Below are 144,179 nucleotides of genomic sequence, written 5' to 3'. Positions count from 1 at the left end.
ATTCCAGGAAAACTTAAAGTGTCTTGAATAAGAAGATTGTTTTTAAGTATAGCATATCATTATTTCACAAAGTGAGAGGCATAAAATTTATGATTCCTTGAACTTTGTTGTCTAAAGGAAAGTGGCTTGATTGCATTGGTTCCCAATTAAAAAGACTAATTCAGGACAGTAACTCAGGAGATGAAAGTCAAGCTCTAAAAAGATGAACCAGAAAAATGATTAATAGCTACTCACTCTGTTTTGACATGGAGTCTTTTATACCAACAGACCACTGAAAGTCTCAGTCTACTACAAAATATTTCACATAGAAAAGCTATATGAAGATGATGCTACATAAACCAGACATCAGTGAGTGTGGGGGTAAAGCAAAGGCGTACATGGAATATGTTACTGTACCCAGTTACAGCAGATAAAGCATTCTATTGCCCTATATGGGATTTCTACAGTTTTGCTATTTTAATCATGGATGGATCAGTCAGACATCCTTTAATGAAAAATAAACTGCTGAAAAGACTTCTAAAGCTAAAAAATTATAACTAGGAAAAATAATATCACGAGTTCTCTCCCCAGGCATAATTCATAACAGTAGTTTGTACCCCAGTTCGTGGGGGAAAGAAGTCCCTGCATGGAAAATGTCAAAATCAGCCACCATAGAGATGATACAATGGGTCAGAAAACACTGCCTCCAGCAGTCAGTTGTGTCTCGCATGGCTCAGTAAAAGGGGGGATACAAAACTAGTAAGGTAAGCATTTCAGAGAAGGAGACAGCTTTCTTGTTTACTTGTCCGTAAGTCTTGAAAGGAGCATACCGAGCATCCAGTACAGTCGCACACCAGCTGGTTTTATTGGAGCAGGGTTTTGCTAGAATCAATAAGGAATTTTCCTGAGAAGACAGCTGGGAGAGGCTTTTGTCTTTGCTGTCATCACTCTTAGAGTGCATTCTAGTTTATTTTCCCCACATACTCGACTAACTATGAGGTCTTCCATGGCTATAGATAGATAAAAATAGTCAGCAGTAAATTCTAGATTTTCAACAGGCAGTTCTGCTGATGTTGTGGAAGAATAAAGATATAGGAAATTAGTTTCATGGATCTCTTTCTGTCCTTGCCTTAACAGAAGGAGTAATATTCTCTGGCCACATGAATTCGGTAAGATGTACTACACTTACATTTGTTCATATAGATATGATTTCTACTGCTTATACTCTCTGTCAGTGTCATCTTTTTGCCTGTTATCAGAATTTGTACATAAAGCGAAGGCCAACTTAATTAGGTAAGGAAACATACATCTATGTTGCTACCAGATATCTTTAATATGTATCTGAATAATATCAAGATATATAATATCAATAATAATATATAATATCAATAATATTCAATAAAGAGCAATATCAAATGGAATAGGACTGCCTGCCTGCCTTTTTGTGCTCTGATTTGTTCTCCTAGACACATGAAGGAGTTGAACAGGCAGTAATAGGCTCTAGCAGGCTACATAAAGAGTGCTTTCATAAAGAATGACTACTGTATTAATAAATAAAGCAATTAATCAAAAATAATCTTAAATCAGAATGTGTTTCTAGTAGAGAGTTCTGGCATATATCCCACATTGTGAGAAAAAATGAAGATAAATTTATCTAATTTTCATCCTCTTTCCCAATATCCTGCTTCCACAGAACCACTGAGGTCTAAAAACCCTATCAAAATATTACTGCAGAAGTTGAATCTTAATACATCTCACCTCTGTCACCAAAGTGATTTATGTGAATGAGCTCACATGTGCTTCAGGTTTGTTCATATCTACCATTCAAATTGCTTAAATAAACCTCAATATTTTGTAGCCACTCTGCTGTAGGAGATGCCAACTCCCAGCATAATGCCAGAATCAGATGACAAGCTGTAGTGTTTTAAGTTGTCTTAGCCACCAGTTAAATGAACATCTGTCCACAGTCTTAACTTTTTTTGTTTTCTGTTTGACCTACATTCCATGATATGCCAGAAAAAAAAAAAAAAAAAAAAAAAAAAAAAAAAAAAAACTTGCTCTAAAAAATCATGGGAAATGGTTTGTTCTGAGTTTGATAAATGTTGAATAAACAGTCCTAAGACAAGTTTGTTAAACCAAAATATATTACTTCTTTAACCTTGCAACCACCGGGTAGCTCTGGGAACAGAATTAAAATCTTCAATAGAATTTGAGAATATCATAAGCTCTTGGTTGTTTTCTTTATCTTTACGAAAATATGTCTGTAAGATGAAGGTCTCTTTTCAGTCAGAAAAAGTTTCTTTCTCCACGGAAGGAAAAACAAATTCTTAAAGAGAAGACTAAAGGAGTCTAAAAGCTACAAGAAGAAGACCTTTAACCAATGAAAAAACCTTGGCAGAAGATTCTCACTTGTGGTCATCAGATGTTATTCAGTTAGACCCTTTCACAATTGGGGAAAAAAAGTGTTAAAGCTTGTTTTTTGGGGTTTTGTGATTACTTAACTACTTGAAGTTGTAAGCATTATACAGAACTCCTTAGGGTTCTAGGAAATCCCCATCTGAGAAGAAATATGTTGTTTATAAATAAACTCTCCAGTTCTCAGTTTTGATCTGGTCCTTATTTCTGCTATTATTTATTTTTGCCATTAGTTAAGCTACATCAGCATATTACCGTGTAAGATTGCTCAGTGGCCCTTCTAAGGTCAAGGACTTGTGAAAATCTCAGTTTGGAAAGTTTGCTTCATTTATCCCAAGGAAGATCAGAAGCACGGGGCACACACAAAAAAAAAAAAAAAAAAAAAAAAAAAAAAAAAAAAAAAAGGCTGTGGCATACTGCTTTGAAGAAAGAACAGAAGCGAGCCAAATTGTTGAGAATGGACATTCCCTGACAGAATGGGAAGAAAGACTGGTCCTCAGTTAAGACTTTTCCATATGGGAGAAGCATGTGGATACTTGATGAAGAAATGAGTCCTTCAGGCTCCAAACAGACTGCTGATGGCATAGCAGCAGAACATCAGGTTAATAAAAAAATGAGGACAATAGCAGAGCATCTCGAGATTACAAAAATCTTATCTAAAGGAAGTAAAGATCCCAGAACAAAGGGATATAAGGGAGCAAGGAATGAATGTCTGAAGACAAAGATGTTTGAAAGGCTTAGACACCCCATGTTACTATCAGAACTCTCTTTTCTTTGGCGTTCAGCATAGATAGAAATTTCTGCCCTTCCTGAAGTCACTCAGTCCTGACGATACCTTCAACGCAGCACAATAGTTATATAATAATACGCGACATGCATTTAAACATTCCAAGGCAACTCATAAGATGTGGTCTACAAAATATAATAATTATTAATTTTATGGATACAAAAGTTTGTCCAATCCTAGGTCCCACAGCAGACAGCAGAGCTCACTGTAAACTGAATGAACAACAGTGGGTATGGGGAATATGGTTTCCCAAATAAAAAGGATTTAAGAACTCTATTGTATTTCTAAAGCTCCTCAGAAAAGGCTGGTATAGCTTTCCTCAGTTTGGCAATAGCAGCCATACAGGGGAACATAATATAAATACCTGATACAAAAACATAGGTTGCTATCAAGCAGATGAAAATGTAAACACTTTATTCACAAATTAAAATTGTGCATTTCATCAACTGCTAGAAACATTTCAGTTTCATTTCCATTTAATACATTTTTAGCAAAATCAAAGTGATGTCAGTGCTTTACACCTGCATTGCAGTCCAGGGCTGATCTTTCACCTCACTGCTGGGGAGCTGCGGGAAGAGAAATTCAAAACCCATTTCCCAAGAAAGTGCCCAAACAACAGTAACATGGAGGCCTCTGAAGGAATTGTTGTAGCAGGTTAGACAAGTAGTTGTTTGTTTTTTGTTTTTGTTTCTTTTTTCCAAGCCCCCCTCCTGTATTATCAGTATTTGCCTGTGTTCTCTATAAAAACTAGTAACATTCCAGAGATCATGAATTCTAGAGTATGTGTGACTAATGTCTGTTTAATGTTTAATCTGTAGTATGCATAATTTCAAATAGAGTTTAGGGAAGTAAATCATTCAGATTGCACTAATTAAAGAACTGGTGTAAATATCCTTTACTCATTCAAGTTATTTGACCTTTGATGGAGCTATGAATGCATAAAAACGTGTCCATTCAGCTCTATTTTTTGGCAGAAGGAAAAAGACCTAAACCATAAAAAACATGTAGGCACGACACGAGAATGGTAAACGTGGCTGTAGAACAGAAATGAGGAAGTAGATGAAAACTGTCACCTACGGCTAAGGTATTCTGGCTGGTTTGGTTAGTCATGCAAAGTACATGATTAACTCTTGCAGCTGATAGAAGGCACAATAAAAAGGAAGGAAAGTAGGGGCTGAAAATCAGGAGTACAGAAAAGAATGCTGGGCCCATTGGAGCACTTTCCTAGCTCCCAGCTGGGCTTTAGATCTAGAATTTTGGGCATGATTCAGAGAAACAGGTTTTGCACTGGGTTTTCTGGACAACTAATCCAAGAGTTAGGATCCCAAGCATTGAGGAGGGGGGATTAAGTTCCCTTACTTTCACTTCAAAATGTTCAATAACCAGTTCAAAGAATCAGATAACAATTAATTTTAATTTTGTTCTCCCGTAGAATTCATGAATATTCCTGATAGCTGTTCTAAACAGTGGTAGGCAGAACAGGGAGAAGAAAGAGCTGCTCATCCTCTTAGTGACTATCCTGAAAAATAGAAGCAAAACTATATGAATTTCAATATGCTTTGGGATTAAAATCATTTTCATGTATACATTTATTTAATTTTATTTTAAAAAAAAAGTTTAGAAAGAAGGGGACTCAATGTGACTGAAGCTATTGTTCTGATAAACCTCAGACTGGCAAAGGGGTTGATTTTCACCTTCTCCACCTGCTGTGGTAAAACTAGAGTCTGGTTTTCAAAACCAATTTTAGAAACTCAAATGTTAAGAAACAGATGTTAGAAAACAATTATAACACAGAGTTAAGTAATTTCCCCAAAAAGAACGTCCATGTACAAGAAGAAATTAAATTAAACTGCATAAATGATCGGCACACATGCATTTCATCATTTTGCCTACATACACAAGTTCTGAGTCAGGAATAATCACTGAAACATGCTACTTCTGCCAAGCACTACCTACTTTGCTCTGCTATTAATATCACTTGTGATGCAAGCACTCCCACCCATTTCTGAGAACAGTGCAGGCAGTCTGATAACTCACAGGCTTCAAGCTGCCCTTATAAAGTTGTTCCACTTTTGCATACTTCCTCATAGTGCTAGTTTCTCTGCAAAGATGAAGCTGCTTGTTTACTTAGTCTTGCTTAAGACAGCTCTCCTGGCTTTAACAAATGTCTTTGCAGCTGCTTTAGAAGATGAAAAGGATGCTAAAGAAGGAAAAATTACTGGTACTTGTCCTATAAAGCTCAAAACTAATGGGGATTGTGATGAAGGAGAGGATTGTCCATACCAGATAAATCTGCCTCCAATGACTATCCAGCTACCCAAACAATTCAGACTGATTGAGAAAACTCTCAAAGAAGTACAGACCCTGAAAGAAGCAGTAAACAAGCTGAAGAAGTGTTGCCAAGATTGCAAGCTGCAGGCAGATGACAACCAAGAAAGAGACAGGAGTAATGAATTCCTGCCACCTAATGCAGAGACTCCAGCAGAAAACAGTGAAATCCAAGATAACAGAGTAAAGGAACTGCAAAGCAAAGTGAACAGAATGGCAACCAGCTTAAAAAATGCAAAGAACCAGATTCAGACCCTGCAGGGCCGTATAGAGAAGATGAGTCTCCTGAATATGAACAATGTGGAGCATTATGTTGACAGCAAAGTTGCTAATTTGACGTTCGTTGTGAACAGTCTTGATAACAAATGTTCTTCGAAGTGCCCAGCAATGCAACCAAGACCTGGTATGTAATCTGTTAATTCTTAATGCCTGCATAAGCTTTCTGTGAATGTTACAAATATTAGGTAAAAGAATTTAAATGTATTTTAAGTAAATAGCTGTGCTTTTAATTTCACAAGATAAGCATTTGCCCTTTTACTGTTTATACTTCTGTACAAGATTTCAGCTGCCACTAGAGGGTTACTGAGAGCTGCAGGTGTTCAGTTCCTCCTAGAACTGGACTTTATTGTGGCACTTAAAACACAGATTATTAGAGGACTTTTTTGGGTTTGTTTGTTTTTAATTTCAATAAGTTAACATGAAAAACAAAGATTTTATTCTACACCCTTGATTAAGGATATCAAACATCAGTAAATTAGATATATTTTCTCCTTGGATGGCAAGGGACAATTTTACTCTTTAGGTATGCCTTATAAAACTGCATATTTCTATTCAATGTGAAATCGCAGCTATTCTGAAATAACAAGTCATTATTAAATATCAAGATAATCAAGCAAAAAGTTTAGCTTTTAAGGGATGGATAATGCAAATTTCTTTTTTCTTTTTTTTTTTTTTTTTTTACTATCACAGTTAAAATCTGAAAGGCTTGGCTAAAAAAGCTTATTAACAGTACCTCTCGAGTGGGTAATATGTGCACCATCACCTTACTGCTAAACAGTTAGTACAAATCCAGTATATGTACAGCATAAAGTAGAAAACAGGTGTTTTCACTGACAAACTTTTTCTTTTGAATTTTACCTGTCCTAATTAAAATCAAGAAATTGAACAAATAATTTCTTTCCAATGTTATTTGCTATTAAAGGATAGCAATAGATGTCATACATATGAAGACAGAGGGCTCTACAAAGCAGAGAAAGATCAGAAGGCATTATAGTTTTTAAGCCTCTGTTGCTTAGCATTCAAATTTAAAATAAAACTGCTCTTCTGTCTACCCATACTGAAAACTGAAGGTTCTGCAGATTGCAGAGGTTATATACAGCTGAAATTCTTCAAAGTGTGAAAAGAGCAAATGAACAATAATAAAGGTAGTGCTTATACTGTATCAACAATCAGTTTCAATCAGATATAAATCAGTATAAACTGATTACTCTAATTCAGATATAAAATATTCACAGAAAGAATGAATGGTGTCTGCTATATTGATAATGGGCAATGAATCAAATTCATGCACAGTGCTTCAGGATGAACTAAATTCGTTTAAGATATGTCTCATATTTTTACTGAAATGTTGGGTACTGTACATAGCATATGATAAAGTAGATGTTCCTTATGTTTAAGAGCAACTGATGTCTAATAGTGTTTGTAGCAACAATATACGTACCATGACAACTAGCAAGGATAACAGCTACATTTTTTCCCATATAGGAGGAGCCATTCCTGCTTCTACTGAAAGTAATAGCAAAACTTTAGTCAAATAGGAGTTGAATTGAATTATAAAATGCATGTTAGCAGAAATGAATATTCCCTGTCAATATCTTCTCTGAAACTTAGTCCACAAAAGATCTTACACAAAGTCCAATAGATTCTAATGTATTTGACTGAAGACTTAGATTTTGTTTTCAAGTCTCTGATTCCTATACTTTATGCTTCCATAGATGGCCAATCTTCTGTAGCAGCAAACAAGGAATCCTGAGTCTTAACCCCTGCTGTAGCCTGAGAACGCTTCTCCCTTTCAAGAAGTAGTTCAATTGTTTAACTTTTTCTGGAAAAAGTATGCAATTGAAGTCTGCAAATGAGCATGCTTATCAATTCAAATCTACAACAGAAAGGAACATTGTCAAAATGTTTTTGACTCAACTCAGAACTTCTGAGAGCTCTCTATCATTTATTTAGGAACACATAATTATACTACAATGCATTCTCAAAGCTGTTGAACACAATGTTCAACATTGTGTTCAAGACACAATGAGTTACAGAATCAAAAATGACAAAAAAGATTTTGACTCTACAGGAAACACCTGGGAGTATTTTTCTTTGGAATAAAACAGTGCTCTGATGAGGGGAAAAAAACAGTGTTAATGATAGATGCTAAACCTTTTTCCTTACTTTAAAGCCAGCAATGCCACATGCACAGGAAAACTCATCACTTTTCTAGCTGCATCTTTCTAGGAATCATGGTATTACTATAATAGATGAGACAGTTCTACCACTTTTTCCTGCTTCCTAAAGTATTGTAAAATTAAAACATGAGAAATTCCTAAAGATGTAATGTTCTGTATCAAATGGCAGCTACTGAACAACAGCCAGCTTAAAGTCATTCACCTGTGAACAAGGTTTTCCTCTTACATACTGCCAAATGAAGATTTGAATTATAGACATAGCATGATGGTATATATTGAAATACAAAATATATAAAAAATAAAATAAAATAAAATAAAATAAAATAAAATAAAATAAAATAAAATAAAATAAAATAAAATAAATAAAATAAAATAAAATAAAATAAAATAAAATAAAATAAAATAAAATAAAATAAAATAAAATAAAGGAGTGAGAATGTAAACAGTAAACATTAGAAATATGGACTGAAAACATTAGTCTGGAGTTATAGGAGTTAAGGAAAGGTTGAAGAAAAGGAGAAAAGGGAAAGCAGACAAAGTGCCCCTCTACTAGACAGTTTTGATACAAAAAAAAAAAAAAAAAGTAATTTAAATGGTTTCTGGACAGCCATCAGATGCAAAGATCTTAGGTGGTATCTATAACAGAGTAGTAAACCTTATGCAAAAAAAAAAAAGGTTGCCCCTTGAATTTAAATTGCCATAACACTATTTCCCAACTAGACGTGTCTCCAATCCATAAGGCTGAACATGTTTATACCTCTTTCAAACAGCTTTCTTGGGTTTGACTCATTAAATATACTAAAGGCAGATACAAGTCCAAAATGATGGCAACGTAATGCACAACTTTAATGAATATCTGACTTTTCTTATTTAACAAAAACTTCAGAAGTGATGCATTTGGTAAGAAAAACAGCCTATTCAAAGCACAGATAACAGCACTGAGTCAGACTGCACTGCCTTTAATATGCTCTGTAGGCTACATCAGTCTGGATAAAAATTTTGCTTTTTTAAAAAATTGACACTATGTTTATTCTAACACTCTCTGTTTTTCCACCAGTTATGCAAATAATGCAGAGAGACTGTGCAGATCTTTATACAGCAGGCAAAAGGCATAACGGGATCTACTACATTACCCCTGACCCCAGAAATAACAGCTTCCAAGTTTATTGTGACATGGAAACACAAGGAGGTGGCTGGACGGTGCTGCAGCGGCGTCAGGACGGTAGCACCAACTTTAACAGAACATGGAATGACTACAAAAATGGCTTTGGAAACCTCAGCAGGGAGTTTTGGCTGGGGAATGACAAAATTCACCTCCTGACAAAGAGCCAGGACATGCAACTGAGAATTGAACTTGAAGATTTCAATGGTATCAGAGAGTACGCTAAATATGAACATTTCTATGTGGCCAACGAGTACCTGAAGTACCGTCTAAGCGTTCACGGCTATAGCGGCACGGCAGGAGATGCCCTTCACTACAGCAGGCATTACAACCATGATCAGAAGTTCTTCACAACTCCTGACAAGGACAATGACAGGTATGCCTCAGGAAACTGTGGGGCATACTACAGCTCTGGCTGGTGGTTTGACGCATGCCTGTCTGCCAACCTCAATGGCAAGTACTACCACAAGAAGTACAAAGGTGTTCGCAATGGGATCTTCTGGGGTACGTGGCATGGTGTTTCGGATGATACTCCCAGTGGATATAGGCAAGCCTTTAAATCAGTAAAAATCATGATCAGACCCAAAAGTTTTGTGCCTTAATTCTATACCTTCTCTTAATTAGTTTGCTTTGGATTGCACTCAAGATGATACTTACTCAGTGTTATACTCAGAATTCATATATTCAGTTATGTTTGTTGTAACATAGTTCTAGACAACATATTTCCATGGTGTTTCCCATGTAATTATCAAAGACAGCATGAATGATTCTGAACAGTTGTTGCTAAAACTTAGCATAGGTTAAGTCTTGGTATTGTTTTATAAATGTTCTAAACATTGCTTTTGGTGCTTTTACTGTATGTGATACATGAGATTTTTAAATAGTCTTCAGCAAGTTGTGTCTGAGTGAACATCTGCATTTTTACCTTAATATAACTCAGAGGAATATCTGAAAACATAAAAATTTATTAAACACTTAGCATGAAACTTTGTACCTCTGATACCACCCAACATTTTGTATCATCTATCCTTCACAACTTCGAAGATATACCATGAGAATGTCAATATAAATTAGGAAAAGTGCAATATAATATTATTTTTAAAATATTAGGTAACAGACGGCCACATAGTTTGCTCAAAGACTCAAAAAAAAAAAAAAAAAAGCTTTGAATAAAACTTAGAAAATGAAAATGATTCCTCAAATCTTATTCCATTTATCAAAGATTATTTAAACAAGTTGGTGAAAGAATTGGGTAAAAGTAAGTGGAAATAATGCATAGAGCACGTAATGAAAGGCAACCTTCTTGCTCATTTCAATTCCTCTGTTCAAGCTCAATGTCCTTTTCATCATTTGTGGGAGAAAGGAACTGTTACATAGCTTATCACAGATTTACGTAGGTAGGTGGACAGGTAGGTAGAAGACATATCAAGAAGAATACAAGTCTTTGTATTAATGCTTCTAAGTGCATACCAAAAAAAAAAAGACTTTTAGGGGACAAAAAAAATCTTTTAGGTAAGCAAAATGTTATAAGATGGCTCCTGTAGAGACTCAAGCTCTTATTTACATAGTTCTCACTCTATGTACCATTAGACCTTAAATTATATGTAAGATGATAAATAATTTGTAACACAAGAAGATTGTGTTCTCCCCATTTTTTGAGCACCCCTTTTGTAATCAAAGAAACTTGAGTAATCCATTGGCCATTACAAACAGAAAAGAGAATAAGTGAAGGACTATTTTCTCCTAAAATAATAACAAAAGAAGCTTAATCATCTTTTTATATCTTCAAGAAGTGCAATTTAAAGACACTGTTATTATAGCTCACATTGTAGATAACGAGCACAAATTTGCCTACATGTACCTATTGCCTACACCAGAAAAGCCATGTCTCTACAATCACAGTGATTAACATTCTGAGAGGAGATGCAAATTTTCTTAGCAAGAGGTGTTTAGCTAATGCTATGTAGCCCGTACCAATTTTGAGATGCAGACAAACAATTCAGAGACTCCATTTCTTTACCAGTAGAAGTATGGTCTTTGTTGGCATAGTCTTTTTGGTTAAAAGATTATTATTGGCAATGATAAGCAACAGATCTGTGCCAACAAAACTATAAGCACACACCTGACTGAATACTTTACAAGTAAGACTTTTACTGTTTTTAACATGATAACCAAAACTGTCGTGGTTATACGTGATGGAAATGAGAAACAGTGGCAATTTCTAGATTATATAATATTAATATATATATTTTAAGGGAGTAAATATTTTGAAGGAAGTGTAATTTGGTTTTATACATTTCAAATATAAGATTAACGGAAGATTTAATTTCAAAATGTATAATCTTTGCTTGAAGACATTGTGAAGTATAGAATATTTATTTTAGGATAAAAAGGATAAACCAAACAACAACAACAAAAGACAACTTATGAAGTATTAGTTAGAAGAGCAAATATCTGATTGCATATGATTACATTTAATCATTTTGCATGAAATGCACAATTTGCTCCCATTCATTATATGGTAACTAGATAAGCATGACTTACAGTATCTATAAGCTTCTACTTGAAAATGTCTTTTTCCTGCTAATTTGTTGGAAGGGAACCTATTAATTTTTTTTTATTATTTTACTTAAAATTTATTTTTTACAAAGTTTTCTTTAACAGAATAAGCAAATGTGACTAATATCACCTACAAAACCCTTGACCAACCTCTCAAAGAAAAAAAAAAAAAAAAGGAAGAAAAAGAAAAAAATAGAAAAAAATTGTAAAACCACTGTAATGTTGTTACACAAATCTGTATACTACCTGCCTGAAACTGTTGTAGCTGAATCTCCATCAATGTGTACTAGTTTTACAAAGTATAACTCCATGTATTTTCTGCAAGCATTATTTTGTTTTTACTTATTGTAAATAAAATTGTCACATTGTTAAAGCTGTGCTGCTGTCATAGATTTTTACGAAAGAAAGTTCTATGAAGTCTATGAAGAGAATTCTCATAAATTGTTCATTGATTTTCTGTAAAACATAAAGCAGTAAGAAAACAGGGGTATAGTGTATATATACATATATAATATGAAACATATAAAACTTAAATGACCAAAAACATCTATGTGATGCGAGAGTTATGGAATTGCTAGTTACAATAGCTCTTAGCAGATCTATTTTATGACACTTTAGCTGTCAAATAAAACAAAGACTGAAATCTCAGACATCTTTTTGAAAGTATTCATATTTTGGAAGAGAAAAACTTATTTGCCCAATCAAGAGTTTACACAACCTGTATCTTTAGCATGAGAAAGGAGAAACAACTCACATGTTTTTTAAATTACACAAAACCTCTCAGATAACATGCAGTTTTCATCAATACGTGAATAGAAATAACAACAACAACCCAAATTAAAGTATACAATTTTATATACAAACCAAAGCACTTGGTCTCTGCTTGAAGCTTACTAATTCAAAACATGCTTTTGAATGTACTGAAAACATCTATGTAACAAAGATGATCATATGGCAGTACTTGTGTTTTTGATCTTGTTAATATTTAAACGGTGAATTTTAGTAAAGAAGATTACTAACAGTTGGTTTGCTAGCAAAATTCCAATGGATTGCTTCCAAAAAGTGAAACACAAATCCATCTGCTCAACGTGATCAGCCAAGCAGACTGTAATGTCTTGGCTTTCCATGCATTATTTAAACAAACAAACAAAAAAAAAATCAGAAAAAAAAACAACACCACAAAACAAAGACAGAGAACTGAAAATAAGATTTGAAAGCATTTTCTGTTGTTTTTTTGTTTGTTTGTTTGTTTGTTTTATATATATATATATTTATATCCTTTGTATGCAAATATGTCTCCTTCATGTATTTTTTTTAAAATTATTATTATTTTTACTGGGGGGATGGAGGAAAGACAACAATGTAGTCAGCTCAGATATCTATTTAAGAGTTATGGAAAACAGCTAGTTTGACACTGTGGTGGAAAATAAATTTTCCTTTTTTTGATTATTTTTAAAAGAAATTAAGGTGGTTCTCAAACCCACACCCAGAACATTATGTTTATGACCTAAACCAAAATCAAGCAAAATTTTCTATGACACATAAGTCATAGAAATATCAATACAGCAAGGGCGTTTAAGTGTTCAAAAAGAAAGGAGATAAGAACTAAATGCATAAATACTGGCCTACCAAAAAAAAAAAAAAAGAAAGAAAAAAGAGATTTAAAATATTTTCATCAATGTATTCTCTCCTCTTTTTTCCAGGAGATAAAGGAAAAAAAATATATGTTATACATGGGCCCGAATACATTGACATAACTGTCAAAGAAAAACAGCTGACAAATACCATCCACAGTCCCTGATACATGTAAATGCAAGTATTCCACCTACTAAGCTGATAGGTTACATTCACAGCTTTCATGAAACTTTTATGGAGTTCTAATACTTCTGCCAGAAGTGAACTTGGCCATCAACCTCAATGTTAAGCAGAAACAGAAAACAATAGTCACTAGTGGCGTCCCCCAGGGCTCGGTGCTGGGGCCGGTCCTCTTTAATATCTTCATCGATGATCTGGACGAGGGCATTGAGTGCACCCTCAGTAAGTTTGCAGATGACACCAAGTTAGGTGCGTGTGTCGATCTGCTTGAGGGTAGGAAAGCTCTGCAGGAGGATCTGGATAGGCTGGACCGATGGGCTGAGGTCAACTGCATGAAGTTTAACAAGGCCAAGTGCCGGGTCCTGCACCTGGGGCGCAATAACCCCAAGCAGAGCTACAGGCTGGGAGAGGAATGGTTGGAAAGCTGCCAGGCAGAGAAGGACCTGGGAGTGATGGTGGACAGTTGGCTGAATATGAGCCAGCAGTGTGCTCAGGTGGCCAAGAAGGCCAACGGCATCCTGGCTTGTATTAGGAACAGCGTGACCAGCAGGGCTAGGGAGGTGATCGTCCCCCTGTACTCAGCTCTGGTGAGGCCGCACCTCGAGTACTGTGTTCAGTTTTGGGCCCCTCGCTACAAGAAGGACATCGAGGTGCTTGAGCGGGTGCAGAGAAGGGCGACGAAGCTGGTGAGGGGCCTGGAGAACAAGTCCTACGAGGAGCGGCTGAGGGAGCTGGGCTTGTTCAGCCTGGAGAAGAGGAGGCTCAGGGGTGACCTTATTGCTCTTTACAGATACCTTAAAGGAGGCTGTAGCGAGGTGGGGGTTGGCCTGTTCTCCCACGTGCCTGGTGACAGGACGAGGGGGAATGGGCTTAAGTTGAGCCAGGGGAGTTTTAGGTTAGATGTTAGGAAGAACTTCTTTACAGAAAGGGTTGTGAGGCATTGGAACAGGCTGCCCAGGGAAGTGGTGGAGTCACCATCCCTGGAAGTCTTCAAAAGACGCTTAGATGTAGAGCTTAGGGATATGGTTTAGTGGAGGGCTGTTAGCGTTAGGTTGGAGGTTGGACTCGATGACCTTGAGGTCTCTTCCAACCTAGAAAATTCTGTGATTCTGTGAAGATGATGTGTCAAATCTACCACTCACACAAGTCAGGAGAATAGGATATGAACCAATATTATTTTTTAAGTTCTTGTTCACCTTTTTTTTTCCGATCTCAGCAAGAGAAGAATCCATTTGGAAAATAATAACTGGATAAAAATACCCCCTATTATCGATTATTATTACGTTTACACAATCAAGACAAACCGTAGGTCTAATTAATGGTACATTTCTACCCAAACAGTATGCCAACATTCAGAATTACACAGGGGAAAAAATAACTGTGTTTTAACTGCTGTTTTCTAAGCAATTACACGGAGTTGATGACTTGTATGGAGATGTATAATCCACCCTGAGAAACAGAAATTCTCATCTCTCTGTGGGGACAAAAGCCCCTTTGCTTACATCTGCAGTTTAGCCTCCATATGCTAAAACAAAAGATAACAGATTCTTCTTAGCACAGATCTTTAAGGTTGTGTTCATTAAGGAGTACATGAAGACAGGTTTTTGGAATAAAAAAACTTTTACTGTTCAATGAGCATTGCTCTGGCTTCCTCACCACACCATTGTGCTGGCAGAACCGCCGTAAGAAACGGCTGGATATATGCACAAGGTTGCCCTGGTTCGCAACATCAGGTCTCATATAGGTATTTTGAGTGAGAAAAAGGGGAAAGAAGGAAATAGTTTTGGAACATAAGACAATAATATGCTTGTCTCTTTAAGGCTTGTGAGTCTCAGAAATTTCTGAGGAAAGGCCAAAGCAGAAGACACTGCAATTACAGGTTATTCCTTCTCCCAGTCTCACCGCCTTCAGGGGCCGTTTCCTCTGTGTGGCACAAGATTTGCACTTGATAACATAGAAGAAACAACACATTGTAAATAGTGCTTGCTTTCAAACATACTTTTTAGAAATCAAAAGAAATGCTACTTGCTTTATGATAACTTCAATATATCCAACAGACTCCTGGCTTGGTTTTCGCTCAATTTCGCCTTGTAAAAAGAACTTCTCAAGAGGAAGAGCATATTACATTGGGTCTGTTCTCCCTCCTGCTGGTGAAAGACATCTGCAAATTCATCCCACTCCTTTACAGCTTCTAACAGGCATTACGACTAATTAGAACAATAGAGTTTCCCATCGCAAACGCTAATCAGATTTTAACATCCATTATGCAAAACATTGCTCGTTTGCTGAAAGCTTTTACAATAAAACACAGACTCTAGCTTACAGCCACATTATCATCCCTAGCTCACTTTCCAAGTGACCATATCAACAAAGTAAAAAATGTTTATTTAATTAGCAGTTAGATTCCTGTGGGTGGAGGCAACATCTGTCTTTCCTGTCTGTGCCAGCATATTAATATAGCTTTTCTTTTTGTGCCAGGAGACTTTGAAGCATGTAACACATGAGTGTGCCAGGATCAGCTTAAGTTTGAAAATATTGCTTGCATTCAACAGCTGTGTTAAGATTTTCACATCTTTGCTAGAGCCCATACATGTTTGAAGTGTACTGAAGCAAATTAGCCACTGCTATGGTTACCAAAAAAAAAAATAAATTAAAAAAAAAAAATCTATATTGGTCTACCAAGCTAACTTTTGTCTAAAAAAATTGAAGTTGTTTATGACTACCTTCCATCTACCTTCTAACCTAAGTTAGGAGAGAATTAAGAAACAGCAAAAAGTAAAATAAAATAAAATAAAATAAAATAAAATAAAATAAAATAAAATAAAATAAAATAAAATAAAATAAAATAAAATAAAATAAAATAAAATATTTTCTGGAGTGGCATTGTCAAATGTCAGAATGCCATTGAAGAAATATATGAACTACTGATTATTAATATTCCTATCTGAAAGCTGTAGCCAACCTTCATATAATAGTGGAGATGAGAGAAAAATGAAAAGTACCTTTTGCTCCTAAAACTACAGTCAAGCACTGAACGCATGCATCATTTCATGGCCAGCTCTTCTAGCTAACAGCCCCACATGAATCAGCTTCAGATCAGCAGAAGTGAAACTTGCTTGACATGTTTCTGTGTTGTCACTGTATTGTTGTCTTCGGTAAGCACAGAGACTTTGCTCTAGGTTTCCAGTAGAACCAGGATTCTGGTTAATATTTTTTTTAATAGCAGCTCTTCACTTTTGGTAGTAATGGGTAAGAGGTTCATTAACCTCAGAAAGACTCCAAGATTCAAAATAGTGATGAAAAGTGTTCTTTGATCACTAACTGAGAGCATGGTAAGAGACTTCCTGCTTCCCAATGGGTGGTGGCAATAGGATGCTTGGACACTGGCAAAAAGAAATGTAGTGTGACAGTGACAATTTCCATCAAAAAAGCAGTGCAAATGGAAGATTTGATGCTGGCTTCAAATTGATTGCACAGTACATTTTATTTTTGTAGGATACAGAGTGCACCAGTCTGCATTAGACCAGTCAGAGAAATCTCACAAAGGAGTTCATTCTTCTGCAAGTTCGGATTTAGCACATAAAGGGACCATGTTCATTAGCAGAAAGGGGTTACTGTGGTACCTTCCAAACAAGGTACTTCCAAACAAGTCCACTGCATTTGGCAAATAGTAACACACTTTTTATTCAGAAGTGAAGCATTTTACAGAACGAATAGCTCCCTAGAAGTGTCCACTATGAAGACATGCATGATAAATATTGTAGAATACTTTTTCTTGTATTTTTTTTAATAGATGTACACATTTCAGAGAACAAAGGAATATCTTTCTAAACCAAGAACATGCCAACAAAAGGAAGAGAAAGAAAAAGCACACCATAGAAAAGCTCAGACATCATTCTTGATTAAAACTGAATAAGAACTGCTGACATTATACTAAGTGAAAAAGGTCTCAAACTAGGGGAGCTACCCTCCCACCATTTTATTTCTCTCTTTTTTTTTTCTTTTTTTTTTTTTTTTCAGAAAAAGAGGAGATTGTATCTAATTGAAAATCATTAACACCATGCAGACTGATTTATTTCTAATGGTGTATACTAGAAGAAAACAGGATATGAGATACACAAGACAAGGAATTCAATTAGCAGTGTTAGAGCAAAAGTCTTTATTCCGAGGACACAACAACTAAGGCTAAAAGAAGTGGAAAGTTCATTTTGTGAATATATGACAGTCCTCTAACCAACAGCAGTGGAAGTATTGAGCTAGGTTGATGTCATCTTGGTAATACATGTAAATAAAAACACTGGTGAAAAGAAGCAAGTCATGATGGACTGAGTGGCTTTTGTTCAAACCTCTATCCAGTTTTTAATATTTTAACCAACCCCCTACAGCTAAAGAGGGTTACTGTGTGTTACTAAAAAGGAAGGAGAGAGAGGTCTGCATGTTTGCCTTTTTGCAACTATCTGCTATTTACATGAGAAAAACAAGACTGGTTTGACTGGAAGGTGTCCTGCCAGAGAGACTATAACCATGCTCAGATAAGTCTTAAAATATCTAAAGGTGTCCATTCTGATGAGTATTTGCTGCAGAAATAAGCAGCCAGTAAACCAGAGAAAATATAATATGATTCAGTTTCTGTGGAAAAAAAAATTGAAAGCTGTTCCAAGAGACTAAAGCCAATATCAATGCAGCAACCTCTATAGTGACCAAAGTCATATATTTATCTCTGAATCATGTATTAAGTTCAATAAAGGAAAACAAAAATATGGCAGTGAAAGAGAAGAAATGTGAATAAGGGATGAAAAGTCCAACTGACTCATGTAGCACAAGTACTAACTGTTAAAAAGTATGGTAAGAATGAATGAGTCAACTAGTTCCCCTTTAAAAAATGACAAAATGACCAAAAGAGCTCATTATGAAATCCTGTGTAAATCGTTTACTTTGGTTTTCCACAGAAAATTTTTCCCAAGTTGGGAACAACTACTAATACTAAAGTTACCTTATATTTCCCCTTAATAGTTTTCTATGTTATCTGAGTTAAACAAGTTGGCCTTAAATTTGACATGCAGAATAACCTCCTAGGAAAGATCTTTTGGGAAAAATAATCAGTCAAATGATCTGAGTATTTCCTAGAATGAGGCTAGAATAATAATATTTTTTCCCATGATTAAAAATAAGGAAAACAAAGTAAAAATAGCATATATACTTTAGAATACTATTATACCATTTAGTTTTATTTTCCTGTGGGAGGGGTGAGGGCATCTTATACCAGGTGTATGCTTCTTGTTGGTATATCAAAAATTCCAACACACCTGAAAATCTTTAGAGAACGTACATGAATATCTGGAAAACAAAGTATTCCCCAAAGTGCAGATTCCATACTTTCAGTAAATAGGAGGATTTCTGTAAGGCAAGAGGTCAGTTGTCTTTGAGGTTTTAACTGCTCTGGACTTTTAAAGAAGAGTTTAATGTTTTAAAGAACAAATTAGACAAATATCTGCTGAGTATTTACCTCAGTGTAAATTGGAATCTCTATATTCTTAATGTCTCTTCTGGCATTTAATATTGAGGATTCCATTCAATATCCTGAATTCTAAAACATTTCAATTAATCTACAAGCTTCCTTATAAAAGAAAATTCTGTAAAAGAAACTGAGTTCCAGAAGGTTTCTTCTATTGTCATCAGCGATTCACTGATGGAGCCACTTAGCTTTGATTTTTCGTGTAGTTATCAAGTCTTTTTAAATTTGTGATGCAATAACCGCTATACCTAACATGCTACAAAAAAAAAAAAAAAAAAAAAAGATCTCTCTAGGTCCATTCCCCTTACAGCCATGACCACTGACAGAAATAACATGGATATCCCTTAAGCACACCATCCCAAGAAGTATATGCTCTGCTTCTACTTCACAAAACATTCACATAACTTAGAATAAAAAATAAAGAAGAATTAGGGAAGCTCCAGATAGCCTATGGTAACTATTAACAATGAAATATACCTTTCAGGTTAATTGTTTTTAACACAATATGCACTGCTATAGATAGAGAAAGCTAGGGTGCGTGGTACCTCATCTAAGCACTGAAATGCAGGACTCGCTGTTACATCAGTTGATCCCTCATCTTGGGCATAAACAGTTGGAGCTAGTGCACAGATAGGTTGCTCCTCCTTGATTTCCAATTCTGTGTCACTGGAACTGGAATCTTCACCAGCTTGACTCATTTTTTGAAGCTCTAGGAAGTAAGAGAATACCAAAACTCAGTTAATTAGATCCTGGGGTACATGTGACTGTGTAAGATAAACATGTAATGTAAAGAACACAACATCGACATGGGAGACCCACATTCAAACAATGAAAGCCAGAATGTGAGAAATCTGTCTGGGTCCACAATCATAACTGCATGAAAGACTTCTTAAGAGGCAGCATTATCCCTCCATCATTGTCAACTGTTGACTATGCTACCTTTATGTAAATATTTGAGAACACAAAAAAACAATATTTCTTAAAGAGCAGGCTTTGAATAACAGATTCAGGTTGGAAAACACCTCTGAGGTTATCTAGTCCTCTCTTCTGCTCAGAGCAGGGCTAACTTCAAATCTAAATCCAGATCCTTAGGGCTTTGATTAACAAAGTTTTGAACATCATTGGAGAGCCCAAGTGTTGCCTTCAGGTAGATGTTTATAAATGAAATGTCCAGGTGGATGGTGGTGGATCTTCTCTCTGCCATCTCCATAGGCCTAATGAACAAACGTGCTTTCTCTTTTCTCCACCCAGCATAAACCCACCCTTCACTTTGTCCCCTGACCTTGCAGGGAGCAAACACATAGAAAGGGAGCCCCTTCACAGAACATAGAGGTCTTGAGGACAAGACACAGTCTTTGTGAGCAATATCATTAAAATTATTTGCGTTTCTAAGTCATTGTACTGTGAAACTTAAAAAGACAAATAAATAAATAACTAGACCAAAAACCACCACCACCAACAAAAAACAACCAAACAAAACAAAACAAAAAAAAAAAAACACATGCAAAATGAGAAAACATGGAATAATATCTGAGAACAGGAGGTAGAGAAATACTGGAAACAATAATTATCCTAAGATCTGCTCATGTCAGAGTTCTTATGTAGCACACTAACATTTCAGTTATGGAGCAAGTCGCATTTTTAGCATCTGTGGCCTGTGCTAATATAATATGACCTTGAGAAATATCCAAGTGAACTGACTACTCGAGGAAAATCTTACAGGATTGAAGTAGTATTTTGATCTCTAGTGCGTGGTAGGATCTGGTTTTTGTTTGTTTGGTTGGTGGTTGTTGTTGTGTTCTTTTTCCAAAAGACAGAGTGCTAAAAGAGGCTAACATGCAGATTTTATAAACATAGCTTTATCCCAAATTAGAGAAAACAGTTCAAGAACAAATACACACAGAGAGAGATAGAAGAAAGTTGGAATAAGTAGAGTTTTTGAAAAGGATAACTTTCCTACAATTATGTCTGGGCAAATCCCAACTTCACAGCTCTCCATAGGAATAGAAATCTCCAAGATCCCTGCACTTAGAACAGCTAGACCAAGGGCATTTACTTTTGAGCAAGGTGAGACCTAATGAGAAGTTACTATAACTTTATGTAATTTCATTTTGTGGTTATGATCCCAGATCAGTACTTCAGGACTATGTTCTGAGGCATCAATTATCAGAACTGTCTGAGGCACGTGCAAATACAAAGCCAGAACAGGGAATGGGAGGTTGAATATGAGGGACACAATGCTCCTGGCACCTTGATCAGACACAGCAATGTCAGTCAGGTCTGTACTTGTCCTGATATCAAATGTTAATAGCTGACAAAAACATCTTCTGATGTAACAGTATCTTAAAGAGTTTTTTATATTCAGAATTTTAAAATATTGACCTTTTGCATGAAGGTGGCACAAAACCAGACAAATGTTTTAGGAGAAAGTTGTATGAGATACAGAATGTCCAGAGTCAATAAACATCTTACAAAAGAAAGAGAAGGGATGGAGAACCCCTCTGGCACACAGAAATCTCTCTGGCACACAGAAATCTAGCCATGACATTCTGCAAGTATGGGGAGCAAGTATGTTTGTAGAGCAAAACACAGAGAAAAAGTGAAGACAGGGCATGTATGGAAGAATTCAAGCATTTCTTGCCAAATTCATGACAGCAAATTCACATTCACTACTTAGAATGCCAATAGTTTAGTTCAAAATTTCGGGAGAAAGATTGCTGATGGCTGCAAGTATTCACCTGACTCTATTGGATTTTTCTAGAGTAACTATTATCCAAAGTAACTACTATGCAGAGAACACTGTATTCTGCTGTAGTACAGGCACGATAAAAGCTGCCAAACCGTAGGACTTACATCTGATTATCTTGACAGCATTCAGCCATTCACATAGTGTATGGGGAAACTTTTCTCCTTTAAATTTTTTTTTTTTATCATAAATCAAAAAGAATCAAAATTAAAACCATAATAAAATCAATGAAGTTTTTTTTTTTTTTTTTTTTTTTTTTTTTTTTTTGTGCATATGGCAATAGTATATATTGGGTTTCTCCAATGAAACAACCAGAGTCATTTTACGTTCCCAAACCAGAAATCTGATGGTTCAGAAAAATGTGATTTCTTTATACATCTCTGGTGGGAAAATGGATAAAAAAATGTTGTGCTGTGCATAGCCACCTTTTGAAAAATCAGTTGTCTGTAAAGGTAGTGAAACTTGTACTGAAGTATATGACATTCTTCAGTGCTTTTTGGAATTTCTTCAAGAACAGTTTGACTTGTAGAGAGATTTCAGCAGCTGTATTTACTTATGGAAAAAAAAAAAAAAAAAAAAGCAATTTCATGATCTCTCCTGAAGGAGTCAAAACATTGTGAAACAACTGCAAACACTGCAGAGGCCAAGAAATAAACTCTGAAGCACTGTACATAAGCATGTATACACTATTGCTAAAAGAGAGTTGTTTTTCACCAACAAAAGTGCTGAAATTTTTAGAATATGCATTTCATGTTCATGTCTGCTGCTGGTGCTTTTGTGACTCTGAATATATTGGAAGGATTTAGGAAGTGGGAAAAGTACAAGTGAAACTCCAAACAGAGAGATGCCAAAAATTGAGAACTTCATTTGTGTAGGCATTTTTGTTCATACTTGTATGTGAACCAGAGTTGATGCAAATCAAACATTTGCAGTTGATGCAAGATAACACTCTTCAGAGAATGGTAGTACAAAAAAGTCTTTGCTAGAGACTCCAATTTGCTGGGCAGAAAGAAAATAAAAACAATCTCCTGGATATATACAAGTTTAAAACATAATGATAAAACACAAATACAGAGACATCAAACAGAGGAGAAAAATTAGCCTTAGCTAGTGTGATAAGCACTAAGAGGGAAGGGAAGGGAACGGAGTTGCCTTTTCAAAATATTAGGAAGTGGTACTGTAACAAAAGATATGCAAAGTTTAGTATTCTTCAATTACCTACTATGGAATTAAATTTAAAATCTAACTTACAGAAAATCGTATATGTAAAATTCAAAAAGCAAAGTGGGAAAATTATATTTTTGTAGTATGTGATAAAAAGTTTAATTCAAATAGAAATGAAAGCTCAAATTATTTATACATTTACAGAATAGTTCAATAAACATGGATGTTCTCAAACTGTAGAACTGCAAATAATACCAAGGCCTTGGAATTACAAGTCCATTTTAGAACCCAGGTCAAATCACACTGAGAACTGTCTTGTGACACAGCTTCAGGACAGCAATAACAAAAGTCCAGAATCAGATTCCCAAGATGAATTCCAGCACCTTCATTTCAGTACCTTTCCAGCAAACAGCAGCAAGGTCATGCTTAGCTGCATTGGCTCTTTCCAGAATGACAATTGCAAAAAGTAGTAAAATTAGTAAAATTGCATTCTGAACATGAAGAGATACAGCTCTGTGTATGCAGGTGGATCAGCTAGACTAATTAAGAAGACACAAAACTTGTAATAGTCTCTGTTGAGGGAAGTACACTTCAAGTGATTGACTTCATTAACATACCGTGATGAACCCATTAAGCCTTATCTTAATTCCTTGCATTTACTAAATGAATTAGAAAAAGATTCTAGTTCAGAAAAGTGTCAGTAAGATTTTGATATTAGTTACCCAGTCTTACCCTTCAAGCCCAACCAGAATGTGATTTTTTAATTTTAAGCACAATGACAAAAATACATAAAGCACATTATTTTTCTCTAAGCCATTGTTACAGGAATAAAGATATGATTTCATTGTTAGAGTAACATCAAATTGTTTATGTTGTTATTGCTGGAGACAAAACCTGTTGTACGATGAAGAGAATATGTTATATTAATGCCTTTTAAACTGTTTTATGAAAACTTGTATATGAATGTATATTCAAGTTAATTTATACTTCCAATCTGATAACTTCTGAGACTCTGAGGTCTGTGAAATGAATTAAAACAATGAGCAGTTATTTGTGCAACTAGGCTAACTCCAGTGGACATAGAGATGCAGCTTATTACTAATATTGGATGTAGGTTCACAGATGGATTTATAGATGTACATTATACATTGACATGTGTGCTTCTTTTGTTCATTATGACAATTTAATTTCTTAAGCTATTCCCTCACTCATTCTTTGCTGCCACACAAAACTGATATTTCATTTAAACCAGGTTAGTTAAATTGGTATAAACTGACATGTAAATGTTCCAACCTACCAAAGGCTTTTTTTGTTTAATACAGGAACACAAGTCTAAGGTTTAGACAAGTTTAGATGAAGAGGTGCAAAGTGAAACTAGGTTGAACTGAGGCCATAGACATGGAACTCCTTCCATAGCCAGCTGCTGGATGTTGTGCACCTTTCCCTTCTTTTGCAGGGGGGTTCCTTCCTTCTCTCTCACCACTGATCTTGAGAGGAATGGCCATAGAATTAGTTTCTCAGGCAAAATCAGCTAAGGAAGCCTGAATATTTTCAAGTCAATGATATGAGCCTAATTGGCTACTTTTGCTAGAAGTCAGCCACATTCCCATCTGTCCTGCTTAGAGAGGCAGAAGCAGCACCCAGAGCAGAGAGACAATGAACAGAACAGATGAGCTACTGGGCATGACACAGAGTATCTATCCACATCTTTATGCTGCTTCCTTTTGCACATGGATCTTAACAAATAAACGTGACTCTGAAAGCAAAACAGCTGACTGAGTGCTTTATACTGAATGAGTAAGAAAAAAGGTACACAATTCAGCTGGAACATCCAAACAGTGAAACCTGGAAAGACCCAAAGCCAACACTGGGTGCCTGGGGACAGGCAGAAGAATCCTTCAGTCACAGAATAGTGGTGCTTCCCCAAACTCATCCACTCTCCCCTTAAACTCATGCAAAACATTCAGTATCTACAAAATCTGAGGGAATGGAGTCTCTCACCTCACCCCTGCGTGACATGAATAATCAGTTCTTTCTGCTTGTTTTGAATCACCTAGTTCTTTTACTGCATGAGTCACTGAATAATCTCAACCTTTCTGTGCCACTAGGTGTTTTCTACCACTGTCTCTTCATTTGGTAACCCTTTCTGTAGGATGAAGAACCCAACCTACCTGCTGTTACTAATATGAAAGCCCTTCCTACTGTCCCTGTCATCTTTTCCAGTTTTTCCATATCTTCTTCAAAGAGAAGGAAAGAGACAAGATCTGCAGATGTTATTGGTAACAATAACATCTGTGTACCGTGGGTTTATTCAATAGCCAATTGATGTTCTTTTTATCCCCTAAGATCTTATTTCCTAATGCTTGTTTCCTGAAGTTGAAGTTTACAGTCTGGTCAATAGCAGGACCTCTGTTTTAACTGGGCAGAGCCAGTGCTTCAGCATGAAGGGCTGTGCCCTTAAAACACAAAGCTATGTCAACATTAAGTGATAGCTGAAATTAAAACTACATAGTATACAATAGGGTATTATACCCGTGTAATTCAGAGCGATTAGACTGTACAGTTCCATAGACAACTATTTTGGGGAAATGGCAGCATACTGCGTACCTAAATTGCTTAACAATTTCTGTTGTGAGTTCCCTTGTTTCTGTTTGTTTTCAAGTCCCTGCTGTTTGGGATGGAATCACCCTGAGCCCCCCACAGACTTTAGCTGCTGGAGTTAGATATGGCTAAGATAAGGAGGACTTGAATGGTGAAGCTTGTCACTTCCCTTTTCACTTAGTTTCCATGCGGAACTTACTTTCCTCAGAAAATATCTGGTAGTGTGACAAACAAAAAAACAACCCTGAAATCCAAACCCCTGTGTGTTCCGGAGACAGCCTCTCTTTGCCACCCCTGAGCAGAAACTGTTACCATCACTACACACCCACTAGATTACAGAGGAAAACAAACAAAAAAGCTTTGCCTACCCACCAAGCCCAACAGATGACTTATTAAGAAATAAGAAACTTCAGGGAAGGAGTTCAGAAAGATGCTGAGAAATCTAAATTGTCAGCTATGACAAATGGATTTAAAAAATGTCATAAATATATTTCACGGTAGAATTGCATAGGAATTTTTAATAAACTTTAAAACAAAACAAAACAACTATATCCTGACACTAAAATTCTTAAGCTTTATATGAAGGAACACTGATAAGCAGCTAGCCCTGTGTGTGGTAAACTTTGCTCAAACACTTTCTGTTAACTTGATCTGTTAACTTGATTTTTTTTTTTTTTTTTTGAGTGTTCCTTTGGGGACCTAGGAGTTGGACTCAATGGTCCTTCTGGATCCCTTCCAACTTGGATATTCTATGATTCTATGATTAACTTGAAGTGTTCTTGCAGGTAGGAACCTCAGCACAAGCATAACATCAGCAAGAATACCCCTACAGGGCATAATCAACTAGAAATCAATCAAGAGCATGCAAATAAAACTGAATCAACATGATAGCCAAAATATAGACGGCATAAGTAAAACTTTAAAAACCTTTAGTTTATATGAAGAAAGAACTCTTCCTAGCAGTTCCTCTTTTTTTTTTTTTTTTTTTCAGTATTTATAAATACATTTTGAAGGATGTTTAGGTACCTCGCATGAATATAATGCAGAGAAAAAAAAAAATAATAATAAAAAAAAAAAAAGGAAGGCAAAACAAAACTGCGCTGCACTTAGCCAGGGTTTTGAACTCTTCTGGTCCCCGCGGCAGCGAAGGGGACTCGTAGGGCTGGCTGCCACCCGGCGGCAGCGCCTTGTCAGCGCCTTGTAGAGCCTTGCAAAGCCTTGTAGTGCCTTGCAGAGCTTTGTGGAGCCTTGTAGCACCTTGCACTGCTGGCTTACTGCTGCTGCCTCAGCAGCTTGTGCAGTGAACAGGTAGATTCAGTATTCGGGCTCAACAGCAAAAAATCCTTTATATATATATATATATATATGTATGTATGTATGTATGTATGTATATGTGTATTTCAAAAATCAGCTATTTCTAAAGACCTGGAAAAATTCACATCCATCCCTCGTCTCGTCCCAAGATATTTCATGGTTCGTTTTTCACTCTCCAGAATCCTGTTCCTCTGCACTGAGCCAGTGTACGGCAGGCAGGCCCTTTTTGGGTTTCATTTGATGATTCTTGAGGCTGAGCAACGCAAAGCAAAGCAGTGAGTGAAGCGGAGAGCTCTGCCGGTCAGCACGAGGCCTTACCGAGCCTTCCACTGAGGAAATGACCGCCGGACAAGGAGCGCCAGGGCCGCCTTCCTCCCCTTGGGCTCACAAATACGCAACCTGTGGCATAGAGACAGAGACAGACGTGAGGGCAATGGGACAGAAGGAGCTGGGCAAGCACATGCCCTATTGGGTGGCTTGTAGGGTTATTTATGGGAAAAACACCCCCACCCTACAAAATGGCACCATGGGGTGTAAAAGGGAGGACCCAACAGACATCCCCGGGTTTCATTAGCTGTTGTGGCGGGGCAGCCCCTTTCTGTGCCCCCCTCAGTGCTCGGGGGCACGGCCCAGCCCTGACCCCACAGAACTCCCCAAACGTCCCTTTATTTAAAAAAAACCCTGTACAACAGCACCGCGGGCTGGGGGGAGCACAGAAAGCTTTTAGCTGAACCCAGCGGCTCCCCACTCGTCTACAAGCTGCAGAGAACCGTTGTTTTTAAGGTGATTTATTTATGGAGGACGCGACAAATGTGGTGCCCCCCCCCAACCCCTGAGGCGGCCGCAGCCCCCCCCCAGCCTCACCTGCGCTCCCCGCCCGGCCCCGCCCGCGGCGTCCCCGTCCCCATGGCAACGCGAGCCCACCTCCCCTCCCCTCCCTTCCCATTGGCTCCAGCGCCGCCCAATAGCGGCCGAAGGCGAGCCTTCACCTCCCGCCCCTTTCCCCCCCCGCCGCCCAATGGGAACACCCGGGTAGTTCCGGCGAACTACGACTCCCAGGAGCCTCCGTGATGGGGGCTCTCTTGGCATCACGTGACTTTGGCGGGGAAGGGACAGTGGAGCAGGAGGAGGTAGGAAGGGGGGGGCTCCGCCATGAGGGCGCTGCGGGCGGGCTGCCGCTGGTGGCCCCGCGCCTGGAGCAGCTCCTCCGCCGCTCCCGGCGGCTCCCGCAAGCCCCTGAAGGAATGGGAGCTGGCGGTCGGCCCGCGGGGGAGGCTGCGGGTGCGGCTGCCCTGCGAGGTGAGCGTGCGGCCGCTGGAGCCGCGGAGGAGCCCCGGCTCCGAGCGCCGGCTGCTGGTCACCGTCCGCGGCGACAGGCGGGACCCGGAGCGCGTCCGGGTGCGCTACGACGAGGAGCTGCAGCTCGCCGCCATCGCCGCCGATGGAGTGGGCAGCGGGGCCGCCGTGGAGGTCCGGGCGCCGGCTGAGTTCGGTGGGTGCTGGGTGCCCCTGCGGGGTATTTGGGGAGCCTGAGGGTGGGGGTGGCTGCGTGGTTTAACACCTCGGGGTTAAAATCATCTGGAAGAACGTCTGGGCAAGGCTTCTTGTACAGACAAACCACTTCTGGGAGCCGCCACAGCCGCTGGTACCAACAAGCACCTACCTACAAACCCTTCTTGAGGGTCACCATCACCGCTGGTAACAGCAGACATCCCAACCGAAGCGCTGATGGTGGCAGGAAGTTTAGGGATGGCAAAGGGTGAGCTTGCTGGGATAATTCCCCTTGGTGAGCTTAGGGAGCTGTTGAGCCTGGGTTTTGGTGGTTGATGATGTTCCCCCCCATCCTGCTGCTTTATTTTTTCTGATGCTCTGCTGCAGCTGTGCTCTGAGATGTGGTGAATAATCCCATTCAATTTACACTTAATGTGCCTCATCTGTGAGGTTCTTGGACCACCGCGTTATGTTTTCTCAGTTACTGCTTTTCTTAGCTGATACAGCAAAGGCTTTCTGAGCCTTCCATCTTTTTACTTATCTCTGGTTTGTCTCATTTAGGACGGCCATACTGATTCATGCTATGAATCCGACTAGTTTGCTGTCCTGTCTCCAGGAGCAGGCATGAATGGATGCTCAGGGAAGGAAGAGTAAGAACAGGACAAACAGCCAAGTGTGCTGTCAGCTGTTTTCAGCTTGAGCATCTTCTGAGCCTGATACAGAACCTCAGACCCTCAGTGGATTTCTCTTCTAAGTGCTTGTCCACATGTCACATGTGTGAACAGCGCCATGGTGAAAGCTTTCTGGCAAACTCCATGCCTTTTGGCAAAGAATGCCCTGAGGTGTACTGTCCATTGAACTGCTTTTTTCTTGGACAAGTGCGCAGTGTTCCAAGATCTTCAGCAATTTGATAGTTTTAACAATTCTGAATAATTTAGCTGGTGAAAAGTTTTCAACCTTGCTATTCATACTGATTTCCGAGTTCCCAAAGTGTTTGAGATGGTGCATAATTTATAGTTAAAAGTCAGAAAACAATCCAGTACTCTGTCAAAGACTTCTGAAAGTCCAAGTTTGTTTGGGAGCAGATCAAATGTTATCAGTGTATTCGTTGCCTCTTTCACCAAACAGTAATAGTGTCATGAGGCAGGAGTGTTGTCTTCTTGTAGATTCAAGTCTTCCCTAAGAGTTATCTATCTGCTACGTTCTTATTTTCTTGGGTTTTTCTGGTTGGTTTTCTTTTTCCTGCTTGGCACGTACAAAGATGACATTGGCCTCTCTGTAGCTTGCTAATAGATTTCATCCCAGGATTACAAACAGTCAAAACAAAACCCATCATTCCATTCATAACCCTTCACTTCTCTGACAGAACTTGTCTGTTTATTGTAGCCATTTAACAGCAATCTTATACTTTGTTTTCTAAAGGGTATTTGAGGGACTATTTTGTTACTTCATACTTGTTACTCTTTTTTTGTGGGATGAGGGGAGAGAGTTCATTGTGTTTAGGCCTGGAAAATCTCAGCCTTCATAAAGAGCTTGAATATGGAGAACCTCCCTCAAGGCCTTAGTAATGAATTCTAATAAAAAGAATTCATTTAGCCTTCCTCATGTTTTGAGGTTATATTCTTATTATACATTGAACATCAACTAACTCAGCAGACAGTCCCAGTCTTCTTCCTCCTGGCGCTCTTGAGATGGGCTTTATTAGCTTCTAGGTTTCTAAGCAAGTCATTCCACTCAGTTTTGGGGTAAGATTATACAATTTAGGTACCCTGTGCAGTCTGTGGATTATAGTCACCTTCTACTACCTGGTGTTTGTTACACCATAATTAGCACAATGTTAGTATTGTCTCTTTGTGCTCTTATCTAGACATACCAGATATAAATCTCTTGATGTAAATATTTTTTGTACTCAGTGAAGCTACATGCCAGTAAGGTTCCACTTCAGCTCTGGCATGTATTTTGGAATCTCTGAGTGGTAGTTTGTTTTTGGGTTGTTCCTTTTCCTGTGGTAGGAAAGAAGTGTCCATTAAACATCAGTGCACAAGATCTCACTCCTTGGAAAATGCATCTCAGGCTACAAATAGTGTCATAGAAGGCTCTGGACTCAAACAAGCATACAATCCAAATCACAGGATTGCTTTGGGTAGAAAAGGCCCTTAAGATCATGAAGTCCAACAATGCTGTAAGCATTCCTCTCTGAACACTGTGGCTTTTCTCTGGCCTTCCTTGCCCACGTGAGGGTGTTGGCCCTGTTCTGTTTAGACTGTTTTATCTCAGCATTTTTTTGTCACTAGACTGTAAGAAGTTAAGAAGTCGATGTGAATGTCCTTATGGTATTCTAGCTAGTTTCCTTTTTAGAAGTGAAAGCATTTCATAACAGCTTTTGCAATTTAGGTTGGAACTTACCCAGGAAGCTTTAAGTTGGTTAAAACTCCACAGAATCTGATGAACATTTGCAGAACGTGCTGGATGAGAAGTTTAAATACACACCTTAAACCAGAGGCAACTGGGGTTAACCCTACTGGGCTGACTGCCGAAGGAACCTCTGTTTCTGTTCCAGTGGCTATTCTTGTGCTGTGCATAATCTTTCAATATCCTACTCAATCTGACCATCCTCTGACACATTTTACCTTCACAAATGATAGATACTGATGAATTGCTCTTTAATCTAGCAGACTTTTTTATTTATTTTACTTCAGGTTGTATACATCTTAGCTGTTTATTCCTGGACAGGAATGGTGTGGGCATATAGCTGTAGGTTGTGAGTCTGCTCATCACGTGAAGGGAATCCCACTTGGCATCTAGAACAGCATGTGCTGACTAACCCTGGAACCAGCTAGTTCTTGTTAGTGTATGTTGACTAACTCCTTGGATAAAGCAAAATGAGGTCTGGCATAACCAGAATTTGAGAATCATCCTTCTTTTCTGCCTATGTAGTTCTTATGTTTAGTTTTAGTAGGTATGTATTATTAGAATTATAGGGTAATTCACGTTTGATAGGGGCCTCAGGAGGTTTCTAGTTCCAGGTTTTGAAACCTCCAGGGTTGAAGACTCTACAACCTCCTTTAACAGACTGTTCCAATGCTCTTCTGTATTATACCCTGGGGAAGGAGACAGCAAAGTCGTGTAGGAGAACCATCAAGTCTGAAGCAGTGGCCAAGCTTCCCTGAGTAGAACACCAAAATTCTGTCCCCTCAAGCATTCCAGGCCTGGGCCAATTTAGAAGCCAGTGGTTTTGTTTGTTTGTTTGTTTTTGTTTTTTTGTTTTGTTTTTTTTTTTGTCTGGTTGTTTTGGTGCCAGCTCTCTCCTTGTTAGAACTTAACTATTCCACATGAGCCTTATGTAAAGCCCATAAGATCACTTTCATCTTTGGTTAAATACTGTAGATTCTTTCAGACTTAACTAGGCAAGCTGAAGGCATGTTTGGGTCTTGAAAGCTGCTGTGACTCACCAATATAATAAAATTATGTTATCACTTAAACATTTTTTCATCCTACTTCTGAGGGGAGAACCCAGGATCCTGGGAATACTTGTTTCTGCTTTTTGTTCTTTTGTAAATGTACTGGAAAACAGATATGTTTTCAACAGTGTATTTTCTTAAGTCTTAACATATTAACTGAGTTGAGAAACAACATCATCGGTCTCTATTCCTAAACATGACAGCCTCAGAGCAGCAAATACCATAATCTGCTGCCCTCAGTAAATAGGACTGAATTATCTTAACAAGTATGGTCATGTACTGGTAAGCTTCCCATACAAGCAGAGAATTGGATCATCATGAAGTATTTCTAGTGGTTCAGTGCTAATGAGTCACTTTGAAACATGCTGATAACCTATTTATTTTAAATATTACAGGTTAAGGTGGTATTTCTGGAGTGCCTCTGCCTACAGTCTCATACCACAGGTCTTTTTATTCCTGTACACATTTATTTTCAATGCAAGTCCTCTGCACCTTAAAGATCTTTATGCATTCTTCAAGCCTTGTGTGGCTGAAGTTGGCTGCAGCCCTCAGCTTTGCCAAGGAGAAATCAGACTATTTGTGGAGCTTTGGCACTGAAATGGATTGTAACCTATCCCTCCTTTTTTGTCGACTTTCTGTTAGCAGTGTTATCCAGCTCTTAGCCTGCCTCTTCTGGGAGTCACTTATTCTTGCATCAGGAAGCCTGTTCACGTGACAGGCATTCCTTGTCCACTAACTCTTCCTCAATAAGGCTAGCAATACTGTGGCTCTGGAACGTGTGTTTCTAGGCCAGAAATGCTGTGTTTCTTAACAGCATGCATGTGAATTCATGGACTTCTGCATCCTGTTTTGGCACAGATCTTTGGTACATCTGGGAGTACATTGCTAGTCTACTTTTCATATAATGGCTGTAACGTACCAAGCAGGATCAAAAGTTTTTGTTGTTTTTACTCTTAGCAAATTCTCATTAAGCTGGTATCATGGTTGAACTGACTGTTCTTAAGCCGCCTCCTCTTTTTTTTTTTTTTCTTGACAGAAGTAACAAGAGCTAGAAGCTGCCACGCTGATGGAATTTAAAGGCTTGCACAAGCAAGCTGCCTTTGTGTATTATCTGAAAGCAAGGTAGCAAAAGCCTTGGATATAGGCTCTCCCGAGGACCATGCAGTTTTCCAGTGGGTGAACTGAGCAGTTTTGAGCAAGACAGCTTGTATTTCAGAAACAATACTATTTTCTTTTTTGAACTCTCCAGGTTTATGCTGTACAGGGACATGCTGTTTCAGGCTCAGATGTGTGTGCCTCTATCAGTGTCTTTCTGCAAACTGCATTTAAACAATCCAACTACTTCCTAGGAAAGAAAACACTTTGGAAATGTCTTGCCTACACATCTCAACAAGTTAAAAGCCTGCAGATCAGAATTGATCAAATTGAAATAGCTCTCATACCACTCTGATATTTTTAGTCTGGTGAAACTACCTCGGCTTTGCCAATATAAATATTGTAATGCTGGCCCTCCAGCCTCTGTTAGTCACCAATCCCTTCTCAGCATCCTTTTGTGCTTTTACATGCCTCAGTTTAAGAATTTAAGAAATGTGCAGTCAGGTAAAGTCTTGGTCACACTATCACTTTCTTGGAGGTCCATGTATCTCCCTCTTTCTCTGTGAGGAGGCTAAGAAAACAATATCTACAAACAAAAAGACTTTGTGGGAAACTTGCTTCTCCAGCTCAGTTCTTCTGGCATCCTTTTCTTATAGAATTGGTGCCCCTCAAATACTGTTTGCATCCTTCACCAAACTTAGCCTTTAGGTGACTGCAGCAAGAAGGTAGCAGTCGTGAAGCAAAGAAATCAAATGTTTTACCTGTCTCCTGCTGTACTGAATTTTCCTGTTTTGTCAGGTGACAAAACCTTCCTTTGCTGTAAGTTGGTGTTGTGTCTCTCTGTCTGCAAGCTGCCCTCAGTGTGGTTCCAGTGCCTGGTCTGAGCAGCAGTGTACCAGTTGATCTTTAGCCTCTGCTGTTTCATGGGTCTCACTTGGGGTTTCTTGTTGGGGCAGAGCCTGTTCTATGCACTCTGATTCTTCTCCATCTCTTAGAATGTTACTGGTCACCGTAGCAGATGGTAGAAATAAAGGGAGGGATTTCATAGTTGCTTAAATAAAGTTTTTTTTTTTTTTTTTTTAACTAGATTCCTCCCTTCCCCCTCCCCCCTGGTCTTTAGCATGTAGTAAGCGGCCTGAATCTCCTCTAGCACTAATTTCTTGCAACATATTAAATGACACCTATTACATCCTTTTATATTCTTCCATTCCTGCATTCTTTTTCTGATTACTTTCCATAAGAAAGGACAAAACTTTTTCTTTCCTCTCCTGGTTTTACCTTTTACCAGTGCCTATGGTGGTCATTAAAATAAATGGTTATTACTGCAGTCAGAATCCCCAGATTGCACCTTCTCACACTTCTCTGTGGGCTAACTCATCCCTGAGTTTAAGTAGCAGAAAAATGTTTGTGCTGCTCCTGCATGAGCCCATAAATTACTCACTTGATCGCCACGTTATCTACAAGACCCAGTGAGTTTCTTCATGGCAGCCTGTGAACAATACTAAGGTGAGGTGATTCAGACTGCAGTTACTCAAGCTCCTTCATGCCCAGAGGGTAAGTCAGGCCTTCCAGCAGACTAGGGAAGAATGGTGCATGCAAAGTTCTGTACCTTTTTTTGTGTTATGCTGCTTGCTGGCTGAGGCAACGTAGGTCTAAGCAAGGTGAGCTCTAACTTAATACAAACACATCTCCTGGAATGGAGTTCTGTTACTCCTTATGGTTTCAAGCAACTTGTCAGCTTTCCCACCCCAAAACCCATGATAGGGTAGAATTGTTAGTAGATACAGTGATTAAGGTAGTTGTGTGGTGGAGTGTAGGAATGGTTTAAAAAAAAAAAAATTCACTAAAGGACTGTACCTTGCCAGATGTAAGTAGATGATAACTAATCATACAGCATTTATCCTACCACATGTAGTTACTCTATTGTAATCAAGTACTACGTTAAACAGATCTGACCTTATTGTTCTGTTGCTAATTCTCTTTTAATTCTAGATTTGGATATCAAAACATCAGGGACTGGCTGTGTGAAGATTCAGAAAATTGAATGCAGTAACTGCAAAATAGAAACCGAGAAGGGGACTAGTGTCTTGCAGTCAATAAAGGTACAACAAACATTTCTTTATTCCATTAGTGTTTTAAAAGGGACTGTGTGATGGAATATGGTATAAAAAATAAAATACTGGGTGCCAGTTCTAGAGATTAAAAACCCTTTGGTATTTCTAAATGTTACTGTGTGTATAGCACCTTGCCTTTCTTACTGCATACAATTATAATACAAGGTCAATAGCCATAAGTAACATGAAGTAGGAAGTCCAGGCACCTTTGATAGCTGAAGAAAGCAGAAACAGTGGTGCTGCTGCATGTGTGCACCCAAGAAAAATAAAGTCTGGGAATTCCTTTCTCTGAACAGCAAACTAATAGTTATGTTTGCTCGTTTGGGACTATGAAGTGCTTCACAGCATGCATTATCTCTTTCTTTAACCTGATTTTTTTTCTTAATTCTGATGTATCAGTGCTATTGACAAACTCGTTAGATTAATGTGTAACTTGAAATTGAAATGACATGTCCTAAGTACCCAACTGAAAATACTGATAAATACTGTAAATGACAGGGTCATGACCTTGTTTTTTTGATCTTAAGACTTCAGGTTTGCTGACATGTTCTTTTGTGGGCATAATGAAAGAATAAGCACCTTAGGTGCTGTTTGGAATAAATTTCACTTAATTAAGATTGTACATGCAGCAATTAGTATAAACTCAAAAGATTTTTTTGTTTCCTTTCTAAAGCGTTTCTGAGATATGGAAAACCTTTCAACATTTTTCATTACTGTGATGAGAGGATTATATAGTATGCACAGGGAAACTCAGCTTACTGGGACATTTTAACAGAAAAAATTAACGTAGAGTCAGGTTTACTCCATGTTCAGTGACCTACAAACAATCTGTATTGTCCAGATTCTGTGTAGTTGAACATAACTTCTTGTCAGATTTTTGGTTACTTTTTAACAGTACTGTATGTTACAGATATTGTGAAACTGGTTAAAAATGAGGACTCTATATTAATAACAGCAAGTGAAAATTTGAGAAATTGCATAATATGAGAAAAAGCAATTTTAGCCAGCATTATTGACAGTAATCACAGGATGCCAGCACAACTGGCAAAATTTTTTGTGATGTCATGGAGAAAGTTGTCTTCCCTCAAAATCCTAACTAACCTGGTGGCCATCTTTTCTCAGATACTTGAAAGATAAAAGACTTTTAAGATTTAACATTTTGGCATTCAGAATATATTTTCATTTACATCTCCAAGCAATTTGGAACAGAAGAAGGCTATGAGGAGTAGTCAGCATGGATTCACCAAGGGGAAATTGTGCTTGACCAACCTCATTGCCTTCTATGATGGCATCACCAGCTGGGTAGATGGGGAGAGGGCAGTGAATGTCATCTGCCTTGACTTTAGCAAGGCTTTCCGATACTGTCTGCCATGACAGCCTGCTAGCAAAGCTGAGAAAGTGTGGGATAGATGAGTGGACAGCAAGGTGGGTTGAGAACTGGCTGACTGGCCAAACTCAGAGGGTGGTGATTGGCAGCGCGGAGTCTGTCTGGAGACCTGGGACTAGCTGTGTTCCCCAGGGGTCAGTGCTGGGTCTGGTCTTGTTCTACATCTTCACTGATGACCTTGATGAGGGAAGAGTGTCCACCCTCAGCAAGTACACCAGTGATGCAAAGCTGGGAGGAGTGGCTGACATGTCAGAAGGCTGTGCTGCTGCTGCCATTCAGGAAGACCTGGACAGGCTGGAGGGATGGGCAGGAAGAAACCAAATGAAGTTGAACAAGTGTAGAGTCCTGCACCTGGGAAGGAACAATTGCATGTATCAGTACAGGCTGGGGGATGACCTGCTGGAGAGGAGCTCTGCAGAGAAGGACCTGGGGGTTCTGGTGGACAGGTTGACCATGAGCCAGCAGTGTGCCCTGGGGGGCCAATGGGACCCTGGTGTGCATTAAAGGGAGTGTGGCCAGCAGGTCAAGAGAGGTGATCCTCTCCCTCTTCTCTGCTCTGATCAGGCCTCACGTGGGGTATGGCATCCAGTTCTGGGCTGCCCGGCACAAAAAAGACAGGGATCTCCTGGAAAGAGTCCAGCAGAGGGCCACAAACATGATATGGGGCCTGGAGCATCTCCCTTATGAGGAAAGGCTGAGAGACCTAGGTTTGTTCAGCCTTGAGAAGACTGAGAGGGGATCTTACCAATGTTTACATGTATCGTAAGTGTGGGAGACAGAAAGATTTGGCCAACCTCTTTTCAGTGGATTGTGGGAACAGGACAAGGGGCAATGGCCAAAAAATGGATCACAGGAACTTCCGCACCAACACGTGAAAGAACTTCTTTACAGTGAGGGTGAAGGAGCATTGGAACAGGCTGCCCAGGGCGGTTGTGGAGTCTGTAGGACCTAAAACCCTGATGATGGCATCAGCTATGCAATCATTCATCTGATTTGTACGTTATCTCCTCCTTGGGTCCCAGTCTCCAAGTGGGAGGAGCAAGGAGAGCACTACTTGTGCTTCCCATCCTTTCAACATCTTTCCAAGGGATATAAGGTCCCTTTTTGATGTTTCATAGTTTCCTTGTTGCAACCTCACTCTTCCCTACATGAGAGAGTAGAAATGGGTGGTAGTCCTGTGGCTTAACCAAACTTGGTAGCCTCTTTGTGATGTGGATGCGAGAGAGAATGTCTGGGCGGCAGATGGGTGCTTCAGTGCCTCTCAGGGTGGAGTCTCCAATCACCAACCCTGTTTGTACTTTTTTTGTGGCACTGGTTCTTAGGTTCTTATATACATGGTTTGCTGGTCCATGTTTATACTGTTATCCTTTCCAGGGGCTTGTTTTTATTATCCTCTCCTTTTTTTTTTTTTTTTTTTTAATCTTTTCCCCCAGAGCATCGTACCTATTGCATAGGGCTATTTCAGGGGCAAGGGGAAGATTCCTCCTCCTGCTCCAAGCAGAGATGAGGGTCCAGTTTCCCTTGTCTGTGTGGTGGTTTTACCTTGCTAGGCAGCTGAACACAACCACTCTCTCATTCCCCCTCCTCAGAAGAGGAGGGGAAGAAGTAAAGGAAAGAACAACTCAGGGTTGAGTTGAGGATAATTTTAATTAAAGGGGAAAATAATTATTATTAAGGAAAGATTATTATTAAACAATTTATCTAAAGGGAAAACAGGGAAAATGGAGAGGGGAAAGGAAAAAAGTTGCAACCACCATTGGGAAGGACCATTGGAAAAGAGCAGTGAGGGTCTCTCCCTGCGCCAATTGCCATGCCACGCCCTGACCGCCCCTCCTGGCTGCTGAGTTCCCTAGGGGCTGCCTTTGTATGGCTGGGGAGGGGGCACTGCTGGCTCTGCCCATACCCCCTCGGCTGCCTCGAGTGGCCTCAATGCTGGAAAAAAGAAGCCCTGCCTGCCTCGATCCCCCTCTCTGCCGCAGAAGGTGTCAGCCCCAGAGCCAATTGCCTCAACGAGTGGCTGCAAAATGGCGGCGACGCCTGAGGTAAATGGCCCGCCGCTGCTGGCTCTGCCTCATCAGCCTCCCTCAAGAGAGATGCCAGGCTCCGGCAGCTCCCTCAGCTGCCTTGAGGCCAGGAGAAAAAAAAAAAAAAGCCCTGCTTGCCTCAATCCCCTGCTCCCCTGCAGAAGGTGTCTGCCCCTGAGTCGATCACCTCAGATTCTTGATGATTTTAATGGCCTTGATTTTGGAAGCAGCACAAGGTACTGTGCTTTTCGGTTGGTGCAATGCTTCCTTCATCTGTGCCCTTTGAAAGGGCTGGTCCAGATAGCCTTTTTCACACGTTTTCACAAACACAGTTTATTTGCATCTGAGAAACTGGTGACAGAAAATACACGTGTTTAGAGACCAAAAAGAAGGAAAGAAGAGACTGCCTTCAAGAGAAGGAAAAGCAGAAGTGTTTATCAAGTTTTACTTTCAGTTGTGTTTGTCACATCATAGAAATACTTTTTGAATGACAGGTTGTACGTAATACAACTTTATGTGCTCTTGATGGCAAAGCTCCATCTTTTCCACCATTTTCACAGGTGCCGACTACATTTTTAATTGCAACTACACCGTGAAAATAGAAATTTAGACAGTATGGTGGACTAGTGTCTAATTTTAAAAAATTCTAATTTGCACTGGAAGATACCTCTAACTAAAAGCCAGCACAACTTTTACCCTGTTAGAAATGATGTTGACTTGTACCTTTACATAGAATATATAGTGTCCTGTGCAACAGTTGATACCATGATGTACTAGCACCGCATATAAGGCATAGAGGAGTGGTTCTCCAGTTGATTGAGACATGTAGGCTCGAAGGTCCAAATACTCAGGATATTTAACCTCCTGAAAAATGCATTTAATTGCCCAGGCTCAGAGTTTATTGGGGTCTTTGAATTAACCTAATACGTGAATTCTAATACAAGAATTAAACTGCAGAAACAGAACCTCAACACCATGCTCATGATTTGTGGGTCTGTTCCTCTGGGCTGTAAATCGAGCCTTTGTCATCCAGAATTTTGTCTTTACAAGGCAAGCATTTGCGTGTGTTTTCAGACAACTATTAAATTGTCCAATTCTTTCTAGCAGCTCAGCATATATTTGAAGTTATCACCTTATGCCAAACTCTTCTCTGTGTACCAACATCTAAACCTGTTCCTGAAGTCCCACTGATGTCAATGAATGTGCTTAGCTGAGGAAGGAGGCACTGAACAACTTGGGGCAATGTCCCAAGCCCTGTTTGTATCCAGAGTAACTTGTTCTCTGTGAGAAACCTGTGCACAAAACCTTCACTTTACAGCGGGATTTAGTGCAACATGTAAGAGTTTTCCATATTTCTGCCACTGTCTTTGAGACATCACAGAAGTATGAACGTGAAACCCCATTAATTACCACATTCAAAAAACACTGTATAGGATGTAATTCTAAAACTATTGTTATGCACTGCCAAATGAGAGCTGCTATCAGGATCTTGCGGAACAGCAGGAGCATCAGCAGAACATCAGGATCTTGCTGTACCAAGTAGTACTGGAGTAAGAGCCAAAGCAGATAAGGATCTGCATCTCGGTATACCTGCCGAATGATATAATTATTACTTGATAAAGTGACCTCTTATGTTTGAAAGGCTTCCACTGGGTTTTCTTTGCAGGTCGTTCCACTGCACTCAGCTTCTCTGGTGCTGTTTGGTACTGGGGGCTGAGTAGTACTTGAGGTCTCCTAAAGACAAACACAAAGAATTGACTAATTAACAGTAATCTGGATTTTTGTTTCTGCCTGTGAAGGGCTTTCACAAATCAAATCTACTTTAAGTGGTGTAACCCCAAAAGGTTCCTTTATGGCAGTGTACCGTGATGATTTAGCAGGTTACAAGCACCACAAGGAACCCGATGTTCCAAGAACTCTGAATGGTCAAAGTTAGGTGAGGCTCCAGAAGGACGAATCGGAGTATGATGTACGCACACAAGCTGTGTCTGCATAACAGCTGAGAAAGCCACATGGCATGAGGAGGTGTAGAGTTAACACCCTAGCAAGTTGAAAACGGGGTGCAAAATTTTTGGAAGAATTTTTAAAGAATTAAGAAGATATCGAGACATTGGTATCTTACATTAGCAAAGCAGTTGCTGCTGCCTGCCTAGTATACAGCAGCCTGATAAAGCGCCATTTTTTTCCTTCAAGGAGACATTCTCCTGGAAGTCCAGCAGTGTGTTGCCTGTCATAGGGGAGTTCTCTTCTGGTAGTCCTCTGACACGTTTGTGACCACCTACTGCAACTACAAACATCATAGTTGGGGAGAGGGAGATGGGTGCATGCGTTTCAAATCTTGAAAGAAAAGCAGTAGGTGAAATGAACAGCATTGCCAACTTTTTAGCAACTACGTCATATTTTTACTTTAGAACGCATAAAGTACAGAGTGTTCGATTTGTGGAAACGAGAAAGCCACAATTAAATTTAATGCATCGTTAACAAAGCAACATGTCACCAATCCCAAGCTATTTTAACCAAACTAGAAATTGAAGTTACTACTTTGTCATAATTGATAAATGCTACCCATATTTTTGATATCATATTTGTAGATTTGGGTTGTCTTCATCAAAAGGTATCTTCTCAATACCCAGGACACCATTATGTTGTATTTTGTTTAAAAAGTATTTAACGGGCTTTGGTCACTCCTCCATAATACAAAAGACAAAATGGAGAAAGCTGGAAAGCTTGTTTTGCATTTATAAGGACACCACATTCTCTTCCAGGGGGGCATGGGGGTTGCCCTGATTATATGAGTGTGGTTGGCTTTTGTCATATCAGAGATGGAGTGCATTGAACTCAAGAAAGCGAGAAATGAGATCAAAGTAGTACGGCTAACCTTCAGCATTGCTGTTCTGTCTGTTTTCTGTTAACGTTTTCTCAAAGATTGCTCTTCGCCTTTTCATGCTGGACTCCACCATAGAAATGTGTGAATGGCTCCCAGGCTGACTTGTCAATGTCAGTGGCAGTGAGCTTCTCCCACTTCCCTGTTGGAAGATATCGAGGGGATGCGAGTTAGAAGCTACTGGTGGGAGACAGATAAGGTTTTAAGGGGGCAGAAAGGATATGAAGAAGCAGCACATTGGAAGGGGTGCTGTTCTGGCAGTAGTGTTCTCCAGAATGCTCTAAGGTAAATTTCTGTGGCACTGCAGGTTGCAAATTGTGAATTTGTGTGCTACTTAGCTGATAGTTTAGCATACCAACATGTTTGGCAGTATCTTGCACTTTCCATGTGCTATGGTCTCCTTGTAAAACAAGGTTATTTGGCATAGTTGCACATGCTTTCCTCATGTTTCTAACATCACTAGAAGCACAAATGGGATATTGTGGGAATCATTCTCAACTGCAGAACCTTCCTGCACTCACCTTCCTGCCACCTAGGGTATCAAAGTGTCTCTTCAGCTCCTTCACGGTGATGGAGAAGGGCTCAATCTGGCAAGCGCCACCCAGGAGCTCCTCTTTAACCGTATCTGCCCTCCTGCTGTCTGCTGGGTCTTTCTCCACAGTGCTGCCATGGCTGCTTTCCACGGGTGCCAGGGGCCATGGGGCTGGTGGGAGTTGGAGCACTAGGCTGGGTCTCGGAGCACTTGCAGACTCCCACCTCTCCTTGAGGAGTTTCACAGAGCCCTTTTGCAGGGTTGAGTCTGACAACTCCATCATGCCCTGCCAATGCAGTAGGTATGTGATGACATAGCTTGTACTTCAGACTGAGCTTCTGTCTGCATTGTTGGGTTGTTGGACTTGTTTGCTTGCTTTTTTTTTGAGACAAATATTTAACCAGGATCTGAGTTGTCTGCAGTATTTTACTGGGGAGGGAGAAGCACAGGAGAAGAATTAGGTTTCTGCAATCCAAGGGTATTTGTGAAGGAAATTCTGTTGTGACGTCTACACTTGTCAGCAGTGAATTTGAATTTAGGCCTAAAGCTGACTTTAAGCCACGTCCCTACCTGCTCATGGTCACTTACATCTACAGCTTTTTTTTTTTATTACTACAGCTTGCTTATAGCAATTCATTCTTAAATAAAATACTTGATGAAGACTGCATGTGTGAAACTGTCAGTAACTTGAATTGTTTCCTGGGCTTTACAAAAAAAAAAAAAGAAAAAAAAAAAAAGGAAGAAAAATGGGGGAATAAGAAAAAATAGAGATTTGGAGTTGGGCTTCAATGGCCTTTCACTTCACACCGCCTTTGCTGACTGTACTTTTTAACTTTTGGTGGCCACTTGTAAAGTTGTCTCATTTCAATGAAGGGGAGAGCAAAGTATGTACATTATGAAAGAAGGACCAACATGTTGCCCACGAGGGCTGTAACTCATTCAAGTCAGTGTGTTTTCCAAACCACTGCAGCCCAGACCCCAGGACCCAGAGGAAGGGACAGCACAAAAAGCATCTGAGCCCTTAATTTATGGCTGTGCTGGGAAGGGAGGCAGGGGCATACAAGAGAGAGGACTGGAAGCCACTTCAGTTCTTCCATCAATCTGGTGACTAATATTAACTGGCCATGTTACTGGAGGAGCTTTTCTCTGCTAAAGACTCCCCGAATGTGCACATGAGAGCTAACTGCATGCTTCTGACACTGTCACTTGAAGAGGTTACAGTTTCTTCTGCAGGTAAGCAGAGCTTCAAGTATCTGCAGCATTTCTTTTTTTTTTTTTTTTTTTTCTTTTGCCCCCTTCATTCCTATATACCACATGAACAGTATCAAGCTTCATGCCAGACAACCTCTGTCCAAAAAAATGCATGAACTTTTCTATTTGTAAGGAGCTAATATTACTGTTGGGCTCTTCTCAGTTGAGTTTTCCTCTTGTGACATTGCTGTACTCTTTATGTGCCTGTTTAAAGGAAGGCAAATCTAAACATTCTCGAATTCACTGGTCTTATTTGACTAACAAACGTGAAGCTTGATTGACAGTTCACAGTATACAGCTGAGAAAATTCTCATCCTACCTCGTCTGTCACAGTCGCACTTTCAAGAAGTGAAGACCGCAGGAAGAAGCACCGCCACCTTTTAACCTGTCTGTCTGCATTATGGGCACACAGTCAGTCTGCATTTCCAGGTTACCATCCCCATCTGTGGGTATACGGAAACCAAGACAACCAAGTCAGCATGCTGGCTTTTCTTACCCAAAAAGATTGGCCAGAGGCACCCCAGGGCAGAATCTGTTGTTGATGCATAACCTCTCCCAGAAAAAACTTGCTGTCCTTAGGGACAAGTTCTTGGGCAGACTGTTGCGGTAGATAATAAAAGCCCCCAAATAGAGAGAGCATTAGTTTTTCATTTTCATTCTCCACTACTTCGATAACTTCAAATTCTCTCTTAGAGCTAAATAGTAAAGTGTTGGAACAGCTCTGGCATGCCATGCTTGGTTTTCTTTCATTTCTGAATGTTGATGGTTTTGTGTGTTTGGTTTTGATACTTAAGGGAATCATCAAAATGTTGGGTAATTTACCCTTGGGGGCATTCTCTCTTCCTGTAGTATGATGGAGACTTCTGACTTTCAGGCAACAGCTCTTTGGCCAACAAAACTTTTGAAGGACTCTCTAATAGGCCAACCCATTCTTTCTGAATGGGAAATTAAAGGAGAAATTCAAGCATATCCCCTATGAGTAATGGCTGAGAGACCTGGGTCTGTTCAGCCTTGAGAAAAGAAGACAGAGAGGGGATCTTACCAATGTTTACAAGTATCTTAAGTGTGGAAGACAGAGGGATTTGGCCTACCTCTTTTCAGTGGTTTGTGGGGACAGGACAAGGGGCAATGGCCACAAAATGGATGACAGGAAGTTCCGCACAGACATGCGAAAGAACTTCTTCATGGTGAGGGCAATGGAGCACAGGAACAGGCTGCCCAGGGAGGTTGTGGAGTCTCCTTCTCTGGAGATATTCAAGGCCTATCTGGACGCCTACCTGGACAGCCTGCTCTAAGGAACCTGCTTTGGCAGGGGGGTTGGACCTGATGATTTATTGAGGTCCCTTCCAACCCCTACAATTCTGTGATTCTGTGATACTTCTATTATCCATGAGACTTCAAGCAGCAATGAAGTGGTGCTCACTAATGAACTGAAAAGAAGGCTGCAGAGTAGCCAGGATAAGGCTTCTGAGACCAGCTCCCCTGTGATTTCAGTATAGTTTAGAAGACCTTAATGTTGCTTCTTTCTTTTCTGTCAACTCATGGAGCCTTGTTTGATTCAGAAAATAAGGAAAATGTCAGGAAAATTACAAGTATAAATGATGATCCATCCTTGTGGTGGTTTTACTCAGGTGGGCAGCTAAGCTCAACCACAGCCACTCTTTCACTCCCCCTCTTCAAAGGGAAAGGGGGAAGAAAATACAATGCAAAGGGCTCATGGGTTGAGATAAGGACAGGGAGATCACTCAACAATTATTGTGACGGGCAAAACAGACTCAGAGTAAGGAGATAGTAATAGGCCATAAATCGTACTAACAAGCTAGAGAAGTGAGAAACAAAGGAAAGAAACCAAAAACACCTTACCCCAATCCGCACTCTTCCACCTCCTCCCCCCGAGCGGCACAGGGGAATGAGGGTTGCGGTCAGTCTGTAGTACTTCGTCTCCGCTGTTCCTTCTGAGTCACTCTCGTCCCCTGCTCCAGCATGGAGTCCCTCCCACAGGATGCTGTCCTTTCCAGACTGACCCCGTGTGGGCTGCCGACGGGCAGCAGCTCTTCAAGAACTGCTCCCACACGGCTCCATACCACAGGGTTCATGCCTCAGGAGCAAACTGCTCCAGCACGGGCGGCAGCTCCCCCTAGAGCCCTGCTCCTGCGTGGGCTCCTCTCCACGGGCTGCAGCTCCAGCCTGGGGCCTGCCCCTGCAGGGGCTCTCCATGGGCCGCAGCCTCCTCCAGGCCACATCCACCTGCTCCACCGGGGGCTCCTCCACAGGCTGCAGCGTGGAGATCTGCTCCATGTGGGACCCATGGGCTGCAGGGGGACAGCCTGCTCCACCAGGGGCCTCCGCACAGACCACAGGGGACTTCTGCTCTGGCACCTGAAGCACCTCCCCCCCTCCTTCTTCACTGACCTTGCCTGCAAGGCTGTTTCTTACTCCTCTCGCTCTCCCAGCTGCTGTGTAGTGGCATTTTTTTTCCCCTTTCTTAAATCTGCTCGCCCAGAGGCGCAAACAACATCACTTATTTGCTTGACTCTGGCCAGCATCAGGGCCCTTACCTAATATGGGGCAGCTTCTAGATCCTTCTCACGGAATCCACCCCTATGGCTGCCTGCTACCAAAACTTTGCCACATAAACCCACTACAATCCTTTATGTGTCTGCTATGCTGGTAGAAGCTTCTTTGCTCCCTTAAGCCCCAGATGAAGCCCCAGGTTCCCTTGTCCCAGAAGGTAGAAAGCATTTAAAATGTAAAGAATCAAGAAAGAACTGCAGATGTCAGTTAAAATACTTACTAAATAAACCTTCAGTAGATTATAAGGTTCTGTCTGCTCTTTAATACACTGAAAGCATTACCTAAAGTATTCTTTGAATTGTGGGTGGTTATTGATCATCTCTGTGCTTGTGACTGTAAATGTTTCAACGTATGGAATCATACAATCAGTCAGGTTGGAAAACACCTGTAAGATCATCTAGCGCAACCTTTGACCTAGTACTAAAGTCCACCACTAACTACAGAAGACATTTTACCACTCTTCTTGGTTTCATTGGCCATCAAAAAAAATATTTTTATTTAATAATTACATTATTTCTTTTAGCTGTACAATCAGATTTTAGACCAACCTAGTCATGAATAAGCATTGTAGTTCTAATAAGATAGCTGTAGCCCAATTTTCTAGTATGGTTTTAGGAGTTATGTTCTGTAGTGAGAAACAGAATTACTAATTTCTTGTGTTTTCTTCCCAAGCTTCTGAAAATGTTTCAGACTAGATTCTTTTAGTACAGCACGAGAGCTGGCTGTCCTATACAAATAGCATTATGAAACGATGTCACCCCCCCCCTTGGATGGATTGAGGACATGTTTATTGCTTGACTGTCATGCTGTTGACAGCAAAGCAGGAGACCTTTTCTTTAGAGAAGAGAGCAAAAGATCAATGATCAATGACTTTAATTTTAAATAAAACAAAATCTGGTTGTGGGAGTTTGAAAGGTCTTGATGTTTTTGGTGAACTGTGTGGTGTCTTTATAGAAAATCTAGAAGTTTGCCATCTCCTTTTCTTAAGCATGCGTGTAATTGGCCAGAAAAGATAAGTATTCTGTTTTTTTGTTTGTTTGCTTTGTAAATGGATATTTCACTACTTTTGGTGTGTTTTTCAGCCAGTGTGAGAATTGCAAGGAGTTGTTAATTTTTGTATTTTCCAAAATACAGTTATGACTTCTAAGTAATCTTTGGAATAGAAATTATTTCCAAATTCTTTGTTGAGAAAGTAGTGCTTCCTATTCTTAATCTCTTTACTGCTGTTTATTACAACTCATCAGCTTAGTGGTGAGAATAAAACCAGGGAGACTCTTTAGTTTTGTTTCTATGTTGAGCGATTACTTCTCATTCCTTGACTATGCCAGTAGTAATAAGAATTTCCAGGTGTCTTGCATGCAGTCACTGGAAGATCTGCCAGGCATCCTTGCCACAGACCATGTCTGAGCCTGATTTGTCAAAGTTCTGCACTGTTGTCCTTTCTTTTTTGAAATGAACATTTTTTTTTCATCTCTCCTTTAATAGCCATCATAACCTTGGCAGCCTTTTACCTCTTCCTTGTTCAGACCTCTCTCCCTTGCTAGCAGAAGCCCTGTGACAAATTACTGTTTTTTTTCCCTTTCACCTAGGGAAAACACCTTCTTAATGAAAAAGCCATTTGATCATTCTAGCTTGTTTTCTGCCCCAGCAAATCCTGCTGTTGGATGTCTCCATTGATAACTACCCATAAAAGCCTGATTTTAAGAGGATGGGGAGATTCTAGTAAGTTGGGTGACAGGGACCTGTATGTTCCCAAAGCTTTATCTATCCCCAGAATGATAGAAATGATAGGGGCCATGGAAGAGATGAGGAAATAAGTGATACAGTTAGTGGTTTTATTTTTAATTAATTATCTGGCCAACCTGGTAAGTAATTGCTATACTAATTCTTCTGAAGTTGCATGTTCCTGTATCTTTCTTACAATGATACCTACATGAAACATCTAATTTAACTTCACTATCAGAAGGATTTTTGTATTGCCATGTTTACTGTATATGGAGAGGATCATCTGTTATATACAAATCTAACAGAACAACTGGGTGGCTTACAGCCTTTGAAAGCTCTGAAATATTACTGTAGTGCCACGTAAGGGCTGTGCCATTTTATTCTGTAGAATCCCCTCAAGTGAAGAGGCAAAAGCAAGATTTGGGTTCACAATGATTAAGAAACACTGGTCTGGAGATTTTCCTGTCTTATGAAACCCTACAAAACTTCTGATTCTTTGTATTTCATCAAAAAATGCATAGGAACAGTAAGAATCCATGTTTTCCGTATTGGAAAAATTGGATTTTATTTTATTTTATTTTATTTTATTTTATTTTATTTTATTTTATTTTATTTTATTTTATTTTATTTTACTTTATTTTATTTTATTTTATTTTATTTTATTTTATTTTATTTTATTTTATTTTATTTTATTTTATTTTATTTTTGCCATTTGATAAGGGCTAGTGAATGCAATTTATTATGTCTTATCCAGACAGGTGTTACTTACCTAAGTATCTTGAAAAACTGATAGGCTTGATTGTCAAATCTAACTTGTTTTCTAGTTGTGGTTGTTCTAACCATGTGAATTTTAAACTCTTTTTTCAGAGCCATAAAATTGACATACGAACGAAAGGTGGCAAGGTAATTGGTCTTGGAACACTTTGTGGAAATACAGATATTCATGCAACAGAGAAGGGTGTAAGTAAGAATTGACACTTCCTCTCCAGTGACTTGTTCAGCTTGCCTGTTGCAAAATGACTACATTTTGAAGAACATGTGCTGAGGAATACTTAATGACCCTCATTGGTTGATTGTCATTTCACTTTTAACTTACGTTTGTCTGTTTAACTACCATATCTTATATTATGCTTAGTTTGGATTAGACAGAAAGAGGAGTAATGAGCAAGTGGTTGTTCAATCAGCACTGAAGGTTGGGCTAGCTGTTACAACTCATCAGCTTTAATTATGTAGACCCTCACAAGGGTCCTGAGCTTTTTACTTGGCTGATGTCTAGACACCTAGATTCTGTAGTAGGCACCTGAGTTTATTTCAGTATCTTATGAATAGTGAGTGACCTGATACTTGCACATGCTTCCTACCTCCAGTTTTATGTAGTAAGAATTAAGAGTAGAAAGTTTCATATATTTGTTTGCAGCTGAGGAAATGCAGTAATCACATGTAATCCTGCTGAGATGCAGTGAGAATAACCATGAGCAGAAAGTTTTAGAGAAGTAGCTTGCCTTTTTCAGCAGGTGGCAGTATGAGACAAGCCTCGTACTATGCTAATCTGGTTTTGTTTCTTAACGTGAGTGGTCAATTCTCCATTATTTAGGATACTGCAGAGTTAGGATCCTTTACATAATAGTAGTTTTCACACCCAGTCTGGTTCTTAGGCTCAGTTTGAATGTTCAGTCATAATACCCATGCATCTGGTTGCATTAGGGTTCATTCAGTCAGATGTATTGATACATGAACATGTGGAGGCAAGGCTGGAAGTAGCTTGGGTGCATGCAGAAGGCTGTCAAAATCACTAAGTACCCTTAAAACCAGCAGCACTGGAAAGAAGCAGAAAGAGTTCTTGTAGCTCTCACTAGCCAAGGATAGAACTGAGACCAGGCTGTTAAGTTCCAGTAGTCCAGAATTGCCTCTGCAGAATGCCATTTGGCGCTATTGCATGCCTTGTAGATTGGGCTCTGAGATCATATGGTGACTTGTGTAGAGTCAGCCGTGAGCTGTTTTTAACTTCCTGTTGAAAATTAAGTAACTCACCACTGGATTTTCCAAAAGCTGTGAACATTACCTGCATTTCTTTGCAGTGGATGCTAGCCATCCTTTTCATGTACAAAGGAGCCCTTAGTCTGCTGTAGCTGAGCTATTTATTGCTGTTTCTTCATGAACATTATTTCATCCCAGCAAGACCTCCTAGCGTAAAGCAGAGGGTAAGATTGGATATGCTCTGGTGCCACAGTTGGACCATCAGCACTGGCCGATTATTAGTTCCTTTGGGCCTTTTTACTAGTTAGGGGACTTGGGATCCATCCTAAGCCACTAGTGATCACAGAAAATAAAAGAGCAGAGATAATTTACAGCCTTCTTAATGCCTGTTATATCTTCCTGTAGAGGGCTTCCACTGGAAGGATTTGGAAATTGGAATCCTTGCTTTCTACCAGTGAAAAAGATTCAGTGCTATCTAGGGGGAGTGCTTTGACCACTGTGGATTCATGCTCTTTGCAACCTACTAGCATGGTGATCATCTTTAAATTAGACTCGGTGTTGCTTAGTCGTTTGTTCCAAAGTAGTTTGTTACACCAGTGGAGTCAAGGGAGTTTGTTTCAAATGGTGTCTTAGTGGTGCTGATCAAAATATATATGGTAGAAAAATCATGAGATGTAGATGTACATGAAAATGAGAAATGTAACGGTTTTGCTTTGAAATTTTAGAATCATTCAATTATTTTTTTTTGTTGGTGGTGTTTTTTTTCAGGCATGCTGTCCTTCTGAAGCAATAAAACTTCATGCAGATTAATCTGAAGTGCTTCTTTGTGATTATCAATATGTATACAGTATGTAGTACTGCTAGAAGCTAGTCTTATGGTTGCAAAACTGTAGGAATTCAAAGTGAGTAATTTTAACAGGAATTTGCAGCTATGGAACAGTTCTGGCTCACATTACTGCTCATTAGAAAAAAATGTTGTGTAGTTAGAAAGGATTGTGTGAGACTTCTTTTCTCAATTGGCCACTTCTGTTAATCATCAGTTTGCCTTACATCTCCCCTGTGTGACCACGTGAGGTGTTTCTTCCATCAGATGTAGTCATCATTATGTAGTTACGGCTCTGTCAGCATTTCCAGCCCCCTCCTGGAGGTGGGAAGGGAAGGATGTGGTAGAAGACACTAAACATGTAGAGAATATTGTTAAGGGGGTGAAAATGGAGAAGGTATTAGTAAAATGGTTGAACAGAATAACACACAAAAAAGCAAAGCCAAGAAAAATAGAATGTGTGGAAGGAGTTGTTTTTGTCTTATTTAAACATAGCAAGGTGTTAGTTTTCATCTGGAAAGTATGGTCAGGTGTGAAATCAGTCTGATTTATGATGATGGACTAATCCTTTTTTTTTCTTTAAAGCATAAGAGTCTGCGGGAGCTTGAGCATGTGGTCAGAAACTGTAACTCCCAAGGCTTTACTCTGAAGGGAGGGAGTTTTCCCAGAAAAGCTGGTGACTTGACGGACAAAAATAATCAAATCTGTTTGACTGGGGAGTCATTAGCTAATCTGTGCCACAGGGACTTTTCTATATCACTCATTTAACAGAGCCAAACATCTATGTTCTGCCAAAAAAAAATCATAAAAGTTAAATAATTTGAGATTGAAAACATATTTCATCTCAGCAGAAGAGCAACCCTATTTTTTCCTGCTTCCCCATCTAGAATATATTGTAGTCTTTTACTTGAGCAGTCTGACTCCTTAACTCAGGTTGTTCTGAAACAAATATCCATTATATTGGTAGCGGTTTTTATAGTCATTAGCTGATTCAATATTTCTTTTTATTGTGTACTGTGATGAATTTTCTTCTTCCTGCTGTGCATTTTTAAGAAAGGTACTTGTGTCTGGTAAATAAGTTGATCGGTGAGCTTGTTTTTAATAAGGTGTCTCACTAGGTATTTATCTTAAATATTAATATAGTCAAAACCATAACATAGTAATAGATGTAGCTTTTTGCTTCAGGCTTTCATTTTCCTGCTCAAGAATGCCATTAGGCAGGCATTTTGTACCCAAACCGTATAGAATATATATTTTTTTTCCTTAAATCATGGCTAGCTCTTACTTTTGTCCTGCTGATAGCAACAATAGCCCTGCTTAAGTTGGCAGGGTGCACTGCAGGCTGCTTAAATACCTTCAGAAAAGGCTTAGATTATAGAGTCTAGAATGACAGTGGCTTTTATTTGTTGCCTTGGGTATGTGCCACAGCAGTTTTACACTTTGTCAGAGTCAATGCTGGTGACTGAGGGAGTAGCAGAGTATTTGGTGTGAAACATTTCTGGGGCAGATGCAATCTAAATTTATGTGTTTTTTTTAAGGTCTCTGCTTGTTAGAATTTCATTAGAGATGTCAAAAATACAGAAAAAAAATGAATTACTGTCACTTTCAGGAGCAACAGGTTGCCGTAGTTTCAAGTTGTTCTTTCCTAATATCATTGGTTTTGTTTAGTGTTGATGCTTAGGTTCTGTAGAACTATTTTGAGCAGCAGCATCTACAAGGATTGTAGGCATTGGTTGTTACATCTATAATTCTAGCACAGCATTTCCGATAATCAGATTTTCTTAAATATTAACAAAATCTTTTATGTTATTTGAGAACTACTATGTATTCATTGTATCACATCAAAAGTCTTGAGGCAAGGGTCCCTTCTGTAACCTTTACTTAAGGTATAAAGCTTAGTAAGTATGGATTGGTAAGGTCACAGTATAATTTGGCTACAATACAGTCGATGTCAAATGAGCCTCTTTAGGTAATCTATTGCAACACATTTTTGCATGGAATCTGCAAGACTGGGTGCTGTTTGTCAGAATACCTCTTATATCATCCAGAACATGTTCTTTTATGTAGCATAACACTGGAAGGGGCAGCAGACTTAATTTTTGCATTAACTTTTTTCCCCACAGAATGACAATGTTAAAATAACAAAATGGATGTCAGTTGACATAAGGTGGTTTGATCCTAGTAGGCCATATGTCATTTCATGTACCAATGAATTTGTGCAATTCACTTGAAGTCGACGTAAGCAAAGTAAAAACAGACAGAGTGGGGTTTAAGTCTGACCTGTCGCATGATTCCATCATAAATCAAGTTTAACTTAGTAAGAATAGAATTAAATTCACATGATAGTTGCACAAGAATATGACTCGTTCTGTTTTGTTCAAGTAGACTTAAAATATGTCACGATTCATTACTAATAAATAGGTTATCCCTGCTCTCTATCACCTTTTACTTCCTAAATCTGTCCATAGTGCAGCACCCAAGTCTTACCCTTTCTTTCCATTTCTATTGGAAAGAAATAAAAATAGAGATCTTATCACTCATTTTTCAAGGCCTTATATAGCTTCGGACTTATGTCCAAGTGTAGAGGCCTGAATAGCCAAGGTAATGTGAACAGTTACACTGATAGAAAGAGCAGCTATGTGGGTTTTTTCGTTGTAAACCTTCACCGAAGCTATGTCTACAAAGTAAACCAATTAAAAATCTGCATTTAAAGCTATATTTAACAAGAAAGACAGTAGGTATTTTGATATATGGTGGCAGAAAATTGCTAATTAACACTTTGTCGTAATTGTGCATGACATTAGTTTTCATTATTAAAGCTATACTTTAATTTTCAAAATCATTTTTTTTTTAATTGAGCTTTTTTTCATCCATTTGTGACTGGGTTTTTCACTATTCTGATGGATGCAATAATTCACAGTAATGTTGTAAAGAATTACTAATTTGTTGGTCTGAGCTCTTAAATTAAAAATGTTTTTGTCTTGTGTAGTTTTTAAGAACTTGATTCAGTTTGTTCTGCTTTCCATTTGTTCTGTCTCATAATACTGTAACTTCCTTCTGCCTCTTCAAACCATGATGACAAGTTTTCCGTTATGTTTATTTAAGTTTATTTCTCTTAGAGTGTGAATATAGAGAAGCTGCAGGGGTCATCCATCAACATAACCACAGAAGATGGGCTGCTGAAAACTAAGTATCTCTATGCAGAGTCTTCATCTCTCTCATCAGTAACTGGTGATATTCTGCTGGGAAGTATTCATGGTAAGAGCTAGGTTAGGAAAATACTGCCAAAAATGTAGTTGCTTTAAAGGTATTAATAATGTTTACAGTAACAAAAGCACTAATGTTGTTAGTCTATCACTAAACAGTTAGCTATGCACAGTACGTGAACGAAACAATTCTATGTTTATTAGAGGTTAAGTTAAGGAGAGTTAATTTACCATTAGCATGTTGCATTTATCTTTTAAAATAATTTTATAAGTATGGTTATAAAATAGGAAAATGGTGTTTGTTATAGGAAAGAAACATACCAAACATACTAAAGATGTCAAAACATTTTTAAAATAAGCAGTAACAATCATACTAAAAAAAGTAGTAAACAGGCTCTGCACCACATGCTTTATTTTCCTCTTCAGAAAATCTTACAGCTTCTACTAAGACTTATGGTAGAACTTGGTTCGATCTCAGAGTTTTATGCACAAATTGTGTGTGTTGACAATAGTGTGGTGATGGTTTCTGTTCTTGGGGGAGGGAGGGAATCTCTCATCCATCCAGCCTTTACTGCCCTTCATCTAGAACTAAAACTAATTAACTTGAATGTCTCAAGTTAATAGGAGTCAGGGTTGGAACCTGAGGTCTTCCTAATTTAACAAAATTCCCACTGAATTCTGTCAGTGCCATAATGCGTTTGTGATTTTTACATTAAGTAAAACTGAAGATGTACAAACGGTGAAAATTACTTAGGTCAGTCCAAGTTCCAGATTTCTAGCTATACACCTTATAAATAAGAAGGTATATAGCAGTTTTGTGTTATGTTGCTTCAGAAACAATTTTTCATCTTTAAAGGAACAGCTCCATTGTCCATTCATAGTAAACACAAAACTGTTTTCTAAACCTGTTGGGTAAGGTTCACTTCAGCGTGCCTTGGCAGAAGTAAGATATTTTTGTTGTATTTTTCTGACATGTAGGTTTTATTGCTACAGGTACTTCTAGCCAATAAGCTGCTGGTTTTTGTTTTTTGTTTTTTTTTTTTCTTAACTTCAGACAGATATAATAACTGTGTGGAGTGATTAGTTTGTGAGCACATTCATGCCTCTGTGCAAATCCAAAAGTTTTTTTAATCTTGGTATAAAAATGAAATAATAACAGCTGTTGTTAGTGACATACTTCCGTAATAACGCATCATTTGTAATTTCTCTAAAGAACAGTGTGAAAACAAGCACAATTGTATCCAAATTATACATTACTTCAGCGTTATTTTCATGGGCAGTCTACTAAATGGGTCTGGAATGCCTAACATTATTTTAACTGTTTCTTTTAAAAACAATTGGTCTATGTTTTTCACACGCTCACAGCTTCAGTGAAGTCAAGGGAACACAAACTTTGCAAACATGACTGAGTGCTGTTTTGTTGTTAAAACCTGGGCTGTGTAATCCTAGTTAGTGCCCAGGCTTTAGTGGAAACTTGGCTCTGGAAGAGCGTGAACTCAATTTAGTCTTTCAGGTCCTGATTTTAAACCAACTCTGTGAAGAAACATTGGTTATTTTGTATTGTAGACCTTGTGCAATCCTATAGCATAGGTATTGTCTTCAATACTTATACTGCCTACTGCCTCAGATTATGTAGGCATAAGCATGTAGTTAGAAGTAATTTTTTTCTTTGCCATTGCAAAATACACAGCAAAACAAAACACCAATACTGCCATGATACAAATCAGCTGTGGATGATAGATTGTGGTCAATGACTCTGGTCAGAGTTGCAGTCATTGTCTTAGAGTTCAAGTGGAGATCAGTAACGGGTGGTGTTCCTCAGGGGGTTGGTATTGGGACTGGCACTGTTTAACATCTTTGTCAGTGACATGGGCAGTGGGATCGAGTGCACTCTCACCAAGCCTGCCGATGACACCAAGCTGTGTGGTGTGGCCGACACTCTGTAGGGAAGGGATGCCATCCAGAGGGACCTGGGCAGGCCTGAGAGGTGGGCCTGTGATACCTCATGAGGTTCAACAAGGCCAAGTGCAAGGTCCTGCAGCTGGGCTGGGGCAATCCCAAGCACAAACAAAGGCTGGGTGGAGAATGGATTGAGAGCAGCCCTGAGGAGAAGGCCCTGGGGGTGTTGGTGGATGAGAAGATGAACATGAGCTGGCAATGTGTGCTTGCAGCCCAGAAAGCCAACCGTGTCCTGGGCTGCATCAACAGAAGTGTGGCCAGCAGGATGAGGGAGGTGATTGTGCCCCTCTGCTCTGCTCTCGTGAGACCCCACCTGGACCTCTGCGTTCATCTCTGGAGCTCCCAGCACAAGAAGGACATGGACCTGTGTGAGTCCAGAGGGGGACTGTGGAGATAATCAGAGGGCTGGAGCACATCTCCTGTGAACACAGGTGGAGAGAGTTGGGGTTCTTTTCTCTTGGGAAGAGAAAGCTCTGGGAAGACCTTATAGTAGCCTTCCAGTACTTAATAGGGAGCTACAGGAAAGCTGAAGAGACACTCTGTCAGGGAACGTAGTGATAGGACTAGGGGTAACTTAAAGGGGGGTAAGTTTAGATCTTTGGAAAAAAATCTTCACTCAGAGGGTGGTGAGGCCCTGGCACAGGCTGCCCAGAGAAGCTGTGGATGCCCCATCCCTGGAAGTGTTTGTTAAAGGCCAGGTTGGATGGGGCTTTGGGCAGCCTGGTCTGGTGGGAGGTGTTCCTGCAGGGGAGTTGGAGCTAGATGACGTCCCTTCCAACCCAAACCATTATATGATTCTATGATTTTGCAAGCAATTGCACCTAATGTAAAAGCTAAGTAACTCACATACTCAATAAGACAGCTAGATTGAAGTGTCCAGAAACATATTGTTCCACCATATGTTTTGGATCTGAGGTCACTGTATTCCTAAAGATACCCCTTAGAAGGGGGGTTACAATTTCTGTGGAAATATCAGTGAGTGCACGTGTTTTTTTCCTGTAGCTTTAGCCATAGCTGAAGGGAAGGGAGCAAATGATCCCAGTTGAAATGGTCTTGCAGGGCAACATAAAGGTAGAGAGAATATGCGTGTAGGTATTCTTACCTGCTCTTTTACTTGCTTAATCAGAGCAACCCAGCCTCCTGAGAATCACTGAAGCAAACAGAAGGAACATAATGGAAATGTAAAGTGATGCCCTTATTTATACACTAAAAGCCATTGTTTGTCCCTGGGCTTATACTGACCCTGACTTGCAAAACTGTATTTTGAAGTTCTTTGGATGTGTTAGATAACTCTTAAGAAGCATCAAATAGAAAGTAAACAAAGCAAACAAAAAGCATTAAGATGCTGTTACCAATTTCCATTAAAACTATTAGATTTTGGACTTTACAGTATCGTGCTACAGTACTGAATTCAGTTGAATGTAATAATCAAGCTAGTAGTTACTCTTTCCTTCTTTGCTGTGGATGTATCCAGAAAATAAATAGCTATGTTAAATTCCAAGTTTTGGCCTACACGGAACAATTGCTTGACCAAAAGTATGCTTCTGTGCACGGTTCATAGACAGAGCAGGTCACAATGCAGCAGGAAACTCCTATCTGCTTCGAAAGTAACTTCTGTTCTAGCTAAATGTTTGAAATGAGGCTATCATACTGATATGTTTACAGTATGCAGTTTGTGCAATATGTTTGTGACTGATAGGAGTTTGATTTCTAAATGTTAAATGTTCTTCAAGGATCTGGTTAACAAAACAAACAAACAAAACAAAACAAAACAAACAACAAAAACACAGAAAAAGAACAGACCAGTAAATCTACAAGGTCCAAGAGGTATACTGAGACTGTGTGTAATCTTTGGGAGTTTCTATTTGATAAAACCCTAGGCTTTTTGTAGATTGTACACAAGTACTAGTAATGATAAGTAATGGTAATGATATAGTGAGCCTTTAAAAAAACAGGCTAATGGTGAGGCCAAACATCTTTCAAATTCATTGGAAAATGGCTTTGTTTCAACTCTGGTTATCAGATCATATTATTATTATATGGTATATGCTTGAAAATTAAGACTATAAATTGAAGACCATTGATGACCAGTTTCTTTTCTAGCTTTTAGTCCATGGACTGCATAGCAGGTCATATAGAGTGGAATGCATTCTACCCTTCTGGCAGTTGGGTCTTATTTTAGGTCTTTTATACTTCAGGGGGGAAGATGGAGTGGTAGCAATGAACTGTCATGGCTTATTTTTTTTTTATTTAAAGCACTTTTTTTTTTTTTTTTTTTTTTGAGGCAATTGCACATGTATAACATACCTGGAAATGTGATAGCTTCTTCCAACTTTTAGACTGTTAACAGAAAAGCCACTGTGTTATATGTGCATCCCTCATCCTTCCAGGTTCTATTGATGCTATAGGTAAAGGGGAAGAGTGTGTATTTTGAGATTTAATGATATACCCAAGCCTGTTCAGAGTAATGCAAGGTCGGTAAGAGACCATTCTATGTTTTATACCTTGTATGCTCTTTTGTTTGATGTTCTCCAGTCTGCCCAACACACAGAGATCTCTAGATTCATTGGAGAGTGTTTTCCAGAAAATAGCCTTTGAAGATAAAGGAAAATGTCCCCCAGATTTGTGGAGGAGGGGTATACGCATATATTTATGTATACAAAAAAGGACAATAGGACGAGTAATAAAATATCTTTTATTAAAATTCTGTAATAACCCATAGTGCTGTTGCAGGCATCTGACCAAGTTTTGTTTGTTTGTTTGTTTTAAAAGAAGATCAACAATTAAATAAGAAAAGTGCTCAATTTGAGTCTCTGCTTTTCTCACCATCATACCCAGTCTGTGCCTTAAAGCTTTATTCAGAATATTTTTCTTGCCTAGAATTGCTTCTTTGTTTCCCACATGTGTTGAGATTTTTGTTTGTAAAGCAATAATAATGAAGTAATATAATTAATTTATATTGTTTCGGTTTTGCATGCAATGCAGATATACTACTGTAACTATAACAGCCTTGTATAGGATTACTTTATTTTAGTCTAAAATTTGAGAAACCAGTCACAAATAATCCACTTTGAATGTTAAAATGTCCTTTTTTTTGTCTTAATAGGTAACACCAGCCTTCAGACCAAAACAGGGAGTATCACAGTAGGTAGGTCTTGCTTTCTTTCTAAGAAAAGGCTTCTTTCTCTCTTTTGTCACTCTTCCCTTCTCCTTTTTAAATTGAAATATTCAAAGGGAAAGTAAAAACCTGATTTTCTAATAATCCTCAGATGTTTGTCCTCACTTTTTCAGGAGTATCATTCATTGTTGTGTATTTGAAAGATATTTTCCAAACTTGGCTCTGACTTGGCTCTTCTGTAGTTACGCAACACCAATTCTAGCTTTCTACCATACCCCCTGGGCTTTAGCATTAGACTGAGTCTAACTATTTTCTTTTAGATTAAGTTGGGACAAAAGGACATGAGAAAATACTAAGTGTACATCAAATGCAATTACTTTGCCTTTAACCCAGTTCTCTTTTTTGTTTTAATTATTAAATATGTTTAACTTTCATATCATGTAGTAATACTCATTGATGTTTTACATATTGTGAGGTAGGAAAAAAGCTTGTAAAAGCTTAGTGTTTCCAAACCATGGCATTGATCATTGAGTTTTCCATTCAGAAAGAAAAGTAGCTTTTAAATCTTCTCTCAGCAATTGAGTTTTTATACAGTGGGATAACTGAGTTATCAATTAGATTATATATCGTACTATGAAAGTATTAGGGCACCTTCTGTGTTGATGTACTGTAAATTGGTCAAGAAAGTGAGAAACTCAATTTCTGGTTATTTCTGTGGCATTAAACTGAAGTAATAAAGCTGTAGACAACACTCAGTGAACCTACCTTGAAGGATTTCCCCTTCTGTAAGTAAATTTGGTTATAGACCTAAATCTAAGACTTCTGTTAACAATAGTGACTACAGTCACTATCTAGGCATCTTGCAGGGACAAGATGTCCTGTCACAACTCTTCTTATGTTTCTAAGCAATCTATATTAATATTCTTGGAAAATAAATGCAATGCACATTTTTATGAGTTAGTCATTAAACCACAGAATTAAATCAAGCTTGCTAGTCTGTTTTTCCTTCAGTTAAATAAACTCATAGACTATGAAGAGCGTTTGAACATTTCTTAACACAGGAGGTAGTTTTTTCCACCAACAGATGATGATTATTTTCCATTAATTAACCAGGTTCAGCTTAAACATTAAGAAGCATGAACACTGAGAAGCATTGAACTGACTTTATTTTTCAGATTTCAATTCTGAAAATGTTAGTTACAGTTAATCTTTTCTTAAAGAGCATTAGCCCCTCCCTGCTTTAATTTTGTATGGATTTTTCCAAAGGCTTTTTCCAAAAGATTTTTAAGATCCAATGGTTCAGCTCCAAAATCTTGAAAATGTCAAGTTTTAAGTGAAAACTTTTCACATATGAGGAATTCATGCCACAAGGTGACTTGTTGGATTGCCAGAGAGCTGATGGAGATTTGCTGATAGCTGTAAGAACAGCTTAGGTCTTCTGTCTTCCCCAGCTCGATTTTCATATGCATATAGTTACTTGTTTTACTGCAGGCAGAATTTTATCAATTAATTGAAAAATGCAATCATCACTATTCTATGATCTCTACATTTTGAGGATGTATTTTTCTTAGAGATTTATTTACAATTCAAAACATAGTTGAGAATGCTGGATTTTATTTCACAGTATTTGAGAGAAAGTACAACAAAAAATTGGGGGAAATTCTTGGATAATTCTGTATTAACACGAAAACAATGCTCCCGTCTTTTGCTCTATAATTTTCTGGGTATTTTTTGTTATTTGTAGAATAGTTCTATCTCATATATTTATTTTGCAATTACTTGTTTCTGTTTAAAAAAAATAAATCTTTTTTTGAAGATCCTATTCAAACCTCAGCTTAATTTTAAGCATCTAACATATGATAAGGTTTCACACTGACATTGTTCAAATACTAAAGTAGGGATAACGCTTTTTGACAATACCATGAATTTTGTTAGCTGCAGATAAATTGTTTTGCAACCTCATACTAAAAGCTTTCTACTTCTAACACATGTTTTGTGGATTTTGGATGGGTTCTTAATTTGAAACAACCAGGCCTATTTTTACTTCTAGTTTACATTATTACTTAGGAAAGTCATTAGAAATCTGAATACTCTTACAAAAAACAGTGGAGTACTTTGTTCTTAGAGCTAATTTGATCTTTAAGTTTCTACTTGGCGCTTCTCCATTGGGTTGACTCCAGTTCATAAATGTCTCTCTTCTGTTAGGAGTCCTGGAACTGGATGCTGTGTTCTAGATGTAGTCTAACAGGTACTGAGTCAAGGGGAATAATCTCCTCTGTTGATGTACTGGCCATGCTCCAGTTAATGCTGTCAGGGATTCTGTTGGCTTCCTTTTCTGCCAGGGCACAGAGCTGGCTCGTGTTCAGTCCAGCCAAAACTTGTTTATTCCTCAGCGTTGTTGTCATCGTCTGATTATTCTCTACTCTGCTGCCAAGCCAAATTTTACCCTACCAGCTCAAGATAAATAAATAAATAAATAAATCTTTATTACTTACCTTTTGCCCAAGGGAAACAACTTCTAGGTTTGGGTAAGAATGGCACTGATTTATGGGTAGCAGGGGCGTACTCTGGAAAGCACACAGACATCCAAGGAAGTCCAGTTACCTTTTTCTTCCCCAAACAGATGCCAGTGTCAGTTTGTGGTATTCTGCTAACTTCTTCCTTCAAAACCCATGCTGGAGAACCAAAAGGCTTCTGTGACTTAAAACGACAGACTTGCTGTCTAAAATGAACTGAAACCTAGCAATTCAGAGCAAAGTTTCATCTCTTATCTGAGGACTATATTCAAATATCAAGTAGCTACAATCTAGGTTTTTGAGAAAATGAGGTGTCTAAGCCCATCTGTTGTGATTTGTAAGTGTTATCATAAGTCTTCTCTCTAGTACTGAGACAGAAGGCCAAAATTTTGAGAGGGCATTGATTGTAAAAAACAACATTTAGACATTCATAGAATCATAGGATGGCTTGGGTTGGAAGGGACCTTAAAGATCACTCAGATCCAGCCCCCTGCAATGTGCAGGGATGCTATTTGTTGAAGATTGTCATTTTTCTTAATGTAGCTAATCTTTAGACTTTCTATATAATACCTTTTTGCAAGATTACTCTATGAAAACTGAGTTCTGGGCATTTTTCATGTACTCTTTAGAGTAATATCAGCATCTTATTTCATGTATCAAGTCTTTCTCTTAGGCAAGGTATTGTTCTTAATGCTTAACAACTTTGTTGAGGACATCTTGCTTCACTGGTTTGTTTTGTTGTTGTTGGGTTGGTTGGTTTTTTTTTTGGTAGTAGTAAATACTTAAATAACTGAAGTTGCTCAAGAGTGCAACTCTTAAACAGATGGTCATCTGTTCTGTTTCCAGCAGAACCATTCATCCTTGTATTTCCCCTTGAGTTGTCAGTCCTAAGGAAACTGAATTTGAATTATGCACTCTTTCATGTTTTGGCTCTCAGTTACTCACATTAATCTCAGTTAATGGGCACGTATTTAAATATAAAAATATATTGCCTTACTTTTGTTCTGTCATAACTGTAAATTATATGCTGTCTCTATCATTATTAAAGTTATGTATTTTGTCCTACCAGATTCTGTTATTTAATACAATTTCTCCTGTTGAAATATCTATTTATTTGAATTTGCCTTTTTCAGTTATAGAAATTGTCTGCACTGGTTTTATCCACTTTTCTGTCCTGTCTTCCTCCTTGTTTCTCATTTATTTAAGTTAAAAAGATGCAAAACTTACACAGCATCTTTAATAGACTTTGCAGAAGTGATGGGCAACTTTAAGTCTCTTGGTATTATTTGTATCTTATTTCATATGTAATCAATATTAGATATTAACATTAATTTATCAATATCTTATTAATATATTAATATAATAAGATCCATATTAATAGATAATATAATAATTATTATAGTATTAATGTATTATTAATTTAATGTAATAATAATGTATTGATATAGTAGATATTAATCTATTAATATCTAACTTCAAATTATTCCATAAGTCACATTCAGTTGTTTCTATAAAACATATTTCCTGTTTTTTCTGTAGATCAAAGCTGGACATGCAGTTTAATGTCATCTTTAGTCTTTGGTTAATGCTGGCAAGGTTTGAAACTTGGCTGTAGTTTTTTCTTCCATTTAAATAAAAAAACTTTCTGTTCACTGTTGTGCTATAGAAGTCAAAATCTGTCAAGTCATCCTCCCAAACAGTGTTTTCCAAGGGCATTCTACTTTGTCTCAAGGATTTTTATTGTTTTGCATTGTTTTTGGTTTTGTTTTTTTTTTGTATTTTCCAGGTAAATGTGTGCCTCAGTGCACCTATACCTATTGCCATCTTCCTGCATCCTTTTTTTTTTTTTATACATTCTTCAGACAGAATCCAATCTCTCACAAATTTAGGGTTCTATTCTTTTCTTAAAGAATTGAAAACAGAAAAAAACAGCAAAAAATAAATCTTGTAGTGGGGCTACAAAAGGCATCTTTCCACTGTGGAGAACCTTACAGGAGCCACTTTCACATTTGAAGACTGGGAGTTAGGAAGGATTCACTAAATAAACATTAGTTTCTGTAAAGTACCATCAAGTGATGGTGTTGTACAGACGGCTAGCAGTTGTTCTCCCTGAAGAGGGTCACTGTTGTATCACAGGAGTTTTTTTTTTCACAGTGCAGAAAAAAGAACTAATAGTATGTTTGTTTAAAACAGAAGAATTAGAGGCTGGATATTTCCTGTATCAGTTGCCAACAAATCTCTGACAAAGTCATGTGGATATTCAGTGATTGGCTGTTAGTACATTTGATTGGGAGTATTTGCAAAAACAGCTGTTATGGGAAATTGTCTATCTGCTGGGACCAACATTTTTAATAAAAGGTTGATTTGTATAAACTTCACCTGTTCCACTATGATTACCTGTTTGAATATTAGGAACATCCTTTTAAAAAGTTATCAGAAAATGTTTCATTGTGACTTACTTACCCAAGCAAAGCTTTTCTAGTTCATTAATTTAAATTGACAAAGAATTAATTTGTTCTTTCAGCTATGGACCAGAACTTCTTTAACATAAAATCCTCTGAGATGGGAAATGCATTCACATCCAATTCTAGTTGTTCTTGTTGGGTTTTTTTGCTGGCCAAAGATGGTGTCAGTTTCTCAGCTGACCAAATGTGGTTTGGCTACTTTTTCTATTACATTAACCTCCCCCCAAAAAATTCATTTTAGCTGAGGGATGATAATCCCTTTCCATGTTTCGACTGCTGAAATACACTGATCTTCCCCATCTGTGCTTGGGATCAGAAAAGCTCCAGATGAGTTTGTTTACGTACAGAAAGCTAGACATCCTTGTTATGATAAATCAAGCTTATTCTCCCATGAATATTTTCACTTTTAAAATAACAAGTTTCAGTCTGGTTTGATTTTTGTTGTTTTAGCGAGTTCTGAAAACTCAGCTGTGCTTCTTGTTTTATACACCCCCAGAAACTAAGAACATTCTCATTCAGTATTTCAAGATTTTTGGCTAATATTTTTGTTCCTAATAGTCTTTGTAGTAAGGTGCTTCACTCACTCCCTTTTGCTCATGTACATACGTAATTTTTCTTCAATTCTCTACAGTTGCTTCACAACTTCTTTGCAGTTTTTATCAGCAATAGGTCTGTTCAGCAGTTAGAAAGGTAGCTGCCCAGGACCTCACTGTAATATTGTGGAAATCTGTGTGCTTACAACTGGAATAGATTGCAAATTATTAAAGTCTACTTCTCAAGTATACAAATAATGCTTTTTTTAGGGGCTTCTATTTCTAAAAAAGGTTGTTCAGAAAGTTCTGTTGTCATAAATTACAGCTAATAAGCTATAGAATAAAGTGTACGTCTGTTTATTCCAGGGCAAAGAATGCATGTTGATTCCCTATGTGCATTACATTACAGTGGCTATATCAGACATTTGTTTAAAATTCGGAGTTCTTCCATGTAACCACATGTTAAACGCACAACTGCTTGTTGTTTGCATGTGGTAACTTTCCTGGGTAAAGTTTCCTCTGTGCAAAGTCCAAACAAATGAACTCTTTTGGAAATTAAAATAAATCTTAAATGTTTCAGATTTTATGCTCAATCAGACTACAAATGTGAATTTGTCCTTGTGGAAAGAAGTAGGCATTGTTATACTTGGGCAGAAAGAGCATTGTTGAGCTGTAGTAGATCCTACAAGTCCTGCAGGGGTTTGGCTTTGGGACCAGTGCGTGCCATAATTCCAGTTTGGGAAGATAAGTTTTACTGAGAAACCTATTTTTCTGAGCAAAGTCTGACATTCCGTAAATGAGTAGAAGCATCAACTGCTTCAACATACAAAAATTGATAAAGTCAGTTCAAACAACAAAGGAAGATTCTAGCAAATATTTATTTAAACAGAGTGAACAACAGCACATTTTTAAATCAACGAATGATACACAAATCCCTTCTTTTTCTTTTTAGATTCATCGGATGGAAGTCTAAAAGCTTCTACACATCAAGGGTCAATAGATGTTTATGTCAGTCAACTAAGAGAAGTGGATCTGAAATCCCAGAAAGGTTAGCAAACTGCAACAAATACGTTTGTGTAGCAACTAATGATGTAAAAGAAAGATTAGAGATTTTTGTTCATCTGTCTAGAAAAGATAGTTTCATGATTCTTCATTACCTCGTTTCTTTACCTCGTTACTAGATACTTCTAGTAGAGTAAACTCTGTAAGGGACAATGATACTTAAAATGGATTACAGGATTTTTATATCTTTAATCCTTTATCTTGTCAGTCTGCCCAGCAGACTTCTGCAGAGTTGACTTTAATTACAGTCTTTGTCTTGAAAAAGTTTACTCTATGATACTAGTATGTATATTATTTTTATATATATATATGTATATCTTATATATGTGTACATAAGGGCAAACATCACGCATTATATTGCTTTTTCTTGCCTTTTCCTGATGAAATATCCAATTATTGAAATAGGCAGAAAAACAGGGATGAGTGTCTTACTCAACCATTCTTCCTTTTTGTTTTTTCGTCATGATTACTTGCTGGAACTTTGCTTTCTAGTTAAAAGGTCACTCCTAAAGTTGGATTCATAGTTTTGCCATTCAGAAGTTATGATATTGTAAATAACAAAGCCCTGAAGACATCTTGTTTATCTTACTTTTGGAGAAAACAAACAAGCAACAACAACAACAACAAAAACTACAGCATTCTTGTGTTAACATGATAGTGTTTTAAAGGAATACAGTATTTGGTAGTTTCCTCTGGTTGTCTATGAGATAATCTTATGCCCTATTAAAATTTAGCAGTTAATCAGAAGGGAAATAATGAAGGAAATACATTGGAATCATATGTGCCATTCTTCTGCACATACTAAGGTGGTTCCATTGGTACAAATAAGTTTATTTTTGTATTATTTCTTAGATACATTTTGAATCACTAAGTTATGTCTCTTTAAATTAGTAGCAAAGAAGAATGTATTTAATAAAAGCTAATTCATGTTACTTTCAAAACATTGCCTGACATCTCTTCTGGCAGCACAGTTTAGTATAGGCAAAGTTGATAAAATTCTGTTTTCGTTTACCCTGTAACTTTGGAGTAGCTGCTGACAGCTGCTGAGTAGAAAATGTCCAGTCTGTGATAAATTAACTGCATGTGTTGGATTTTGTGAGTCATATCACTGAGCTACTTTCCAAGGAGGACCTAAAGAAAAGACCTTTCTCCTTTCTTATCCTAAGGCTTCTGTGAATCCAGCAAAATTTAGGCCTAAATTCTACTGGCAGTTATTTCAGGAGTATTCCAGGCAATTGATTAGTCTGAATTTAAATTGCATAGTTAGGGTTGCTTTCTGACTGCTACACAGTTATTACATCAGTTTTATCATCACGTTCTGTTTCAGTGTTGGAGATATATTTAAATAAATGTTCGTGATTTTCTATGGTGATTGTTGAAACTGGATAGAAGCTAAGAAGTGTGTCTACAGAGCTTAAATTTTAAGTACTGCTGGGTTTTGTTTCAATGTGCAGGATGCAACCTCCAAACATTGTGACTAATTCCAAGTATGACTAACAGTGGTAGGTTGGGGGCCCAGGACTTGCCTTCAATCTGATGCATAGAAGCATGTATTTTGGGGAAGCAGATGTCAGAATTTCCATTTTTTTCTGCTAGTGTTAACACACCGTAAGTGGCATCCCATTGTTCCAGAGAAGCAATTCCTTTATAATGTGCTTGTATTGTACTGCGTGCTGGATTCATCATCAAATACCATGTCCATGCTCAGGGATGTCAATATGCAACTAGAAAATGAAACTAGAGTCATAATACTTGTTGAAGTCTGTTTCATTTGCTTCCCTTGGCAATCCCCACAATAAGGTCCTCTAGTGAGATCTAGTGAGATGCTAGGAGTGTATGTTAATTTTCATAGCATCTGAAGAAATACTGTGATCCCATTTTATAAATGTGACATGCCTTCATTTGACATAACCAGAATAATGTATCTGTGTTTATCCTTTGACAGGAAAAAAAGTGTGTCTGAAGGCTCTTAAAAAATTGTGATTTACCTTATCTAAATAATTGCCTGTTTTGTGATTTGATCCCAATGTTGATCTAACTCGCTTTCATTTAAATTTATATCAGGTTCTATTACAGTCAAGGTACCTGCCTCTCTCAAAGCCTATTTAGAGTTGTCTGGAAGAAAAGTGGATGTGAGCTCAGAGATCCAGTTAAAAGATACACAAAGTGCCTCCAAAGATGATCACGTTACTTTAAGTGGTAAGGTTTACTAATCTTGGCTACCATTAAATGTCTGTCTGGCCTCAGTCAAAGACATCTACACTTTCGTTTGAGTTTATTGCTCTTGGCCTCTTCCTATTTCATCTGTTTCAGCTTCACACATCTGCTTGTGGCATTGAACTCTCCATGTTACTAGATGGCTCTTTTGTTTTGTTTGGTAAATGATTTGTGAATACAAACAACTGCTGCTCTAACAAAAATCTTAGAGCCAAATTCACCCTCAGCATTATTCCAGTGAATTTGTGGGAAGTAAGTCAAGGCTGAATTTGACCCATTGCTTTGTTGGCTTAAGCAATCACATATAATAAATCACCAGGGAATGTCTATTAAAATACAATGAAAATTGGTCTTTATGCATCTCTGTTGGGTGGGAGGGTGAATTAAAAGGTGTGTGTGGCATATTTATAAATGTATGGTATAAGTGTTAAACAGTGTGGGTTAGTCTGAGAAGTGATGGGTGAGAGATAACTGAGAGAAGAGCAGAAGTTGGAGTATGGAGGAATAGAGTACATGGAAAGGTGCCTGTGGTTCCTGGAAACATTATTCTAATGCATTTAAAATTGAACATGAAAACCCCGAGTCTTGCTGTTTCCTGCTTCAGAAAACAGTCCTACAATTCATTGTCAGGGTGTGTATTTCTCTCCTTCCTCCAGACCTGTCCATCCAGAATTTAAGGCTGTTAGTGTTACCAATTACTCACTTTGCTCAAGAGGCAATGTTAATGTAATGTCTGAAGGCTCCAGCTTTGTTTGTGGAAGTGTTATGTCAGTATGACCTGATATGATAACAGAGTGGGTGAGGCTTTGAGTTTTTCTTTGTTTTAAAGCTATGAGAATATGTGCAAAACTTCTTTTCTTCCCCCATTTAAAAAGGTAATTCTTAAGTCCTTAATGTCAGGAAATGTTAGAAGTGTACGTACATAATCATAATATGTAACCTGCTTGTATGCAATAGTCTTGAAGGCATGTATAGGCATATCTCTTCCTACCTTGAACAGTAATTAGCATCCAAGTTTATTAGTGGTAATTAAATACAGCTTTTTAAAAACAATGGTTAAAACTCCTCGGGCTAGTAACCTGCAGAAGGGTCCCAGATTCCAGTCATGCTCTAGGTAACGAACAGCCTCAGCAGTAAAGCAACACAATCCCCAGTGAATGAGGACCACTGGCCGGTCATCTTGCTGCTCTGGCAATGCTAAAGATAAGATCAGTGTTTCAAATATACACAGATGAATGGCTTCTCTGGGTTCGTGATCCAGTCAGTGTTTATATAGCACAGTCATCGCTGAAGTGGAAGCAATTTTTCAGCCTACCATACTGTATATAAATGATCCTGGCAGTTTAGGCGAAAAGCGGCTCCAAATTAGCTAACACTCACATATACGGATCTCAAAGCCAAAATCAGCACCAGCATTTGGCCACTGATCATAGTTGGTTTTAAGAGGTTACAGCATTGTGCAAAAAAACTATTACATGCAGATGAAAAATGATCGGAATACAGGTAAATGGAAAATAGACCCTGGGAGGAATTTTCTGCAGGATGCAATTCAGCTAAACTAATGCTGGGCTGAAATGGCTAGTCTTCATCTTACACCAGGGATTTAGCTCTGTTGAGTGTTTTCTCTCATAATACAACCAATGATCAGATTCTCCTGCTCTTTTCTCTGCTCTATAAGAAGCAACAAACCTGAAGGGAGATGAATTATTTGGTTTTGGGATGTGCTTTGTTCCTTTTCTTACCCTTCTGAAAATAGCTCTTTGGCTTTCTTTGCCAAGTAAGTTAGTAATGTTCCTTCGACATGGCAAGGGAGAAGCTTCCTGCTTCTCCTTCTCTTTACTTTACCCAAAGGGATACTTTTCTTTCTGCAGCCAAGCACTTGTCCCTTCGTTCTCAACAATCTCTTCTTAAAGGTGATATATAAGAATATTCTTCTACAGGTAGACGCTGAAATAATTAAAATAACTTTTAATGCTGTTTGTATATCATAAAAACATTGTTTACTGTTTAAGTTTTAGCTACAGAGTCTATAGTGATCTTTGTTTAGCTGCAACTAAATAAACATAAAATGGGGAGAGGGGAGGGGTTTTGCTGAGTGGGAAAAAAAAAAAAAGCTTATTACGAGAGGCATGGCAGCTAAGATTTTTATGCTTCTGAGGTCAAAGGTTTGTTTAAAAATAGATGGCTTTTCAGAGACTGGCCAGTTCTCATATGGATAACACTGGAACTGGCTGCCTTCAGGAAGCTTTCCTTGCCTCTGGGAATATCGTGTGAGAGGTTAGAGAGGAGGCTCTCCAGTGAGAGCGCTGTGGGTTGAGTGAATGTGCACCTCACTATCACCTGCTCCAGGAAGGCCTTCGCTCCTGCTCTTACTGCAGCTATCACCCATGTCCTCACCTTGCTTCAAGGCTCCCACTTCCACACTGAGTGAGGAAGGCAACACGCTACAGTCCCCCAAGCAATGACATCCAGGGTTCTGCAAGATAGCCAAGGAAAAGATCTGGGTGTAGTCAAAGCAAGAAGATAAGAGCCTGGAGTGAGAGCTTCAGAGCCAGAGTGATGAGACTGTGAAAAGGTGTTTTATTTTTTAGAAGAAAGAGTAAAGGACTTGCCTGCAAAATTGGCACGCCTGTCAAAGAAGGGATAGAAGCAGTGCCAGGGAGTTTATTCTTTTGCAAGGATAATCTGCAAGGATAAGGCATCTGTTTCCTTGACATCAATAGGCACTCTTGTAGGGTGGTATAATGACAGTTACAAAACCAGATTTTTCATGCTAAGCCCTGCTCCAGCTTCTATCTGTAAACCATTTCTTTGGCCATCTAGTTTGAGAGTATTTGAATAATACCAGTAACTTCTGGTGGTAATCATGTTAAGACTTTTTTTTTACATTCCTTGGTGGAAAGGGTAGGAAGAGAGGGTTCTTATGACAAGGTTCTGTAGCCTTCTCAAGCCCTTAAATCTTGCTGCTAAATGACTCTGCCTTACCTGTTTCTCCAGGTCTGCCTGTATTCTTATATCAGCTCATTTAAGAAGCCTGCAGAGACCATTAACTATATCTGGAACTAAATATGGAATTAGGAATGGTAGCAATCTGATAAGCGATTCTGTGATTTAAGCAGAAAAGAAGCGTAGAATCACAGGATGGTTGGAAGGAACCCTAAAGACCACCCAGTGCCACCCCCTGCTACGGGTGGGGACACCTCCCACCAGCCCAGGTTGCCCAAAGCCCCATCCAGCCTGGCCTTGGACACCTCCAGGGATGGGGCATCCACAGCTTCTCTGGGCAGCCTGTGCCAGGGCCTCACCACCCTCAGAGTAAAGACTTTCTTCCTGATATCTAATCTAAACCTACCTTCTTATAATTTAAAGCCATTCGTCTTTGTTGTATCACTACATCCCTTGACAAAGGGTCCCAGCCCAGCTTTTTTCTTTAGGCTCCCTTCAGGTACTGGAAGGCCACTAAAAGGTCTAAGCTTAGGAGACTCTTAAGGGTTACAAACACGTTAAAAGGAAAGATTAAAATTAAAAGTGAGTGATATGTAAGTTCAAAGTGCAAAGGTAGAAACCTGTGCCTTCCCAAGGTAAGGAGTGTTTCAGTAGAAACATTGGTAAATGGGAAGAAAGAATGTTATACAGTTGCAAAAGAAATAAAATAAAAAATAGTGTATTAACAGAACTGTTCTGTAAAACTCAATTCCATGGCTTTACATGGCATTAGTAACACTTTGCTGGAATGTGTCCAGTTTGGAGTCCACTTTGAAAAGGATGTGGACAACTGCAGAAACTTTGAAGAAGAACAAATACTCAGAGGCCTAAAAACATGAGAATAAAAACCAGTCTTGTTTTCTTCTAAAGAAAATGAGATTGAGGGAAGGTGAACTTCCTCACTATGTAAGAAATTGCTGCAGAGGTGGGAAAAATGCATTGTTCTCTGCACACAGGTGATGCAACTAGAAATTTCAATTTGACCTTGCAGTAAAGAAGGCTTAGCTAAATAGTAAGATAAGCTTTATGGTAGTAATTGTAAGGGAAGTAACTGTCAGGAGAGGACGTAGTACTTGCAGTACTGCAGGTTTTTGAAAAACAGCCCAGTCAGGCATGTCAGGTTAATTGGATCCTCTGGAAATTGCCTTCAGCCCTGCCTCCTCTTGTCCTAAGCTGATGTGGCCATCTGCTCCCACCTACTTTAAAGTGTCTGCAAGGAAGGTTGTGAGGCATGTGGGTGGATAAATCTGGGGAGTAAATGATTGCAGCCAGTGGGCATGCAAACTGTGCTAGCTTGTGTGTTGACAGCTGTAAGTTCACTGGAAAAAGTCTTGCAGTCATTCCTTTGGATCCTTGTAGCTGATGGTATCAATTTCCAAATCTAACTGGAATATAATCCAGATTTACATGGTGTAAATCTTCTGCCTCTTGAGTGGTGCCAGCGACTCATCTGATTCCAGATCTTTTTGTACCCTTGGTCCCAGTTCCAGTTCCAGATTCATACCCTGCAGCCACCTTTGACCTGATGCCATCCATCTACTTGGAGCCAAGTGAGCTTTTAACTTCGGTGTTTTCTTGCTCCATCTGGTTTTCGGTAGTTGCATGAGTCTCCTTGGTGAAAGTCCCACCGTGTCACAGGTGCTGCTCAGTGACTGGATGTTTGTTTGTCTTTACTATAAACTTCCAAGAGGTTAGAAAACCACCCTTTTCATTACTTTCTGCCCTCTTACAAAGAATAAATGTATTTACCGTGAAGGTTTTTCTTCTCCCAAGTCAAGAAACATATCTGCTCCTTTATTTCAGCCAGCGTGACAACAGCTGCAGCAGTTTACAGGTTTCTTAGCTTTTCTTACTAATCCCACCAATCTACAGCACTAACACTTCACTGAGCCATATCCAAACAGTGTTTCTGTAAGCTATCTGGTGACCATGCACACGCACAATAGGGCTCTCTCTTTCACATCAACTTATACTTTTCCTAAGTTGTCTGTCCTGGGGATAGGGAGGAATCTCCTGTTGTCTTCTCTAACCCTTTTTTTTCCTGTGAAAGTTTCCAGATACATGTTGCCTCTACTGTATGGGTTGAGCCATTGTCCAACTATTCCTTTAATCACTAGGAACTCATTCGGTGACCTTCTTCCTCATACACCTCTGGAGAGAGTGAGTCTGTCCAGATATCAGATCCCTTTGGAAAGATGGGCATTGATACCACCATCCTATCTCTGACTCTTCAAGTTTCTCCAATAACTCTGTGCAAGTCTTTTCACCCTATCTAGTTCTCCAGGTAGCTGGTGGTGAGCGGCACCTTTCCACTCACAAGCATCCACTCAGGCATGCACTGACATAATAAGGGCTTTGCATCTGTAGGAGATTATGTCTGGATTCTTCTCTGCACTGTCTGTGATTTAGACGGATTGTTTCGTACCTCAGTCTCCTTCAGCAGTAACTTCTCACGGCTCACAGAACGGCTCCTCATCCCATGGTACTGGGAGAGCTGCCTGTGAAGTGCTGGGGGCTCACCTTTGGGGTTGTTTTGAGGTTCAGCTTAGCCAATGTACAGAGAGCTGACTGCATGAGCGTTTTACACCGTGTACAAGGCTTTGTGGATGTATTTATTGCTTTTGGTATCAGAAATTCTGTAGCATTTAGGGTAACCTCCACATTTTTAGTTGCATGGGTTAAACACAAACACAGTTGCAGGAGCAGTGAATATCATGAAGCAAACACTTGCCTTTAAAAGGGAAATAACTGAAAGAGCTTGTATCAGTCCTCGGCTGCAACTTAAGGTTCTGAAACTTAACAGCTGCAAAAGCCTACCACTCCCTTTCCCCCCTCTGCAGCTGACTTGTCTCTGCTGCATTCAGTCACAGCTCTGATCCAAGGCGTAACACTGCTTGCTGTTTTCTCATTGTTTTCTCTGTTCTCAAGGCGCTTCTTCAAAACCTTGCTTCTTTCCTAGAAGCATTTTTTATTGAGTCTTTGCCAGTGGAATTGAGTGAGAAGAGCTTTGTTTTACAGTTTTACGCTGTCCCTCTAAACACTGTCCCTTTGTGAAGCTTTGATCCTTAAATTATATCACAAAACAAACAAACAAACAAAAAAGGCTCTATCTGGAAACAATTACGTTCCTTCAAGTCAAATAAGAAGTTAGTCCGAATTTTAAAAAATACATTAGATGAGACACTATCCTACAGATTTTTATTGGTTTCAGCTTACGTTTAATTCAAGCTGTTCACAGCATTGTTGAGATAGATGCACCACAGTGCTGACAACACCAGTGAACAGCATTTAAAAAACTTCCCTTTTCCCAAGTCTTATACTAAAAAGTTGGCTACGTAGCATGCTGGTGCATCTACCTTTTCCCAAGTTCATGCTGTTGTCTTGATTGGTGGGTTTTGAAATTAAATTCTTTCTTTTCGTATTCTCAATCCAAGAGTCGGTTGGCTTTCGTGATTTAATCACTCTGGCAAAGTCATCCTCAAAATCCTCTTATGTTCCCACAGTATGGGCAGTGAATATAGCTAGGACCAAATTGTGATCAAAGTCTCCAGGTAAGCCGTGTTGCTTGATTAGCGCCTTTTAGACAAAGCCATTTAAATATCTGAAGCTTGATTTGAACCTGCTACTGGCAATAGGATTAATAACCTTAAAATACTTTGAAGATCTGCATCCCTGGGGAATGGAACTTGATACTGAGTTTGCTGCAGGCGGTCTTATATTTTTGCATTCCCTTCACAGGCAAATCTCCAAAAGAAGCATAAGGAACAAAACATTTTTCTAAGTTCACGTAGCAAATACAAAATGAGAAACAGAGCTCAGACAACAACTGAGCATTGAAATGACTCGTTAATTTGTCTCTGTGTTTCTTCAAAACTCTTCTTTATCATTTTAACAAAAATGTATCAGGATGAAATGAACAGGGCTGATTCTGTGCATCAGTGTTTGTTCCTTCTGCAGAAGAACAAGACATGGTGACAAAAACATGAGGGGAAATGAGTAGGACTAAGCACTCCAGTATGCACTTTCTGAAAATACATCATTGTCCTGCATTTGTTGTGTCTTCTCCCCTTAGAAAAATAACTGTGTTTTTTAGTGCTTGACTGCTAAGGGATCAGCAGAAATTTTCTTTTGCATTACTTTGTTCCTTCATATTTTTGACACCTGGAGGCTATTTCCTGTTTAAAATTCAGACTGTTCTAATACTTTAAGGGCTAGAGACACTTGTGTTCATTTCTGTTCTCTATTCTCTGATCCAGTACTAGTACAAATCACTGATTCAAAGCAGCTCTCTGGGCAATTGAATCATTGAATACAGCACACTTGTTCAACTTTCTGATGATCATCATTTATTTTAAGTCCATAGTTAGGTGGAGGATATTACTGTGGATTCTGCCTTCCAGATCCTACCTTTCGAGTCGGATGGATGTAGTAAATGTGTGGTGTGCTTGAGAATCCTGCTACCATGCTGTAGCCAGCAGTGCAGAAATTGTGCTAGGACATCTGCGTGGAGATCCTTGAAGGCGTGTTGCAGTCTGTCAGTAAAGGTTACAGAAATACTTCTTCATTCAATGGGCGAACTCAGTCAGTGTTGGACTCCTCTGAAAATCCCGTATTTCTAAACAGTGCCTCAGCCTGCTAGTGCATTGATGTGGGCTTGGCCCATAACCGGAAAGTAATCCCAGTTAGCAGTACCAAAAAGCTGAAATGCAATTGAAAAATTCTGGCACGTTGGCTTGAGTTGTGGAAACCAATGCAGTGATGTCAGTTGGAGTTTCGCCACTGTTTTTGACATGGCCAAAATTTTACTTCAGCTGTGTTACAGGTCAGAGCAGAGCATGTTTGTAAAGTTGTTTCAGAATCTGCCTTCCTGCCATCTCTCATGCTATTCCAGGCTCAAATTAGTTCTAAACTTAGAATTCGCTCAGGCACATGAACACTGAAATAATAATAAAAGATATTTTGTAAAAATAAACCAGAGTGAAGGTTGATCTTCTGATAAAGGTACCAATTTGGGACTTAAAAAATCTGTTTAATTCCCAATTTGGTCACAAATCTTTTGTATAATTTGGAAGGTCACTTAATCTCTCTTGGCCTCAATTTCTAAATTGTAAAATGAGGGTAAGTTGAACTTTCTCCTTTGTTACACAGTGAGTTTTTCCAAGTGTGACCTTGCTTGCTAAGTTTATATGAAACATATAAGAAGCAGACAGCTCAGGGTTGTGGGGGTTTTTAGGCCATTAGCATAAGAAAGCAGCAATAGTAACACATCTAGTCATTTGGATCACCAGGGCCTACAGCATCTCTTTTCCATGTTTACAACAGTGATGAAAACTTCAAATTACCTAACCAGACCCACGTTTGATGTGGTTTTTATTATGGGCTAGGAAATATGTCTATGATATTGTATAATAGAAAAAACACAGTAAAAAAATACTGTAATAACAAAATATAGGAAATGGGATGTATGCAAAGAACTATATCAAAAAGGAAGTGTCAGAAGCTCTGGTTAAATATACATAAATTCTACCCAAAAAGTTTTAAAAATATTTCCAGGAAGCTTGAAGAAATGTGGTATGAAAGTGATACGTTTACTGAGTGCCAGAAGAAACTAAACAGAACTCTCTTTTCCAGGTCACATGAATCAAAGTAATGAAGCAGACAAGTGGATCAAGGCTGACACAGAAAGTGGCGAAGTACGTCTTAAAAGCCAAAGCTGGATCCAGTCTGTCAAGCTGAAGATTTCATAAAGGCAAAATAGCCAAAGCGATCAAATCAAGAAATTGTAAAGGAACATTTCTCTAAAACTAAGAAACATTGTTGATACAAATTCTTATAAGAGACAAACACTATTTAAAACGAGGGCTTTTTAAACTAAGATTTGCCTGTGACTGTGGCTGATTGTTAATAGGTTTGGTTTACTTTTCCTGTCTTTTAGGAACTACACCATTTTACATATTCAGAATTTGTATATCCAAGTCAGTCTAAAAGCTGGTAACTTTCAAATAAAAGTTGGGGGCTATAAAAAACAAAACAAAACAAAAACAAAAACAAAACCACACAAAAAGCACTTAAAACACCTGGTATTTGAAAATATGAAAATTTACTTTTAAGGTAATCTGCTCTGCAAGCTATATTATATATTTTAAAGAAATATATCTTTCCTGTGGGACTTATATTGGTTTATGCAAAATGTGGAGAATTTTCTTCAACCATATTGTGTATTTTGGATAGGATAAAACCACTTTCAGAGCTGTAATTTTTACTTGTTTTGTGTTTAACTCCTAAGCGGTTTCTGCCTTGTCAATGGGCACTTTATGTGTCAAACTACTTTTATGAAATGATGACACCAATTCTGTGTTGTCCTGAACCACTTGTGGATAGAATTAGCAAGTCTAGCTCTGTCTACCATTTGTCTATATAGAAAAACTTAAAAAATAAATTCTCAAAAGTGCAAGAGGTCTGGTTGATTTCAAGAAAGAACACTCCACCGCCAGGACTTCAGATAGATTTCATTTGAATATTCTCCTAAAATAAAAGCTATTATTGGAAGCTATTGGGCTAATTAATTTAATCTGTTTGCTACGTTTCCAGTAATTTACTGTCAGCCTTGCATGACCGGACTCTAAGCTCTTGGAGGCAGAAAGGCAGAGGTAGGCGAAGGAAGTCTGTGTGCCCTGCACAAGAGACCATTGTTTTTGTGGAGGATTTTGTGTTACTGTGATACAAGCACACAGTAAAATTAATGGAGCTTTTAAAAGCCTTTCCGTTTATGTAGGGCCTCTTGTAAAAGAAGTACTGAAGTTTGTGTTTTACAACCGAAATGCAGGAATACCTGCCAACTGAGTGGATGGAGAGTAGAAGAATTTAGAGTGTCATCTTGGGTTTTAAATTGTATATATTTGTGTATGTACTTTAGATCATAATCAACATAAAATGAACTTCCCCTTTCCTATCGGATTCCAAAAGGGGAAGTTGCCCCTTGTTAATGTTCTGCAGAAGTAAAGGGCAGCATTTTTACTTTAATTAAGGGTGGTAAAAAATTCCACATTGTTTCCCTTTGTGTGTACTGTTTGCTTGGATGGGGTGGCCACTGTTGCCTATGGCAAATTATATATGTATTTTAATATGCTAATATATAAAACAGTAATAATATAATTACTGAAAGCAATATAATATTACTAGTTATTACTAAAAAATATTATACTACTGTTAAAAAAATATAAATTTAATAAATGTATAAGACTTTTAGGTTTCCTGAACATTTTTTGAAACTATTACTTCCTGAGCATTGCAGCAGACGAAGTAAAAGAAGCACTCCTAAATTTATACTGTATTTGAAAATAAGTGTAGTAGATATTTCACAAAATTGAGTCCATTCAATTGTTTCATTATTCACCCAGAATACAAAGATTGTCAGCCTCAGCAATTAAGGTCTTATTTCTTGGGACTGCTGCATCAGCTATTTAAGGGAAAACATAGTAGGAAAGCATGTTATTTCCTCCATGTTCAAAATTCAGCAAGATAATGCATTCATATTCTAAAACGTGCTGTAATTAAACATCAGGGTAGCCAGTTATTTCCTACAAGTTTAAATAAGTCATCAGAAAAATGATGCTACCAGTGAAGCTACTCTGATTATATTCCTTCTAAGCTAATAAATGCTGAGGCCACTAGAACTTTAACATAAAATGCCAACAATGAGCTGAAGGAAGTTAAATGTTTGGAAGTTTCCACCAAAGACATTTGAATAATGCTTTCTTTTGCTATAATGAGGTGAAACTATATCTCTAGACAAGGAAAGATTAGTAGGGTATCAGTAATCATGATTTGAAGGACATATCCCATGTATGCTCATGGCCCATTTCAGGGGAAAACATGTTCTTACAGCTGGAGAAAAATTTGTCCGTAACACTTTTCTCATCTGTGCTCCTTTTCCTTTGAAGCTCCTGGCTTTGTCAGCTGCCAGCTAGCCTGCAGTTCAGATCTGAAAATGTAACCATCAGCTGGCTTAGAGAGGTGAACTTGCAGCCTGAGAGGCCTTTGTAATAATTAGTGCTCTGGGTGTGCATGTGACTGTTGAAAAGTAGAACTGTGCTTAAAACTGTGTGTAAATGTGCACGTATAGTTGTGTATTAACAAATAGGCAGTCACTGTGCTTCCTTGTTCAAGAGCACTACTTGATGAGTGTGAAATTCTGTGGGAAGTCTGAGTGTTTATGTTCTGGAGAAGACCTTCCTGGCAAACGAGAACCCCAAGCACATACAGATTTATTTATTGCTTACTCTGCGTGAGACTACAAAAACTTCTCCATATTGAAAGATGAAGACAGCTTGAACCAACATCTGAAAGTCAGTAATGCGTTTCAATGCAGCTGTCTTGCTTGAAGGCATACATGCTGCAAGAAAGGTTCACAATGCATGCTTACTAATTCAATAAACAGTCTTTTATTAAAGGATGATTAATTTTAAGAAAAACACCGTGTTCTTTTCATGCTCTTGTGGGAAAATAAATAAATAAAAACACAACAACACCAACCTTGAGCTGTAGGTGTTGCGCAATTTCTTCATTCTTCATTTGGAAGAGTTTGTTTAGTCAGGCTCTGACCTGTGTTTTTTGGTGAAGGTGTTACCACCCCTGCCATACCCAAGCCGGGCAGGAGGATCAGCATCGTTATATTCTTGTTTCTCCAACTTGGCTGTATATTTCAAGGCAGCTTGCCTGCAGCAAGAGTTTAAAACAATATATATGTCAAGGGGAAAAGCATTTTGCAGAGGCTGTTCCTACAAAGAACATTAAAAGCTTCTTTGTCTTAACTGAGGCTCTCAATATTATAAGAGGTGTCATGGAAACTAGGAAAGATGGTAACTGGTTAGAGTCACAGAATAAATTGGGTTGGAAGGGGCCTGTGGAGACCACTTAGCCCTGGTGCTGCATGAACCAGCTCCAGCTAGACCAGGTAGGCATGGCTATGCCAGCTGAGCCCTGAACATCTCCAGGGATGGAGATCGCACGGCCTCTCTGGGATCCGGTTCTAGTGTCTGACCAGCCTACTGATTAAAAAATAGCTTTGTTGTGTGGAATCAGGGCGCTCTGTATGCCAGCTTGTGTCTGTTACCTCATCCCAGCAGTGTGCACCTCTGAGAAGAGTCTCACTCTCTCCTCTCTTCTGTATCCCCTGGTCCCGGAGTTGCAGGCAGCAGTAACGCCTCTCCCACCTCATCCCTTCTCCTCATGGCTGAACAAACCAATTCTCCCGGGTGCTTGTTTCACACCCTGTGCTCCAGCCCTTTGACAGCCTTGGTGGCCCTCATCTGTGTTTGTTCCTACTTGACTGGAGCCTGCGATAGCTGATCCAGAAGAGGATTGCTTTTGGGGCCCAAAAGCATGGCCTGTGCCATGTCTCCCTGTCCTGCTCAGCTGTCGCCCATTTCCTACTTCTATGACCCCTCTGATCTGCCCCAGCATTTTGTGGCCACAGCCCCCTTGCAGTGTTGTTAGAACACAGAAACAACGAACACAGAAACGGGGGAAAGTCAGGCCTGCTGAGTGACAGACCTTAACAATAAGTTCACGAGCAACCCTCCCCTCTCCCTTCTTTCCAGGCACCATGTCTCCCTATCAGCCCAGCAGCTTCCATTGGCTCCCCTGAGGTGAAGAAACTCGACCCATCTCTTGCAGTCTTTTGAAAGCCTGTTTCTTTCCACCGCTTCTGCAACTTGGCTCTTGGCCTGCTCCCAGCTGCACAGAGCAGCCGCCCCCCAGCCTCCCCCCCCTCTGGCTCTTGCCTCGCTGCCTGCAGGCCAGAAAGCTCCCTGGGGCCGAGCACACGCATGTGCTGGCTGGGGAAGAGATGGCTCCACATCTCCCATCCTCTTCAGGAGACTCAGCCTGGCCTGGTGTGTCACAGCCACTGCATGGTGGCTCTCCTCCCTCCTCAGCTCATATGGTATATGGCCTATAGATTGCACTAGGAAAAAAAAAATCCAAATGGAAGTGTCTGTTATCTGACAGTAATGTCACTACGATATCAGTAATATTATTATTTGTTGCTTTTCTAAGTAAAAACCAAGAAGGTGGTTACAAAAGAGCCAGACATACACAGCTGTTGTGCTTGCAGCACCACAGCAGGAAAGGGGAAGAGGTGAGGGTTGGAAAAGGAACACAATTAGTGAGGCAGGGAGGCCTCCTTTTCAACCACAGCAGGGTATTTTTTTAGGTAGAACACTGACACACTGTATTAGCCACATGAACACAAGGCTGGATCTGTTTTTATATTAGGGAGGCCTGTACTGTTGAGGAATGTGTGCACAAGTTATACGAGCTATAAGCTCTAAGCTATAAAATAAAAATCATCTCATCCAAGTCCAAATTCCTGTTTTTCATGGAAACTAATGTATAGTGCCTGTCTGAAGCATGTATAGGGAGAGCTGTTACAATTTTTTTGGAAACTTTTGCTGTCCCATGCCTGGAGCTACAGTTGATTAGTTTGCCAGAAACAGCCATTTGTTAATCATCAACACATGGCAAAATGCATTGTTTATTTAAGATACGCCATACCATGATAGGGCCTGTCTATTTGTTTATATGGTATCTTGATTGAGCACACTGATGAATAAAAGCATTTCAGTAAGTAATTACAATTATCTTTAGAAGCAAGTATCACATGGTATAAGTCAGACAAAATTACTGGACCAAAACCATGGCTTGAGCAATATTGGAATAAGTAATTCAATCCTTACCCAATGTTTCAGTCCCTTCACTGAGAGGGGTTAGCCAGGAAATACAGTTCTGCATCATGGTCTGACTTTTGAACTGTTCCAAAATTCAGAAATGTTTGACTGTGTCTCTTATAATTAAAGCAGAGATTTCGAGGTTATAAGGTGAGGTCACAAATAAATAAATAAATAAATAAATAAATAAATAAATAAATAAATAAATATAAAAATCAAGAATGAAAAGTTTTGAAAAAGAAAACTCTAGACATGGATAAACTGTAAAAAAATGCATGAGAAACTAAGCTGCAGAAGCAAGTGGAGACAAGGCAGCTAGCAATAAAAGCAGCAAGCATCCTGCAAGCATCCTCCAGCTTACAAGAAGTGGTCAGATTACATAAAATTTGGAGTATTCCGAGGTTCATGCCAGCTACTGTAGCTGTGCTATTTTAGAGTATACATTTCAAGTGCACATGAAAACTGAAACATGGCAGTCCAGGAGCTTCCATTTAGCCTTGAAGTTTCTGCCCGTGTCACACCTGAAGGTCAATTTATAGTGCGTGAGAAGACAGTGCTATGATATTTTTGGTGGCTGTCTCAGAATAAAACTTAAGAGTATTCTTAGTACTTTACCAACTCACGTTTAGGCTGTCTTCATTTCTGGTTATGTGGGTGTTGGACTCCCAAATCCTTCATGTCTTGAGACCTGAATATTGGAAAATATTTGCTCTTTCAAGAAAATAGAGTTCTTGCAATCTCCTTTCTAACCAACAGCAACCATCAAAAACCAAACCAAACCAAAACCAAAAATGAAAATGTTCTCCAAATGTCTAACGTATTTTAGCCATTAAGAAGGAATATCATTTCCATTTAAGAGGCAAGAAATGTAAAAGTAATTGTTGATGAGTCATTTGTTAAAGAAGCAGTCATAAGATTAAAAAAAAACTGACAAAAAGAAGGAAGCATTTCCTTTTTATCTCAAAGAGCAGCTTTTGGTAGAACCAGCGTACCTGATGCCCTTTTGGTTAGAAGCACTGCTCTGGCTAGCAAGGCCTTCTGATGGCAATTTTGCACTGAATAAGGTTAATAGAGACCTACACCTTTCTCAGCTCTTCAGCTACCTTTAAATAGTACTTGGTGTTTTGAAGTTTAATGAGAATGTTACAATGAAGAGTGAAGTTTCTCTGAAGCTGTCAATGTGCTGCCTCTTGCAGGATTACTCCTAAGTGAATCACAGCTGACACAGCCTTTTCCTACAGAAGCTACATTTTAAAACATGGAGAGTTGGCTTTCCCTTCCTCTAATAGGAGAAATAAATTGCACCAGTATCAGTCCCACAGTTAGATTATCCATGATTATTTATGTCATTAATTAAAAGGCCATTAGCCTCTAGATACAGAAATATGCAGCAGGATTGTCAGTCCATAGGCCAATTTTTAAATTTAACATTTAGATAAACCTGGCACCAGGCTAGTATGCTGGCAAATATAAGCTCAAATGCTACCTGATACTGGAAAGAATGGACAATTTTTATGCTCATAACTATTTCCTATGAAGCTGCATTGGACTGGAACTTCAAGAACTTTGTGGTTGCATATGTTTTCTATTTTAATCTAATGGTAAAAATGAAGCTTTGAAAAAGTATGTGATAGCACATGAGATATGCCTCGATACTTGCAAGGCTCATTCAATTAAGATGTCTGCTAGGACTGGTTAGTGTTTAATAATAAGCACTGGGGAATTCCTTTGGCAAAATAAAGTATACATGATTTACAGATTTTGCTATAACATAGCAACTTCAAATTAAAAACATTTATTCTATTGCTAATTTAGAATGAATGTTTAGTTCATAGCATGTTTAGTTCTCCAGATTTGTCTAATTTTTTAAAGAGATATATCTTCCATCTTCTTGACTAGGGAACGAAATATCTCTGAAATGTATGTTTCTTGCCTGTAGTATATAAATTACACCTGAAAGCAGCTTTTTCCAATATATTCTGTGAATATCTAAGAATCTGAATAAGGCTTTAGGAGTTAGCCTGAAAACAGAGAATGAGGACCTGTTGTTCATTTTTGTGACAATCTGTTACTTACATTTCATGAATAAAAACATGCAGGTTGTGAATGAACTACGTAGCTTTATAAAAGTACATTGTGACATGGAAGTGACAGCACTATCATTGCTTTTGATGTCGTTACTTAAAATCTGCTGCAATATAACCAACAGCTTAGAATCGCTGCCATATTTTACTATGTTTTTGATGCAGTTATCGGCAAAAAGCAAATGTTTTATCTTCCCAATATTGACTTTAAACTACAATTAAAAAAGGTCTTTTAGCAACCGTGACACATACAGGATGTAGAATATATCTGAATCTCACTGTGAACTCCCTTCTATTTTCTGAATATCATTGCATTTGGTGGCAGTTGAAAAGCCACTCTGATCTTGACATAGTCAGTGCATTCTGCAGCCTGCCTAGGTCTAGGGAGGCTCTTCAGCTGTGTTAGAAAGAACAAGTAAAGAACCTTCTGTACTGAATTATTTTACATGGTTGAGCCACCTGACTCAAATTGCAAAGGGTGTTTCCTATCTCTGAACATACAGGGCAAAGGATCAGAACCTGAGGCTAGCAAGGAAAAGAACCAACCACCATCACATACCAGAAAATCAAGATTGAGAAAGTTGAGTTGGTGGTTTTTCTAGTTGTAAAAATCACAAAGAGGGGAAAGATAACACTGGGTGGAGATGTGTGTCTCAGGGCTGCTTTTTGTTTTGAAAAATCTGTGACTCTCTAGGGTTTTCTTTACAGTAAAAATAACCGATTGGGAAATTCCTTGGCCGAGACAGAAGAGTTTAATCAAGATGTTCAGAGACCCCATAGCATACAGGATTCAGGCAGAGGCACAATCTTGGATCATGCAAAATCCAAACTATTGCAAGTGAGTTTCTGAGAAATCAACTCAGCTCTTTGACCATGGCACACCAATCAAATTGGAACCTGCTCAGACTTTCATTCCTATTACATCTCATTTCTACAGGAGGATGTATAAGCAACCAGAGCTCAAAAAGGCTGCTTAGTGCTCTAAACAAAAATATAAAGGCACAGAAAAATGAAATCAACAACAGTAATCTGGAATTAGAGAAAATCCCTTGAGGCTTAATATGAGAAAAACTGTAAATCAGAAAGTTATTAGGAAGTTAAAAGTATTTTAATTATTTTTTTTTTCATATGAAGAGTAGTACATTTAGAATATTTTTTTTTCAATTACTACTGACACTTTCCATAGCTAATACATAGCTAGCAATCTAATTAGAAGTAGATGTTTTGAGAAGGAAGTTCTAAAATGTCTAAAATGACATGCTAGGCCAGAGAGAAAATAAAAAGAGGCCTGACAAGTAAAAAAAAAAAAAAAAAAAAAGAGGTAATGAGAGCAGAATTGTCTGTGGTGAGGCAGAGGGAAATAAACCAAGGAGGGTTTGGAAAGCATGAAGCACATAAAATATCTTTTAAGTTGCTAAGCATCTGCATGAGTTTTGTAGTCTCTGAAGTGACTATTAAACCCTGGAATGATTTAGCAAGGAGTGCTCACTCTACAGTGGTCTTGTAAGCACTGTAAGAGTAGGGTTAGCATTCTCCTGGTGTGGATACCCTCACTATATAATCTAATGTACATATTTCTTACTCTTATTGAAGTATTAAAGCTTGATTGAGTTTTATACTCAGAATTATCAATCCTCCTTAAACTTTAGCTCTTTTCCAAACAGTTTCAGTACCATTGGAGTGTCTGGCCACTGTGCAGCTAGGTGTAAGGTGACCGCTCTGTTATGCTCTTAAACACAATGGAAGGGTGATTGATCCACATCTTGGAGACACAGAGCTGAAAACTCAAATTGAAAACTGACCAAAACGGACTCCATGAGGAAACAAGAGTACAGGACCATTTACAACAGTGGAGAAATTGGACTGTTTTGTGGTAAATGACCTGTTTTTTCCAATTGTAGAATGTTTCACTTATACTTCATGAAACTGTGTTTATGATACCTTGACTCATTCGCTGTTTCCATGCTATATTTTGAACACATGTCCACAACAATGCTCAAATCTACTTCTGCCCTATACTGACATTCAGTTGTTGGGAAATATACTCCCACAGGCTCCCACAAACTGAGTGAGCTCAAGTACTCAGCATGATGGCTGAGCATATTAGGCCCAGCCTGGTTTTCTCCCTCAGATTCCATGTTTCTTTGAGTTGATACCCTGTGTCTGTATAACCTTCCCTAGCAGTACCTTTTGTGCCATAAAGACAGATGGTGTCCCTATTTCTCTTCACTTCTGGCTGACACTAGAGTATATAGATATCTACATGGAGCCATACAAATCCTAAGGCAGCAATGTGGATAGTCCCCAACCTCCCACACCCCCAGTTAAAGGAGCAAGATGAAGATGAAAGGAGCAAGAAGATGTCAATGAAGAAAGACCTTATGTTTTTGGGTTTAAACCTAAATTAAGATTAGGAAATATTCTCTTACTTGGTAATATTTCTACAGTACAGCATCTTGAGAATCTGGAGTTGCTTTCGCCCTTTCCAACGACATTTCAGTGCTTTGTAAGATTAATGCAACTGGAGACATCCAAGAAATGGAGATAAAGGCAAGCTGTGGCCAAGTATTGGATACAGGTCTCAGTCATCTGTAAATGAAACAACAATGCACACAGAAGTTAGAAGATTATGGGACAGCTGGAAGAAAAAACAACATAGCACACGATTTGTGTTTGGTTGTGTCTGATTTGTGAGAAAATGATGTTTTAAAATAACCCTGTGGAAATAAAGTTTCTGGCGCAGCAGAATTCTGAATCTCTGCTAAAAGCTCTACAGGAACTGTCACTTAAATATCAGGAGCATATTAGATATCAGTTAAACGTGTTTTCAGCACAGTCTAAAGTCCTACGGGATGCTTTTCACCTAGTCAGAGTAGTTTAACATTCCCAACAGCATGATTTTGCACTTGACACATGCAAAGGCCTTTAACCTTTCCAGGTATTGCATTGTTCTCACTGAACTATTAGGATGCGCTTAGAGTTTAGTTGTACCAATTTTGTATCTCGGTTCCCTGTTACAAATGAGTCTCACAGCAAACACTTACTAACATTTAGTTGTGTTTGTTTAGCTCTGAAGTAGAGCTGCTTAGTTTCATCTCACAGTTGCATTTTTCTAAAATTATATTCGTAGCCATTAATGCTAGAAGACTTATTTGAGAAACATGTGAGACACTGAGTCTTCAAAGTGCAAAAGCACTCAGGCAAGTTATTTAAAAGCTCCACTGACCTTTGTGGGAACAGTCAGGAATAAACTAACACAGTTTAATAGCCTTGTTCAGTCAGGATCAAAAGTCAAGCGGGGACCTGCTAGAGATATTTAAAAGATACTTGATTAAAATCAGCATGTTTCTGACTCCAGTGGAGTGGAATGGTGGAGGGAGAAGTGGGTTTCACTTGCACTGAACAGCCAGTCACTGAGAATCTAAAATGAACAAGGAGGCATGACAAAGCTGGGACCTTGGTTTGTGGGACAAAAAAAAAAATCCTATTTAGCTATGTTAAGATCTGAAATAGTCTAATAAATTTATCAAAAGATGAACATCCTAATATTCCTAATGAAATAAACAAAATTTGCTGACCGAAATCAGTATTCAGTATCAATGCATTTAAGAGAAATCTACATTCATCACACACTTAAGCCTAATCCCTCCACAGGACTGAATTCCAGAATTCACCGTCCATTGAACAGTGTCTTCAGATCTTTGCTATTTAAATACCTGGATCATCGAACCAGAGATTTATTGATTTATTTTCAATTCTTGCTGTATTTTTTCATGGAGAGGAAATGTTTCCCACAGCAACTTCATTTTTTTGAACCTGATTACTCTTGAAACAGGCTTATTCCTTGCATAAGACTGAGAATTGCCCTGCTGAATATTTTCAGCATTTGCTGAATGACTTGTCCCTGTCCTAGGTGGACAGAAGCATGACAAGGAGGCTCACTGCACTTTCACTGAAGCCAGTGGGGTTTATTCGATGAAAATTAATTTGCCCCTGTAGATACGATTAAAGTGATAAGCTATTCTAATGTTATAGTAACCTGCACAGCACATGCCCAAACACTCTTATCAGACATGCGTTTCCTCATTGTGTTTTCCATGTTCTCTTGCTAAGTTTTGTTTTTTTTTTTTAATCCAGTTGTTTTTGTACTGTTGTTATATATATGTATATATAGCTGATACTGCACAACATGACTGTCAGAAGCATTAACATATACCCTTTGGAAAAGGTTCATTCTTAGTTTAATCTCCTGAACATTTTTAAACAGTCTCTCAGTGGAAAATATTTTCTTATGTTGCAGCTGGATCCCCTCAGTTTATACTAGAGTTTGCCAAAGGATTTGAATCACCCATTAGTTTTAACACAGGTGTACCCAGCTCATTTTATGGGGTTGCAAGCTGGATTCAAGTCAAAAATAAATAAAATAAAATAATAATAATAAAAAAAAAACAACTTGTAAACTTCTGTGTAGGTTTATTTTTAAAAGTTTGGATGTTCTTTTCTGAATATGGTAGTTAACAGATTGGATTTTAACCTTTTAAAGAAAACGATACTACTTAGAAACAAAGTGTTGGAAGGGGATTACTAGGTCACTGAGTTTAATTCTTGTTCCTGTTTGAAGGAATAACAAAATATGATCCAGTTGTGTGATTCCCTTCTTAAGAAGGGAATTAACATTGCATGATACTTGGCCTCTATTCCAAACTATCCCAATTTCCAGCCTAAATGTATCCACTGATATTTTATGCTATTTTTGTGTGTGATATGTCTATAAGGTACAATGGAAAGTAAGGTTTGCAAAAAATACCTAATTTAGCTATGTTGTAACCAATGTTACAACAATGTTGAAAAAACCTCTATTATTACTGTTGTTATGAAAAAATAGCTTGATATCTATCAAAAAGCAATGGATATAGGAGAGTGAGACCCATACATAAAATAATTAATGGTGTACTGTAGGTATCCATAAGATAACTAAGGGCTATTGAGAGACCCAGAGCAACTTTCTTGGCCTACATCCTGGAGAGGGCATACAGCATATTCATGAGGCATGTAACTGTGGTTCAGCAGCAAGTTTCTCCAGACTGGTTGCTGCTATGAACAGTTTCTGCTGCTATGAGCACTGTTTCATCTCTGGTTACAGAGCTTGCACTTATGCCAGTTTTTGAAAATGTATTTCTTAGGCATCTAGCTTTTCTTATGCATTATATTAAGAGGTTTGGCTGAGAGTTGAGCTAGGCAGAGTCTAATGGGGCTGGCTTTACCTGGGTTCAGAAACAACAACAAAGCATGAAAACACTAAGTGGTACTAAAACAAAGACACCATCTTTTGGAATCACCCAAAACAGCAGAAGCTGAGAATATCTGCGGGAAGCAGCACTAAAAGCCTTTCTCTCTTCACCCTCCCTGTGACACGAGCTTCTGGAGGGACAGGCTTTTACCTGATCCAGTATAGGCACCTTTATCTCCTAACTGCAACCATTAGAAGAATGCCAAATACTCTAAAGAACCGAGTCTCAGAACTTTAGTCAGATGAACTTAGGCTCTGATTTTAAAGTTAGATGAGTGCATTGTAGAACTGTGACAAGACATAGATTCCAGCAGGTCAAATTTTTAAATGAAATAAAATGTAATTCTTTGCAATAGCGATGCCAAAGTTACTGTCCCAGTTCTTACCTGTGGACACACATACCTTTGGACAACAAGCTATGCTGACAGATGCTAGCCTGTGACAGTAAAATGCCAGATATTTCACAGCTTCATCTGTCAGCTGAGGGCAATTGGAGATGTGACAATATTCTAGGTGTTTTGTGCCCTTGCAGAACTCCTGAAAAGGCAACAAACAGAGCTGTCATTCTTTGTTAACATGCCTATTCTATTTTTCTCAATTTACAATACATTTATGTCAATCCTTTTATCCATTTCAGGCTCTTCAGTTGTTCTATGTACCCTTCATTAGCAGTGAAGTCACTCAGCTGTAGGCTGTGAATTCCACTGGAAAAAGAAGAGCTGCATTAAGAGGCTATTTTCCATTGCTGAGGCTGATATATTATACAGTCTGTTCATTAGAATAAAATTCTGCTCCATACTTCTACTACAGCTCAATGTGGAAACTTTTGCTTTAAGGAACTGCAGATTTGTGAACTCAAGAATAAAATAACCCAAACCAGTACGTCTTCACTTAAAGGTGCCATGATATGAGTATACCAGAACACTTTGTGGCATTGGCTTCATTGAGAATCTCTTCTCTTCTATCATTTCCAGCCTAAAACCATGGTAAGATAAATTATATTTGTCACTGAACCGGTCTTCCACATTTTTCTAATCTTGGCCTAAAGCTGACATAATTTGGAATATATTGGAATGAAAATTCTACCTCCACAAGTAAAATCTCTAAAGGAGAAAGAAGGAAATATTTATATTGCAGATTGAATAAAAAAAACTGACTGCTTGAAGCTTTTCAAAACCTTTCTAGAATTATTCCTGAGGTAAACAGACTAAGGACTACATGGATAAATGCCACATGTACATGCAGAGATACATAAATACACTTGCTGATTTTTCATTGTGAAAAAGAGTCCGTAGTAACCAGACTATGGCCACTTTTTCTTTACATTAAGCAGGAATTCAGGCACTAAAATATAGTTGATCACTTGTAAATATTAACTTTTTGATGATCAAAAGTTGTGTGACTGTATGTGATTTTCATAAGTCTTATGTTAACAGATGCAAAGAAACTAGAATCAAAATCTGAAATTTGTTTTACAGGCCAACATTTTAGACATTTCATTTTTATCATAACTCAAGCTGTTTTGTTTTTGTTTTATTAGATATTTTTTTTTTTTTTTCTACCAATATAGCTGTACCAAGGTAGTGCTTCTTGGGCTTTATGTTATTGTTTTATATCACAAAATATTTGAATGTGAATGTTTTAATGTAGGACTGGTTAGAATGAACAATTCAGAATTCATAAAAATTGGCTTTGTACCTTTTCTATTTCAATCCTCGCTTTACAGAGATTAACAGCAATACAGGAATATTCTAAACCCCAAAACTGTTTTTTTTTTGTTTTTTTTTTTTTTTAAATGTGTATGTTGCTGTGTGTTTTTTTTGTTTGTTAGTTTGTTTTGTGTGTGTGTGTGTGTGTGTGTATTTTTTTTTTTTTCTGTGTGTAAGAGAAATCAAAATACCTTCAGAATTAGCCTTAGACATGATGACTTAATCACTACATTCTCAGCTAGGGTACGCAGCACAAGCTGAAGCCAAGATTTCAATGCCTGGGAGATATGTTTATCTTGTTTTTACTGGCATAGTTAGTCTACATACATATCTAAAATATCCTTCGAAGTTAGGTTCTGAATTTGCTCTTAAGTGCTATTTGCAAATAATGTGGAAGTAGACTTTAAGTTATATTTCACAAAGGAAATGTTGCTTTGTTTGCTTTCTTCAACTCTGGATCCCTGGCTCTATGCCTATGATGAAAATACCCAAGATCTCCAAAAAAGCTGGTGAAGATACGAAATTTTTGCAAAACATTAAGGATACAACAAATAAGTGAGTAGTATAAGAAGGAAATATGATTTTCTAACTTATTTTCACAATTTTAATTCTGCTTAAATAAGACCTGAAGGCACACAAGCATCAATGAAAATATGAAATATGAAAATGCTGCTCATAAAGTGAGCATTGTCTGAGCTATGAATGAGATCCTATTTACAAAATATATGATCACATAATCGTTTACATACTGCTATAATACCCGCAAACAAGTAAATGAATTAACACTCTAAGATCAAGATTTTTTTTGCCATTTTACAACTTTCTGCATTTTACCTTAACAGTATTAAAGACCTCTTAATATGCATTTTCTTCTCATATAATTTCAATATTCTTTATATAATAAAAGAATAACTAAGATGTACAGCATAAAATGGGGCAACTTTCTACAGATTTCTCCATAAACTCATATCCTTTGATTTCACCTTTAAAGACGGACTTACCATTTTACTTTCTTATTAGTTACTTCCTTATCTTTTCTTCTTCCTGCCTGCCCTAGATCCATGACCACATGCTTTGTCCTACATCTTCGTGTACTCACTTCTGATTCTTTCTTCATCAGAAAGTTCATATTCATATTGCAGTTGCAGAAAGTGTAAACACTTCTTTTTCACATCTTTTTTTACTTTATGTACTGAGACACTGAAATAGCTTCTCAGGGATAAGCATAAGTGAATATTCTCCTCTGAAAGGATCAGGAGCTGGCTCTGCACTGACTTTCTGTGAGATACACAAGATGTACATACTTGGTCATTGTTTTGTGGGAACAAAACCATGGAACTTTACACTCATGAAAGGCCAGTCAGAATTATTCCTAAAGAAGCAAATTCTAATGGTCTGACATACACGTTGGGTAAGAAGATTCAATCCAGATGCATCCCTTGTGGTGCAGCAACAACTGACTCATTCTTATAATATATAGCTATAAAATGATGGATGTTGGAGCTTTATAATGGAAAAAATGTAGAGGCTAAAGACTGGGATTACATGATGGCGGTGCCTGTACCTGCAGCCTGACAATCTGAAAGTGTTTATGGGCACATAATTGATGCTGCTAAACAACATGATTTAAACATTTGTTACATGTGTCTAGGAGCAATTCTCAGTTACAGAAAAAAAGCAGGATGTAAATACGATCTCTCTTCTTCTCAACAAAATTGATAGTTCTTCTTTTCCACTGTAAAGTTATCAACTAATGCTTATTATATTGTTCTGAAACACAAAGCAGTAAATCAATGCAATTGTATTGAATCTATCAAACCTCCATAAGGATGTAGATAAACTTCAAGCGTATACACAACCTGTGATAAGGAACAATACATTTTGGAGACAGTCGTCTCCTTTTCTTCATCTAAATCTTCAAACTAGATTCACTTCATGCCCCCTAGATAATGTACGGAAGTAAACAGCAAAAAGTTGACCCCTATTCACCCTTTTCGTGCCACTTGCGATTGTACAGATCTCAAGCATATTCCCTCAGCCACCCCCTTTCCAGACCACAGGTTCCTTGCGTACCGATTTGCTCCTTTTATGGAAAGTGTTCCATACATCTGATCATCCTTCCTGGCCCCTCTGAGTCTCTTCCAGTCTCCAGTGCAATGTTTTACCCATAAAAAGAATTCCAGTAACACAGAATAGCCAATTTTTGCAAAACAAGATAATGAATACTAATAAATCAGAATTTCATATGTAGTTACTGCTGTGATGATAGTATAAGGAAGATAAATATTTGGATGGCAAATCTCATTGTTGACTAATTAAAAAAGAAAGTCCATAAATCAGAAATACAAAATAATTTATCAGCATTGTAAATTGAGTTCAAATACTGTATTAGTATTAATATTTCTATGAAATCGCTAATTATTCAAAAGAGCTTTTTTACTGTGTAAGTTCAAAACTTATCATTGGCATAAAAAATTGCCTTTGCTACAACTTCAATTTTTAGGCTTTTTACAAATTAATTAATTTCCTGTGTGATTACTTCTTAAAGATTATTGACCCTGGAAAATGTCTAAACTTATAGGCTAATGTTAAGGTCAGAATAGTAACCAATACATATTTATATTTTAGCCTAATCTTTTTTTTTTTTTTTTTTTTTTTTTTTAAAAAAAAAAAAAAAAGAACTATATCTGGCTTTATATGGTCAACATCCAATATTTAAATTTCTAAACCAACACATATAATAATCAAAAGAAAAACAGTGGGGAAAAAATGAAGTTTAGTGAGATTCAATAGACATTCTGCTGTGAGTATGAGGTCTTCAGAACAAGAGGTCAGTATTTCAAATATCTAGCTGAAAATACATGTAGTCTAATTTCAAGTAGATTAGTTTCATCATTACACATGATCAAATTAGACAGTTGATGTTTTCATAGGACATTTTAAAAGTGGAAAAGTGGTTGTGTTTGTTTTTTTTTTTTAATAACACGTTGTAATTAGTGTTGTTGTTTTTTTTTTTCTATAAAATAGCTAAGAAATCTCTTCAATCTGGATGAGATGTGTGCTTTTCTTATTGAAATATATGTTATTTTTAAGGATTTATGCTGGTAAGAAAGATACTTTTAGAGTTACATTAAGATATATATTTGTGTCACTAAGAGACAATTGTGGGTAGGAATGGATCAGCAGCACAAGAAGAACCACACATAACAGGCTAAATGAAATGTATCTATTTCATTGAGCTAGTCACACTAAGTCAAGTAAACATGGCATTCAACAAATGGCAACAAAAAAAAATAATAAAACAGTAATACCTGAAAGCTCCCACTAGCAATGAGAAAAGTATATTCTAAATAGAAATTCATGAAAAATTTTTAGAGCAAGGATGAAAGAATAGTGCCAGCAATTTAGATTGTAATTTGCACAGTACAATTCAGTAGAAAGGCACCCGTATAATCAATTTCATTCAATGCAGAGGGCAGAATTTGAGATTCATTGTAATTTACAGAAGAAATGAAAAAAATGGAAAGGAATAAGAAATGGAAAATGATTTCTAACAGTGAAAGTGTAGAACGTTGCAATGAAGAATGAATGAAGAATGAAGAGTAAAATATTATCTGTTTTGGACATGGTTAAATCGACAAAATAGAGAAACGTCCAGGATACACCAAGAAAAGAAGTTAAGTTTTACCTGAATCCCAGTATCACTGACATTTTTGCATTCTGCTAGAGAAAGTTGCTTTATTTTTCCATGGCAGCCAAGTATTCTCAAACCCTAAAAAAAAAATCCAGAGAAAGAGTAACCTTAAAAATCAATATATGCAATTATATGTAATTACATTTAGTATCCTAACATGGTCTAAAATATCCAAGGTTTGTCTGTTAAACCTTCTACCTAAGAATTACAGCATCTTTTAAGACATGCAAATAATAACTCTGCAGAATACTCTCACAGAACATTATCTACTTTTTACAAAGAAAAACAAGGATTGGAGATATTATATAAATGAGCAATCCAAAGTCACTCACTGAAATCCTTGTGGGAAATATAGCCTGTATTTCTTTCCTCCACCAAATGCTTCATTACATGACTGTTCTCAGATATTAAAAATAACTTTCTTATTGGTTGCATATTTTTTTAATCAAACTATAAATAATTATAATTGTTGTCTAGTTAAGCTCTGATTCTGAAGTGTCTCTTAAAAGGACTTTTCTGCATCCATTAGAATCCAACAGGATAACATTACTTATTTTATCCGCCTCTGTCCATAAGAGCCTATAAATGCTATGCTCTTATGTACATCCTACTCTTCTGCAGAATGCATGTAGTTTACCCTCTTATTTTTTCTTGATGTACATACAAGAGTTAGGAATTCTTTGTAGAAAAAAATCAATAGCAAAAGCAAAAACTTACATTTTTTAACCTGTTCAGAAAGAAAGAAACTGGAGAAAAGTAGTATCTTAAAATTGCTGCCTTTAGGATTTTCTTATCAGTGAAGGTCTTATGACTAAAGCTATGCCTATAACTACAACTTCTGAGTACAACAAGACAATACTTAAGATGTTTGAGTCACACTGATAGGTACATTCTACTTTAGAAGAAAAAAAATATTCAGGAAAATAGGGAGGTGAAAACTTTGATATATTCCTATTTTAGGAATGCAAAAGGATCAGACGATGCTTTGCATTTTTAATGCTCATACATCAGGAAACAGAACCATGTTCTTATCCTCAACTTTAATTTGAAGGAGAAATAAATGTTAATTTTGTAAAATATGGCTTGATATTCACAGCAGAGTAGTTGTGTGCTTTATATCATTAAACAAACTTTTCTTCAAGAAAAACAAAGTTATCACTTCATTCCATGTGGTTAATAAATTATCTACAATTAAGTAGTGAACAGCACTGCTCAGAGAGGAAATATCATACTGACAAAATAAGCACATTTAAGTAGTGTCTGGAATCCAGATGTGGACACTGTAATGATAATACTGGGAGAGTGCGGCTGGAGTTCAAATTTTGAGAATTCCTGAAACCTCACAGGCTGAATAAAAACAGAAAATGGAACAATTAAAAAGATTTTCAATCCTAGCTGCTTATGAAAATAAATAAATTTGCATTTTTTTTCTCAGCAGACACAGTTATATGCTGACCATTACTTACACCATCTTCATGAAAATCTACAGATTTCAATTTTTTGTTGACCAAAATACTCCCATTCAAGAAAACAAATAATTGTCTACCTAATCCTCAAATGTGTTCATGTCAGAACAGGAATTCCTTACAGAAGAGACTCATAGTGTTAGGGTCAACCTTTATAACATAGTTTTTTCATCCATTTCTCTTTACTTAAAAATGATACAACTTTATGGTACTTGGTAATGAAATTATAACTGTTTTTTTTTTTTTTTTTCTTTTCCTACCTGACAACTGACACTGCTATTACTTCAAAGCTAATCTATAATGATTTTATGTGACTATACTGACACTGTGTCACAATAAAATTATTTTTACAATAAAAATCAAAGTCTCCTTTAAGGTGTTTCATTAATAGCACCAGATTTGAGAAGGCAAAGACTAAAGACACAGTATACAAGGAATGTCATTAGGAACTGTCAATCACACATAGAAACTATGAAACTTTGATATTTCCAAAAACGAACCTCTTCAAACAAGTTCAATGCAGGAAGCCTAATCTATAAGAATTATTTAACTATTAGTTTTTATTTTAACTTATGTATAAAGTAGCCAACTATCACTACTTTTGTTAGAATTCCTGTCTTATGCAGTAGTATTCCCTGATAAACAACATCAGGGATTCCCATCTGGGATACTGACCTATTTCTGAGACTTATCTTCTATACTAATTCTCCAGACATTTTTAAAAGATACATCGAGAACTATGATAGTATCATCAGAATTCCTGGGAACATACTAGCAAAACAGACACTACACAGCACACAGACTATGACACCTACTCTAAAGGTTTCCAAAACATCTTTAACATAAAGAAATCTTCCATGTATCTTGGATTAATTTTCAGTTGCCATAGTGAAAGGGAAGACTTTGTCTTGCATGTCTTGTATAGCATTTTTATTACTGTCTCCATTTAAAAAAAAAGAAAAAACAACTTTAAAAGAAATATTTTATTCTTCCACAACAGCTGCTTTTTTCATGCAACTGAACTTTACAGTTTTGTTCTGTTTCAGTTAATTCATTATGTGAGGCCTACATACATTTGCAGATCATTTATTATTATTTCACCACAGTTTTTGTAGATAAGAAAATAAGAACCTACCATACCAGATGGTGAGGGTCTTCACTTGCTAGAGACAAAAGTCATCTGAGGCTGTGGCATACAAAACAAGAAAATCTTTATTATTTATATTTGCAAACTGCAACCCTATGCCTTTCAACTGCAGACTGCAATGAATGTATCATCTCTTACTAACATGTGCTACATTATTTTCAGCTTCTGAGATTTCCATTCACGCATCTCTTGGTAACCCTAAAGGTCAGCATCTGTAAAGTATCTATGTCTTTATGTTCCAGAGATACACAGATGTCTCTTCCTGTTCATACCCCAAATCAAACAGACTGACCTCAAAGTGACTCCAATCCTGGAAGACAGCTCTTCTTAAGAGGTAACTCCCACCTTCCATTTGTAAGTGATTTTAAAATGACTCAGGTCATCCACTAAAATGCTTAAATTTCTGCACACAGTAGCCACGGTCTACCAGTTTCATGCATCATACACTTAGTAGAAGATGAGAATGTAACCCATATCTTGCGGTATCATTTCCCTAATAATATATACGTGGTAGAACAATGTTCACTTTCAGATAGCAAACACCTTCCGGAAATTTTGTAAGTTCTTAAACAAATGTAGGTATATCATTTCCAATAGCTGAGCTAATATAAAGGTGGGTCAGACCTGCTTACCGGAACCGTAAAGATATTTTTTAATTGCAGTGCAGAAATCTCCCTGTAGGACTGTGTATAACATGTTCCATAAAACTTAATTTCTGTATCTAAACCCACTTGTGGCTAGACCAAATCAAAACTTATGAAATATGTTTCCTGACACTAAGTCCAGACAACAGGGCTTCCATTGTAGCAAAATATCCTGTAAAAGCACTGAGCCCAGTTTTCAGCTTTGCTGGGTACCTTTAATTCCTACTAATTTTTGTTGGGAGTCAAGGTGTTAGCACATCTGGCACTGATTGTAGTGACTCTCTGTGCTAGTGTTTTCTATTTCTACACAGAATTAAGTTCCTAAGTCTTCAGGCCAAATCCTCTTTCTCTATTCCCCCAAGAAAACCGGACTGCTAACATCTGAATCCGGAGCTTGCATGAATATGTTAACATGTCCTTCTCCCTGCCTGGGGATGTGTTTTGTCACTTCCTTTCCTTTGTAAATCAAATGCAGCTAATTCATTTTCAGTCTATTGCTGCTTATAGATATCAGCCCTGGTAATATTTTTTCTCTTAATCTTTGCAAGGTTCTTCCCAGTCCTAGTGGTCTAATTTTTTAACAGACCAAGATGTAAAGACAGGCTATAGATTCAAGACATGATAAATCCAGAATCCCACTGGAAAAAACAAACAAACAAACAAACAAACAAAAAAAAAAAAAAAAAAAAAAAAAAACCTTCTACAACTGTGTAAAGCCGAAATGATTTTTCCCCATGATCTGTTTAGAATCTTATTATTAAAATATCAGTAGATATTTATGTTGCAGCCTGGCCTTCAGGACCAGCCAGGATCTGAAAATCATTAGTACAAACACATAAGAAAAGAAAGCAGAACTAATTGTTTATATATTCCCCTCAACTTTAAAGAACAATTTTGCATAGGCAGCATACAAAGAATTTGTGACTGATATCTTGACTTGGTGCCACACACGATTCTTGCAGGCATACCAGTCAGAGGAGAGACTGGCACCTTAGGTTCATTGCAAGAGAGACTTCATGCATAACAGCCATTGAGGAAGAACCTGTGACAGAAAACTCCTTCTGACACTTCATATTTCCTTTTAATCTTTGATTTTAGAAGTGTACCAGAGTTCTTTCTATTTTAAAATTGTTTTACCCATTTTTTTTTAATATATTTCAGGCTATTTTTCTTTCTCTCCTTATTACACTGCATTTAACCTACCACTGATACTAAGTTTCCCTGTCAGAGCATATGCTGGTTTGGTTGCTGGATGGTATACATATGTATATCGCTGGAGTCACCTTTAACAATTCCTTTTTTATTCCTTGATAGGCTTTTCCTGACTGTCTAAATCCTGTTTGGCTTAAGCCATTTTCCTCAAATGTCCCAATACTTCTAAATTTAATGTGTTGGTTTTTTTTGTTTTGTTTTGTTTTTTGTCCCAAGTAGATGGGTGGTCCAGGCCGTGTGCATTAGCAGGTTGTGTCAGATTGAGGAGGAACGCTACACAGCTGTACACTTTCAGACTCTCAGACTTGGAGCAAAGCTGCAGAGCTGTATCATATAGAACATCAGAGAAGGTTTAAGACATTTTATTAAAAATATGGAGAGCATGAGAACAAATCTTATAACTAAAACTGCTTCTCTAATTCATGGAAGAATTTCCACTGAGTCACTGGAACTCCTTTTATAAGACAACTAGGTTTGGGCCCTAAATGCCAGTGTTTCCAACTCAGTAATAGGAGTATAAACACTTTGCATATATGGTAAATAATGTAAATATAAATAATTCAATATCTACAATATCTAAAATGATTTGTGATTACTGTATCATCTATGAATTAATGGAAATGTTTACAATACACACAATTTGAAACTGAGAAACCTATGGTCCCTATTCCAGGGTGTTTAGGAGAGCAAAAGGTGAAGGAAAACAATGAGAGATGGAAAAAAGAAGCATTCCCAAAGACTTTAAAGGCATTTTTTTTCCAAGGAACTATACATTTTTGCATTGTCATTGTGTTGTTTGGTGTCAGTTTATTTATTTTTTGATCTGTAACTAAGGTTGCAAATCATTTACTTGCTAAGTTTCTCTTTTAACTTGTTCATAACTCTAAGAAACTCATTTCTAGTATTTCTAGTACAAGAATGACAAAAACAGAACAACTGTCCTTCCCACTATTAAAAAAAAAAAAAAAAAAAAAAAAAAGTTTTTTGAGACTTAGAAATATGTTATTACAAAAAAATCAATTTTGAATAAAGAAATAATTTCAGTAATGTAAAAAGATGAATAGAACTGAGAATTGTATATAGACTGTATATGTATTCACATGTTATTGTTTTACTGATATTCTTTAAGGGAAAACCCATATGGAAGGATGATGGCTTATGCTTGTTTGAAGTGTTTATTACCTGCATATCAGGAGGACATGAGAAACATAATGCTAATTTTGACATCCTGCCAAGAGAAAACAAGAAGTAAACAAGATGGGGTTTCACTTTTTTAAAGAAGAGTAGCTATGATAAGGCAATACTTCAGGAACTGCTCAGCAATGCTCAGGAAACTGGCCCTAAAAACAGCTGAAAAAGATGCAAATCAGATGCTTCCTTTCTAGCATCATAATGAACACTAAGCCTTGTAAAAGAAATAAAGGTTTTCTTTAAAGTGTTTTCTTTCCTTTGAAGAGAGCACACTAAAATAACAGTGAATACATTAATACTTTAAATGGAATTGTGTTTTATTTTACTAAATGTTTAATATTTTATATGAATATAGATTATATGTTATATGATATTATATTGAATCAAAGCCCTAGTGAGAAAAGGAGAGCAAAGTCTTTGGGATGCCACCAGTCCTTCATATTCATGAAGGTGTCATACTCTTCATAGGTTGATACTTGCTTTCATTAATGAATGGACTTTGACTTGGCAAGACATTTAAGCATACATACAAACTTAAGCATGTGATGAAATTACTTGCTCTATCCTAGGTTCTGTTTAGAAGTTTGCCTGGATCTTGTTTCTGTATGCATTACTCTCTGAGCATGACTTCCTACACCATACTGAAATCTGAATACATGCAGTGATTATTCTTATTCATTTTCCAGTCTTTCTATTGACTTAGTTTCAGGACAACTATAGTAAATTTCTACGAACATGAGAGAAATTATCAGTATATTTATTATTAGCACTATGTTTTATCATTACTTTGAGTCTACAAAGAGTCTACGGTGTTTTCCTGTACTAACAAGTTCTCTTGTCAGGTACATTTCTAAGGGTCAATATATTTCTTCCAAATGCAAAAAATTCCCTGAATGAAAGACAGGCTTCAACGGGGACATTTCTCTTATTGGCACCAGAGAAACTACAGAAGAGGAAGGCAACAGCAACAGAAGAAAATAAACTCCACTTTGATTAAGATCTTAAATGAGGCAGTTACAAATCTATCAGAAAATCTGACTACTGTATTTTTTCTCCCCTATCCTCCCCCTAAGTATATATCATCCTTATTACAGTAAATTCTGCTCTATGAAGATGGGCAGAATGATTTTGCCATCATCTGAAAAACTAAAAGGAATCATCTCTTGTGTAATGCAGATCAATGCTGCATATTCTACACATTTCACAAACCTAGACACCAAAACAAGAGATCTGCTGTGCAGGCTACAAGAAAGAATATGAACCTTACAATTCTCTTTATTAGCATACAAATAGTAGCTTTTTACAAAGCAGATTGCAAGATCTTTTTTTCATCAAATCATGTTTTAAGATTACAAGATCTATTTAAGATTTAATGTTTTAAATGTTTATATGTTATAACATTAGAAAATACATGAGTGTCATACACTTAAAGAAAGCGAATGGTGAAAACCATACCAGTTTCCTAGCTTGTACTAGCATTCAGATCAGAAATTACAGGAATGATAAATGGTCAATTTCCGAGTGAGTTTGTCTGTTTTGTGGGAAGGAAGAAATGGAATGTCTTAAAAATGCAGTGTAAGCAGAACAGCTTGGATTAGTGCCAAGGACAAGGGTTGTACTATGTGAAAATTAGAGTAAGAAGCAATACAGCACATTAGAAGACTAATTGTGACAAGCAAAGAGAAAGAAAACATTTATGTTGAAACACTGTGGGACTGTAATTCTAGGAATCATAAATTTCATTGAGATATAATATTGTGATATTTAAAATAACAACATTAAATTAAATTGTCATGGATTTCCCATCCCTCTTTATTTGACTTAATATTTTATTTTATTTTATTTTATTTTATTTTATTTTATTTTATTTTATTTTATTTTATTTTATTTTATTTTATTTTATTTTATTTTATTATTTTAGTTTTAAGTCTCCATAAAGAATACAAGTATTTTAATTACTTTTGCACAAACTCTGTGATAGAACAAAGCAATAAGGTTCTTGGTCAGAATTCTTCTTGAACAGCAGTTGAGTGAATATTCTTTATAGCAACAGTTTTCATCATGACATTTCTCTTAGATTTCTGTGTTCAGTGAAGAGTCTGCACTAAAAGTAAAAGTAACAGCAGAACTGGCTCTAAACCCTACCCATGAGGCAAGACCTGCCAAGAACATCTTATGTGGAGGCCTGTTATGTTTAACCTGGCTCCTGCACTTGCTATGTTGCTTTCCAGAGTCTTAGCAACTTGACAGTTTGAAGATACCTTGTTAGTAATTCTTTCACTAGCAATTATTTTCTGGACCACAGTGTAGTTCTGTGACTCTGTTAGAGCTAGCGTTTTTCACCATAAATCTATTTAAAGGAAAATGTAATTTTTACAAATTCAATATTTGAAAATACCAGTTTTTCATTTTTCGTCAGGCCTAATTATCTTGGAGAAAAAAAAATAATAAAAAATCTGCTTAACATTTTTTACAGTTCAGTTTCAGAGACACCCAATCTCCTCTTTTCATCAGTTTCAGTTTCTCTTTCAAATCTGAGACCTGTCCAGTGTGAGAATTAACTTTTATTGGGTAGTGCCTATATATTGCCAAATATTGTATTACACAATTCTAAAATATGTTTTAATGATATTGCAACTCCACTGCTTCTTATCCACACAGATTAAATGAATGGATTTTATTTTTTTCTGAAAGCTTAAATAGATAGCAAACAGATTGTTTATTATTTAATTATATACATAATATATGTATACATATATGTAATTACTACATATATATACCATATCTGAGATGTTGATTGCAGAGACATCAATGGACATCAGTGATGATATATTTCCCAAAGCTTCAATTCCAGCATCAGTAATATTTTCAGAATGACATAGATTAAGGTAGGTCAGTTGATGATATCTAAATTAAATAATAATGTTAGAAAATAAGTAAATAAATAAATAAATAAATAAGAAATGTTGGCTTTTCACTTCTGTTACAGAAATGTAGTATAACAAGAATATTTTTCTCATAACCCTTGCCAAGCTGTTTTTCAGGGGACCTATGAAAATAAACTCTCCATACCCATGATTATATCAGACTTTTGATATATGGCTTATGTAGGCACTTCCAGAGACTACACTCATAATGTTTTGCATTCCAAAGGTTTCAAACCATGAACAGCAATCAAATTAAATGAAAATATGGAAATCAAGGAGCTATATTATAAATTCATATATATATTAATGAATTTGATGCTTGACTTTTCCCCATCTCCAAGTCTCTCGTGTCTTGCACAAGAACAACAAAGTTCACTGCAACTACAGAATTCAGTACTCTATGGCTGTACCCACACCCACTTACAACAATGCATATAATAGTGCAAAGCAAATGTGGGCATTGCTAAGATCTGCAGTTCAGCACTCACGGAGCATACAATCATGAATGTATTTTACCTCCTAAGTAAGCACAGTACGTAGTGTGTTCTTATAAGCAAAACGGAAGACCTAAGAAATGATTGCAAACAATGATTGCATCTACGCTCAGAGCCCTGGGGGTAACACTCCATCAATAAAACAGAGAAGGCATTCCCTAACTTACCAGCAAGCATGCTATAACTGTTTACATCTAATATTATGAAAGTGTAACAAGGGGCCTGCTGAGAAATCTAGTAATGAGTGGAAAGACTGACTCTGATCTTCTCTTGAGCTTTAAAAATTGTATTATGATTGCCAATACCAATACTCCTTCTGTGGAATGGGGAATGAAGAGGTTTAGCAATGGAGTGCTTTTTGTTTGTGCAGGCATGAGTATTTAGTGAGTTTTCAAAAATGTGACCTAAATGTAGTTTTGTCACTGACACCAACCACTTAAGTACTTTTTTTCCCCCTAGAATTAAGACTCTCAGGTTTCCATATATTGATGATTTCCCCTTTGTTTAAATGGCTGTACACCTCCATCACTGATTTTAAAAAAGAAATGTAGGCAATATTCATAGAACGTATTTTTCCTGTTCTACGCAATTCAACATTTAATTTAAATTCAGCAGTCTATATTGTAGATAAACAGAAATAAACACTGATTTTTTTAAATGCCTTTTTAAGCCCCCAAAATGTTAGAATAATTAATGGCATGATTAGAAGATGTTACTCTTTGTAGCTAAAAACCAGAACTTTCCGAGAAAAAGTCTATCGGAGATCATGAGAGCTTCCATCAGTTCTGTCTCTCAGATATGAAAGCATCTCAAAAGACAGAGCTTGGAAAAGATATCAAGGTATCAAAACCTGTTTAAACATTTCAGAGTAATATTTGTTATTGATATAATATTTGGTATTAAGGTATTAATATCTTTATTGATTTAAGTAAAGAAAATTATTTAAAAGAGAAATGATCTTCCAGCACAGAAGCAAAATACAGGGGTAGTACACATATATGTATGTAGTGGCTATTCTGTATATATGTGCACTGACTGAAGAGTTAACTACAACTATTTCTTGAATTATTTCACTTAACCAATTGCATGTCACACACACAACTCTCTAACCCATAATATACTAAAAGGTTATTAAGATTAGGTAAATGGAAAACCTTTCAGTCAACCTGAGAGGCTTGGAGTGTTGACTACAACTTGGGTAAGTGTTCGATACAGCTCATATCTTTGACACATTTAACATTACTTGTTCAATTAGCTTTCCAATACGTCCACAATATTTCAGAGAATCACAGATTATCCTGAGTTGGAAGAGACCCACAAGGATCATTGAGTCCAACTCCTGCATCCCCAAAGGACCACCCAAAAATCAGACCATGTGTCTGAGAGTGTTGTCCAAACACTTCTTGAACCGTGGCACACTCAGTTCCTGCTAAAGTTCAAGATTTCTTCTGTGTTACCTGATGGACAAACAAGCAATCCCAGATTTCTCTAGGACAAAATCATATTTTGGCTTGTACATTTTGTTGCAGAACAAACTGCAAATCCCAAAGTCTTAAAAAAAAAAAAAAAAAAAAAAAAAAAAAAAAAAAAAACATAGGTAAGAATAGTACTGCTGAGATAATTGTGCAGTGAACACATACTAAGTTTCTCCAGTCCAGTTGATGAACCATATAAAAACACAGATCACACACTGCTTCCCTTGGATTATCATACATGAAGATAACAAACATAAATGGGGAAAATATGGCAAGGGTGTGAATCACCACATTGCCTGTGTCAACTTTTAGCCGACTTTTTACTCATATCTCTTGTTTCTTAATTTTAATAATCATGACCAGTTTCGTTTCTTTCTTCATTTTTCATATGTAGTTAAACACTTCCTATAATTGTAAGCATTCTGATTTGCTCTTTCTGCCCCATTTCTGAAAAAAAAAAAATCCATATGACTAAAGTTAGAAAAAGTTAGACTTTTAGAATAAGATAAAATGTCAATAAAAAAGGAAACTGAAATTGGTTCTTAAGATCCTGTTACCACTATGGTGCTTCCCTTGATTTCTGTCATAAATTCCTAAATGTTTCTAATTCAGAGTTAATTTTTATATGAAAATACTCTCCAAATAAGGGGAACAAATAAATAAATAAATAAATAAAATTAAGAGTTCCCCTTTGGTAGTTTCATTTTTCTTTTCTTAAGAAAACTCTTTACAAAGTTTTGATTTGTTACAATCTATAACTTTGGTAATGCTGAAAATTTTATAAATGTCTGCAGAAGTAAAACAAAATACAGAGCTTTACAATAGCTTTATAATTGCTTTAAATGTTTTGTTAATGTAATACAACAATTCTTTAGCATTAGAGGTAGTAGACACATGTACAAACACACTCACAGCCCAAGAAACCATCTGGCCAACAGACTGGAAAATCCAGCCTTCTAAATGTTAATCCAGAAAATTCAGGCAGCTGTCCCATCTGCACAACTGAATTACCAACATGATGTCATGGCATTACTCTCCAGCACTTCTCAGTGCATCTATGCACGCAATGTTATCAGATTTTTACACAGCATCAGCAAGCACAAAAAGTACTTAGATACATACTAAAGCAGAATCCCTAAAACCTAACATGATGTCAGAAATGTTATGAGAAGCAGCAGTTCTGGCTTCTTGGTATTATTTTATATGTATTTTGATTTTGAAATACATGTAGATTTTGCCTTCCTTTTTCCCACCCACCCCTGACACCATTACCATGCCACAAAATTGGGAACAAGAATGCAACTTTGGAAGCTCTTCCTTTGCTCTTTTTTCTACTGATGCATGACACATCTGAAATGGAAAACAGTCTTCACACCAAATACATCCTTCCTCTACAACGTAACATGCTATGTTGTCTTTGTAATTGTAAAAAAAAGAAAAAAAAAAAAAGTATTCAGAAAAGTAAATAATTGCTGAATTTTAAGACAGCTCTAGTTCTTGCATTGTCTTTGGTTATCATTTTCATCTTCTTTGAAGCCCTATTCCAGCATTGAAATACGCCATAACTTTTAAGCAATATTACTTCTACTGTTGATTATTTTGTTTGAACTGGAGTAATAATGAATGTTTTTTTGAAAACATGGTACAGGAAAAAAGAACTACTTGTATATATTTTTTTAAATGTTAATATATATGTATTAATATAGCAAGAATGTATTTTTAGAAAGATATGCTAATAGGACTTATGATGAGCATAATTAACTTTACTAAATTCTTTTAGAATGTTTTACAGAAAATTGGGTGTGATATAGTACCATAAGCAGTCTGCTACACTCAGGACATGAATACACTTCAGCTGTGAAATCATGTTAAGACCAACATCTTTCATCTGGCATCAGGCAATATGAATAAGCCTGATGTATGGGCAGCATTTACTTATCAGCTTGAAACTCAAATCAGTAATTTGGCCATTTCCTGTTGAAAATATATAAAGATGTAAGTTACACATCTGACATACATTAGGGGCATACATCCAAATGCCTACTAAAATCAGTTAACATATTTTTACTGGTTCCAAATGATGTAGATGAATTTTCAAAATCATTCTAATAATTTTATGAAATATTATACTAACCTTCAATCCTGACCTTAATGAGTTTACATTCAGAAGGGCTTTAAAAGTTGGATCAGAAAGATGTGGAGAGTCAAGAAACACAACAGACATTATCTGTTGACATTTTTAAACCAGAGACTTTGAAGGGAAAAAGGTGAAATAAAATATTCATATACCTATGCTGTCATATAACAAAGGATCAGCAAACAGTCTGCATACAGTACTGAATGTTGCAATTTTGAATAGTTATAACCCATTCTAACAGTAACTTCTAAACTGTGAGCACTATATAAATAACTGAAATTCTCCATATATTTATTATCTCTGGGCTGCTCAGTCTTGGGCATACAAAGTAGCTTCTTTAACATGTAAATCCTGTGTAAAGGAGAGGAAAATTTTCCCCTTAGCCACGTGTTCTACAGATGTCATGGATACGAACCACAAGAGAAAAGGTTGTCCTTGATATTCACATATAGTGATCTCACTATTTCCCAGAGTATTGAAATTGGGAGGATATCCCAGCAGTAATAAAAGGATGTGGCAAAACAGACTGTCAGTGCTAGTTAACATTAAAATGTCAAGCAATGCTACTCTACTGTAGAAGTTGAACGTGTTTTGCATGAAGAGTTACGACACAAATAGCAATCTTGTGAAGCTCAGCCTCCAGCCTTGTACTACACGAGTCATTCACTTGGAAAACATACACAAAAGAACAGTCTGGCATGTACAATTAGGTACCAAGTAAGGCCTATGGGGACAAGTATCCAAAAGGAGGAAACTTCAAAGATGAAGTGTACTGGGAGGGACTCCAACTCCTGCAGAAGCATGATTTGCCAAGTCACGGGGAGCAGCAGTGTAAAGCACTGGGTTTGCTTAGGGTCTATGTGTTGTCTGACAGCAGACACCTTTAGCAGACAGGAGATAGTCACAGAAAAGAAAGCCAGAAGCTAAGCAGTAGCTACTGGTCACACTACAGTATGGTGGCATTGCACTAGAAAATGCTTCTGGTTCTTGCACTTGCAACCTCTACCTTCTGTAGTACATTTGACTGCTCCCCACAACTACTTCTCAGTGGAAACAAGGGTCAAACCTGCTTTCCTTCCACTCTAACATTGAGCAAGGAATTTAATGCACTGGGTTTCCATCTTCTTTTGTTTACACAAGCTTAACATTTTGGTTCTTTTTGTGTCTGAGGTTTGGTGTGTTTTGTTTTGTTTTAATTATTTTATGATTATTATTTTTCTCCTTAACTATCTGACTCTTTAAGTTACAGTTAAGGCAGACTGCCTTTTCTTTTCTGGCAGAATGCCCCATCTTTTAACTTACAGCCAGGTTGTCTTGCTCTTTATGTTTTCTCAGGCTTGAAGCATTTGTGCAGGTCTCATGTCCACACAGGTGGAATACAGTGTGACTCATGACACAAGTGACACCCTTACTACTGTGGATGTAAGTGGAGCATCAATGTTTTTTCTACAGTGGTCTGTAACATCCTGCAGGCAACACACGGCAAAACAAATCCCATCAACTACCCTCTGTCAGCTGCTTGTATTCAAGGAAGGTCTGTCACGGAGCAGCTGCTCTGAAAACTGCTATATTTCAAGAAATAGCTGAAGAAAGTAGGAGAGCAGCACTTTAGGGGTGGAGGGGGCAGTCCAGTGCAGGGGCAAGATATGACTTCTAAACAGACTGTCAGATAATAGAAAAATGGTCTTAAGTGATGTAAGAACCTGGTCTATTAATGACTCTTAGCTGTCAAAGCAGACAGGGAAATAAAATAATCTGAGAAGAGTCTATTTCCGACAAGTAATCCTGGAGTTTGAATTCCCAGTTCTCAAATGTACAGGGTTACAAGAGAAGTCAGGTCCTGCAGTGGTCAGACATGGGCCTCATATCAGGATAGTAGTAATCTTGCACGAAGGTCTCCGGCTATGAATTGACCATCAGAGGCCACAGTAAAATGAAATATGGTCCTAGAAGAAATATTGAGGAAACAAGCCAAAGCTTCAAAAGATCATAAGAGCAAGTTTCTCAATGATAAGAACAAGAAGGCAACCAGAGGACTACACAGCCAAGAATTATTAGGCAGCAATATGCTGTTTCTTAAAAGATCTGAAGCTTAAAAGATCTGAAGTGGTGTGTTGTGTCAATACCTTCTCTTAAATGCATAAAGGAGCGAAAAGCATGTGTATGTTTTTTATGGATATCAGAAAAGGTTTCTCTTGTGAGGTACTCTAATTGTTATACAAACAAATTAAGGTAATTTTCCTTCAGTAAGGTGCCTACAGTTAAGTGGAATTCCTGTTCTGAAAAGGATAAACAACATCTAGCAGGTAATCAGATCAAACTCAACAATGTTTAAGGACAGAAGTAGCACATCTGTTTCTGAAATTCAGTAAAGATTGCAAAATGTGAACTGTAGTCTAAAGGATTTTTAATCTTTTTGTCTGGAAAAACACTGTTTGCTTAACATAGCAATTTGATACCACAAATAGCAGCAATTTAGTGTTTTCCTCTATGCAAGCCAAAAACAATTATACTGAAGCAGATAATAATACCCTTGTACAGATCGTTTCAAATTTTTTCACTTAAACTGTTTTTTAACTTAAAGCTGGATAACGGATCTCATGCATTCAGATAAGATTCAGTTAAGTTAGTCAACATTTAGATGCTGTTGCAATATCATAGGTATTTGCCTTATTTTCATTTATTCCAATAAAAATAACATCTTAATGTTGAATTTCTTTACTAAAGGCCTTGTTGATTATCTATGAAACTTAAGACACTGTTGGAGATAAGGTGTAGGAATATAAAATTTCATGCACATTTGAGCGAAACAATAAAAAGTTTCGGTGTTGTTGACTGTTACAGTGTTGTTGACAATAAAAAGTGAAACAACTTGGAGTTTCAGTGTTGTTGGAATGCTCACCAGAGTATCACCATTAGGACACATATGGAATTTAATACTGTATTCTTTTCTTTGGATAAATAAAATTCCTCTTTAACCTCTTTCTTCAAATGAACTATGAGGGAGGATGTTTTGAAGGTTATTATAAGATGCTATAAAATTTTGCAAAACAAACTTTTCCTGCATGACTCAGTAAGATAGTTTTATACATTTTTTTTATGTGTTAGAACAGAAGTCAATGCAATGATCCAATATAAAACATAAATCCCTGTCTGTGAGGAGCTCTCAGTCTGATACGTAAATGACTGGTTTATTGTTCTTTTCCTAACTGTATGTTAATATGCTGACATCTAAAATGAAACTATACCAAAACAAACACGGAGCAAACCACAAGTAAAGATCTGTCCCCACAGATTTAAAAAATGTAGTGAAATGATTAAATGTTTGTAAGAATGTCAAAATCCATTTAATCTTTTTATATAGTTTCTTAATTACAAAGAATAGGAAAACATAATTTTGATTCAGTTTTTGGTTTATTTCTTATCACATACAGTACTGCTTTAAATTCTTTCTTTCTCCCCCTGAACAAATTGTTTCTGTGGAATCCACCCTTCAAGAGAGAACACTCTGCAGCACAGAAGTGATTTTTAAGAAACATTTTTCTGTGATTCCAGTATTGTCAAACAACACATTGTCAATGCAGAAACTAGAAAATAAGTGTTCCACATTGTGGAAGTACTCTTGTGGTCTGCTAGGGACTATAATTTTTTTTTTTCAAATTTGCCAAGGATGATAAAATAAATTGTGACATACTTTCAGATGTTTGGCTTATTGCACTGATGGCTTGCCTCCACATGTTATTTTTCTTTTAGTATTCCACTGTCCAAAAAAGCATATGTTAACATACTCCTGAACTATCACCTTTTTAAATTACAGAATAGTGCATGTGTACCTTATCCTACCGTTACACAAGTTTGTAGTCAAGAAAGATAAACAATGAGTCTTCTTTGATAATTAACACAGCTCAGATTTTCTTCTCAAGTACTGGTCCCTCTTCCTGCTTGATATGTCTGAAGATGCCAGAAGTTGACAGTAGCTGCCAGAATGAGAATTCTCCCAAGTCAGAGCAGGAGGAACTCAGATGGTGAAAACTGGTGAAGCCTATATGTCTGCCAACAGCTTCTCTGACATCCCCACAAGCACTGCAACACTTCAAGAAATGAACAGGTCAAATTTATTTTTCCCCAGTGCCTTGTGATCTCTTAGCCAGCTGTTGTTAACTTCAGCAATTGATAGGCTGCTCTAAAATATTTTGGGCCAGAATAGTTCATCTGGAAATCAGTAAGCCATAGACCTTGGCATCAAGAAAAAGGTCAATTTCTTTGAAAATCTTCATCTTTCTAATTTAACTGGAAACACCTCTCACCAAACTTTTCTAGTTGTATAATCTCAATGTAAATGACATGCAATTCCTATATATTCTTTATTTTTTTCAGTTTTGTTGTCTTAATAGCAGAAAATATTCCATCTCTATCATTAAGCTTCAGAAGCAGGACAAACAAATTGGGATTTTTGGTACTTTGAGATTGTCGATGATGTCCTAGGACACCTTTTGAAGAGGACACAAGGAAATCTCTACTTTTCATAAGAATAACATGAAACTATTCAACAAAACTAGAAGATGTGTGCTTGATTTCCACTCTTCTGCCCACCTAGGCTTTAACAAGTTTTTTTAATGCTTGTATTCAAGTTGCTGCCTGTAAAACCATTAGCATAATCACCCATAATCATCCATTTTACAGATGGGCTTTCTAAATAGATGTTCAAGATCTATAGCAGTAATAAGAACTCATATAAAAAGAACTATAATGTTAAAATGAAGGGAAAAAACAAAATAAACAAACAAACAAAAAAAAAAAAAACCCAGGCTTCTACAGAATATGTATTCTGGTCTATAGAATACTCTTTAACATCATTTATATGCTTATACTATAGTATCACAACATTTTTCTAACTCTGAAATGTTAACCATACATACAGTAGTTCCTTTTGGTTTAATTCATCCAGTGAGGGAAAAAAAAAATAAATCTGTCAGATTAAAATGCTTTCTGCAACACTGATGCAATTTGATGCTTCTCTTGGTTTTAACTGTTTACTTAAGTGCTCAGTTATGATCATTAAACACTGTTCCAGAATCAGAGGGAAACCCAAAATGGAGGAAGCTGTGGAATGCCTTTCAGAGCTCTCAAATACACTGGTAAGCAAATCCACTTCATTCCACTGGAAAGGGGAAGACCGTGGTTTTCCTAGTTTGATGATGATCACTCACTCTTCTCTGACAGTAGTTAGATCATGCTTTCTAGAGGCAGATCCTTACACTTCATGATTACACTTCTTAAACAAGCGGAAATTTTGCTTTTTCAAATAAATAACAATTTACTGGTATTTTGAAGAGGTAGATAGTTCTTAGCTCTAACCTCAGCCCTCATTTCAAATTTCATGTTATCACTGTGCAATACTTCCCATATTCTCAGCGTGATTGTCAGAAACAAGAGACAGACACTCAGAGCAAGAAGAGTAAGAACAAGACTTGTTATATCTGCTTTCATCCTTGGTTCTGGAAAGTTTTTGTGAAATGGGAAGCTAAACCATTACTCCAGTACCCTCATTTCTTTATCATTTTGCATGTATTTTTTGGTTTGGAGAATCCTCTCAGTGTATGCAGGGATATACATAGGAGTCTTTATTAACACACTGCAAACTTTTACTACATTACAGTTTAGTATTACATATACTTTTGTAGCACATTTCAAGATATAAAATACACTTTAAAAAAAAAAAAAAGCACTATTTTTAGTTATGGACACTACTTCAATCTATATTTTAAATCATTATAAAATAACAAGGGAAGTTCACTTTTGAATTAATTTCCTTTTCAGGAACTCGAGTGAAATTTTATATTTTTCCAATGCACAGTGTCTTTTATTTCTTGATACCTTAGCAAAAACTGCATTTCCAAACCTCCTGATTTAAAATCCTAACTAATCATAACATAGAATTAGTCTATTTATGGCTACAAAAAGCAAGCCTTGTTCTCATTATGCAGTAAGTACTAGCTGTTTGTGGATCTGACACTTTGTTGGACGTGATCCAAACCTATAGTGCTATTATTCCTCAGTAAAATTTAAACAGCTGTAGTCATGTAATTCAAAACCCTGGAAGCCTGCTGCAGTGCTTGTTCTGCTTCAGTATACCATGAATGCAGGATGCAGCCAGTCATATAAAGGATTCTCTCCTTCACAGAATGAAAGAAAGACGTGAACAACAAACCTGAATGCAACCTGAAAGGTCCAAACAGATGAGCTTGTGACATCCTCTTCCAGAGCCCAGGTACTGTAAACCTTTGTCTGTGATTTTTTTGCAGGGAGCTAAACTCAGATACTGCAAACTGGGAAAGCTCCTTTTCAAAATTAAGAGTGAGAGAGAGTGCAGCTTATTACAAGAATATGTTACAGAATGAAAAGAATATAAAATACTATAGCTAAAATATTCTGGAAATTACTGTAGGAAAAGCTGTTATATATTAAATAGAATTTGCTTCTTGCTGAGGTTTGAAAGTTTCTTTTGTTTTTCTGCTGCACTTTTTCCTCTGCTCCATGAATTGCATATTAGTGGGGAATAGCACTATCATACAGCATATTTCACTGTATCAAAACAATATCATTTTAAAGTTATCTCAACTGCAAAACCATCCTTTTTTAATTAACTGCGATTTTTGTGTGCATATTTTGAAAATGAATAGACTTCACAGTGTAAGCTTGGTGGACTCTTTGCCATTGATTTTACAAGCAGTGCCTGGTGGAAATGAAAACCAGAGCTCTATCAAAGGACGTTAACAACATAAATGTACACTTAGAGCTTCTCTGCTCATATAATTATTTAGAAGAGTACTATTAAAAGAATCTGAAAAGTTGAAAGAGATACCAAAGTGAATTAAGTGCCTATATCTCATATTTTTCAATGTTTTCTAAAGTTTTAATCAGTTATTTTGAAAAATATTTCATTATACTAAATGTTAGCTAAAAGAAAGCAAACTGTATAAACGGAAAATGTTAATCTACAGCACGCTGTAAAAGCTAAGAATCTATACTCAGAATATATTCAAGTTTCCATCTGTAGACTTGGTTTGTAGCATGCTGAAAACTATTTATTTTACTGAACTAAATTTCTAACTGGAATAAATAACTATTGCCACAAGCACCACAAATGAAAACATACAGAAAATCAGAGCCTAGAATTAGGACCCACTGCTCTGGTAGACATTTAGTCTATATTTGCAGTTCTGCAAGTCAGCAAAAAGTCATTTTGAAGAAGGACAGGAACACCCACTGAGGAACTGACTACTTAAGGAGTGGCATAAATTTTCAGAACTGACTTTATACTTTCAATATAGAGTGGGGAAACATGCTGTCTTGAACTGAACAGGGAAAAAAAAAAGAAGGAGAGAGAGAGAGGAAGCTGGTAGACAATGTTATCTGTAAAAAAGGATAATACAAAAATATTACAAATGAAATGTAAGATTACATTTTATGAAAAAAAAAAAAGAAAACAAGACAGAAAAAAAAAAAAAACAAAAAAAAAAAACAACAGAATATGAGGTCATGCATGTGTGTTTTTTTACTAAATAGAAACATTTATTTCACATTAAGTACAGAAATATAAGTGTGCTTCTTGAGAGAAGCATGTCTTTTTGCATTGTAGTGACATATGTCACAGAGTTGAGTGGAGAAAATCAAACTCTGAGAGAGTACACTTTCAAACACATCTAGGAAAACAGATAATAAAATAGTAGAATTTTATTAACTCTGGCAGTTTAAAAACTTTTAAAACTATATGTTACCACAAGGTTGCACAACTTAAGGTACAGAGAAGCCTTTCTTATTGCATTTTGAATGCTGTTCAGAACTTTCTAGTACTCTTGAAGAGACACTGATTTTCCTTGCAGGTCATATGACCCATTTTTATGACCTGAGACTTTTAATACATGACTTCTTCTGCCATTTTTAAAGTGACAGGTTTCTTAGAACTTAAGTTTGAGCAAGTAGACTTGTTTTAAAATAAATCCTTGTTTTGTGTTACAGCTGAATTCTTCAGGAATTGTGTCATATCGGCTCTTTTGATTAATTTGGCATTAGCAGTCTCAGGATCATTCTTTTAAATGCAATCTGATAAAATCACCTTCTCACACATTCCAAATAGACGATATTCATGTCTACCATATGCAGAAGAACTTTTCAGAGGGAAACTGTACCTGATGATTCATGTTGTTTAATACAGAGGTTATTTTTTTTTGTGTGGAAACATAGGAGAGAATCAAAAATGGAGTGCTTTCACCACTTTCAGACTACACTTGTTCATTGTTCTAATAATGGATATATTTGATATACAATAGCAAACTTCACGTACAATACTACAAAATACAATACTGCCACCTTTAAGAACTTTGTACTAGTTACCTTATTAAACAGGACCTATGGTGAGATGTGTTTTTTGACATGACACATGAATTGTTTATGAAGTGTGTCTGCTATGTAAGTCTTCACAGGGCAGCGAATTTTTTAACTTCCTTGTAATCTCAGAAACAGTGATCTTTCATTTTTACCCCAAAATTGTCAATAGAAAGACTAGTATCTTATACTTTTATACCAGGAACATAATGTGTGGCTGGAAAAGCTTACTATTACTGAGGTACATGTTAATTGCAAAATATATACCAGTATTTTACCAGAGAAGAAATTTCCTTTTTATTTCAAATATTTTATCACATTGAAAGCTTCATCTACTCTGGAGAATGCTTCCTTGCTGAAATGTGATTTACATATCAAATGAAATACATGGATCTGACTTTTGGTGGTAACAGAATACTTAGGTAACCAGAATAACATAGGCTAGGATTACATATAGAACAGCTGTTCCAAACATCAGTAAAACTATGTGATAATTTAGAAAGACAAAATATTAACCAACATGGAGAAAATACAGATTATGATGAGAATAAAACTGATGAAGAGGAGACTGGCAGGACTAGAGACACTCAACAGAAAACTTTGTTGAAGCATATGTTAGTAATCTGAGAATACTGCATTATAGACTGAGAGGAACAAAAATATATTATGCAAATACAAAAGAAAAACAGATTTCTGGACTTCATGGACTTTGAAAGGAGAACATTAGTTTTCCTCATGGGAAAGAGAAAAAATCTTCAGCTATCTTCAAAATCTATACACTGCTTTGTGGAGGCCATTATCCTGGGTCAACAAGCTTCTTTTCCTTTATGGCAGGCTTTAATGCAGCAAGCAATCTTTAACCAACCAAGCAATCTTTCAGCCTCATAGAGGAATATATCTAAGCAGGAAAGGCAGAACTCTGTAACCAATCATCCAAATAAGATTTTAGAACATTTTTTTTTCTCCCAGCTGGCACACAAGTACTTATCTCACACAATACACTTATCAACAATCCTTTCTAGCAAAAATCCATTTTTATGACCATACCTTCATACCAACTTTTTACACCATCAATAGTAACTGGACATGCCATAGAAATTTTTTGACTAGCATGCTCTCTTTAAAGTTTCTGTAGAACTCTGTGAAATATATAGAGTAGGCTGGCATATATTGTTAATTAAACTAGTATTAGAGGATGGGTGTATTAGCATTACATTGTGGTAGGTATCTGCTGCAGACTGCTTGATCAAGAAAGCAGATGGAACCATCTTTGGACAGCTGGAAGAAGCCTTACTCATGAGAGACTTAAACCCCTCTGAAACTTTCTGGGAGAACAACATGTCTGGTTGCAAACAATCTAAACACTTCTGCAGTGTGTTGAAGACAATTTCTTGATCCAGATGACTGATGAGCAGTCCAGAGATGATGTTCTGCTGCACTGACTTCACAAATAAAAAGTTAAAAAATGGTCCAGGATGTGAAGAACTGGAGTGGTCTTGGTTACTGCAACCATGAAAAAGAGGAGCTTAAAATCCTGAGAGAAGACAGCAAGACAAATTGTGAGAGAAAGCCTAAGCTTGAGAGCAAATCTTGACTTTTTCAATGGTCTACTTGAAAGGATCTCATGGTAATTGGATCTCAGTGCCATGGAGGGCAAAAGGAGAGCCCAGGAGAGCTGGATGACCTTTAAGGCCAAGGTACATAATGGTTTTTTTGCCTCAGTTTTAATCCTGAGGCATGCCTTCAGGCCTTCCAGAAGCCTTATAGAAGAGTCAGGGAGTGAAGCAACACCCCCAATAGAAGATATTATCAGTGAGCACTTAAGGAAGTAAGACCAGGTGAGATGCATGAGTACTAAGAAAGTTGGTTCCTGTCACTTTGTGATGGTTTCATACCAATGGATAGCTAAACTTCACCACAACCATTCTCTCATTCCCCCTCCTCAAAGGAAGAGGGGAAGAAAATATGATGGAAAAGGAATCAAGGGTTGAGATAAAGACAAGGAGATCACTCGCCAATTACCATCATGGGCAAAACAGACTCAAAGTAGGGAGATTAATATGAATTATTGCTAAACAGCCTAGAGCAGTGAGAAACTAAAAGCAAACTAAAAACACTTTCTATGTCCTCCCCACGAGTGATACAGAGACATGGGGAATGGGGGTTGTGGTCGGTCAGTGACTCTTTGTCTGCTGCTTCTTCATGGTCACTCTATTCCCCTGCTCCAGCATGGGGTCCTTCCCACATGCCATCCTTCTCAAAGTGATCCTACATGGACTTCCTACAGATTGCAGCTTTTCAATAACTGCTTCAATATGGGTTTGTACCATGGGATTCATCCTTCAAGAATGGACTGATCCAAAATGGGTCCCCCATGGGCAGCAGCTCCTGCCAGACCTCCTCTTCCTGCATGGGCTCATCACCATGGGCTGCAGCCTCCTCCTGGCCAAATCTACCTGCTCTGCCAGAGGCTTCTCCACAGGCTGCAGTATGGAGATCTGCTCTGTCGTGGCTCCCTGGCTCAGCTGGCAGTGGCCAGTGGCACGTCCCTTTTGGAACTGGCTGGAGCTGGCTCTGATCTGACACGGGGCAGATGCTGGGATCTGCTCACAGAGCCTTGCAGCCCCCCAGTTACTGAAACCTTGCCACATAAACCCAGTATAGAGTGAGAGGCCTCACTCATCATTTTTGAAAGGTCTAAGTAAGCAGAGAAAAATCCCAGATGACTGGAGGAAAGGAAATGTCACATCCACCATCAGGAAGAGGAAGAAGGATCTAGGAAACTACAGCGAGTCGGCCTCACCTAAGTCCCTAGGAAGGTTATGTAGCAAATGATCCTTGAAGCCATGCCCAAACACATGAAGTATAAAAAGGTGATAGGGAACAGCCAACGTGAATTTACCAAGGATACATCATTATTCACTGAGATAATAGCTCTCTGTGATGAAATGACCGGATCTTCAGATAAGGTGAAAACAGCAGCTTCTGTTTATCCTGACTACAGCAAGGTCTTCAATGCAGTATGCTTTATAGCCAAAGAAATAAAACATAAGCTGGATAAGTGGACTTCAAAGTGAGTTATTTTTTTTCTGGATTACAAAGCCAAAGGATTGTCACCAATAGTAATAAATTCCATTGGTGGCTTGTGACAACTGGCATCCCTCCAGGGTCAATATTTCTTTAGTAATGATCTAGATGACAGAACAGAGTGCATTTCTCAGCAAATTCACAAAAGACACCAAACTGGGGGAGTGTCAATATACGGAAGAGTAGGATCACTATTCAGAGAGATTTAGTCTGGAAAAATAGGCAGACAGAAACCTCATGAAATGCAAAAAAGACAAATGAAAAGTCCCACATCTGGGATGGAATAATCCTATGAAATAGGCTAGGCACAGACTGGATATAAAGCAGAACTGGACTATCAAACCTATGCACCTGAGAATCCTGGTCAATAGTAATTTCAATGTAAATCAACAGCGTGCATGAAAATGGTGGCCAATTACATAATATTAGCACATATATGTGCTAATACCTACTAGGCTGTATTAGCAGGAGTCTAATCAGCAAGTCAAGGGAAGTAATTATTCCCCTCTATTTGACAGAGGTTGTGAGAACTGATGGTTTCATAAGAAATAAGAACAGAACTGTCTCTTTGGAGACAGCAACATTTTGGGGCTCCCCAGTACAAGAAGATATTGGCATTCTCTGACTAGTCCAGTGGAGGTCCTCCAATATTGTTAGAGGCACATGATGTACAAGGAGAGTCTGAGAAAATTGGTTTTGTTTAGCCTGGAGAAGTGACTGTTAAGGGCGAGATCTTATTGCTCTCTGTAACTATCTAATGGGAGTATAGAAAACACAAAAAGAGATTCTTTTTGAAAGTGTTAAAGGACAAGAGACTGAAGACACTTTACAACATAGTATATTCTGGTTAGATAACTAGGAATTTTTTTTTTCACCATGAGGGAGGCCAAAATCAGAGCACTTTGCCCAGAGAGGTTGTGGAATCTCTGTCCTTGGAGATACTCAGAACTGCACTAGAAAAGGTGCTGTGACCTAACTTAGTTGGATCTACCTTGGTTGGGTGGTTGAACTAGATGATTTCCAGAGGTCCCTTTAAACCTAAATGAGTCTATGACTAGTCCAGAATGAAGTTCTCAATATACACTATGTTGCTGCTAATAATCAGAAGGCTAAAAATATTATCAAATGGTTAATCATTTGAATTTTTCTCCTGAGATGACCACAGTGAAGTCCACCTGTCCAGTCACAATTGGAAGTGAAAGGACGTAGCACATACTGTGAAAAAACCATATACTTTCAGGTGGTCATATTAGACTGACCACCTGCTCTATCATGTTCTAATTGTTATCAGTATGTCTCTTGTCTAAAGTTAGTTGAGGTACATATAAATGATCTGCAATATAACTCTGCCTTGAAAGAGGACACAGAAATTTTTTCCATATCTTTTCCCTTTTTTTTTCTCCTCTTTTTTTTTTTATTTTTTTTTTTATTTTTAAAGCTTAAAATCAGTCATGAAAAACGTGGCAGATCAGTAAGATACTTGTGACAGACTTCATAGAAAAGAAGAAAACTGGATGAAAAGAGAGAATCAGCAGCTCATGAAATTAAGTATTATATTTAATTATGGCAATAAAGACCTGAAGCTGCTGCAATAAAAGCTGAAGAGATTTTAATAGGTCATCTTAGTCCAAACCTCCAGTGGAGATAGAAAAATAAGCCTAAGCAATCTTTGACAGATGTTTGCCAAGTCTATTCTTGGAAAACCTATGTTTGAGATTCTTTTTATGTGGTAGTCTTGTGTCTGGTGGATGTTTGCATACCGATTATTGTATCAATGATATCCATCACATAACCAAATATGCAATACTATTATAAGAACCTTCTTTTAAATTCAGAAATCATAACAAAACATACATATATACATTATGGAATGAAATTACACTTAGGAAGTTGAAATTTATCTTTTTTTTATTTAAAACCTAAATGATTGTATTTAAATATTTAACATTTATATTTAAATATTTAAATATTTAAATTTGAATGTTAATTTAGCTTCAAAATCTAAAGAAACACATTTCTTTCCTTGCAAATATTGTTAAGTATCTCTTACCTCACAATTTCATCAGTTCACCAACTTCACCAGTCCTTTGAATTTGCCAAAATACGATATTCTGAAGTTTTTTATGGTTATTTCACTATTTTATGCCCGTTCATTCTTTTCATTTTTTCCTTTTTCTTTTTTTTTTTCTTCTTCCTGGAAGAGTTCTTAAAATTTTAATATGATGCATTACTACATAATAGTTGGGTCAGAAGCTACTGCCTTATTAAACCTAATTAAAATTCTAACAATATTCTGAAACGTCTTCTATATTCTATAATAAGCTAATCATCTGATGTAATCCAGGAAAGGAATACATTTAATATCAGTGAAAAAGAGAGAAAGAGACTTTTTAAATAAGGTTTGCACTTTTTTTCTGCTTTATGTGGAAACATGCTGAACCGAATTATATCTGGGAGATGCTTAATAGCTATGTTATGTGTATTCAGATGTGAATTGCATATAATCAGCAAGTTTTAAGACCATACCAAAAGGAGCATTTTGAACATCTCTGCACATGGTCCATGTAATAGGATAGTTGGATAGTCTAAGACAAACAATATAATATTAGGATATCATCTACTGTCAAATTTTGCTACTTGTTGAACATTTTCTTTTCATTACTTTGAAAGAATACTTGGGTATATTTAATCAGTGGAATGCTGATTCACCAGCTTCATCTGCAATAATTAGTAAAATGGGCATGGAGTAAAATGGGCATCACATGGTACAGCTAAAGTCATAGCTAAAAGTCATAGCTAAATGTTTTTCCTCCAAATACACAGGGTCACAGGGTAAAGTCATTTACAGCTCATACTGAGAACAAATCTTAATCCTTGCTATCTGAACTAGGTCCAGGCATCACATAGGAACATACTTGCTGGTATGTATCAAATACATATTGGCAAAATGATGTAATACCGAAAATATTGAAGGAAACATTGAAGGAAAAAGAATGGACAAAACATATAACGGTCATTGCACTTAGACACCTTTCACATAAAGGCTCTCACAAATTCCTAGAAATTTAGCGAGACGTATTGAGAACCCGCGGTGTACTAACAAATGAAGCAATAAAGAATTTAGAAATAATGTAGGATTAAAATATTGTAGCTGACAACTCCAAACTTAAAATAAGTGACAACCTCCCAAGAAACTGGTGAAATTTTGAAGTCTTTTTATTAAACTTCATTCACATTGAACATAAGTTTCCCCTAGCAATGTATAAAATAAATGAGAACTTCTCTGATTACCTCTGAATACTAAAAAGCTCTGTTTTCAAATAGAACTAATTAGTTAAGAACATGACTCTTTTTACTTATTATCAGTGAGATTTGTGTACTCAAATAACAAAAGCACTTTAAAAAAAAAAATTCCTTCTCACTATGAAATAGATTTGTGAAGAAAATTTGTATTACTTACATTTAGTCCCTGGCATTCAGAGAGAATTAAGTCTTGCAAATTCTTACATTCACCAAAAAAAATCTTTTGAAAGTTTAGAAGTTCAAATTCTCAGAGTGCCATGCAAACATAAGAATTCTTATCACAGATTCAGTCCATTTAGGTCAATTTCCTAGTAGAAACTATTGCCATATCAGATTACTGAACAGAAAACATGCACACACACACACAAAAAACAAACAGACAAAAAAAAAAAAAACTAGAATACATAGCTGAAGTCCAGAGGAAGCGTCTCTTCTTACATTCTTTCAACTAATTGCTGGCTTAGCTTTCTGCCTGCTTTCTGTCTTATGTTAACAAAAGATGAGAAAGCAACCTAATTAAGCAATTTGGTGTTAGGAAACGACAGAATTAAGTTTTCTACATAAATTATCAGTTCCCTCAGTACATATTGTGATACTATTATTTGATTGTATACATGAAATATTCTTTCCATCTGAGAGTAGAGGTGCAGCAACCAGACAAAATGTAGGAAATGCCTTACTAATTATCTGCAAGTATGGAATTTCAGAGAATTTTGATATCTCTTCTGTGTAAATATAATGTGTACATATAATTTTTGGAAACTACAACTTTTCAGAGATTTTTGCAATTTTAATACAATAAAGAAAAGTAGATGTCTGACACTAGAAACAGCCCTCCCACAGCCACTCTCTTTGCCCAATTTTAAGTCTATCCTCAAAGGTAATGATGCAAAAACTCCTGTTAAACACATAATATTTTGCCTTAGTCTTATCTTCAAAAACAACTAATTTGTCTAAACTGAAATGAAAACAAAAAGTAAACCTGATAGAGATATCTACTAGGGAAAATGTAGTATGATATGTTTATACAGTTAAAAGAAATGCATAAAAATCTTAAAAAATATATATTCACCTGGCAAGCCAAATACATGTTTTCAATTGCAGTCAAGGATTAGTCCAACAGGAGGTCTGTACATTATTTTTCTATTGGAACTATGACTTCATTGGCATCCTGTTACACTGTCTAACTCAATGCATTTTTGAAGAGTAGGACCTTGATCCCTCAGGATCCCTGAGAGCAATTGCATAACTCCAAAGAATCCAAGCAATGAAAAATATCATTAAGGCTGCTAAGCCACAGAAACAACACACTTCTTATATTATTCTTGCTCTAACGCTAAATGAGACATAGTTATCAACCTGTAAATGCTACTGAGAGTTGTACATTTTGGTATTATAGCTGACTATAATTTAGTTTTCAGGCAGGATGTAAGACAAGTAATAAATGCCAATTAAGACCCAGGAGATGGAAAGGAAAGGGAAAGAATATTTTCATAATTATTTATTACTTTTCCTTTTCCAAGTTGTATTTTTTCTATTTCCAGGCTCTCCTGATAGAGTGAGCTTTCACATTACCAGAATGGTGAAGAGTTCAAAACAACACAGAGGATCACAGTTATGACTGAAGTTATTAAAACACATGATCAAATTACACTGAGTAGCACATAACTGCCAAAAAGTAACAAAATTTCATTTTTTCATGTGAGGAGTAAAGTCATCACTGCAATGCACTCTATGAATTAACAGAATCCGAATGCAGATAGACATTTGGCAACTACAGGAACAAAACGGAAAAAAACAATCAACAGATTTTCAAAGTTATTAAAAGTTAAGTAAATATTGACAACTGGCCACATGGATTGGAGGGATGTAGTAACATGCACAGACAGGACTGTTCCATTTGTATGATAAGTTAGAACTACACAAACACTGGAAACGCTCTACAGTCCAGATGTGATTTAAACTGATCTATTAATTTGCTTAAACATTACAGATTGCTTTGCTTTCAGAGGGGTTTTACCTAATATTAGCTGATTTATTATACAACTTTTCTTCCAGATGAAGAGAAGGTTTTTTGGGGCCAGAACAGCTGATTTTCAGAAATAGAATATTTCTCCAATGATCTGCATTTAAGATTGCATTCATTGCACCTTCTTAAGTGATAAGGTCAAGGAAAAAAAAAATAAAAAAAATAAAAAAATAAAAATTTGAGCTTAATGCAAAGATGTCCACAGTCATAGGAAAAAAAAAAAAAAAAAAAAAAAAAAGAATTAAAAATTCCAAAAAATTAAGAATAATAAAAAAAAAAAATCAGAAGGAATGATGGTGACCAACAAAAACTATGAAATTTATGAGATGAAAAGTCAGATAATTTAAAAACTTCAGGGGTTAAAATGTTTCTGAGGAAACAACCATGTGGCCAAACTTTAATGAAAATGACTGGGCAAGTGGCACTGCATAGGAGCACTGCAAAAAATTGAGGAGGAAACATAGGCTAGAATCTTACTAACAATACGAGGGCAATTTTGGACATGGTTGCATGGTTGTCTTCCCCTAAGAATAATCACCAGTGATTGTGTTTGGCTTCCCTGGAAATGCAAAAGCTCCTGGCTAACTCCTCTACACTCTGCCTCCTCAGGTGGGCAGACCTGGGAGTGGTTTGAAGCAGGCCACTGCCAGGACCTGCAGGTTCCCTTTGCACCATCTGCCTTCAGATGACATACAATAACCTCAGATGCTTTTGAAAAAGATTGTATTTGGGTCCTTCTCAGAGTAGCCTAGCCACCTTTGTCTATCTGACATGGACCATGAGAGACTCCTGGTAGTGGCAAAACTAGTTAGGATAAAATGGGACTCAACCTCAAAAGCAACAACTCAAAAACAAATGAACTTTAAAGTCTCAGGTTTGATAGGAACACTCGATGACTTTACCTGGACTGGCTCTTTATATGTTCCAGTAGGTCAACACCTGGCAAGCTGGAAAATATCAGCCTCAAGCTCCTCTCTCAAGCTTATCTTTCTAGATGAACTTAATACAAAGAAGATTCAGCCTGATGACATTTTCCTAAACATGAGACTCTTTTAACAAAATCAGGTAGAAAGTGGTCTCCACAGTTTGCCATGTTTTATCAAAATGAATGACATTAGACCACAGACAGTAAAACAAACAAAAAAAATGAGATAGGACATTACATTTTTGAAATATTTGTGAAGCTCCAAGTAGTGTAATGATTGGGTAATTGACTGAAAGTTGCACATTATGTACAAGCCTCCATGAAAAGGCCTGTTTCATCTGTTCTAACATTTAATTTTTCTTCCAACACAGGGATTCCTCGCACCTCAGCTGTGCCTTCTCAAATCTGAACAACACTGTTTGAAACAACCAAAAACTTTAACTTACGTTCCAGTTGTCACAAACACTAACTGGTGCTAGCTGAATGTCAGGATGCAAGTAATTACTATTATAGTACTTCTACTTCTTTGTAAAGCATCTGACTTTAGGAAGACAAGGAGTAGGAATTTGAGAAACAATGAAAGGGAAAGAATCTCAAGGAAAGCATCTAGCACTGTTAAGCGCAATGCCCTAGGCCTACCGTGTGATATATACACTTATCTTCATGAGAAATACTTAGACTGTCAGGAAAGAAAACTGATTTTTGTGGCACCTGATTGGCCTGAGGATTTGAAACACATGCTGCTAGCAAGAAACAGGATTCGTAAATTGAAGAATAATATGTTTTCTAAATATAAAGTATTGAAAAGTCTGGATTTACAGCAGAATGATATATTAAAAATTGAGAGCCAGGCTTTCTTTGGTTTGAATAAACTTACCACACTCTTACTCCAGCATAACCAAATCAAGACTTTATCTGAGGAGATTTTTATTTATATGCCCAATCTAAACTACCTACGTCTTTATGATAATCCCTGGCATTGCAACTGTGAACTAGAAACTCTTGTTACAATGCTACAGGTTCCAACAAACAGGAATTTGGGAAATTATGCCAAGTGTGTGCACCCAATAGAACTGAAAAATCAGAAGCTAAAACAGATAAAAGCTGGACAGCTATGTAGTGAAGAGGACAGACAGGACCCTAAGAACATAAAACAGGAGAAGCCTGTCAAACCAGAATTTGATTCCTCTTTGTGCCACATCTATGTATTTCCTGTACCAACTCTGAACTGCAAGAGGAAAGGTTTGTATCATTCTTTTTAACTGAATGAATTATTTTCATATTCTATCTCCCTTGCTACTTTTCTTCATATATTATTTACAGAAAAACAATATAGTACCAATATTATCTTGACTTACTTTAACTAATACTTTTAATTACTTTTCTCTCTTTTCTACTGCAAATATTTTTGTCACAAATATTCTTTGATGCTCATTGCACAACAAAAATCAACAGGAATGAAATTAAGCCCCTGCATAAGTTACTAAAGCACCAGCACCTCACCTGTCTGATTCTACAACCATAAGCATACTCATCAGTCATATTACAGCTGTCCCAAAATTTTTGTACTGATAAAAAGAAGCACAGAGTGTATTTTCTTCTTTCCCATGTACAAACAAAAATATAGCAAGAATGACAAAAGGGAACTGTGAAACAGGACTGGAGCAGCCAGCTGTGCTTACAATCCCCAAAGGAACCTAATTGCAAAGAAGAGCCATTGCAACCTCATATATTCTGAGCAAGATTTCTTCTACTGTGGGAAGAAATTGCATGCTTCTCTTCATAAAGAAATACCTCCACTGTGTTCTTTCTCCCAGTACAAACATTTCAAAGCTGAAGTGCCTTCAAGAAATGTTTTTCAGACACTTGGATCCATTCCATTCCCAAATGCATCTCAGGCTCCATAGTTAAGCCCTAAGGGCAAACCAGCTGGGGCATTTATCAACACAAAAATGCACATTTATTCATGCTTTATATTTCTCATATTTTATGCCACACTGAAACAAAGCGAAGAACAAAACAATTCAGAAGAGAGTTGTTCTTCAACATTATAAAATCTGAAATAAAATGTATTGCAAGGAGTAGCCCAAACTGGGAGGATTTTCTCACAACTTCTGCAAATTATATCCTATAATACTAGATCACTGCAGAATGTTTTGCCTACTTGTATCATTCAGCACGTTTTCTACTCTTCTATTTGTCCTTACTCTTGAACTTTAATGCCAAAGAGAAGCTCAGAAGTCAATATAAGGATACAATACCTAAATATAAAGCATTAATCACTTTAATATTTGATTATATGGGTTGTCTGTTATGTATGTCATAAAAAAGTCTTGATGCTTTTATTTTTTTCTCGCTGCTAAATTCCTTTTGCTATGCAGCTACCACATCTTTTTATTAATGAGTTATGCTTTTCTATTGGCTAACATTCATTAATTTCTTAATATTCACCTACCTTTCCTTGTAGGTAAGATCTTATCTATCCTTCATAGGATCCTAATTACATCATCATTGCCTCATGTACCCAGTAAACAGTGCATCTGTACAGAAAAATGATATATAATATAAATGCTGATATAAGACTGAGTTTCCAGCTCTTCCCATTTAGTTGTATAGAAGAGATAAGTTGACTACATTAACAATACTCAAAAACTTTTGCCAAGATAAATGTTACTTAAAAAAAAAAAAAAAAAAAAATGTTCATAGAAACCTTCAATGTGGTCTGATCTTCATGGGAGTTTCATAGGAGTTTCACAGTATTAAAAATAAAATAAAATAAAATAAAATAAAATAAAATAAAATAAAATAAAATAAAATAAAATAAAATAAAATAAAATAAAATAAAATAAAATAAAATAAAATAAGAAGAAAAAGGAAAAGGATTACTGTCTTTACTGTCTTCTCTAGTAATAACCAATGAATAAATAGTTACTTCAACAGCCACAGGAGTGTACGAGAGGGTACAGGGACTCCCTTCTTCAGGTCAAGAGCTAACTATATCACTCCTGGACTTCTGGAATGTCTAGCATGCACACACTAAGTCCAATTGTAGGAAGTATCAGATCTACTGTGCATATGCTTGACAGCTGGATGCACATATCCCATGGAAATTTGGGTTTTCTGAACATATGGCAGTCTTTGATGAAAGCATTGTACTTTTTGTCCCTGCATATGATTAGTGTGCAGCAGATGCACAATTTCAATGGAATTTTCATCAGAAATAGGAGTATAATGCACTCAAAATCCTGAGAAAACATAAAAATTCCCGTAAATCCACATGGGCAAGATTTCAGAGTAGAAAGCAAGGTGTAATATCTGCCAGATCTGTAAGATGAGAGAAAAGATTATAACCCGTTATTCAGTGATGGGCATGGAATGACCAGCAGTATAGCAGTACTATGGATCTCTAAGGAGACTTGAGAAAGTCTGCACTTTGTCCCTCAGGACTCCAGTTAATGCCAGAAAGCTCATGGAGCAGACATCTGAAAAATAAATATAACTATATGTATGTCCACCTTTTTAAGAACTTCTTATTCATATCTCATCAGATCAGTGATATGTCAGAATGGTCAGTGCTTCAAAACTGAAGTATCCAATGTCTTTGGTCATTAAAGGGGAAAAAAAGAAAAGAAAAAAAAAAAAAAAAAAGAGAAAAAAAAAAAAGAGAGAAAAAAAAAGAGAGAAAAAAAAAAGAAAGAAAAAAAAAAAAAAAGAGAAAGAAAGAAGTCCCGAAAGTTGGATGCAAAAGTACTTTCTGCTTGCTTTTCTGCAAAGTAGTTTGAAAAAAATCTGCTTTCCAGTACAGCAAAACTCTCCAAGTTTCTAAATTCAAGCATTATTTGCATTCATTTTCGTGATAAATAGGCACTGAAACTGACATCTGCACTAGCAGGAAACACTCCAAACAAAGCAGATTGGAGCATTTATAATGTTTACATATTTATAAAACATGTATTTATCATACCAATCCTCTACTAAAATTCAAATATAAGGCAAGAAGTCTCTGATGTGTTGCTTTAGTCTCTAGAATGACTGATGCATTAGATGTCTTCAGAAACTCAGAAGTACCAACTTCAGCACAGATCCAGGAACCATCCTTTTTACTGTAATAACAGCCCAAGATTAGAATATTTAGTAGACAAAAACCATGAAGATTAGGTTTGTTAATCTTATCCTGAGAAGATTCAAATGACAGTTGCATTTCTCAACAATGTGCCCATACTACTCATAAAGAAGCTATTATTTCTCTAACTCTTTCAAAAAAAAACCACCATGAGGGTATGTATATAGATGACAGAGAGGTGCTTGGCTACTCTGGTAATTCAAGTAGGATAAAGAAGTAAATAGACAGAATGCTTAGAAATGCCACTATGCTGCCTGGACATATAATGATTATAGAAACAAAATGCAAAGTATTAAATATTATTTTAAGTACTACAAAATTATAGTTATAGAAGTACAGCTACACATGTTACTAAATATTATAATAACTGACACATTTATTGCTGATAAAATTTAGATCATTTTGCCTTTTGGCAACAGAAAACAGATGATGTAAGACTGTACACAATAGTTAGATTATGGAAGATGTGCACATACCAACATACCTTTATTTAAATAGTTACTGTCTTTTTTTTTTTTTTTTTTTTAATCTAAATGATTGAGCATTTCACACATACCTTTCCTTAGTATAGTATGAATTCTACACTACCTACCCCATTCCTATGCAAATGGATAGTATAGTTCTATTAAAATAAAAATGTAAAACATAGAAAGACGCTTTACTATAAACACTAATGAAGACAGCAACTTTTATATGAAATGTAAAGATGAAAATGAAAAAAAGCAATAGAAGTCAGAGGAAGAAAAAACATCTTGAGTCTTGACACAAGTATTAGGAAAAAAAAAAAAAAAAAAAAAAAGTGAAAGAAACCGAGAAATAAAGCTAGACTGAGCTCTGTGTGGAATGCAACTGTGACACCTAAGCAGCAAGGATTATCTACAGCTAACACGAGTTATGTCTTTTCTTTTTTTTTTTTTTTTAAGATTTAAAGAAAGTTCCAGGTAACATACCTCCAGATATAGTTAAACTTGATTTGTCCAACAACAAAATTAGACAACTAAGATCCAAAGAATTTGAAGATGTCAGTGAACTGAAGGTATTAAACCTAAACAGTAATGGAATAGCTTACATTGATCCTGGTAAGAATATTTTTAAATATTCTTTAAAATGTTATTTGTGTTTTATCAATTATAAACTTTGGTAATGTCTTTGTCATATACAAAAATGGGGAGAAAAAACATGGGGATTTAAAAATTCAGAAGTTAGTGCAAATTTAACCTTTTGTAGCAAACTCATAAAAGTTTGCACTGAAATGTGTTAATTGTGGAAGTCAGTGAAGAGAGATTGTTTTTAGCTGCTATTTCTTAATAGTAAGCCAACCAAGTGCAAAAATATAATTTCATTGACTGAATGCTAATCATTTACCAAAACGCCAAATAATTGAATGCCTTTAAGTATCTGTGCCAAATCTAAAAAGTTGTCATATAATGAGGCTTCTATTAAATAATATTGGATAGAAAATAATAGAGAAACCAAAAGTATTTAAACTATTTTGGATTAAAAATCACTATATATAATTGCTCTTAAGTTATTACAACTCGTGTCCCTGTTTAGCAATTTGTTTATTGCCTATGTGTATTTGTTTTTTAATTCTGAAAGCAGTCACAAAGAAGGAGAGATAGAAAGAAGGAAGCAATAAGATCCTTCTCTAGTAGTATTTTAGAAGTTAAATAGCCGTAGAAAGTGGTAATATCAGTAAAATGAGGTTTATGAGGTTTAACATTATACATAGTCAACTTATTTAAATTAAGCCTTCTGCCATGCAGTGAAACTGAGTATACTTGCAAAAAGTATGAACTGCTCTCTGAAATATGACTCAGAATTGTTATTACGAAGATCCATGTTTATTTTCTTCTGATTCTTAAAATATTCATTTTAAAGACTCTGTATATACATACATACACAAATGCATACATACATATAAAAACTACTGGGCCTTCACTTTGTCTAACATGTAATCAACTATATTTCTATTTCTGCAATAATGGTAGAATTTTATGTGCAAATCAAGCATTCATTTACCTCCTCCATCCCTATACTACACACATGCATAGTCATACACATTTTGTAACTTTATCAGCAGTACAACTCCCCTAATGTTGGCATATTCAGAACAAATGTCAATACTCAGGGCACAAGCCATATTCTAAAGTTCAGTGTTTGAGAAGTACTTTTGTAGCCTTTAGCAATATTTATATATACTTAATATATATAACTATGAAGAAGTTATTTTCTGTTGCAAATAAGCACGTTTTCTCTAATTCATCTTAATAAATTATCTCTCTGTTGATTAGCTGCTTTCTCAGGACTCAACAACTTAGAGGAGCTGGATCTATCAAACAACAGCTTGCAGAATTTTGAATATGGAGTACTAGAGGATCTTTACTTTCTGAAAGTACTATGGCTGAGAGAGAATCCTTGGAGATGTGATTACAACATTCATTATCTTTTCTACTGGTTGAAGCATCACTACAATGTTCACTACAATGGCTTAGAATGCAAAATGCCTGAGGAATACAAAGGATGGTCTGTTGGAAAATACGTTCGAAGTTACTATGAGGAGTGTCCAAAAGACAAGCTGCCCGTTTATCCAGAAACTTTTGATTTGGACAAAGATGATGAGGAATGGGAACGACAAAAAGGACAAACAGTTCAAACAGCAAAAAAGCACAGTGTAATTGTCACAGTGATAGGCAAATAAGGGAATCCTTTTTTTTTTTTTTTTTTTTTTAAGACATTCAAATATTTGATACTCTGTCAAAAAAGAAAAAAAAACAATATGCTGTTTACATTTTTGTTAATTATATTGATTGTTGTAAGACTATTTTTCCTACAAAGATTTCTGTTTAGTGCAGTTAATAAGTACAGAATGGCATTACTTATACATCATCCTTCAATGGTTAATTGTTTCTGATTATTTGTTCTGCACATTCTTGTGAAATAGTTTGTCAAATATTCAAAACTATGCAGTAGAAATGGATAGACACAAATGTAGATATGTGGTGGGGAGGAGAAGTGTATAAACATTATGCATGAACACAGCTGACATGGAACTTGCTGCAGGATTGTGACCAAGACACCTCTTTCTTGAATGTATCACCAGGTCTTTATATTTATCAGTTTCCTGAAATATTCCCAGAAAACATTTCTAAGATTTTTGTATCAGCTTCCTGTTGTTTTATTGTATATGAAAACTCAAAATGAAGACTAATCTTAAATACAGCTCTAGAAAAACAGGAATGGCAGTTGTTATACCGATCAGGATTCACGCCCCGAAGTTGGGTTCTATTTGCTGATTTGCCAATGTTTCTGTTCAGACTTAAGTGAATGCTCAGCCTCTTCCAAACCTGAGCTGCATGAAAAAAGGAATAGCTGAAGCACAGCTGACTCCCAAGATACAGTTCCAGTTTTGCTTGTATTGGCTTTGTTTGCCTTTTGCAATAGGCAGTGCTGAAGTCTTTCCAGGAGGCATTTTAGGTTGTCGTGTCAGCTTGACACAGATTACATGATATCACTTCTAGGTCAAGAAGAACACATGAAGACTGCTGCAGTCTGCATCCCATGTGCTGGTGCCCATCCCAGCTGAAGGTAAGAATGTTTTTGAGTAAAAGTGTTGGATATTCTGAAATTTCACCCTTCCCCCAACTCATTTGTAAAATGCACATTATAGTATCTCTTTATCAAACTGGTGTCTATGTGAATATATATTCATAAAACCATGTGACTATTCTAATACAGAGCCATATAGCCACCTTAGCTAACTAGCCAGTAGCTCTAAAGATAAAATTAATTTCTACCAACTAAATGTTCCTTTACAAAAAGAAAAACAAACAAACAAAAAAAACTTTTTTTTCTGAATGACTATCATTGGCATTTACATAATACTTCTGATTTTTTAATGTCTGCACCATATAATATTGAACTAGACCTAGTGTCTGTTAAAGATAGATATTATCAACCCTTTGTCACACATGGAAAGGATAAGTAACTCCCCAAGTTTATATGGCAGACAAATTGGAGATGCTGGATTAAAGCTTCAATATTCCCCGTTCAAGCCCTGGGTCAAGATTTTACTCTTTCATAAGTAAGAAATATGTGAGTGCAGGGCCAAAATTTTACATATCTGTTGGCTATCATGGAAGAAGTTCTGGAACACACCAGGGAGAAAATTTGCTTCTTTACAGCTCTGCATGCAATTATGGTGTTTGCAGATTCCTCCAGTGCTCCGGCCACAATCTCAAAAGGTCACATATTTTATTTTAGAAGTGTAATACAAAGCACTCAGAACTGTTATGCTAGCATGAAATAAAAGCATGGCATAAAAGAAAAACTTGGAAAATATTAAAGGTCGTAGAAATACCAAAGGATTCTTAAGTAAAAATATATTACAGGAATGGCAGTTGTTACACTGATCAGGATTCAAACGCAAAAATTGGGTTCTACTTGCTGATTTACCATTGTTCTTGTTCAGTCTTGAGTGAATACTCAGCCTCTGCCTGTAATATATTTCATTAATATATTAATGACGCCTGTAATATATTACATATATTAACATGCATTAACTGTATTCCTTCACGTTCTCCATTATTCACATCATGAGTCTATCTAATGGCGCTTTACTGATAAACTGAATAATTAAGCCATTCCATCTGCATTACCTTTTAAAAACTTAATTGGAATTACGATAACATGTTACTTATCCCTGTTCCTGGGAATATCTTAAGCATTATCTTAATTATTAAAGGATAATCCTGAGAAGTTGGAGCACTGAAGAAACTCCCATTTGGCCAGTAATATTCACTAGATGGGACATTTTCTAGAAACTTTTAAAAGTGCCAGAAGGAAAAAAAAAAATCTATCGTGGGTAGTAGCCTGCCTTAACTGAATTAGTCCTCCTCCTCTCAAATTCTGGAGTTTTTTTTTCAGTACAGAAGGGAACGACTGGGAATCACTAAAAAAGACAGACAATGGAATCAGAGCAGAACATCTGTTACTAGCGGTACAGGCAACAGAAAAAAGCTGAGTAGGAAAAAATGAGTTTATAAACCACGTTAGGATAATTTCTGCACAGAGTCAGTGTTAAGAAAAAGAAAACAGCTTGAGGTAGACCAAAGTCAGGGTAGGAAAGATAATTCTGGGAAAGATCATAGGAGGAAAGCTGGGTGGGAGTTCTCTGATCTCTGGTCAGCAGGAGATTAGGAGTTGGAAAAGCATTGGAATAAAACTGAGGAACACAAACAGTGGCCTAATTGTTGGAAATAACAAGTTCAACAGCCCTTGGGATTCCTAAACAGATCACAAAGTGTCCCTCTGGATGAAGATTACTACCTGCAGGCAGCAGAGATAAATAGGAGAGCAATCAGTCAGGGTTCTCAAACAGGGGCACCAGAAGATGTTGCATCTGCTGAAAGTTCAAGGGGATGATCAACTGAACTTGCTGCCTGTACCTAACTGCACAAGATCTTTGCTGATACCTTTAAAGTGTATAACGCGTAAGTGAAGGAAATATCAGCACAGACATGCCAAAGGATCATGGTTCAACATCTATCCAGCAATAAGGGTTTCAGTGCAGACCTGTGAAATCATTGTCATCTCAGAAGCTCGAGGATAATAATAAAGAAAGACCCATTCAATTACATGAAAATGAAATTCAAATACTTTGAGTAGACCTATCGAGACTTCTGAGAATCAGAAAGGAAAAAGACTTCTTGCAGTCAAGAAGAATGGACCAAAGTGTTGGATGCTGGACTTATCCTTGCTATTACTCTCCTCAGATGGCTTCTAGAGCTTTCCAGGAGTAACTAGAATTTGTATGCTTTTAACTACAATCCACTGCGGAAACAGAAAGAGATAATAAAGGGAGAAGCAGAGGAAGAGACCCTGGAAAAAACAGCAGAAAAACACTAGGGTTTTCCGTATGTTGGCATTTTCAGACACCCATACTGAGGAAGTGGCAAGAGAGACAGTAATTCCAGTAACAGTTGATTTTAAAAAACAGCATTACAGGCTTATTTTCTATTTCTCTGAGCTTCTCTGAAACCTACTGTAAACTAAAGTACACTCCCCATGAAGTCCCACAGCCACAAACCACAATTTAATCTCAAAATTTCTTTGTCTCTGAACTGTTTAGTCACAAAGGCTCCAGGAGCACTTCGAAGTCCAAAAGAAACTCAGGGTCTTCCTCTTCCTTTGCATGCTTTTTAAGTTTTTTACTTTAGTAATTTGTCTCTTAATTTCCCATCTTCCTCTTTCCATACCCATGAAATAATTGTATGACAGTGCTGCTTATTTTCGTGTTATGCAGTATGTACCAGGAGCCTTGTCTTAAGGGAACAACCACAATACTCTATAGCAGCAGTGACTCTCCCACACAATACACATTAAAGATTATTTTGCATCACCTTTGACCGTGACGGGGTGCAAGAAAAATGAATAGCCATGTCGGTACTGTGACCACTAATGGGGATAAAGCACTTCAAATCCCTCTGAGGAAATCTTAGCTCCAGCACTAGGAATATGAATGGCAGTTTTTAAATGCAATTCCCAGTCACACATGGAGGTGAAACGATTCTCTAAGATTGCTGAGTGGGTGGAGTAATACCACAAGCAGCTGAGCTGTAATCCATGAATCTCATGTACTCATTTTTCTTTGGCACAATAACACATTCATTTGCCAAAGACAGTATGAGCTGGAATCATATATCATTTGTATGTAGAAGTTAAACAATAACTACTGTTTCATGCATACTTTACATACCACTGTTGCTCTACATAAAAACAATGTTTAGAAATTTCAGCTAATAATTTACAAACAAAAAAATATTAACAAGATTACCAAGTCAAACAGACCTAAAAAGCAGCTAACATCATTGATGTTTTACCATTAATAATAAAAACACATTGCCAAAATCTGTGTAATCTTGGATTTCTTTGGAAAGATGAGGTCAGAACTGTAGCTCAAGGAAGTTCCAATGGAAAGGTTCATAACATCTGTAGCCTGTAACTGAACAGACAGTTCAAGGCAGTTTGTTAGCTGAAGAAGTGTCAAAAGAAGAGAATTTCAATATGATTTTCAATCACTAAAAGATGAGAGAGAAATGGTTTGGCAACAATTGTAAGCCACCAACATGAACTTCAAAAGCAGACTATCCAATTGATATCAATGTTTTGTTAACAGAAGAAATATGTTATTACTCTAAATAGCAATAGTACACCGATATAAATGTGTTTCATTCTTAAAAGGAATTCCTGGGTGTCTTCAAAGTTAAAAGACAGAGCTTCTGAAAATCTCTGTTTCTGAAAATCTCATGTTTCTGAAAATCTCCTGTGGACCATCACACAATTCACCATAATACATGTAAGTTTAAAATGAATAGCATTGAATAGATGGAAATAAATATAATCTTTGATTTTGAACCTAATGAAGATGTAAGTTATCAACAAAAATTGAAAATACATAGATTGTAGATTCCAAGATTGAACTTAGTGTCTTTGATATGTAAGATAAATGGAAACGGATGACAACCAACATACTGATATTCCAACAGATACAACACACATACTGATACTTAGTTAAGTATCAGTACTTACCAAGTTAAATTATTTTAACTAGATATGAATCATTTAAACCACATAATAGAAAAGAGAGCACATATAAAGTTTAATGCTACACCAGTTGTTCTTTATGGGGTTTTAGCTCAGAGGAGTGCTGTTTTTATTTCAGGCCTTTATCTTCAAACCACATCTTAGACGTTTACAGCTACAACAAGGTCATTTCTGCAATGGTTTATAACTATAACTTGAACTCTTTCTTTTTCTTTTTCTTTTTCTTTCTTTCTTTCTTCTTCTTTCTTTCTTCTTTCTTTCTTTCTTTCTTTCTTTCTTTCTTTCTTTCTTTCTTTCTTTCTTTCTTTCTTTCTTTCTTTCTTTCTTTCTTTCTTTCTTTCTCTTCCTCTCTTCCTCTCTTCCTCTCTTCCTCTCTTCCTCTCTTCCTCTCTTCCTCTCTTCCTCTCTTCCTCTCTTTCTGAAATTGTACATCATGCTTCTCATCTGCAATTATCATAGACAAATTCTGATCCTTTTTCCCAACCAGCTGCACAAGAAAAACACTTGCAGGAGATGGTTTACTTTCCTCCTATTCCAAACGTTTTTATCTGATGTTTTTATCTGACCAACAATTTAGCAGTCAGTTCTGTCTTTTAGCCTTCTTTCACGGTAGAATGATTCTCTTTCCTGTCTATAGCTGTCATCTGCCTTTTCTATCCAATCTTGCATTTGCTCATATTGATACAGCTCCAGTAAAACAATACTTGGTTCCCTCTGATTTTATTCAGCTCTCCAGTGAAACTCCCATACTTACATAGTTTCGCTCTTGAGACTGGCCCTGTGTAACACCCGTTTTATGAAGTGGTTCATATTAAGAGACATTATTCCAAAAAAATAATTGTTTCTTACATTCTTTCTAAGTTAAGTGTAGATATTACATATAGAAGCTCCAAAGAGATTTCATCTACAAACAACCAATATATCAGTAGACTTTATGCAGAGTACTAGTAACATTTAACATAGCTGGATTTGTCCAACCCACAATTTTAAAAAATGATTAATTGTGTGTTAGCCTTGTAGCATGCAAGCTAGCAGCACTGAATTCTCAACAGCAGAACATCATTAAAAACATCTCATCCAGTATTTCCACACAAAACCAGTGTGAATTGTAGTAGTGTATATGAAAGATAAATAGCATGATAAATGTAATGCCACACAATTTTAGATTTTATATCACACACACATTATTAACAAGATCACAGCATCCTAAAATAGCAATAGAATAACAGAAATTCTGTTATTCTTTTAATGAAAACATATTTTAAAATAAAGATTTCTCTTCTTTATGACAACCTGACAACCATTAAAGAATTAGTTCCCAGAACTTCATGTAAGCAAAGTATGAAACTATGTTTTTAACTGTCCCAGAGCAATCAGAAGTTATAGACAAAATTTAAAAGAATGTATTATTGTAGAATACAAATGAAAATGTTTTCCAGAAGAAACTCTGGACAGCAAATGTTAGAATGTAGGTCATGTCACACAATAAACGTTAATAAGGTTTAGTTTTGTCCTCAAATACATAAGGAAAAGAAAGAATGTAACATAAAAGGCTGTAACATAAAAGGCTGTAACATTACTAAGTACAGCCCCCAGAATGGGATAGACGTGGTTGAGTATGATTCATTTTGGCTTGGTGGCTTTATGACCTGCCAAATTTCATTGTAATATTAAATTAAATTATTTTTCTAAATAATTTGCATACTGCTATCATTGAAAATGTTATTCTGTCTTCTGATTTAAAAGCCAAGACCACGATCAAATATTTTTTTTTTATTCTTGGCCATTTGTTCTTCTCCGTCACCACTCTAGAGAGCAAATTGTTCTCACCCATAATTACACAACCACTTTCAGTGTGTTTTGGTTTGTTTTAGGAATTGTTATATGCTGCATCAAAAATTTATGGTATGTATTATTTGATTTAATAATATAATCATTGTAGTCTAAAAACATAAAAATACACTTTTTACTTGGAAAATAAGAAGTTTTTCCTTTTCTTTTTAATACATTTGCATTCAATTAAAGTGCAGACTAGAAAATAATCAATTGGCAACATTCTTCTAATTGAAAAACATGGAATAAAAGCTGCAATAATAATCAAAAACATTTATTGGGATTTTTCCCAGTTGTAGCAGACATTTTTTTTTTTTACATGAAACCGCTGTTTTAACAGTATTCATAACAAAATGGCAGAATAGCAGTTAGGATGCAGGTAATTCCTAATGAATCAAGCACACTTTCACAGCTAGTACCACACCTTAATACTGATCATAAAGGCTTTTATTTTTCCTGCACACTCACCTGCTTGGCAGAGCTATCAGCTGCATTGAGAAAAAGATTACTGACCTGAAACTATTGCAAAATGCTGTAACGAAGGGAGTTAACCTCTGATCACCCAGTCACATGTACTTCCACATGTATCATCAGGAAGGACTAAGATGTTTTTCCATATCCAAAGGGATTTGCTTTTGGGAGCAGAATCAAGTACCTGTTACTTGTGCTAAAGTTTGAACATCACATTCATATCTTTGACTACTCTGGGGTTCTGTTACTTTGTCTCTACAAGATTACATCTGGAGATGTGGAGCAGACAAAATTTGCCTAGATCTTAAACTGCCAGAAGCACGGTATACTGTGAACATTACACAGCCACAACCCCAAAAGACTTTCAGAAATTACTATCTCTCATTGAAACCACTCAGAGAAGGAACTCTCACCATACAATTCCAGTGGTGTCCTCCAGTAGCAGCTCCTGTAGGAAGACCCAGAATTGTGTTACTCTGTAAGCAGAGTAGGAGGAATTAAAAAATAATAAGGATATACTTAAGTGATCCAAACCTGTTTATAAACTATTGATGGTTGTGATGTTCGTCTTTCAAAGCTGATGATACTCACATATTTTAGAAGTCTGTTAAACTGGTCTTACACTGCAGATGTTAATTATTTTTAAAATAGCCATTCTCCGTGGACTGGTTTTCAAGAAGCAAAATATATTATCTGAACAGACACCATGACTGTTTTTGATTTATTTTGGATGACTGGCAGGCTAGCATTTTTCCAGTTCTACAAGGTGCAAAGGGTTTAGAATTGGGTAGTATAGATCTTCATGCATCTGTTTTTCATTTCTTTGTGGGGGAAAAGCAGTCATTTCTTTGGAGAACCAAAACTTCCCATGAACTGCATTTCCTGACCTTGACTTTAAGTCAATGCAGTTATCATCCAAATTTTGGAATAAAATACAGCAGGGGGTTGTGCTGCCATCCAGAGGGAAGCTGACAGTCTGGAGAAGTGGGCTGATAGGAACTTCATGAAGAGGAGAAGGAGAAGGAACAAGGAACAATCCCAAGCACCAGGATATACTGGGGGCCACCCAGCTGGAAACAGCTCTGAAAAAAAAAAAAAAAAAAAAAAAAAAAAAAGTACCTTGAAGCACTGGTGCAGTAAATGACACATATTCATCTATCAAAAAAAAAAAAAAAAAAGCTATTGTCAAATTAAATACTTCATAGTATTCTTCGTAACTTCTCTGAATAATAAAAAGTGTGCTGTATTATGGTAGAAAAAAAAATGTTAAAGCTATGTTCTAAATACACTGTTATCACTAAGCGTCATTCTGAAACATTAAATGATTCTGGCAGCACATCATTCCAAAAAGATCTTGTCCTGATAGATAGATACAACAATCTCAGGCCAAAAGTAAATGACATTTGATGAGCGTCTTCCATAGCTCCTCACCTGACATTTTTATGGCCAAGTGCCAAATAGTATATCTGTCAAAAGAGTACTAATATTTCAAATTAGAAAAGACTCAATAAACAAAATGAGGGAAAAATTGATAAAATTTAATGCCTTGGCTATAGAATAAAATATGCCTTATATTACAATCATCTGAAAATATAAGATGCATTTAAGACTGAAAAACTAAGACCATTTTAACTAAGATTATTTATATACTAAAAACTCCCATAACTCTGATCATTTGCAGAACTGAAGTACTATATGATATGTTGAAATGTAGTTAAATATCTGATATGAACCCCAACACTTAAAATGTGCGGTTGTAAATATGAAGAAGAAACCACCTGAAAGAAACACAATTAATAAAGTCCCACAGCATTTCTCCAAAAGCAACTTTTATAAAAGGAAAATTTTATGCCTGTATTTTAATTACTTTCATAACTTCACAATAATACATCAATAGCAACTTTATCTGGTAGCTGGCTAATACCAAGAAAACAAAAAGAACTTTCTAATTTTATCCCATAACCTATAACTTGAGAGGAAAAATTTATTTTAATATACCTTTTCAAAGTGCTCAGCACTTAAGATATGTACCTCAACAATAAGATGTTAGAGTGAAAACACTCCAAAGATGACAGTGTGTTTTACAGAATAGTATTTCCATATTAGTTATTTAATTTTTCATGCAATAACGAACACAATAAAAGATTGTTTTTCATTACAGCAGTGTATGAAGTATAATTTGAAATATGCTTTATAAAAATGCAGGCATGCCCTGGACAGAGTTCACTCAAAGTATATGGGCATAAGAGAAACCTTGAATCAAATAGTAGTTTACATGTTGTACTCAGAAACAATGTATATAAAGCTATTGCAAAAGTAAGGAAATTATTGCAAATTTAGTTTCACCTCTGTTAACCAACATAGCTAAGTGAAGAAAGAGTGACGACTCACTTAAGCATAGAGTGTGTTGATTATCAAAGTGCAAGTTATTCTGGTTATACTGATTTTTTTTTTTTATATATATTAAATAAGTCACTAAGAAATGTGAGTCAAAAAGGGAATTTTTAATAAAAGGATTTGTTTCACTAAATAAAATATTTCTTCTTTAAGAGAAACTTCTGTCATGACCTATATTCTGTTCAGCTCTACTGAAATGAACAGGATTGAAAAATCTATCAACCAGAACCCATTTTTTATTTTTTTTTTTACCACAGAGATTAAGTTCAATGAAAGGAAACACAGAAAAATACCGAGAGTATTTTACCAAGATTTTAAAAGATTTTCAACATATAAAAAAACTATACAAAGGCTATAATTTCTTTAGCTTGGAAAGAAAAAAACTGAAATATCACTGATGATGCATCTTTTACTTACTACTAGCATTTAACTGGGTAGGCAATGCATTCAAGCAGTTGGCCTAATCCTAACCCTCAAAATATGTTGTTGTTCCACAAGCAGTCCATCCTCACTACATATCAACTGCTTAAAACTATTTTTAAAATTGTTATTTCTACTTTTATGCTTTTATTCTAGAATCCCATGAGTTTGCTACAGCCATACTAACTTTAAAGACATTTATGTGGTTCAGAGTGCATTAGGCACTTACAAAGTTTTTTTAAGCTAAAGAAATGTGTAGCCCCGTTTCAATAGCATATTCCTTCTGTACGCCCCATGCCTTTGAAGACTTACATCCTATGATAATTACAGCTGGAACCATCACAGGCTTATCTAACCAAAAATCTGTTTAATTTGGAACTATGGATTATTTCCTTAACTACAAAACTCAATCTAATTTAAAGCTCATTAGAATTTTAACACAGCTCCCAAAAACAAGTATTTGAAGAAATTGTGCTGTATGACTTTTATTGACTGTATTATCATCTATAGGACATAGTTTCCCGGTAGAAGAACAAAAGTGAAGCTTTTGATTTGACACATTAGGTAGTAGCCTTTTGCATTTTCAGCTCTGAAATGGCCAGCTGAACTATTCATTTCATGCAAACTCAAGACCACAGTAACCAACTTTAAAGCAGAGCAATCATTTTCTGTCTATAATTCAACAGAGTACTGTTGTACCAGTGACGTTCTTAGGAAACTTTATCATAAAAAATGACATTTACAAAGCACATTATTTCCAGATGACTTTGAAGATAGATTTTATCCCAGCAGCAAATAGAAACCAACAGACATTTTTTTGTATGGGTCCAGAAGAGAAAGTTGCAATAAATGATAGTATACTAATGAAGATGTGTACCAAAACAACCTGTGATTTTGAAACAAGCCACTGCCAAATATATCTGCAGTGCTAGAGATAAAAATAAAGTCTCCTTACAAGGTCCAAAACTTTGAGAAATCTGGGCATGCTCTATTTGCCACAGGCTGTAAATGCTCAGAGTAGACACAGATTCTGTAGAAGATACCAAAAAGGAACAAAGATTTTAAGTGGTCTTGAAAACAGAAGGATCTGAAAAATCTTAATATGAATTAAAACTGCTGAGATCTAACATCAAAATTCACCAACTATGGCTCGCCTTGGCTCAGTTTCCTCCTCTGCTGGAGCTTTTCTACTGCTAACCAATGACCAGAGGCTGGGGGAGGCGGCACCCAGAAGCAATCTCCTGTTGAAGGAGATTCTGTCTGGACACTGGATCTACCAAAACATGAGGGCTTATGGAGGCAAGAAATTGAAAAAATTAAAGCTCTCCCTTTCTGCAGCAAAGGGTTATAAACACTTAGCTAGTGGAAACTGTTGCCAGTAAACACAAGAGCTGTTTCTGTACTTATTGTACTGAATAAAAAGTGACAGCTCAGGAAAGGGTAACTAGGTGACAGACACACAGATTTGCACTTCTCTGGATTAACAGAGCTGTATTTTTTAAATACAAATTGGAAGCATTTAAATTAGAAGGATTTGGTGTTCTTTCTCCTTAGCAGCAATAGTTCCCAAAGTTTCTGGATGGCTCCCTTCTTTGCTGTTCTAATTTTTGTTTCCTTTGCACTTTACATATAAATAAAGCCATTATTTTTTGGCTTAACCCCAAAGATCCACACCTCTAGCTTCCTGTTCTTCTTTGTGTGCCCTAAAAAGCACAACCTCACACTTCCAAACCAGTTCCATGCACACCTCTCTGGAACGTCCCCAGATCCTTGCATTAGTAGTGTCTTATTTTGTTTATGCTGATCCTTAACCAAAACAACACGAGAATCAGCTCACATCCCCTGTGGCCCAACTTTCTTTGGGATAGTTCTGTCATTAAAAACATATTACAGCTGTGCTCCCATGCATCCCAGCAGCCACAGCACAACCCACCACAGGCCGGTTTACCTCACCACTGAGAACTGTTTCATCAGTGGATCCCAATAAGCTTAGTTTTGATGCATTGTAGTTAAATGAGCACTTTACACCAGCAAAATATGCCGCTTTGGGATTTTAGATATGCAAACACTATTTAAACAATTACAGAAATAATTCCTCTTCCTACGATGACATCTTTATATCTGGATCGCAGATATAGGGCTTGTGTGGATTATGCAATTTTCTTTCTTTCTTTTTTTTTTCTTATTCTTTATTATTTCTTATTCAAAATCAGTATAATTCTCACTTTCTACTTGATTCTCCTCATGAATGCACATAAAATTATACACTATGCTGGGACCAATGTCTAGGCTGGCAACTACCTTGCTTTTCACATCCAAACCTCAGAGTTGGAATTGCACTGGAAATGGAAAACATCAATGTTTTCTGGTAAGCCACTGAGGTAACACTTGACATTATAGTTGATTTATACAGGCTATAAAAATGATTTTATACATAAACAGAAGGTAAATTTTATTTCTTATGTTTTTATAGCTGCTTTGTAGCCTTTTTCATTAGGTATGGCTACATACCCCACAATAGCTGTCACTCTTTGATACATTATATATGAATTCTAGCTTGTGTCCATACATTTTATGTATGTATGATCTGAGTCTTTGCAGCAGCAGCACCCGCAAATAACCAAGTGACCTCCACCACTCCTTCTTTCCCTTCTCAAATACTGATAATCCCAGAAAACTAAGAAAATAAAAAGAACAGATCACAAACTTATCCTCTCAAAAGAACTACAGACATTGTAAGATAGCTATTCTTTCTTATTTGAGCTATCGATGACAATGACTTTATTTCTCAGGTGAGGTGCAGTTCACAGACCAAAAACACTAAATCATAGAATCATAGAATGTCTTGGGTTGGAAGATCATCTTATTGAAGATCACCTTAAAGACTATCTAATTCCAACCTCCTGCCATGGGCAGGGATACTTCCCACTAGACCAGCATGGGCCCAAAGCCCCATCCAGCTGACCTTGAACACTTCCAGGGATGGGGCATCCACAGCTTCACTATATTTTGAGTCCATGATTTGGATGTCAGAAAAGATTAAGAAAAAAGAAACAGTGAAATTGATCAGTGAAATCAAATACTATATATATATATAGTATACATATATATATATCTTCAAATACTATATATATATAAATTTGAAGAAATTGAGT

General features: G+C 37.0%; 5 protein-coding genes across 13 annotated transcripts in view; 2 read left to right on the top strand and 3 right to left on the bottom strand.

The window, feature by feature from the left end:
- The window catches only part of CCDC146 (coiled-coil domain containing 146), a 72,232-nt gene extending 43,580 nt beyond the window's left edge, over window positions 1-28,652 (bottom strand). Inside the window, exons 1-4 of the mRNA XM_084507510.1 lie at window positions 28,508-28,652; window positions 27,163-27,243; window positions 19,565-19,728; window positions 15,504-15,604 (exon numbers count right to left, since the gene is read on the bottom strand). Of these exons, the coding sequence (XP_084363636.1) occupies window positions 15,504-15,604; window positions 19,565-19,728; window positions 27,163-27,243; window positions 28,508-28,556 (395 nt within the window). The 5' untranslated portion in view covers window positions 28,557-28,652. The remainder of the gene's footprint in view (window positions 1-15,503; window positions 15,605-19,564; window positions 19,729-27,162; window positions 27,244-28,507) is intronic.
- Window positions 5,165-12,062, top strand: FGL2 (fibrinogen like 2; the record flags this gene model as incomplete). Its single annotated transcript, XM_084515344.1, has 2 exons — window positions 5,165-5,912; window positions 9,026-12,062. The coding sequence occupies 2 exons, from the start codon at window positions 5,165-5,167 to the stop codon at window positions 9,730-9,732; spliced, it is 1,455 nt and encodes a 484-aa protein (XP_084371470.1). The 3' UTR covers window positions 9,733-12,062.
- A 6,349-nt stretch (window positions 28,653-35,001) lies between the features above and the next one.
- Window positions 35,002-45,088, bottom strand: LOC311434883 (uncharacterized protein). 8 transcript variants are annotated; one of them, XR_014691803.1, is made up of 6 exons: window positions 44,947-45,076; window positions 43,403-43,526; window positions 41,822-42,261; window positions 41,295-41,442; window positions 40,043-40,150; window positions 35,002-36,743 (listed from the first exon to the last, which is right to left on the bottom strand). XR_014691803.1 is itself a non-coding variant. In XM_084515365.1 (5 exons), the coding sequence occupies exons 3-4, from the start codon at window positions 42,113-42,115 to the stop codon at window positions 40,046-40,048; spliced, it is 399 nt and encodes a 132-aa protein (XP_084371491.1). In that variant the 5' UTR covers window positions 42,116-42,261; window positions 43,403-43,526; window positions 44,947-45,076; the 3' UTR covers window positions 35,002-36,743; window positions 40,043-40,045. The 8 variants fall into 8 exon arrangements, 5 of the variants coding, with proteins under 5 accessions (XP_084371491.1, XP_084371487.1, XP_084371490.1 ...); XM_084515365.1 differs by lacking the exon at window positions 41,295-41,442; XM_084515361.1 differs by lacking the exon at window positions 35,002-36,743 and having other exon boundaries at window positions 38,734-40,150.
- A 31,016-nt stretch (window positions 45,089-76,104) lies between these two features.
- Window positions 76,105-114,594, bottom strand: FBXL13 (F-box and leucine rich repeat protein 13; the record flags this gene model as incomplete). The annotated part of the gene is given in 13 exon segments (XM_084507387.1): window positions 76,105-78,867; window positions 78,869-78,961; window positions 85,487-85,559; window positions 85,562-85,646; window positions 88,750-88,884; window positions 93,745-93,828; window positions 102,191-102,317; window positions 106,097-106,200; window positions 106,204-106,280; window positions 106,441-106,473; window positions 106,476-106,542; window positions 112,655-112,784; window positions 114,563-114,594. Coding segments are annotated over 13 exon segments (1,101 nt in total). The 3' UTR covers window positions 76,105-78,806.
- Window positions 112,578-135,630, top strand: LRRC17 (leucine rich repeat containing 17). Of its 2 annotated transcripts, XR_014691793.1 has the most exons (5): window positions 112,578-112,714; window positions 124,547-125,417; window positions 129,222-129,377; window positions 130,593-131,886; window positions 133,593-135,630. XR_014691793.1 is itself a non-coding variant. In XM_084515347.1 (4 exons), the coding sequence occupies exons 2-4, from the start codon at window positions 124,667-124,669 to the stop codon at window positions 130,997-130,999; spliced, it is 1,314 nt and encodes a 437-aa protein (XP_084371473.1). In that variant the 5' UTR covers window positions 112,578-112,714; window positions 124,547-124,666; the 3' UTR covers window positions 131,000-131,983. The 2 variants fall into 2 exon arrangements, 1 of the variants encoding a protein (XP_084371473.1); XM_084515347.1 differs by lacking the exon at window positions 133,593-135,630 and having other exon boundaries at window positions 130,593-131,983.
- The last annotated feature ends 8,549 nt before the right edge of the window (window positions 135,631-144,179 follow it).

This window comes from Aythya ferina (assembly GCF_964211825.1).
Source record: "Aythya ferina genome assembly, chromosome: 1".
NCBI lineage: Eukaryota > Metazoa > Chordata > Aves > Anseriformes > Anatidae > Aythya > Aythya ferina.
Note: the sequence above shows the minus strand (reverse complement) of the source record. Positions and strands in the feature narration are given on the sequence as shown.

Bases quoted from the DNA above. Each gene is read 5' to 3' on its own strand.
- LOC311434883 (XM_084515361.1), bottom strand. From the start codon at position 42,115: ATGATGGAGTTGTCAGACTCAACCCTGCAAAAGGGCTCTGTGAAACTC. The intron at 41,443-41,821 runs GTGAGTGCAGGA...ATCTTCCAACAG, and splicing joins ATACCCTAGGTGGCAGGAAG to GGAAGTGGGAGAAGCTCACT. The intron at 40,151-41,294 runs GTTAGCCGTACT...GTTTGTCTTTAG, and splicing joins ACAGAACAGCAATGCTGAAG to GAGACCTCAAGTACTACTCA.
- LRRC17 (XM_084515347.1), top strand. From the start codon at position 124,667: ATGCAAGTAATTACTATTATAGTACTTCTACTTCTTTGTAAAGCATCT. The intron at 125,418-129,221 runs GTTTGTATCATT...TTTTTTTTTAAG, and splicing joins TCTGAACTGCAAGAGGAAAG to ATTTAAAGAAAGTTCCAGGT. The intron at 129,378-130,592 runs GTAAGAATATTT...TCTGTTGATTAG, and splicing joins AATAGCTTACATTGATCCTG to CTGCTTTCTCAGGACTCAAC.